We start from the raw sequence: 114,360 nt of genomic DNA, 5'->3' as shown, positions 1-114,360 counted from the left end.
AATTTATACCCTGCTTTTATACATTCATTAAAAAATGAGAATTAATAAATTTTGGAATAATCAGCATACAATTATCATGTATGATAACAACAGTTGTTAACATCACCGGAAGTACATAAAATTAAAATTAAAATAATAACCTGGCATCCAAGACCCTTGTCACAAGGTGTTAAGTTTACTATAAATAGCACTTCATTTCACAAGAAAATATTAAGCGATTAGTTTATTTTATTCTCTTTGTTTATCATAATACCTGCATGCTTAAGAAACCTTTTCGGGGGCATTCGTCACTTACGTAAAAGTTTTTTTTAAAAAACTGTAGTGCGCGGTTAATTTTGGGCAGAAAAAAAAAAATTTTTAAATTTTAAAAATCTGCTTTGGTTATTTTTTTTTGCCCTTAAAAAGGTTTAAAAGTTTAAAAATTTTAAAAACTCATATTTTTACTTTTTCTTATGTTTCTGTATTTTTCTCTCATAACTTTGTGTTTGTTTGTTTTTTAAAAACTTTTTTAAACCCAACCAAAATTTTTTTAAAGTTTAAAATTTTGTAATTGTTGTTTTATTTTCCTTGTTCCATTAAAAACAAAAAAAGTGCAAATAACATTAAAAACAGTCTTTACTTATGATATTTGTGAAAAACAATATTTGATTATTTTTTTGTGTTTTTTACCTTTTTAAAAAAACTTTGCAAAAGCTTTGTTTAATATAAAAAAACTTTTAATTTTCGTTTTAAAGGAATGTGTCCCAAATAAAAATTTTAAAATAAAATGTCAAAATTGGAAAACTTTGGTAAAAGGGAAAACGTTTTTTAAGATTGCCCCCGTAAAAAATTCCCCCCTACCTGAAAAATCTTCTGCAGGGCAGGAATTTCAATTCAACTTATTTTTTTGTGGGGTTTTTTAAAGTGATGTAATTTTAAACGGGAAAATGTCTGTTATTTTTTAAGCCAAATTTTAAAAATAACCCAAGTTTAATTTGGCCCAAAAAGCAAAAACAAAAATTTTTTTGTTATCAACATGGCATTCCCCAATTGAATTCTATTTAAATGGGTTTAGATTTGTCAATTTGCGAATTGGGGAGTGCTTTTTTTTTGAAATCCACTTAATGTGCAATTTAAACTAGATAAAAGCTGGGATGTTTTCCAGCGATTTTTTTGTAATCTTGCTGTAAACAATTTATATAAAAACTAGCAGAAATGTTTGTTATTCTAAAGAACGTCGAAAGTTTTTTAAAGAAAAAAAAATTTTTTTTTGATTTCGTTTAGTTTTTGATGTGGGTTTTAAGAAATGACTGTTGTATTTTTGATAAAAATTAAAAATTAATAAATTTTATTTGTTTTTTTTTGAAAATGAAATTAAAAGTACAAAAACTAAAAAAACTAAAAAAACGAAAATGAAAAGGTTTTAAAGTACACTTCACAACACATCAATAAATACAAAACCCCTGCTGCGTTTAATTGTTTCTCCCGTTTTGGTAAATTAATTTATTTTTGGGAATTTTGTTTTTGTTTGTTATTAAATACGAAAATTAAAAATAGTAAGAATATTTAGATATAAAACGTGAAAATAAAAATTTAAATTTCCCTTAAAATTTTTAATAAAATGTTATGAAAAGAATGTGATCCTATGATGGATTTTTTAACCCTTAAAACCTATTGAGGCAGCTGATAATTCAACCAAGTGATTTCCCTTTTTTCAAAAAAAATGGCGTTTTTATATATCCCGTTTGAAGATATTTAAAAATTTTCAATGCCATTGAAAATTTTGGTGAAAAGGGAAATTCATGGTTTGATATTTAATTTTTGAATTTTTGTTAAAAATTTTTGAATTTTTTCTTTTTTTTAAGACAAAGCTCCAAAATTTTTTTTTATAATTTTCTCTTTCTTTGTATTTTTTAATGTGCCCTTTTTAGGTTAGTAAAAACTTTTTTTTATGGTTGTTTTTTTTTAAAAAAGAAAATATTTGATGTTTTTTTGTCTTGTTTGTTTTTGTTTTTTTACTTTTTTTTTCTTTTTTCCCAATAAAAATTTATTAAAAACGGCTATGTTTTAAAAAAAAAATTCGTTTGTTGTATTTTTTTACCCTTTTTTTGTCTGCTTTTTATCTTTAACAACAAATCTGATTTATTTTCTTCAAAAAATTAAATGTTAAAACCCAAAAAAACACAATCAAAAAGGTACCTGGGTTTAAAATTCACAATCAATCAACAATCTTCAAAGTGAAAAGTTAATTGATGTAAGTTCATAACGACTCCATTTCTTGACAGAAATAAAACAGTGAGCATTGGACTAAAAGCAGAAATGCCTGTTGCAAGTATATATGTTTAAACAGGTAAATCTTAGTTTTTCAAATTAAAATACAGCATAATGAAAGTTTTGTAAAATGATGTTTACATCCGTTTTGTTAGTTGTATTCATAAAAAAGTCCCTTTGATTAAAAATAAAATCTGAAAACAAGACTGTTTGTTTAATTTTTGAGCGTCAATGAGAGGCAAATACAAGTACTAATACACGTGGAAAGAAATAATTTATATTATCTTAAAATATATTAAAATCTTTACCTAACATGCATTATTTCAGTCTGATATGGCATATTTCAAAATGGTGTTTTGGACACTTATTTGGAATCTGTCTCTTTTTTATACATTATGCACTCACAAAGGAAATTATAAGTATATATGTTTATACAATTACCATAAATCAGGATACTGCAACTGCACATCTTTATAAAATATGATAAATGCTAAAAACATTTAACTTTAAAGAATGTCTGTTGCTCATAATACATACATGTCCAAAACAGGCCGTACTCCTCATTAAGAATATCTCAAGAATTACGTACAATATTTTTACCCATGAATTGCTTCAGATTATTTATGGAAATACAAACATGAAGAAAATTCACTTGCACCGCGCAATAATGTGATCTTTTTAAGATATGTTTGAACAAACAATTTCGAAAAAGAGCGCCACTGATTTTTCAAATAACAGCCTCGCTAATGAGATGAGCAGGGACAAAAATTTGAACCCAAATAAAGGTTATAGCCTTTGTGTTATAGCAATGTAAAGGAATTACTAATCTGAACACGTATGTCGACAGATGAAGCACGAGGATTTCGTGAACCTCGAAAATCAACATTTGACTGCATATATACTGAGTGTACATGTCTGGATTTCTGTGCTGTAGTTTAAAATTTGCAATACAACGTATGCATTGAATAATTATTATAATGAATGAAAACCTAAGGAGGCAGATAACGCCTGGTGAGAAGATTAGAGGTTTGGTATGTTGCAGACAGGCATGTCTCAGTGACCATGTGCAATGCAGACCTCGCAATGGGACCCTGTTTTGTTTACTGATTGGTCTAGAACTTGCCTAGACCTCTCAGATAGACGCACCGGAGTATGGAGATGACCAAATGAACGTTTTGCACCTGATTGCATCTCGAAAGACGAGCGATATAGTTGAAGATCCGTCATGGTATGTGGAGGAATAAATGTCAATGGCAAACCGGATCTCCATATTTTTATATCGGCACCTTGACAGCAAAACGATGCAGTTGGTACTACACATACTCCCGCCTACAAAATACTTTGCAAGTGAAACAATCGAGCTCTAATTTTGGCTGCCAGATTTCCGGACTTCAATCCGATTGTACATGTTCGGGACATCCATTAGAGGGCTATTTCTTGTCTTGTCCGTTTTTTTCCCGTGTGCCCTGTACAGAGTGGTGGCTCTGTGTTAGAAGGTGCGTTCATAAAATGCCGCCATCTCTTGCTGGTCGTGCATTTAATATTTCATGCTGCCGTAAAAGATGAGTAGAACAGAATTTCACAGTCAAAGACAATCGGCTCAGTTACAGCATGAACAGACGCTGTAGGGCTGTAATTTATGCCCCTGGACACCGTATAAGATATTGAAACTTATTCCATGATTTTCATTAAAAGAATAAACAGAACAGGTGACGAAAATTTTGAAAAATATAAAACCTGGTTGAAAAATAATAAATAATAATTAGCTTATTGCATACAATAAGAAACCACAGTTTTAAACGCACTTCGCTATACGAACTTGCTCTCATAAATAGATGCATTTTCAAGTAACTCTCAGAAGATCTATGTTGTTTTGGTCATTAATAATATAGATATATAATGTAAACTATATTCTATATTTAAGTGCTTCCGCTGATGTAATATCCCCGTCATCTGTTTGTAGCACATGTTCATACCTAAAATTACATAATAATAAACGTTGAACCATATACATGTTTATAGACTAACCGCATCCTGAATTAAATTCTTAATTCAACGATATGTAAGAGAGGTTTCAGAACAGGTTGCATCCGGTTCTTTAAATACATAAATTATCATGCATATAATGTGAATAGTTTTCGATTATTGTTTCCACGCACATAATTATAAAACAAAGAAACGAACGAACAACTTCAATTATATTTTAATACAAATGCTACTTGGCATACATGACATTGAAAATTTGGAGAAAAATAGTTTCTGGTTACGGATACAATATATTTGTAAATACAATGATAACTGTAATATCGATATAGTCTTGCTTGGTTCTTTTTAACCCATTTATTTTTCCTAGATTTAAATAAAAGTTTAAGTTGAAACATACAACAAAAATGAAAATAATGGATGCCCAAAGAATACAAAGAAATACACTCATTTGGCGGGTACAAAATGATGACCAACGCAGAATCAATATGGAAAACATAACATCTTTTGAGAAAAAAAAAGATTAAAGAACTCAATGTTTTATATAGATTCCGTGCAAACCACACTATCCATAATGACACACATGTACTGCATATTTTTGTACATTTTGAAAATTGCTTTAGTAAATGACTACTTATTCATAGCAAAAACAACCAGCTTTTTTCTTAATAGAACCTCTGACACGTAGTTTTGTATTTGCTTAGCTGATATGGTTAGCATCGATATTGTTTTGTGTAGACAGCATATACATTTCGGCACATTAACTTGAAACTGCAATATCTATGAAGCATTTAATTTTATTGCTGGTAATTATTATTCAAGTTTGTAATAAAGGTATGATGCCAAACTTAAAAAGTGATATATTTTAATATTTATTATCTCGAAGAATTTGAACATGGTTGAAATTTCTTTCTCTATTATAAAAACCTATATTTCAATGCCCTTTTTCTATCAATCTATTCCCGAAATTCAAAAATGATTTTGATTCATCTTTTATTTATGCACTATATATAATTGTATACTTATAAACTTTTAAACATGCACAGTTAGGTCAATCTAATCCATTGTTTTTCATTTGTATATTATAAGTTAATAAATTTTTAAATAAAGTGTAAAATTTGGAAAATGGAAGATCTTTCGGAAGTGTGCTGGATTCAATGTCCCAGAAGAAATTTCAAAAGTTTACAATGCCCAGATGAAGTATGGGACAACATTTTACAGCTGGGCCAGGAAGCACTTTACACCAGCTGCTGTGAGTGTAAACATTCTGGGAAAGGAAATAGCCCTCAAAAGAAACGAAAACAGCAAACAAATACTCGGCCGAAGTAAAACTCGAAGTTGTGTGGGTGTTGCGTTCATTGAGCACTGCCTTTCCTTGTTTACCATGTTTTGTTAACTTTCATATGCTATTTCAAAGTGCTTGATATATATACAATATGTAAGGAATGCTTGCATAATAATCACATAAAAAGTTCTTGTAGATAAGAAAAGAAAACAAATTTTATACACAATATAGAAATTAAATTTAAAGCATGTTGATATTAATATATTGTTTTAGACACACTTATAGAAGTTCAATCAGAAGTGTAAAGGATAAAATCTGTGTATTCAAAATCAATAACTTTATATTTGAGTTACTCACGCAAACAATATCTAGCTATTCGGTTAATAATTACGCTTAAGGAAAACTATTTAAATCCTAATTGTATAGAAGCCCGTTTATCACGCTTGAGAACAGACAACTCCGTACAAATTACATTTGTAAATACAAAACAATTAGTGTATAACGATCAAGACACGAAATATATTTTATACAATGGGGGGATGGTGTGTAAATTTTGTACATAAACTCTTATTTGCTCCGAGAATCAATCATTTAAAAGTTTGGTAATCTACATGTTTGTTGATCTGCATATATCATAGAATGTATCTCTGTCATTGTAATATATTAATTTGAAATGTAATTACTGATCACGTTGCTCTAGACTAAATGTTTAATCTTTTGCCCAAATACAGGACTCATTTTCTGTTAAATAGATCTTTACTTACCTAGGTTAATGATTTTTAAAGTGGGAATTTATTTGTGTTTTATTTTAATTACGAAGTTCGGTTATACACTGAGTACAATTATGATCAAATTAAGAAGTTTGTTCATGGAAATATGTTGTTAAAATTCCATAAATACCTTACATTTCATATAGTTTGTATTTGTGCCTCCCTTCTATCAATCAAGTACAAGATAAGAAAACTGGTTACGTTTTTGTTTACGTTAAACAGAATTACACTTAAATTAAAGCTATTAAAAGTTAAGCTGCATAGATAGATTTTCTCAGAATCATAACGTTAACTATGCTCTGATAACATTGGCAATTTCAATGTAATGCTTTAGTTTCTTATCGTGAAATATAATGCTATTTCGTTAGTATTAACAAATAATTATGAAAGATTCTTTAAATCGTAAAAGACACATTCTTTATTGTTGCAGACAGTGGACAATTATATTTAATTTTTGAAACTGAAAAATAGCATTTTGTTGGCATAAATGGTACTAATCTATGACTGGAAATATCTTAGCATAGCATCATAAACCGTTTATTTTTATATGATATAAAACCGGAAAATGTATTACACGAATTCATTTAATTATTGCAAAAACTCTTTTAAACTATGATAAGAAAGTAACAATCTATTTTGGAAGAAGCAGTTAAAACAATCTAAATTAAAACCTAAGAAATCTAGAAAATTATACTGTATAATATCAAATTCTGAAATATAATTTGCTTGAGGTATGAAATTCTGTCTTAGGGTGACATGATCCACATTCAAGTTGGGCAGTCTTTCTAAGATTAAGATAGTTGTTATATTTTATCTCATTTTCAGTTATTGGCCAATCACCATAACAAAAGTCCATCTTCTGACATATATTACTAATTAAGGTCAACCTGACAGCGAAAAAGATAAGCATTTTACTTTAATTCTGCATGTTATTTTTTTTGAGACAATATATTATCAACCAAAGTTGTATATGTTCGTATTATAATGTACTTTAATTTGTTTCTCTTTTCGTACATTGAATATATTGGGATATATTAACTACTGGTTGTCGGTCATATTCATTGCTTTGTAGAAGTAACATACTCAAGCATTAAAATGTTTATTCCTTTTTGGAGAAAAAAGTAGCTCATTTGAGTGATTATTCTTTTAAAAAAATAGAAAGAATGTATGTTATTTAACAATTGCTCAATCTTCAATGATAAATAATATAAATAAACCAAACAAATAACAAATGAAGTAATTCTTAAAATCTACAAACGTAAATTTATTGCAAACCTTATGAAATTAACCATTTTGCAAATTGGATACAAATCTTTGCAAATACCAAACGGGTCAAGAAAAGTAAACAAGTTACAAATCATAACTATGTGATATTTCATTTCAAATTCAATGCATGAGTTATTTTATGTACCAAACGAAATACTCTTTATCTTAATCATTTATAAATAATATATTATGGTCCATTAAAGAAGCTTAACATGAAGTACTTAAATATGAAATATTTTTCAGATGCATTATCATGACACATTTTTTACAAGTATTGGAATTTATTTTTGAGAATTTTGTTAGATCCAAGAATAAAACAAGACTGTCAAAGAATAAATGTGGAATGTCTTCTTGGAGCAGAAAGGCTAAGAATCTCCTGGTCCGCTAATGCACTCCAATTTGAGCCCCTTTTCCCCATGTACACTGGGTGGCATCGATAATGTATGTATTGATATCATACTTTTCCTTCGGGGGCCAAGTATGTCACTATCCCGAGAAAGTCGTGCAGTGTGTATATATCTATGCGGCGGCGGCAACACACCTGTTGGAGAACTGCAGTTAGAACTTAATGAATTAACACTTTGAGGCACAAATAAAGTCACTGATAGGCATTTAGCTTTTTTGTTAAGTTGAGCATTGTGAAAATAATAAGCCACACACAGGAAGATAAAGATACTCGCAGCTGCCGTAGGTCCTGCAATAATCATTGCCACAGGCAGATCTCTCTTCGATTGCTCATATGTTGACGGTGAAGTTTGTGCACCAGAAGTACTTCGTTCTGAAAATTCTTGTTGAGAGTAGTTTAGAAAATAATGCATTGAATTATTACTGACTGATTTTCTATCATCATATTGTTTCACAATTCGTAGAAAAGAATCTAAAGCATCAGTACCTGGCCTGTCATTCATTGTTATGTTTCCTGAGCTGTGTTTAAGTGAAGAAGCAGCAAAATCTGTCTGTTTTCTCTTTCCATTTTCATTTTGCAATTCAGGAGCTTTACAGTAAGTAGTTATTGTAATACATAGCGTAACAATGTAGAAATTACAAAAATGACATCTCATTTTTAAATTAATATTTGAATAGTTTATTCGGTGAAATGATTTAAGATTTTGACAGTCGTATTCTTAAAGTAATAATACTCCAATATTCCAAGCTAATTATAACGATAATGATGATCATCAAAATTACATTTATTATATATCATAAATTATGCTGTTTAATAAAATCAAAGTCCCGTCATATTTCCTTTTAATCACGAAATACAGATTAAAATTTAATCCGCATACTTTAATTCCATTGCCGATGCAACTATTTTCATCTTCGAAATTCGTTTCTGAATAATAGTTGTATCACCATTTTTACAAATGTATGTCTCATATTTAATGTATTTCTTTAAATTCCGATCAAATTAAAAGACTAACCTATCTATTTAAAAAATTAAAGTCATTTGAAATATTAAATTTTTGATTCTAAACTTGTCAACTTTGTCCTCCTGAAATCAGTGAAAATCCACAGTTTCTAGAATATTATTTGCAGCATTCTATTTTCAAGGAAATAGCATGCCAGAAACAAACTTATTAACGATTGATTACTTCCAGATTCCCGGTTCTGATAGAACACTTGAACAGATGAAAGTATTCTTGTTAAAATAAACCTATTTATAAAATTTCTATTTATATGTAAAGCTGTCCAAGTATGAGTCAAACTTTCTACGCACAGTGAAGGCATTTTCTAATCAATCGCTCTGCAATCGTCTTTAATCAAAAGCTGTATGTTATTATATGTAATTCATAATATCCCTATAGGTGATAGATCTCCGCCCCGGGAATCACATACTTTCCTTTAAAACTTAAAAAACCTCTGCTCTGAAAGCTGAGGTATTTGACATGGAACAATTTCTTATGTATTCTTACCAATTTATTCAAATTATTGCTGTCGGGTACAAATTGGCCATACTCATGGGTTCATTTATAATTATATGCATATTGACATGTAACGGAAAACTTCCAAAATCTCCTCTTACGATATTGTTCAACTTTGAAATTTTAACTGTTTACACATAATTTAAAGTGGATCTGTAAAGGAAAATTTGTAATACAATAAATGATTTCATTGATCGTATTTTGATATCAGACATAACAACAAACAACAAAATAAAGAAATATAGATATTTGAAAATGTGCTCCTTGTAGACCAATCCCTTTTAACATGCTTATGAATCAGTTGACTCAGATTTTGACCGAGTGGACTTTTTGAGTGAACTAAAATTTGAAATACATATATTTGCATAATTTCATATGCAGAAATGAATTTTGATTTTGGCTGCCTAGATTTTTAAGTCGTGGGATACTTAAGAAGTGGGCAATGGGCTTTGATATCAGTTGACAGATATTTTGGTCCAGTGAGACGCTGTTTTGTTTAGTGCTATAGCTGTGAAATTTAGACGATATGCACATTGCACAATTTCAGATGCAGAATTGGAATTAATATTTCATATTATTTGACCTACTTTTCGGTTCTGGAGAATCAGATTTGAAATTTGGGCTATATACACATTTAAATTTGCCAATGAATTTTGATTTTAGTTGACCTCGATTTGACCTAGTGATCTGCATCAAATCTAATAAATCTAAGAGTAAAACATTAACTTTTAATATGCTTCAAATAAATGATGTAAAACTTGTAGACCTGAACTTATTTGATAGGTTTACGGAACAAATTTAATGTATATAAAATAAAACGTCCCCGTGTTATAACTTATATTTCCCGCTTAGGTCGTTGTAATTAGAAATAAAAACAGTTTAAAACAGTTTTTTCCAAACCTAATATTATTTAACTGAATACCTAGCTAGACAATGTTTGTATATATAAGAACCTCAAATATCTATCTATTCATTGATTCTCATCATTTTCGCTCGTGATTAAATTGATATGCATATGCAATATTGATAAAAAAAATAACAAATATGAAACGTTAATGATCAAACTAACTATACCAAACATGTTTAAAATTTTAAATCAACTTTGTAACATACATAAAAACTGAGTGATAAAATTAACTTTACTGTGCATATTAAAATATTCAGTTAGTTCATAATTATAATGATGATGATTATGATGAATTATTTCAATATTAAAAATACCAGGAAAAATAACTCAGCATACATAAAAAATCTGCACAATTTAATGTGTAAATCAGTTGACTAAGATATATACCAGAGACCCACTGTTTGTATTTTATGCAATGACTTATTTATTTTTACACTGAATAATAAATATTGTGTTTTATTTGACATGCTGAAATAACCTGCCTTCAGTTTTATCTGGATTTTAGAACATCATGTGATGTAAACATATGTAAAAGCAAATGATAAGCTATCTTTTTTACTACCATATTTAGGCAATCTTATATATTCTCTTTTTCTAAACTGTTTACTAGTAATCAGATAAATGATGTATTTGATACTTGTACTGATGCAAAAGCATTGCAATAATAACATTAAATGGAGCACAGAAAAAGAGAATGTGATGTGTTTACTAGACAGATTTCTACAGTAAATTGTAAACTTAAATTTCAGAAGATTCACTGAATTAAATCTAAAAGTTAATTTTAGTATTAGAACATAATAGTATGGAACAAATTGATTCGTCTCATATTAATTTTGCACCGTGTTTGTCTGTACTTGATTTTATTCACCAACTCAACAATTGTTTGACTAGATGTTATGCCAAAGAAAAAGAAATTGAAACCACTTAAAAATAATTGGTTTAAGGAAATGGTTACTTAACAAGCTTCCAGCTTTCCTGATATTATATATATGATTGTATTTACTTTTTGGTGTATATATAGGTTTATATGAAATAAAATATTGTTAAAACTAATTGATTACTTCAGATATCTCTAAATACAGTTTATCAACTGTTATGATCGGTAAAGCACTACATACAAAATGTTTGGCACTAAGCATGGCAGCATTCCGTTATGTTAATTACCAACAATAAAACTTAATGCTTCATTGAAATGGCTGTTTGAACGAAATGTACCCATTAATCTTACATGAAACTAAGGCAGACAATTTTATGTAAATCAGTATAAACAACGCTGTATTACAACTAAATATAATTACACTTGAATTTTAATGACCTATGTATAACAGCTAGCTATTTTGCTAAGAACACGTTTGCCCCTACTGATGCCCATGTCAAATCATGGAAATGATTTTAGTTATTAATAACTATCTTTTATTATTTTAACTTATTTCATTTTTACATATCTACGGTTTAATCACTCATATAAGTTTGCCAAATAACTTGGTTTTCCATGCTTTGTAGTCGATTAATAACTTGTTTCAATATATGGAGCATGACTAGGTGGCTGCAATCATTATCAATATTACATATATTGTTAACGTTAGCAGAAACTTTAAAACTCACAGTTATCTTTCAAACATTGATGTATTGAATTGTATCTTGTTTTGTCACTTTTTTTCTTCTTAGAGTATCGAATTAAATAAGGCTGAGCATGAAAACAATAATTCATATTGTGGCTTTTAACATTTTAGCACTAAAAGAACCGGATTAAACATGTTTTCAAAACCTCTTTTATACATCATGAAAATGAGAATTAATAAATTTTGGAATAATCAGCATACAATTATCATGTATGATAACAACAGTTGTTAATATCTAAATTGAGATATGAACATTTGCTACAAAGAGATTATTAGAAATTGCATCACCGGAAGTACATAAAATTTAAATTGCATCACCGGAAATACATAAAATTCAAATTAAAATTATAACCTGGTTAATTAGAAATGTGGTTAGTCAAAAATGTTAAGTATAGCAAATTGCAAAATTTCTTTGTATGCAATAAGTTAATGGATACAGATAATGAATTCTGTTAGTGTTAAATTGTATACAAATGTCGACTTAATTCTATGTAAGTAACATAGGATGATATTTATACATGTGTGTAAATATCCGTTTGTATAATAATATTAACTTGGGCAGGTGACAATATTTTTTTGGTCACTAAAGTCGATGTTACTGTAACTGCAAGCATTTCGGTCCCTTTGTTTTATATCTGCTAAACGTTGGTCTAAGTTGACCCATTATTATCTGAGCTTTTTTATTTTACTTAATCGGATTTTCTTAAAGTGGTTTCGATTGGTTCCTTCTGTACTTCTTCTTTACCAGTATTTTTCATAGCTTCTTTTCTTGCTTCTCCTCAACTAGTTAAGCGTCGGTCTTACAAATACTTCGTGAAAACAGTCGTACCAATACTCATATATCGTTCACTCAGAAATTAACTCACTATCAAACAAGGTGTTTTTTTGTTGTTGTTGTTGTTATTTTGTTTTTGTGGGTTTGTTTCGGAACTGTGCCGTTCTACATTTTAACCATATCGACCGAGGAAAAACAATATGCCATCATTTATATTGTAATAAAAATGTGGTAAAGTTTTCACGTTGATGAAAATGGAAGTCAGTGAACGCGCAATTACAGTTGACTTGTGCGTCATGGAAACGTTCAATACTTAAGTGCATAAGAACTTGAATTTTGTTAAATTGTAAAAGCATGTTTTATAAAACATTTAAATTGTAGATTATATTCGTTTTGGCACAATAACTTCAAACTGCAATAACAAGGAGGCATAAAATTTTATTGTTAGTAATAATCATACCAATATAAATGGAAGGTATGCTGCCAAACTTAAGAAAAAAAATATTATGAATAAGAATTCATTATAGTGTGATCAGCTTTTTCGGTAATACATTATTTACTAAACTATTTTGAGATTCATAACCTCAAAGAATTTTCACGTGGTTTGCAATTTCTTCCTCTATCATGGTACGACCACTCCTCCGGCGTTGCATATTTTGTTTCACACACCTCACATTCCTTCCTCCAGTTTTGTAATTGTTTTCTTATAAACATATTATTCAATGTAAAATGTATTTAAATACTTTAATTAATAACAATATTTACCATGTTGTTTCTGTTAGCAATAAGGTATAAATAATAAACATTCTATAGAAGTTTTTATGTTTATTGGCAAAAGTTTTTTTCGGGGGTTCGGGGGTGTAGTTATACATGTATACAGTCGATTATATTATTTTTTGAAAATTTATAAGCATTTTGTTGGCACCGGTGGAAAATTCTTAGCTTTTGAAGTATCATTTTTGCACCATAAAATTTCTACATGATAAAATAGAGAAAAGGGGACAATCCAATTAATAATTGCAATTAACACACACAAGAAATATGTTGTTTCTTTTTTGTTCTTTTTTCAAACTTACATTCTTACTGCTTTAAAGAGTTAGAAATCATTAATACATTTATAGCTTCGTGTATAGTATCATTAACATTGTTTGAATTACTCGATTTATAACGCTAAATCTTTGCATTGTTTTATGTACACTTTGCTTGGTTTGATTTATTGATATGTATATTTTCACTAAGACTTAAAGTTCTATGATTTGATTTATGCTATGTTCTTCTGTTTTTAATAAAAGATATGAATTTCAAAGAGTATTTATTTTGGAAGCAGCAGTGAAAACGATAACGAGCAAATGATTCAAAATGATCAACTATACTTTATAATATATTATTCTGAAGTACAATTTGTTTGTCATATGAAATCCTGAATTTACGTGATACGTTTTTCATTCTTTGACATAACATGATCAATTAATACTTTATTGTATTACAAATCTTAGTTTATTTCCCGTTTCGTACATTGCTTTTTCATTAAAGTGTGTGTGTATATCTAGTAATACAGGTCTTGCGTAAAATATTACATATACATAGTTTTGATTTGTTTTACACACGTCATCAGCTCGTGCCAATCAAATGTATGATCACAAATATTTATCTTTTATCTTTTCATAAAAATACAACAAATATAAACAATAACTTTACGGATTGCCGGTCATTTTGATTGATTTAGTTAGGCGTCATATTTCATCGATTTAGTGAGCGTTAGCCTTCATATGTTCTAAAATCTATCTGTTAGTTTATTAACCCATTACTGCATAAGCACTTTGTGAAAGATGACTGTTTTCATTGAAAAGTCTCCCGTTACAAGTTCAAATTGCTATAAAACTATAAAAACTGCTTCAATACCAATAAACTTGTCACAAATGTTGACATTGCCTTTGTAACAACATGCTCAGGATTAAATTTCCTGTTACCGTGGCAACGAGGGGACATCTCAAATTTGCCAAAATTCACTTTTTGTGTTGATTTCTTTCCATCAAAATTGATTTCAAAGTGCTGCAACTTCTCAATGGATTTTTGCCAAAAGATGTTACTTTATCTAGTTCTTGTCTTCTAGTCAGTAACTGTATTTCTGCCACAGACATGTTGCCGCCGTCCCAAAGATAATTATATTCATAAAGCACGACATTCTCGAGATAGTAACATACTCGGCTTTGAAGGAAAAGTATTGTTTCAAGAGATCTGCGTCTATCTGGTTCTAGGAGATATTCTTTTTTTTTTAATTATATTCTTTCAAGTAACAAAATCCTCAATTAATGTTTTCCTTTTCCTTGTGTGGGGTAGATCTACCTAATATTGCTTTAAAATGCCATTTTACATCATATGTCATAATATTTCCTTCGTTATACTGATATAACTCATTGTTATGATTTGTCATTTATTGAAAATGAATAGAGGAAACAGTTTTGCCTAGATTATGATCATATTTGTTTTTATTTGTATTTACCGATGTATTCGACACATTGTATACATTGTGATACTGTTTAATCTATTCTAAGATTGTGTTATTAATGGAATAAATATAAAATTATTGTAGCGAAATTACACATTCTGTCCCGTAAAGATTCCATACAATTGTAATTAGGATAGTCAAATTGTCCAAGATTATATCTGCTTCCTTGGCATTATATACGTGCTTCTATACAATCATATTTCTTTTCTCTGAATGTTATGATCTAACCGAAAAACTAGAAAATAATCTATCTAAAAGTTTGGCAGCTTCCTTTCTCTCAAACTGGTATGATTATTACCATCAATAAAATTTAATGTGTCATTGAACTAAATGTGCCAATATAATCTACACTTAAACTGTCTAAATAAAAAAATCGATGTAAATCAATATAAGCAGCGCTATTAAAGCACTTGTTTTATGAATTGTTCATATATGTTCTTTAAATCAGTCGGCTATTTTGCTATGAATACTTATTTACGTGTCAAATATGTTATGTAGAAAGATATTTTGGATTAAAAATATCGAGTTCTTTGATCATTTTTAAACAGATTTTATGTTATTTACAATTCTAACACGAACCGCTTTTTTATTGTTATTATGCAATGACATTCAATATATAGACATGTGACGTAACTTTTATACACGTGACGTAACCACTAAAAATGCGACGCGCTGAAAATTATTACGTTACAGTACCTAATTATCAGGTACTGCAGTATTTATTTGTTGTTGTGTTAGAATCGAAATAAGATATCCAACTCGGTGATTTTATCGCTTGATAAAATCACCGTTTGTCGTTCGGATGCGCATCATTATATCACTTCGGCGAATTAAATTGATATCACTCGATATTGTGCTTGCAAAATAAATTCACTATTTTGTATTAAATTGGCACGTATGTTGCTGTTTGAATCAAATCAAAATAGGTTTACAATAAAGGAAAAATGTCTACTGCAGTATACTTTCATTTAAAAGAGCAAACAAAACTTCGTTGACATCATACTCATATATTATGGGGCCCCCGTCACACCATAACGTTGTGGTCAGCGTTCTTAGACGTTTGATAAAACGTTGATAGTGCCAGAAGAAAGTCGGTAATCGCCGGGAAACGGCAGAAAACGCTGGTTTGAACATGCAACAAAAGTTCTCATTCATGAACGTGAAAACAATTACTGAAAATCATTCACAATATGTGGATTTTATGTGGCTTTTAACATTTCAATATTCAAAGAACCGAATGCAACCTGTTCTTAAACCACTTCTTATCAATTCTAAATTTATCAGTAGATTTTTTCCTACTTACAACAGACGTTTATAAATATCTAATTTAAGTTATGAAAATGCGTCACAGAAAGTACTAAAAATCATTCTTATGACCGTACACTGCTTGGCAAATAACAGCTGAATTTCTTCTTTAAATGTTATTACAAAACAGCGAGTTTGGCATTATAAACACTGAGGTTTAGTTCTCTGTGTATGCAATAAACAAATTGGTACACATATTGAGTACGCGTTTAGTTACGAGTAATTTGGTATCTTACTAGTATGATATTTTATATACATTGTTAGGCACTTGCATTGGATTAGTAGTAAAAGTCACCTTTTTGCGTGTAGAGTCAAATGACCAATGAAAGCACTAGACATACTTAATTTAGACAAAGGGAAATTTGACATTACTTTATAAACAATTGAAATGGTTTAACACATTTTAATGTTTTACCAATGCATTAAAACTATCATGTTCTTCTCCAAGAGATCATAGTAACAGTTTGCTTCCATTGAATATTTGTTTGTCTGGAGGTTTACAAATAATTATTGTTGTTTATTTTCGTCTTTAATTTGACAGCTATAACAGCAAACTAATGATGGGTGTAAATTTATACAATATAAAATAGAATTCCTCAGGTTTACCCAAACATGTACATGACATGATGGACAGGTGTCTTCTAATGCAAGAAGGCATTTAGTGTGCGTTAAATGTACAAATGGACCGACTTTATTTAAATTGACGGGATATGGTTAGTTTGTTTGGTTTAACGGCGCACCAACACATTATAGGTCATATGGCGCCTACACAGGAAAGATGATTTTGGATAACCTTGGGTGTTACAAACTTCAAAGCAACACCAGGGGTCAAAACCCTTTAACCTACTGAAGCTTCTTCAGTTGTTCGAACTCACTGAGTAGCCTCACACGATCACGCAGCCATAAACGGTGGCTGCAGTTCTATGCCTCAACCATTAAAAACAACCTCTCAGCCACAAGGGGTACGCACTCAGGTGGGTATTATTTAAATCTTCAGCCTCAAAGTTTCTTAAATCGTCTTGTCCTGTTTTACGACATTGAAGTTAAAATTACTCTATAGCTCTCAATTCACAGCAAAATGATACTGAAACATGACCTTATTAAACAGCACAGTTTTTAGGTTTCATTTATTCATTATAACAACCTCCATTTTATTTCAACCGAATAGGGGAATAAAAAAACGTTATAAATACGATTGTAATGATCTTGCAGTGCTCAACATTTCTTGTAGTAAACTCTTCAAACAGTACAACATAATTACTGACATATATCTCTTACTCTTGAAACACCCTATGCCTATCTGATGTTTGAAATATTTCAGTTGTTAAGTAGCAGACAATTGACAATGCAATTACAACGGTTCCTGTTTTTGTCCGCATTCGTTCCCGATTTGGTCCGCATTGCAATTTATCATTCCGATGGTGAACATTTTTGTATTGTTGTAAAAGCCAACTTCTAAATGATTTGAATACTTCGTAGATTGTTCAAAATAATCGATTACTTTGCATTCTTTACAAAAAACTAAGAATATACCTTACAATATTGTGTATTGCAGCATCTTTATAAAAACATAACATGATCAGTTAACACATTATCACATCTCCAATTCTTAGTTTATCATCAATGATTAATACTTTAAGGAATATTCAGTTAAAGCTTGGTTATAAAGCAAGTTCTTTTAACTTACATAATTGGCAGATAATTGATAATTATTATGTACTGGGGTCATACATTTATGACCCTAGTATGACTCCCTAGTCGGACATGGTTTTAAACAGGCTATAATATAATAAACGGGTTATAATACATGATCTTCATTATAAACAAAGAATGTGTACTAAATCTAAATGTCTTGATCAAACAGTCAGTCCATAAACATTTAGTTTTTCCCTTTTTTCAAAATAATAACAAAGATTATATACATTCATCATTAGTTTAATATTAAAAACATCTCAATATTTTTCAAATAACCACCACCTGTCTTGTTCTAAACAGAACACAAGGAAAATGTGAAATCAATAATTTTGGTACAATGTTAATCATCTTCCAGATCCTTAAAAATATTGCATATTCAAGACTCAACAATTCTAAGTCTAAACTTTTTCTAAAACAAAGGAATTATCTTATTCAATTCACAACAATTACTTTTCTTTTTCTATATATTGCTGCTTTAATCTTATTCAATACACAACAATTTCTTTTCTTTTTCCATATATTGCTGCTTTTATCTTATTCAATACATAACAATTTATTTTCTTTTTCTTCTATATATTGCTGCTTTTATCTTTTTCAATACATAACAATTTCTTTTCTTTTTCTATATAGTTTTTTATCTTATTCAATACATAACAATTTCTTTTCTTCTCCATCTATTGCTGTTTTTATCTGACTCAACGCAGAACAAATTCATTTTCTATCTATTTCTGCATTTATCTTGTTCAATTCCTTCTTTTTTCAATCTATTGCTGTATTTTTATAATGAGGATTGATTTTATTCAATAAATAACAATTTAAACTCTTTTTGCCCCATCTATTGCTGCTTTTTCTTCTTTCCTTTAACTATCTTTGGTTTTGAAGCCTTTGATTTGTGAACTGTGTCTGACTTTGACGACACATGATTTTGAGATTTGTCAGCAAGTTTCCATGGAAACATTTGTGTTGTAAACTGACAATAATGGAAGAACAATGTAAACAAGAGGAAATGAGCACAAGAATACACTGAGATGACCAATGAGAAGAGGTCTGGTAAATGTACAGGGGGCGGAACTAACACCATGACCAAGGTAAGGATAACCACTCCCACCATTGATATGCAAAACTGAAAATATAAAAGGAATCATTTTTATATTGTACTGATACTGTCTATTAATATATGATTTGATATTAAATAAATATGAAATATACATTACTTAAAAGACTTGTTCACACTACTATAACCTCTATTTAATACAAATGTTTTACTAAATTTGATATCAATCCATGTCTAAGTTTTTTCTAAAAAGAATTGTCATGCAAGTTAACGAAATACATTTATCAATTATTGTCTTTTTAATGCTATTGAAAAAAAAAAAATTGTTTACTTAACTATCAACAAACTATATTGAAAGAGCATTATTTTGTTTACATATCAACTTACAGCTAGATTTATGAAAATATTTATCCAGACAGCTGTTTCGGATTGGTCTTCCTTATTTTTGTTTTCAACTGGGTAGAAATTGTAGAATAAAATGGCATACAGGCACATAAGGGAAAGGTATGGTACCAGTTGACCATCCTTCAGTAGTAACGGCAGCATACTGTAATTAAAACATAAACCAAAATATAGATAATCTAAGAAAATTTCTTTAGAGGTGGATGGGGGGAGTGATGACTTAATTAATAAGTGATACCAACATTAGTGACTTAATGGATCTTATTTGTGCATTTATATCTGCAGAAGCACAAGGACACATTACTTGTAGAAATGGAGCTCTTGTGCTACCCTGTGCATGTAACAATCCTTTTGGTAAAGGTAATTCACTTTCAGTTCCAGCAAGTTAGCTGTTAAACATATTTATTATAGCTTGATTGTAATGAAAGCTTCAAGCAAATTTGAACCTAATCAAATCAGTTTTCAGAAACTAAGCAAGTATCAGGTATCATATGAGGAAACATGCTCCTGACCAGATTAAAGCTTAAACACAGGTCCTTCACCACAAGGCCATAACTCCCTTTCTTCTAGTTGAATTAGATGTTAGACACCAGGCAACTCTACTAACTCCTTTATTTGAATGCAATCAGCTTACTCACAACATTTAAACAGAATTTTTGTAGATAGTATTTATACAAGAATAAAGCTTTAGAATGATCCCTGAACTTGTACATTTGTCAATATATTTCAATGCACATCAGTCATAAAGAGCAAAAGAAAATATTTAAAGCATTATTATGTATCACAAAGTTAAATAATACAAAAACTAACTTACATAGATTTATGGTTATTAAAAACTTCACATTAGGTTAGAAGTTATACTATGGTTAAAATTTTAGAGTACCAAAAAGGCTGGCAATTAAAAAATAAAGCAAGATAGAATTATTGTTCTTGAACTTTATTTTATAGTTTCTATCAATGTATGAAAATTTAATCAAATTTCTTTAATACTTTTAAGGTAATTTTCCAGACAAGTAATATAATTGGAGATAGTAAAAAAATCTGCAATTTAGGTATGGTTCATGACACTGCACTTCTTCTAACTAATCTCTACAACTGTGTGAAATGATATATCATCAATTTTTTTAGAAGTTATTCTCCTGACAAGCATTATAAAATCAAGAGATATCTAAAAAATTAAGCAAGACAGTTTAACTGTTATAGTTTTTGATCACTGCATTTCTTTTCATTGGTCCATATAACTGTGTGAAGTTTTAATCAAATTCCTTCAATATTTTTCTACTTATTCAGCAGACTAGAGTGTAAAAAACAAACATATGACTGGACATGGTTGCAACATACTATATTAATAATAAATATTAAATTCAATTCTGAGCAGACATACCTGAAAGTTGAAACCTGAAGAAACCAAAAGCACCAGAAGGGATGATCAGGTATAAGTGTACAAACAATTCTACAATAAAAAAATGTTTATACATACATTTTGCCCTTCAAATTTTTAAAGGGATACTCAGGCAAATTAATGACAAAAATATGAAAATGATCTTAAGTACTCAATTCAAGCTAAAACAACATTTTCTTAAAATCCAAGGATGAAATTCTGTATAAATTCTATATATTTTGGGTTTGAAGCATAAACATATCAATATATGTTGAACGAAATTTAGACACGGACAGAATCGCCGAGTAGTTTTAAAACAAGTCATGTTACTTGAACAAACCCTGGAAGTTACAATGACAGATATTGTGGATATTGTTTGATTAAAACAAGTCCAAACAATTCATTAGACTTGTTCATTGACGTTTCCATAGTTCACTGTGACCACTTTTATGAACTTTTAACGCTCTAACCTGACCCACGCGGGTCAAGTTAGGAAACCGACAATTTATTCATTATAAGAAAAAATGTTTTGCTCCTGTGACTGCCTAGTGTATTCATTTTAAGGACATTTACAGAATAATGAATGAAAAATTTAAAACGAAGAAACGAAAATTTTGCCTGTGTCTCCCTTTAACAATACAATTCTATTTTTGGCACATGTCAAACAATGCTGCAATTAAATGAAGTATGCCTGAAATACAAATTGACTGATATTTATTGCCATTAAACTATTTCAGGAGTGTTTCACTGCAGATCCATTTGTCCAATTTCCTAAATGTATTAAGAATCAAGTGTATAAACAAATAATGTAACTAAACAGTTAAGATGGATTATTGGTACATGTTGTACTGTTTTTACCATTAAAAGAGGGCACTAGTTTATCTACAAACCCCTGTTCAGACCTATGTCTATTAAAATCCCTAAAATTAATGATACTTTGATTTATCCATATCTAAACAGATTCTCTACATCTGTACTTTGATTTTTTACATAACTTGATAAGACTACATAAAAAAATTAAAATACCAATACTTAAACATTAGTGAATTACAAATAACAAAATTCACAAAAGAATCTACACACAAGTGTAATGTTGAAGTACACACAAAAAGTTGAGCAATCCAAGTTGAATTTGGATTTGAAAAAAAAAAATCTTAAATATCTTATAGATACATGTATAAATGATTATCAGTTCCACAGTTATAGGTACATTTTTAATATTCAAGACTGATTCATTACATTTAAAACTATAGTTCTACTCCTTTTACCTGCATCTTCCTATTGAGTTTTAAATGTATAACTAACATGTTGTAATAATATTGTTGTATGTTATAAATTCAGTTTAAGCAATGGTAAATTAGTATACACTATCTTCTACCCTTTATCTGCTGAATTTGTGTAATGGATTCACACTGCTTTGAATTGGAATAGCCCTTTGAAGTCTAAGGGATTTCATTCACAAAATACTAAAACTGAGCTTCAAACAATATAGAGCCTGGTCAGACTGTAGGACTCAATCAAATAAAGGTTAAATTCAAATATATAAAGAAAACGATAATACTTACAATGCTGCTAAAAGAATACTTTTTTCATGGACTTGGAATGAAAACAGGAAAAACACCATGGATGAATTTACCTGAAAATATACATTTACTGAAAAATACTTGTATCAATTAAGCTTCAGTACTTAATACAACATCATACATCATGATTACATATCAGTTTTTGAATCTGCAAGTGAAATTTTACACTATTTTATTTTGATTAAAATTTGGCTATAAAGAGGGCAAAAATTTCACCAAGAGTTCATTTCTTAACAGCCTTTAAAATTTTACATAATAGTTTTGTTCAATTTTGACAAAAAAAGTCACTGCGACATTGACCTTTTGTTATGTATAAACTATTTATATAGTTTGGGACATAAACTTCATAAAGAAGGTTCTTACTAAAATTATCGTCTGCTTTAAAAGTCATTCTCATTTGCAAATAAACCTGAAGCAATAAGCCTTTGCTATAAGTATAGAGCCAGGCCAACCTGCTCCCCATGCAGTCTGACAAGGCTTCATACTGTTGTGTCAATCATGTATATTGTGAAACAAAACATTCAGCCTACCTACCAATGCATATCTGAACTTTTTAAATGATGGACGAAACAAAAGGTCAAGTGATGATGGCAAAAGGCACACACAAGTCGAACATAAACTGAAAAAAAATAGTATTTATAACCAAATATTAGCCAGTAGATAGTCCTAGATGCAGCAAAATTTGTATTTTAACAATTATAAACAAGAGCACAGATGCGGTGTTAATACTCATCCTGTTAAAAATTCTAACTAAAAGGGGCATAACTCAAAAAATATTGCTTACAGAATTATGCCCCTTGTGCAACTTATGATTATAAGCAAGTTTTTACAGTTTCATGTGATACCTTTTAAAAGAGCTACAAAATTAAGTTTTTGCACTACGACAACAACAACAACACAGTGACCATAATCGCCTGACTTTTTCATTAAAACAGATGAGCTAAATAAAAAATATTCAGTCATTGACATTAAAATGCTGACCAAAATTTTTCATAAGTTTTCTTTTGCCTGGGTCAATGTCTCTTAAATACTCAAAAAATTTACAGGGACTTTGTAGCTTCACTATTAACGGAAGACTTAAGGCACGATCTGGCACTTGGGTAGAACCACCCACCACCATAAGCTAACTGGATAGCTTCATAAAACATGAAAAATTTCAAAGTCTTTGACAATACAGACAAATGTCTATAATTTTTCTCTGGTTTCAAAAACACAAAACATTCGGATTAGAGAATTAAATATAATGTAAACACTGCCCAATTCAAAACTTTTCCTTCAGTTCAAGCTTACAATGTTGTCCTTCACACAAAAAATGTATAGTGCCTATGACATTTTTGTTCTTACACTCCAAGGAATGCAAAGCTATATATTCAAACACTTTATACAGCAGTTGTTCAATAGCATTGTATACCAAATATTAATCATATACATTTAAGCATACACCAGAATGGCATTATTGGCTAGAAGCATCACATATCTTACCACAAAAGAAGAATATTGTCTCTAGTCATGACCTGTTTCCATTTTATAACAACAGAGAGAGAACACCATATGTTGGATACCTTATCCTGAAAAATTTACAGAACAATTTTTTTGTAAATAATAATATTAGAGAAGGGATAAAATGTAAGTCTTTATAAATGTAAGTCTTTATAAAATGTATTATTTGGTTTCCAAATCGTGTATTCATTACACGAACTTGCTTGTTTCCATTTGGTAACATAACCCATTGTGAACTGCTTTTTCTGATGAACAAATAAGTTCACTTTCAACTAAAGACTTACATATATCCAGATCAATATTTCATGTACTGCATACTCTATAGCCATTTCTCAAGGAAGTTGTGGTACAAAACAGAAGGTATGAAATACTACTTTATCACATATAAAGTGGCAAATCAAACAATGATTTTTGCCATTTTTAATGAACATAATTTAAAAAAATAACTAAGATAGCTATTTCTGGATATTGATATAAATTTACAACAGTATTTTAAACTGCACTTACCTCAAAAATTCCTCTTGCAAATGGAAATAATCTATGGACCACTTGCATTACTGAGTCTACACTGTACAGAAATGGTGCCCAGGAAACAGCAAATGTTACAATCACTGTTAGTCCGATCTTTATAAGCTGAACTATCCTGAAAACAAGAAAATACATATGATATTACACATTGATCCGTACACCATAAAGATCCATCTTTCTAAGTTAAGAAAACTAATCATCATTTTAAGCAAAATTTTTCAATTTTTTTTACTGATTGAACAGTAAACAGAGCAGTCTATCGGAAGGCATGAATCTTGGTCTGCAGTGACAACATAGGTAAATTCAGTCGCCTGCAGCAAGGTTAAAGTTAAATAATCATATACCTCAACATTTGAGAAACTGATTGGTACAAAAATAACTATCTGCTTCCCAGTTGGTAACAGTATTTCCTTTTCTGTTTTGTGCCAGTAAGTATTAGTATTCACACTAGATGGTACAACTACAAACAAAATATTACTAGATTTTCTTCTTGAACCCCAAGTAACTGCAAAAAAAACCTGTTTTCTAGAAATTACTGTGACTGTGTGGTTTTGTCCTGGATTCTCTATTTATCCCAATTATCTGCCAAACATTCCTGTTTTCTACACATTTCAAATTTAATTACTGTGTGTTTGTTCTGACTAAGTGTCTCAAAAATATAAAATGGTGATTCAATATTACAGAAATACTAAACTGAATATTTTTTAAAAAATAGCTACACAGTCTCTATATAAACATGCCATGACAACATGTTTCAAAGTGCTTACCCTCCATGTTTACAGTTTCTCAAACACGAACCAAGTAAAAAACAGAAGAATGGCATTGCATGATACAACTCCATTTGTTTATAATTGAGAGACAAGCAGAACAACACTGAACCGAGAACATCCTGCGAGTCAGCTAGACTGGTTACAGCTGCTAGAGCTAGTCCGAGGCTTATACAATTATATCTGTTCACAGTCAAGGTCATATATTGAAAACATCTCAAGGATATTAATGTCAGAAGTTCTAACATTTGTATGCAGGATATGTCAAAATTTAACAAGACCTGTATATGGACAGCACATTCTACTTTCCTTAGTTCAACATTGTGTGATGAAAGCACCAGACAGCACACTTTAATTTTTCTCAGTGTTGGATAGTAAATAAAAGCAACATAGAAAAGGGGGCATAACTTTGCAAAGTAATAATTAAAGAAGTATTTTGCCTTTTTGAAATGTTATCCTTTTATGACAATGAACATGTGTAAAGTGAATAGCTTTAATCATGTTAATAATGTCTGAGAAAATAAAAAGATTAACCGATACCGAATCTGACGAGAGGGTCATGACAAAAACTCCATTTATTTCTTCAAAGTGGATCTAAAAAGGGGCACAACTTGAAAAATTAATTTCTCTGCCTTTTCAAAATGGCATAATGTCTTGGTTCGAACTCACAAAGCCAGCTTTTCTCAATGCTTTAACCACTTGGCTACTCCTCCAAATAGATTCTACAGGTTCTTATTCCAAGCTGTTGTGGTTTTTTTTTAATTAGAAAGAGAATACAAGGCTTATTATTACTACTGGTCATTTCATTTCAGAACAACTACGTGTAAGTAACAATGGACTTGTTTAAATTTAAATCAAAACAAGTCTGTAACAAAAATAAAACAATCAAGATTAAGCAAACCGTTATAACAATAAACAGATGGTCTTCAAAGTAAAGAGAAGCTTTTCACACAAAAGGATACTGAAAGTGGCCATAATCAATAAGAATAAGACCTGGATACATCAACATCAGTAAATAACTCTTCACCTGTAAACAGAAAACAGGCAATTAGTTATAGTCATGTTACAAGCATTATTAGTCATGTTACAAGCTATTATTTATCTTTTCACGAGCTAAAAGATTGGTATATTTATCCCATTTACAATTACCATGCACTGCCTAAAAGATGGGGTAGATATAAAGTATGATCATGTATGATTGATTTTTAGTTGGGCGTTTTAATATGTTTGGTTTAAGGTAGGAGAAAATTCAATTTATCTTACCTTGTTTATCTTCTTATAAAAATAAGTAAATGTATAATATATTCCATATATCTAGTGAAAAATGTGCATTCATATTTTTATAGCAAACAAATATGACTCTGGCAGTGTCAATAAAATCAGAAAACTTATATATGTAAATAGGATTTTCAAACATAGCCAAATTATAAAAAAAAATATATGAACATTTATCATTACTTATCTGATGACCCAGTAAATCTTTTTACACTAATAATATTTTTTTTTCAATTTTACTAAAAATCAGAAATAAATATCCATAAAATCAAAAACAATTAAATCTCCACCCTGAAGACATGCAGAAATGTTTTTGCTTACAGCCGAGTCAGAATCTTTGGGGTTTGGTTTCCTTGCAGTGAATATCCACATGACGGCAGGAAAATACACAAGAAGATCAGCAAACAACACTGTAAAATTTTAAAATGGCATAAAAGATGTTACTTTTAGGAAAATACAAAACAACAATACAACTAAATAAAATGAGCCACGCCATGACAAAACCAACATAGTGGGTTTGCGACCAGCATGGATCCAGACCAGCCTGCGCATTGGCGCAGTCTGATCAGGATCCATGCTGTTCGCTTACAAATCGTATAACAAGTAGAGAAACTGATATCGAACAGCATGGATCCTGATCAGACTGAGCGGATGCGCAGGCTGGTCTGGATCCATGCTGGTTGCAAACCCATTATGTTGGTTTTGTCGTGACGCTGCTCAAATGTATTTCGACACATCAAAAATATTTCAAACCTGTTTATAAATAGAATGTGTTTTGAATTACAAGTACATCGTTAATAAAAAAAATCTTTTAACAATCATGGCTTTTGATGAGATACTGAAAAATATCAGTGAGATACAAGTTATGTGGTGCAAGATAAAAGGAAAAATTGTTTGTTTTTTGTGACTATGGACATATCTATATTTTTACTCGCACTTTCTTGAAAATATCTATAATTTCTAACTATTTAGTGAGATATACATGTATTGAATATTCATTAAAAAAAACAACATTCTACTTTATACAAAGTAAACAAAATGAGAAACATTTACCTGAAAATCTCATAAAAAGTTTATGCTCATAGCTCTCGTATCCTCTGGATGAATTTAAGGCAACCCATTCTGGATTTATAACCTTTGCTCTAGAATAAAATAATAATCAGCTGTGTTCAAAATCTCAAGATCACTTCAAACTGTCTGTGTCATTCTATTCTAACCTTTTATTTGGTTTATACAGAATTTATTTTAGTTTGATTGTGTAGGAAGCTATTAGCTTATAAACAACCTTTCGAATCAATTCCTGGAACCAACCAGTACTGAGCAATGAGTGTAGTTTCTTGCTGAAGGAAACAATGACTTGCCGCAGTCAAGGTTTGAACCCATGCGGCTAGCGATCATTATATTACTAGTCCCAAGCATGAACCATTGGGTCATGCCACCACTCCTTTTATTCATACAGTAACAAAAGAACTACATGCTATTGCAGGAAATATAATGCCTAAATCTTCATGTTTTTTAAATTTATGACAGGCAAAAAGTGTATTTCTTATATATGTGTGTCTCCAGTCATTGAATTTAAGATTTTGAATTTACCGGCCCGAATTCCAGTTTTTGAATTCATTCTACTATATATTTAACCATATTTTCTAATTTAACTAATTTTCACTGGCCATGGGCCACCGGGCCAGTGCTAAATTCAATGACTGTGTCTCATTTTCATATAAACAACAGATAATAATTTATACATATGATTAAAATCAATAAAGAAATTTTTAATGTTTTTTTTTTAATATTGTTTTTTTGTTGTTTTTGTTTTTTTTTAATAAAAATAAAATGCTTTCTTACATCAGTCCAACAATCTTGCTGTGATAAGCAGTTAAAGGGGGGTAATCAAGTCCCCAGTACATAAGATCATTCCTGCTGGAGTTAGTATACCTGAAATTAATTAATAATAATGCATTTAAACCAATACAAGTTTGTATTATGGTAAAACGCACCCCAGTAGAATCATTGACCTTCCATAAGCAAGGTCAGGGTTGGAAACTTCTCACCAGCAGTTCTTATATTACTTGTCTGATGGGTCATCTCTCACCCACGCAATGACACAACAATGTGTCAGATAAAGTCATCAGATAGTGACAGTCACAACCCTTAGACACTAATCAAATTCCAAGAGAATATGAGACAGCCTTTATCTCATCAAGAGGTGGTGCTTGATCCAGCATTAACTGTTTGACTGCTTTTTTCCTATTGTCAAACCATTTGAAAAATACCTTGCCAGCCAAAAGTATCTCCATGCCTCTTTGACAAGTCCAATAATTCTGGCTAGATACAGCAGACAAACTTTTAAACTACTTGTGAGTCGAAAAAAAGCTTTAAAAAGAAAGACAAACATTACCATTCTCCCACAGGTAGATTTACAGTCACTTCTTGCCAATGTCTCTGTGCCTCATAATCACCATACATGGGGCTCATACCAGCACCTGTATCATATGTAGTATTTTTTGTTAAACATAAAATCTTTTATCAATACTGACAGGGGCTTTTTATTATCATGTCTGTTACCGGGCTTATATAGTTAAGATCAATCTATTTTGAAGGTAAGCATGATGATCTCCCTTTCAAAATTAGTGATTTGTTTTGATATACTTGACTGGTTTTATTTAGTCTTATTAATTTGGTGTGAATGGTTTTACCCATTTTACAAACTTTTTTTTTTCATACTGTCAAACGGAAAAGGACATCACCCGACCAAAATCATCTAGAAGTCTTTTTGACAAGTCTAATTAGTTGGACTAGGTTTTATTGTACTCATCCACGGTTATCTTAAATTTGTCGATCTACTAGTTTTTTGCAAAGTTTGTATGAAATGGAATTTTTCATGGACTGTTTAATTTTGCCACATCTGACGGCTCTTAATTTTAAGTTTTTTGTTAGGTACATTGTATATACCTGTCTGACAGTTTATGTTGTTTGGCAGTTGCACCCAGTAGTATCATTGACCATCCATCAGCAAGGACAGGGTTGGAAACTTCTAACCAAGCACTTGAGAGAAAGCTATGAGATACAACGGAATCTGGTAAATAGTCCCTAGCTCTTATTGAATAGACCCCTTGGTTCTTTTACATGCCTAGTGATGTGTATAGCACTGATACATGCAAGTTTTACCTGGATTTCTTACCAGTACACCTCTAGTTACATGTAGGTGGGAAACACTGAAAGCAGGGTTCCCACTCTTAGATATTTTGAAAATTTAAGGACTTTTCCAGGACTTATCAAGGACCTTTTTTGATTTTTTAAGGACTTTTTAGAAGATTAAATTTCAAGCTACATGTATTTGATTTTTTTGTCCTATGAATATGTTCATGGTAATGTTTAGAACAACATTTAATAACACCAATATAATACATGTAGTTCATGACATAAATCTAATTCTTTCTAAGAAATACATTCAGTGTCTATAAATAATGAAATGAACTTTGTGACAGCAACTGTTTTTGTAGGTTGTCTGCAATTTTCATGTAATTTTGCTGTTTTTAATGCTTCCAAGGGATCACTTTTTATACCAGATATTCATAGTACTTTAATTAGTAACGTGACATTTGACCTCAGTCCACTAAGGCTTCATAGAATGGCAAAAGCATGTCACACTGAAGGGTATATGAAAACTGCCTGCAGGTGTTTCTACATTCAAAATTTCACGACTTTCATGTTAAAATATAGTATTCTGCTTAAGCCAGTGCTACGGGGTGCACTTTCCAGTACCATATATCAAGCCCTAGTCTACAACATTTTCAATTTGCCGTTTTGGATGTTATTTAGGGATTCTTTTTTGTATTTCAATGACATATCTTTTGATTTGATCTTACAATTTTTTAAACCATCTACAAAATATGGCGGCAGCATGAAATACCCAAATATACCCAAACACACTAAATTATAGCAATATTCATTTTGGTTTGTATACAATATTGATTTTAATGAGAAAATGAATTGATATTTACAAAATAATATGACTTAGCCAACTATAACTTTCGATCATTCCATTGAAATTGGCAGTTCTGATGTTGTAAGAAAAAAAATGTGACATTTGCTTATCTAACTGTTAGGTTCATTAATGAATAGGCACATGTACTTGCAAGATATGATAATATTCGTTGTCTACATTTAAATTTGTAGGGTATAATTTTGTTGAAATTTCATACAAGTTCATTCGTATTATTTTTTTAATTTAATAGCTTTAATGGAGTATACTGTATTTGGGTATAAATTGGTTCAAAAATGTATATTTGGGTATGTTTCATTACATCTTAGTGAAAGTGTATATTGTATTCATGATTAAAACAGCACTTTTTTAGTAAAACACATTTATTTTTAGTATATTCTTGTTATATTTGGGTATTTTGTGCTACCCAGATATGGCTGTGCGCTGCCTTGACAATAGTTCATGCATGTAATACTATTTTTTTATTTTATATTGATTTACCTTTGGCTTTTAGCATGGTAGTGAGCAATTAGGATACAAAAAAATGCCAAAGAAAACAACCATTTACCCTGTACGTCAATGCCCCAGAGTAGGTTATGTAAAGTATTGGAAGAAGAAGAACCAGACCTGTGAGCTTTCATCTTAGCACGGGCCAATCAAGCAAACTTGAGGTTGATTTGTGACTGTCTTCCTAGATTTTCCAAACAAAACCGCCATAGTAACCAGAAAATAAATGATAAATCTCATAAATGTCAAACTTGGCCTCCCAAAACAGTTGTAAATCGAAAATCATCAACATTCAAGATGCGGAAGTCAATATACTGTGCGAAGACCGCCATTTTGGTTTTTTTGATTTACCTCCCCTTTTCCAGACTAATTCCCGTACCTTCCCGGACTTTTTTATGTATCAACACTAATTCCCGGACTTTTCAAGGCCGGGAGCTCCAATGTTCAAATTCACGGACATTTCCCGTTTTCCCGGACAGCGTGGGAACCCTGTGAAAGTGTCTCTGAAAAATCCCAAGGGTGTTACCCAGGATCAAACCCCGGACTTTAGGAGTGACAGCCAATGGTCTAACCAATTGAGGTATCGCGCCACCTTAGGGTAATTTTGTTTATATTTCCTATCAAAATTATAGCGGAATCTGATTAATGTTAGCCATTTTTGTTAAATTGACATAGTGGACATTAAATTTTATAGTTTATCTTGGATTATGTTCTATAATGTTAGTTCTTACATTAATCCATTATTAGATAATAATAAGTTTAATTTACTTATGTGTCATACATATATCAATAGATATTTTGGTACATTATTTTTGGAATTAGCTTCTAGTTATGAGATAATAACTGTATTGCATCTAGGCCGCGAGATTGTGCGATTTGCTCATATTTTATGCACATCGTGCATTTTAATAAAGTCAATCAAGTCGCGCATCTGATGATCTTTTCAACTTGATTCAGTTTATCTTCATCGTATCTTGAATGCTTCTCACTCGCGGTTATGACTAAAATATGTACTAAATTGCATGTAGCAGCAGACTGGGTCATCTCGCATGTGTTTTGTAGTATTTGTCAATATTTTATTTTTTCTATTTCCATTGTTCAGCGGACAATAGCTGTCAAAAACGCCTGAACGTAAAATTAAATCGGTACTTCATATTGTTAGGTAAATGTATGTCCCCCACATTTTTATCAAATCCCCCACATTTTTCAGTTGAGTGGGGGACAATCCCCTTCCACAGGTGCTCGTCCAGTCTTGGTGCCCATATAAAAAAAATGAAGTTTTAAAAAAAAAAAAATTTTGGAAAAAAAAAACAACATCAAAATAACTATTTTGGGTTGAGTGTAAGAAAAAAAAAATTAAAAAAAATTATTTTTTTCCTATATACCATTACTACGAAAAGGTCACCTAGTCGCCGTAACGCTATGGAGCTTTACTAGGACACGCTGTGGAACAACCACAATGTCGAGTTCTGTAACAATACAAGCTATTTTGCTACTCTTTACACATCATGCATTTAGAAAATTGTTTACATTCTTCATCTACCTTACATACAATCTTAAATAACTTACATTTTAACTCGGACACTCCAATTTGTTAAAATCTTTCAAAATTCCGTTGATGGTCAGCCATTTTGTCAAAAACGAAAGTACAATACATACATCGTACTGTTTCGCTCTCCTGGTTTCCTACGACTACGTGCGAGGAACAGTAGACAACGGTAACCATCAATTTATTGGTTACTGTTGTCTATTGTTCAGCGAACGTAGTCGTAGGGGACCAGAACAGCGAAACAGTACGGTGTATGTTTTGTACTTTCGATTTCGACAAAATGGCCGACAACCACTGTTGTTTTGCAAAATTTTAACCAATTGGAGTGTCCAAGTTTAAATGTAAGTTATTTAAGATTGTATGTAAGGTACAATAAGAATGTTAACACTTTTCTAAATGCCCAATGTGTAAAGAGTAGCAAAATAGCTTTTATTGTTACAGAACTCGACATTGTGGTTGTTCCACAGTGTGTCCTAGTAAAGATCCGTAGCGTTACGGCGACTAGGTGACCTTTTTGTAGTAATGGTATATAGGGAAAAAAAAAAAAAATTTTCAATTTTTTTTTTCTTACACTCAACGCAAAATATTAATTTTGATGTTTTTTTGGGTTTTTTTTTTTTTTTTTTTTTTTTTCAATTTTTTTTTTCATTTTTTTTTTTAAACTTCATTTTTTTATATATCATATGGGCACCAAGACTGGACGAGCACCTGTGTCCCCTTCTAGATGCAACACTGTAATAAAATTATTCTAAATTTATTAGATATCTCATGTTTTATCAAATTATTCATTCTAGTAACTGAGAATATCCGTAATTATAGTACTATCCGAATAATATGACACCAACACCGGTGTTTCTTTACCTGAATAACCGAATTGAGCTACTCCCCATCTCACTAACACCGCCAGCAGTGATGCTAATACAAATTTGTGACACGTTCCAACCATTTCAAGGATATTTAATGTGCAGATTTCACGTTTTTCACATAATTGTAGAATTTCGTTTCGTGTTCAAAGCCTCGATAATGGCCGTGTTGACGCTCCGGTTAACCCGGCTAAATTCTGTTACTTTCAATCGGTAATATATCAGTAGACTGTGGTGCAACTTGTTTACAATTGGCGCACGTGAAAATCATGCCTATCGGATGCGAGAAAAAAGCTAAATTTGCAGTAGATCACGTAAAGGATAATTTAATTTTATAATATGAAAATAATGATTACAAAAAAATCTTGGCTGTTAAAAAGCTGCATGCGTCCAGATGAGCCAAAATATTACAAGAAAATCAAACTTGAGAAAATGTACTAAGATTTTAAGAAAATCAAAAAGATTCAAGAAATAATTTACATTTTAATTTTAAGTACATTTTAAATTTTTTCAAGAAAATCAGCATGAATCTGGAGGCTTTAATAGTCTTTCACTAACAATGTTTGGCAAGTCTTGCCTACGGACTTTATCTGGCACATGTCTGCTACCAACAGTTCCAATGTAAACCCACATTCCTTCTTTCTTTTTTTTGCAGAAAAAATATCTTCATAATGTTTTCTGTCTCAACTACACTTAAAGAGCCTTATCTCATTAGATCCAGTCTTTGACAAAAACACCCACACTCCATAAATGAAGTAATTGTCAAGCTACTGAAGTCGATTTTTTTTTTAATTCATTAATGATTGACACAGATGCTACATTTGTGGTACTATGAAAAACTGAGTGTTGGCAAAGGCAGAAACTGTGGGATCACAGCGCTATAATTTCTACAGTAATTCACTACAACAAGTGCTTTTCCCATTCTTTTATTACTAATATGTAAAACAATTTGTCATACAACAAATAACATTCTCAATGGCAATTGTTTTGATAAACATACAGCATATTGATAATCATTGACATAAAGTTTAAATGATGTAAAAAAGAAAAACAAAAAATAACCTACATTTTCATAATTCTGATTCTGTCATCAAATCTTAAAATTATTTACTTTACAACAAAGTATTCTTTTATTTGTCTAGATACATTTCAAATATGTCTAAAAGTTGAAAACCAATCTTCTATTCATATATCATAACACAATTTCTTCCAGTACACATTCACTCGCAGTGACATTTCAGTCATGCCTCTGATGAAGAGGATAATCATCCTTACCAATAAATAAAGTTGTAGCTGTTCAAACCAGAAATGATAAAAAAATCAAAGTTGTAAATTGGTTTACTTAGAACTAATTAACTGTAAAAGAAATGTAAATACACTTTCAAAATTAACTTTTGGAATTTATTCTTTTCATTTGCATTTATACCTCAAAATGATTTTAAAAGCATTTTTTGTAACAATTAATGCCTTTTAACAACTAAATTGGGAAAACATTGAGAAAAGTAACAAAACTTTAAGACATTCCCTTTCTGTCAGATGATAATACATTATGTATTAAATTAAAAAGAAATATGTATATACCTTAAAACTGGTATGAAATAGTTTTTTTCTCCCAATTGTTTTGTTAATCAGAAAAGTGCCTATAGTTTGGTCTCTGTCCTATGCAAAAACTTATCACTGTCTAAGTTAATCTTACTTTGTGCTTATAATGCATGTATTACAAATACAGCAGCACTCGTATGCATCTACAAGGTATCTTTCTTCATTAACGCCTCTCTTTGAACCTTACCTCCCTAAAATAGTTTAAATCAACTTTGTCCATCTTTCAATCGGACAAAACCATTTATCATTTTTAGGGAAAATTTGTAGTGACTGTATAGCAAACAGTGCAGACCATGATCTGATGGCATGACAGTACCAGCTGATCTTGATCAGCACTGTTTGCATGAGTACATTAAGTTGCTGCCAGCAGACGTAATAATGTATCATATCAAAAAATGAACCACAACTGCAGTTTGACTGCTACAGACCAAAAAATGACTGCATCATACAATTCCCAATGTGCATAAACATAGTGCAAACATTCAAAATATCCTTTCAAATTGTTGGGGAAAAAAGGTCCTTCCGAAGGTTAGGTATCAACTCTGATTATACACTAGATACATGATCAGGAAGTAAATTTGCTGGCTTTAAATTCACCATAGTCCTGTAAAACTCCCTCTAAATGCTCGTTATGTTTCTTAAACGATCTTTTACCACCTTTCTTCTTCCTCTTTTGAGCTGGTGTCACTGTTTTAAGTCCCACATCCTGTAAACATAAACAACATTTTCATTAGATAAGGGCATTTATGTAATTTAGATTAATATACAGTTGCTTAACAGATGTTATATAACAGTAAGCTAACATCCATTTATACTGGGCCATGTAGCATGTCAAATATCTTTATAACTAATAATATATATGTATTATGTACATGTTTTTTTTAGCTTTTAACAAATGTACTGTTGCATCAACAAAACAGACATTTAGTACATAAATTATGCATTTAAGTGGTGGTTATTACAGAAAATCTTCGAACCCTCAGACACAAGAAAACAAGATGGCCATGATGGCCCTGAGGTCGCTCACCTGTATATAGGCCCCCGGAGCGGGGCCAGTTTAAACCCCAGAGCTTTTATTTGAACAAACTTGGAAGACACTCATTAGAAGATGTTTCACAATGTTCAGTTTTTACTACACACATGTAATGAAAAACAATGATCTCATCCGCCCCCTTCCCCCCCCCCCAGGGCCAATTTTCACCCAAGGGCTTTTATTTGAACAAACTTGGTAGACATCCATAAGAAGATATTTCATGCTAAACATCTAAGCTCTAGCTCATTGGGTTTTTTAAAAGAAGATTTTTAAGTTTTTACTACACACATATAGTTAAAAACAATGACACCCCTGGGGCGGGGCCAGTTTTGACCCCAGGGCTTTTATTTGAACAAACTTTGTAGACGTTTACTAGAAGATGTTTCATGCTTAATATCTAAACTCTAGCTATTTAGGTTTTTTCAAAGAAGATTTTTTAAGTTTTTACTATATGCATATAGGGAAAATCAAGACCCCCCGGGGCGGGGCCAATTTTGACCCCAGGGCTTTTATTTGAACAAACTTTGTAGACAACCATCAGAAGATGTTTCATGCTGAATATCTTAGCTCTAGCTCTTTGGGTTCTTTAAAAAAAGAATTTTTAAGTTTTTACTATATGCATATAGGGAAAATCAATGACCCCCTGGGGCGGGGCCAATTTTGACCCCAGGGACTTTATTTGAACAAACTTGGTAGACACTCACTAGAAGATGTTTCATGCCAAATATCTAAACACTAGCTATTTAGGTTTTTTCAAAGAAGATTTTTTAAGTTTTTACTATATGCATATAGGGAAAATCAAGACCCCCCGGGGCGGGGCCAATTTTGACCCCAGGGCTTTTATTTGAACAAACTTTGTAGACACTCACTAGAAGATGTTTCATGCTTAATATCTAAACTCTAGCTATTTGGGTTTTTTCAAAGAAGATTATTTAAAGTTTTTGCTATAACACATATATAAGGAAAATCAATGACCCCCGGGGCGGGGCCAATTTTGACCCCAGGGCTTTTTATTTGAACAAACTTTGTAGACACCCATTAGAAAATGTTTTCATGCTGAATATCTTAGCTCTAGCTCTTTGAGTTCTTTCAAAGAAGATTTTGTAAGTTTTTAACTATATGCATATAGGGAAAATCAATGACCCCTGGGGCGGGGCAATTTTTACCCCAGGGCTTTTATTTGAACAATCTTGGTACACACTCATTAGAAGATGTTTCATGCTGAATATCTTAGCTCTAGCTCTTTGGGTTCTTTAAAAGAAGAATTTTTTTAAGTTTTTTACTATATGCATATAGGGAAAATCAATGACCCCCTGGGACGGGGCCAATTTTGACCCCAGGGATTTTATTTGAACAAACTTGGTAGACACTCACTAGAAGATGTTTCATGCAAAATATCTAAGCTCTAGCTCTTAGGGTTTTGTAAAAGAAGATATTTAAAGTTTTTTCTTTCGGTTGCCATGGCAACCAGAGTTCTGCATGGAATTAAATTCTTTGAACAATTTTTAAAGGTGACCACCAAAGGAACATTCCTGTGAAGTTTGGATGAAATTTGCTTAGTGGTTTATGAGGAGATGTCATTTAAAGTAAAAGTTTACGGACGGAAGACGGACGAAAAGCGATCACAAAAGCTCACCCTGTCACTTTGTGACATGTGAGCTAAAAATGATTGAAAGTAATGAAAATAAGCTGTAAATGGAAATTTAGAAAATAATATTTCCAACACTCAAACTCATGTGAGTCATATCTTATCTGACACTTAACTTCTTAAAACCTAGTAGCACTTAGTATTGGAGCAGAATTGTAGGGCTTACTTTAGTAAGTGTTTCAAAACTTTTATTTCAATTACATGTATAAGTTATTTTTGCTGCTTTCTATATTTTGTTGGAAGGGCCAATTCTCTAATGTTGTTAAAACTTTTGGCCCGACCCTTTTGCTTTTTTAATAATAACTATAACATCCATGTAAAAACTGTAAATTTATTTGTTACTGTTTTGTAGTATACATGTGACAATGTATCTGTTTTTGTATAAAATGTAAAAGCAATAAAATATGATTAAACTAAACTATTTTGTTACAGACCATGACTCGTTTCAATAAAACATTGATGGTTAGCACCTGCTCTGGGAAATTAATGGAATTCTTTTATACATTTTTATATAAATATATTTTGAACATTGTTCAAAAAGTTTGGAAAATGATTGCCCCCTATAACGTTACCAATCACAATATGCATGAATATATATAGATTTACAAAGTGTACTGTTTATTCTCACTTGAATACACTGGAATGTATTTTTTCGACATTATTTCTTAATATTGAGAAGATATGAGGCATAGTAACGAAATGATGTACGAACAAACAATTATGTTGGCATATTTATCATTCCACCGATGTTAGCTGGCATATGTCCTACATAAAATATAATACATGATAATAGTTCAACCTTTTGGCTCAAACTACCAATCTCTCGAACAAATTTGCACAGGCCCTCCGAGTTTGAGCAAACGAAGTTTAAGAGTATCTTTGTTTTATTTTCAACCTACATATTTTAGCTAAACTGTGAAGAAAGCTTGATTAATGAAGCGTATCTAAACCATTCTCAAATCCACTTTCTGGCACTAACTAGTATTGTAATCATATCAAGCAACATAGTCATGACCACAGAAGGACTCTAGCCCAAATCCCTGGGTTGAGAGGCAGACACCTTAACCACTGGGTCACCGCTCCCCTTATTTGGACCTTTCAACAAGAATTATCATATTACCAACAGAATACTACATGTATGTAGCCACTTACCTGCATAGATGTAATGCCCTGTTTTTCTAAATAATCTTCAATTTTTCTTTCATCCTGACCTTCTACAGAAACACCTGAAAAACATGAACAGATTATACATTATACATCAAATTACCAGTGACTCTCTTGGCATTCTATTTTAATTTGGGCTTCAAGATAAACCAACTTTATTAGAATCATATTCAAGGGTTTAATTATAGCTAACCAGTTATCAGCTAAATTTCTCTCCAAAATGTTTGGTAATTTCACAGAAGTGCAGACTGGCCAGGCTCTATACTGGTGGCAAAGGCTAAATCACTTTTGGTTCAAGCAGGTAAGAGTTCTATTTAATGCTTTCAATTGTTTATTGGACAGGCATTTCAGGTGTATACATATTTACAGTATAACCTCAACACAGTAGCCATCTTCAGAGCAATAACTTTGTAACAAAAACAGTATCATTTTATTCTCAAGGTGTGAAAAGCAATAAATTTAACCTTTCGAGATACATGTACAGCTACACTTCTTAGCAACGATTGAAATCTTTCTCTGCCCAAGGGTGTTGCTCTGCTGTAATTGCACTGTATTAATGGATTTTACATAGAAGATTGTAAAAAAAAACAAGATATCAATCTTACCTCTCCATAACTTTGTAAACTCTTCATCAATGTTGAACTGGCAGTACTTGTCATTGTAGAATAGGATCTTCTTCTTGTCATGTGGACGTGTTATGTACAATATACTGTCACCTTCAAAGAAAATGTAAATATTGTTTATTACATGAAGAAAATGTAAATATATTTTAGTACATGTTTATCAACAGTACTACTTTTGTTTGCAATTAAAATGTCATGGGATTAAAAAGTAAGGTGGGAAGTACATGTATTCGTGACAGCAAAATTCATTCAATTTAAGAAATGTGTGTCATTTGTTATACTCAACATACATCATAACATGTGTTTTTATATTACAGGAAATTACCCAGGCTCCTTTTTTCCTTCAACCACTTCTTGTTAAGGGATCAAAAAATTCCTAGATATTCTAATTTTGTTCCCAAAATGTTCAAACAAAAATGCTATAAGGTAAGAAAGAAAATCTTTTATAAATTTATTTGACATCTCTCAGTCTGTGCATTCTAAATGAATAAGAGAGATCCCTGTCAGACACCAAAATACACTGAAATGGACAAAATTTCAGGATAATTATGCAAATGAAGTTTCCAAAGCTACACTGTAGCAGATATAAGATAATGCTGAGTTAGTTATAGAAATATAAAACCTTTGACTTTATCAACCCTAATCATGTTTAAGTAGTAAAATACACTTGTCCTATGAATTTGCAACTGTTCATTATTACTGTAAGGAATTTGAAATAAAGAACTTGAAACAAAGTGATCCCTCGGAAGCATTAATCATTTAATGACAACAAAATTTCATAAAAAATTGCAGACTTGGTTTGATTGAGTCTGTACATGAGGGATAATGAGTAAGTGCAACACCCCTCAAGCCCCCGTAGCACCGGCTTGAGCAGTACTCAATTCTCAACACTTACTAGTGCTTGTTTCAATGATCTCGAAGGACCAGAAAAATATAACAACACTGAAGTGAAGTATGGGGCAACTTTTTACAGCTGTTTTTACTGTAAAGGCCCTACAATTTAGCAGCAGCCAGTATATTAAATGTCTGGTCGGACTACAAGGAATAGCAGTATACTGATAGGCCAGGCAGCAATTATCGTCACAAGCATATACATATTTTACAATATACATAATTATATACCTAATTTTTTCAAAGCCTGTTGACAATGGGGTAAACTTTCTTCTATATCGTCCAGTAATAAGCCTCCATCACCATGTAAGTCACACTTCTTGAGTAAATTGAGAAATGCTTTCCGATCTTTGAGTTCATATGTGGGCTTATATTTATACTTTGTTTCTCCATCTTCCTGGACATTCTGCAGAGTAAGAATGGAATAGTAAATAAATTAACTATTTATTATAACATACTTTTCAATGGAGTTTGTCAGAGATATATTTCACAGTGAAATTATCAAAACATTATTTCACTGTTGCCACACTATATTTTGAATGCTAGAAAAAAGTTAAATCCTAAATGAATGAAAATATTAACACAAAAACACTCTGTTACTTGTAAATTACATAACATTACGAGACACAAATAAATATCTGTGGACATCATGTTAAATTGTAACAAAATTCAAGAAAAAACTACCCCAAAAAAAATTCCCAAAAAGAACCCCCTTGGTTTAAAGTCATACCCCTTAGTTTTATGAAGGACAGAGCACAAATGTTTTCCGCAAAAACCCATTTAAATAAACAAGGGAATTATCATAGTATTTCAAAACAAAACCAAAGTCCCCTACCGGTTAAACCCCATCAACATTCTGGAAAAGGGGCCCTTGGGCCCTTCACCCAAAAGTTTCCAATTTTTTCTATTTTAAGTAAATTTTTTGGAAAATTCCCTTTAAAAATGATCCCCAAGGAAAAAGTTTTTATGAACAGACAGACAAAACAGACTGAAGGACCAACCCCTTTAAAGTTAAAAATTTGAAAAAATCCCTGTTACCAAAAATAAAAATTTTTTAAAAACAAATTCTTAAAGAGGGGAAAAATCTTGAATTAAAGATGCAATTTCATAAAAATTTTCAAGCTCTTTTTGACTAATCACAAATATTGTTATATTTGCCATGTTTTAAGCCTATTTGTTGCCAAGGCAACCAATATTTTTTCAAAATAGGAAGAACAGATAAGACATGCATAATCTCCAGACTGCCATCTACCCATATGTCAAGTTTCATAAAAATATTTCCAGTACTTTTTGAGTTATCACTGGATTCAGTTTATGTGTAAAATTTGCCATATTTTCAGTCTATTGTTGCCATAGCAACCAGAATTTTCAACATAGAAAGAAAAGAAAAAGAGGTGCATAATCTCCATACTGCCATCTATCCTGTCTCCATATATCAAGTTTCATAAAAGTATTCTCAGTACTTTTCAAGTTATCGCGGAATCCAGTTTTGTGGACGGACTGACAGACAGACGGGGAGGGTAAACCTAAAGTCCCCTCCGGTAAACCAGTAGGGGACTAATTAAAAAGACTAAAATAAATAGAAAATTTGTTTCTTTTACATGTTAAATCAATTTGTATTTCACTAAATCAGCTATTTTATCTTCACTTCTGGCAATGCCACATATTACACCTAGTGTTTGCTCTGTGAAATAATTCTAATCTTACATGCAAAACTAACAAATATCCTCTACATATCAACTCGAATGAAAAAAGAATCTGTTTTTAAGGGATTCCCGTCTTAAAGGAAACTAGTTCAATAAATACAGTACAATCATATTGAATGATATAACCATAAACATTACAATTAATAAATTACTATTCAAAAAAATATTTTTAGCTCTTAAAAGGTGTCCCTATCAGTATTGCTGTATGGTTCTTAAAATTATGTCATTTAAGTTTTTTTGGACTTTTTCCCCCAAGTTTCACCCCATGAACCCACTTTTTTTTTAAAAAAAAAAATTAAAAATATTCATTTGCTTTTTTATAAAGTTTTAAAAATCTCCCTTTGAAGCCTACATGTAAAAAACCCCCTATTTGTAAAAAATCTTTCCCCAAGCGCTGTTTTTTCTTTAATTTATTTCTTAGATATTTTATCACCTAAAAAAACCCTTTAACTTACCAGAATCTTTGGATTCTTTGGCAAAGCCTCAGTAATTAACCAATGTTTGTTTTTATTTCCTACGTCTAACTGATTTGTCTCGTCCAAAATCTCATCAATACTAAGAGGGTAAGTGTCATTATCCTGATGTCTTTTCTTCATAAAATTCACAACTTTAGCCAGAATTCCAAACTTCATCTGAGAACTACCTGAAGCTGTTTTATAATCAAATGCAGCACTGCTTGATTTTGGTTCCTTTGGTCTCGACGAGGAGACTTTGGCTTTCTTTGCCTTATCACTATCATGACTAGATTTTGATTTTCTCTTCTCAACCGTTGGCTGAGCAAGAGCTCTATTCATAAACTTTGCTCTCTCTTTCAAAAGGGCTGGATCCATCTTGACTTCTTATGTGATCTTCCTGCAGTGTATGTTATAAGTTTAGATATGTCATACTATACATTATATGTTATCTAAATGTATAAATGTCCTAAATCTAATATTCAACTATTCAGTTCATCAGATATAAAAATTTAACCAAAGTTACTTAAGCAAATCTATGAAAATTGAAAGTTCAAGCACTCTCTTCCATTAGGTCATGTTGACCCCTGCCCTTTGTAACCTTACCTTTATAGTTACAGTAGTCACTCAATAACTGCAACTTCATTTAGTATCCATAAATTAGCATTTTCAGACTTTATTTCAAATTTGGCAAAAGGGTTTTACCTATTGAGTTTGCTCAAGAATAATTGTTTATCAAAAATAATTTACCATCAATGACAGCCATAGTTTCTACCACCAAAAATTAAAGATATCATGCAGTTAAAAAATAAAGGCTTCATGAGCAAAAGCATAAACATCGATTTTTAGCACTGGTGACCTGTGCAAACTGATGCCTAAGACTACTAAAAGTACAGGTCGGGACCATTAAATATATGTTCCTACCAAAAGTAAGTTGTAAGTTGCAAAAAAGGTAATATATTGTATACAACACCTTACCAGCCAATCAACAACTTGACAGGGTATGACTAAATACCGAATATGAATTCATATTCGCGAATATAAAGAGAATACCGAATATGAATATTACTTTCATAAAATTTTGGCATAGGGTCAAATATTATACCATAGTGAATATTTGTTACTTGAAAAATTAAAGCATAATTAGTATATTTTATAAGCGTTGTTTTTATATGCATGTATACAGTATCAAATTAATGTTCATATTTGGTATTCTTGTCATTCTGGTATCTTTCTGGTCACAATAATTTGCAACCAATGCATTAAATTCATTTAATTTCATTCAATGACATGATGCAAGTATATAATATTAGTTTTTGTTTACAAAACTATTTCAGACCAAGTTCATTTATATCTATTTAATATTCATATTCGATATCCTCGTTCTTATTCTGTCACGAATATGAATTAAATCTTTACAGTACAGTACTGTATAGCGAGTCACAATAACTATATTACTTAGCAAATTTAAACTGTCATCTATGTTTAAACAAGGTTTCATTTCAAGTTATAGTTTGAAATACCTATTTCTATACCTTTGTGAGCTATTTTATATACTGTTTAAATACTATTTAATTTTAATAAATAGTAAGTTTCATGTTCGTCATTCTCGTTCATATTCGGGTAACTTTTTGGTCACAGTAATTAATTTACAACCAAAAGATCAGAATTTATTTTCTTTCATTAAAATACATATGATACAAGTAATAGTCTCTGTTGACGTAAGTAATCCCATAACAGCTGATTTTAAGAAAATAATATTCATATTCGGTACTCCCGTTCATATTCGCGAATATGAATTCATATTTGGTATTTAGTCATACCGACTTGACACATAATATTAAGGTAGGAAGACATTATATCATCAATTTCAGAGTACTCCTAATTAGCAATGAAAATAAAATAACAGATTCGAAATAACTTTCTTGTGAATAATGCAATTTTAAAGTTATCTCCAGTAAGTTTCTTCTCTTTATTTTGGGGTTACAGTAGAATCCCTACTTAAGACCACTCCAAAATTAAGACCACTTTGGACCAGTCCAAATGGTGGTCGTAATTGAGCGTTTTCACTGTATATATTATTTTATGTTTATATTTTCTTAATCAATTTTGTATAAAAAAGTAAACATGTTTGCATACCAGTTTATAAATTGCTTATTTACTTTAAGTGAAAATAACTTTTACCACCTAAACTACCTGCATAGCCTTCTTCTTCTTCTTCTTCTTCCAATATATACTGGCCACCTTCAACTAACTGAAGTTTACTGCCAGGTTAATGCGCAAGACGGAAAGAAAGAGTAAAAAATAGTGAGGAATATATACAGTGCAGGTTAAAAACGGACAAGAGTGTGGTTTAGATATAGAGTTGGGACAGATGAGTACGGAATGACTCAACTGTACCGGCTGACGTAGCGTCTGGAGCCTGTCATTCGTTTTCAGTAATAACAAGACGAATGTTCTCTTACACATGTATGCATTCGGAAAGCATCAAAGTCTAGGTTTCCAGAAAGGCTTTGACTCAATTGGAGATACAAAGATAAAGCCGAAAACACCTAAAACTGATAAAGAGTGAACTGGTAAAACAGTGAAAATTTCGGAAAAAGAATTTTTTTCGAATCTTTGCCTGTTTCTTGATCAGTTTGGGTATTAAAATTATTTTAAATACAAATAAACACAGTATTTTCATCTTTCAAAACAACTTAATGATTATAAGATCTTACCTTGAAAGCTGAATTTAAAATGAAAGATTTCTTCCTACAGAAAAATAATAAACACAAATTTGTTGTTGTTGTTGTTGTTATCATTGTAAATCGAAAAAGCGCATATTCGAATTAATATCACGTTGAGCAACCGCACAACCATTATGGCATTCGATTGATTCGCGTATAAAACTGTCAAATAAACTTTGTAGATTATGTTCTAACTAAATATTTGTTGTTACTTGAATGAAAAATGGATCGTTACTCATAATATACCGTGAATGATGCAGGTACCGCAAATAATTTTGTACTCTACTGTAGCCAACGTCAACCCAAAGAATGACAGACTATTCTCTCCCTTTCCAGTTCCTCTCTCTGACGGTTCTCTCCCTAACCGTTTCCTCCCCTGACGGTTCTCTCCCAAATTTGAAATATGCAGACAGTTCTCCCCCATTTTTCTTTAAGTTATCATTTTAGTTTTGACTTAATCTAATAATATTTCTTAATGAAGATTTTTAAAAGAATGTGGTTGATATTAACTGCATTTTATGTTTTATGTTTATCAGCTGAAAAAGTGTTTGCAAATTTAAAACCTTTTTGGGGTATTTTAATCCTATCAACACCTTCATTGTGAGAGTTATAGATTATTGGACAGTGATTGGACACATGTAATTATGTTAAGGTCTAGCTTGTCAATACTTATTCATCAACACCTTTTCACAGCTATTTTAATCTAATCAACACCTTAATTGATTCTTGAGTAATGAATTAATAAACACCTCAATTATCACTGACAGCAAACTTGAGGCATGTGTGTATTGAACTCCTTTTTTCATTATACAAAAGTATGAAATTTAGCAATTAAAATTCATTAATCTTTTTTTTTTGCTTATAAATTTCACATTTATTTATTAAAAGAAAAAAAAGAAATAATAATATCTTATGATTATCCTAATCAAGTAAATTATTCATTAATTATTTTCAATGACTAAACACATTAAAAAGTATACATTACATCTAATTAAAAAAAATCAGAATAATTAACTAATATGCTAAAAAAGTTTTTCTAATTTAATTTATATCAATTGATAATAAAGTTACCAATTTATTGAACATCTAAATACTTCAGTAAAATATTTTTTCTCTAATTTATATAAATTTATAATTAACTTACCCATTTATTGTTGCTGATGATTCTAACAAAATTGTAACTTGAATTAAACACCTAAATACTTCATAAAAGTATTTTTCTCTCTAATTTATATCAATTTATATTACACTTACAAATTTATTTAACATCTAAACACTTCAGTAAAATCTTCTTTTTTTCTAATTTATATCAATTAATAATAAACTTACCCATTTATTTATCATCTTAATACTTTAATAATAATAAAAATAAAAATGGGGAGGAACTGTCTGCTTATTTGCAAATATGCAGACGGTTCTCCCCCAAAATAGGGAGAGAACCGTCAGGGAGGAAACGTCAGGGGAGGAACTGGAAAGGGAGAGAATAGTCTGACTACCAACCCAAATACACTCGTACATCCATTAAACCTTCATTTCGGTCATTGCTTATATTGCAATTCGATTTATGGTGAGGAAAATATCAACATAGCAAATTTCTATAAATATCCTCTGTATTTTTTAACTTAAAGATGTACTAGGCTCATCTTTGAGTAAAATATTTTTGTTGCAGAAATTCATTGAAATCTAGGAAATTCATACTAAATATGTCTTATTTGAATAAAAGAACACACAAAATGTGTATTGATAGCTGCATTCCATATTATAGGTCAAATAAATTTAGTCATTTCTTTAAAAAACCGCCGATTTTTTAACGACACAATGTATTCATACTGTATTTACCTTTAGTGTGTAGAGTTAAAACATGACGTATGTAGACTTTGTGTACTATGTGTGTACTCAGAACATGTTTAATTTACATTTACAAATATAATGTCTAGGATTTATCACTATTTTCAAATATCACAACTTTAATTGCATGTAGCAGAAATTTAAAACACGAAACTAGAGCTACAAACAAAAGTACGTAACCGGGTCAATTTCTAGGTCAACTAATATCAAAGTTCAAAACTGCACCTGAATCTGTGCCGGTTGCTCAGTTTTTAATGTTGTAGCTCTCATTACAAAAAATATAGGTCAGTGGTACAAAATCTAGGTCAAATTTCAATTCTGCGTCTGAAACTTTTCATCATAGCTTTATCTCTGATTACATAAAGTAGGTCACTTTGTCAAAATTAAAATCTAGGTCAAAGTTAAATTCTGCACTTACAGTCCAAATTTCACTTTTTAGATCTGTTTTCATAGAAAAGGTCACTTGTTCAAAATCTAGGTCAATTAATGTCAAAGTTCAATTTTGCATCTATAGCATGAAGTCCAAAATTTATAGCTGTAGCTTTAAAAAAAACAAGAGCAGTCAGTGACCACACGAGTTGCCTGATGATTTCATTCAAGGGTAATAACTCATCCAAAATCATTAAACTGGAAAACTTGCGAAAGTACTTGAGTTACCAATCAATCCTGTATAGTTTCATTGAAATTCATTTGTAGTATAAGAGGTATTGTCCGAAAGATAAACTTTAAAAATTATAAAAAAACATATTAGAGAGTCATAACTCTGACAAAAATCATTGAACCAGAAAATGCCGACAATAGCACAACTAGACCTGGTATTGATCATTCCTGTAAAGTTTGGATGGAATTGCACCAGTAGTTTCTGAGGAGTAGTCCGGACAAGTTTTGTGACAAACAGTCAGACAGACAGACAAAATCACTTGGCTACTTTGTAATTGTATTATATATCAGCTTCTGTGTAGCTGGCAACACAAAAATCATTAACAGGCCAAAACAGTTTTTATGCAAGGGCCATAACTATCAAAAATCATCAAACATCTAAAATGTGCAAAAAATTAGCTAGCAATCAATACTCTTAAGTGTCATTGAAATAACATTAGTGCTATAAGAGGAGTAGTCCGGTCAAATTTTAAAAATCAAAATTATTAAAAGGCCATAACTCTGACAAAAATCATTGAATAAAAATGTTGATGAGATGCACAACTAGACATGATATTGATCATACCTGTAAAGTTTTGATATAAATGCACCAGTTGTTTCTGAGGTTTAGTCGAAACAAGCTTCTGTGTAGCTGGCACCACACTCAGACACACACACAAAACCATTTAAAAGAATGGCAAATAACTCTGCAAAAAATCATTCAAGCGGAAAACCCGTGTAATATGCGCAAGGACTTGAGGTACCAATCAATCTTGTAAAGTTTTACTGAAATTGCGTTAGTGGTATTAGAGGAGTTGCCCGGGCAAACCTAAAACATAAAAATTATCTAAGTGCCATAACTCTAACAAAATCATTGTACAAAAAAGCTATTGATATAGTATCAGCCTAGATTTCCAGACGAAGAGGAATATCTTAGTCTGTAAAAAAGCATCTGAATAGGGAAAGATTTGCTTAAAAATGATTATGAAGAGAGGCTTAAATATTATAAGAAAAAAACTACAATAGATAAAGCCAAAAATATAATTATCGCCGTTTCTGGACGGCGATATACACAATTAACACGATTTGAACAGTTCTACCTGTCTTAGGTCAATCAAATGTAACAAATGGACGTCAAAAACTTCAACAAAGGATGTGTAAATGGACTCGCCCAACCGCCATGTTTGTCGGTTTACTTATTCGTACGGTAGCAAGACACCCCTCATATTTTGAAGACAACTCACCCCTCAAGACACTTCAACCCCCCCCCCCCCCCCCAAAAAATAAAAAAATCAGTAAGATACTTCACGCCTTATCCAGTTTTTTCTATAAAGTATAAAAGCCAACAACATAATGCTTTTATATCATATGCTTATTTTAATTATTTTTAGAATTATTTGATTGATATTTTTTTTAATTAAAGGACAATAAACAGCCATTTCGAAGAGTAAATATTTGTTTAGTAAATAATTCAGAAACAAATAACATATGTAATAATTTCTTTAAATCATTTACATATAACATGCAATAAAACATAACATTTTACTGGTTAAAAAAAAACAACACATTCTTATAAACGTCCATAAATTAATCCAAAACCCTCTGTCCTTAATTCATGATCATCGTATTGTCCATTGTTATACAAATCACTTTCATCCATTAAGTGTTTATTGCATTTCACCTTGTTTATTCAACATGTTGATTGGTTGTTTATTCAACAGTTATCTCATAATTGATTAGATAATTGGATTAAAAAGGTATCATTGTATGAAAATGAAAAAAGAATGAATAAACAAATAATATTGTATGTAAAATAAATAAATAATATTGTTTGAAAAATAAATAAATAAATAAATATAAAATGAATATAAAATGAATATAAATGAATGAATGAATGAACGAACGAACGAACGAACGAACGAACGAACGAACGAAAATATTTTTCCACTTATTGTAATAAATAAAAAAGAACAATTTGTATTTTTCTTACTTAAAAAGTGTTGCTAACAAAGTAAGTAAACTTACCGGTATCACATGCTATGTGTTGCCAGTTCAGTTTGTATTCGTGTTATGCTTTCAGATCATTTAAACAAGATACTGCCAATTAAAGACACAAAGGAAGTATGAAAGAGATTATATACTTAATATATATCAAAGGAAAATTCACACACAAAGGTTTACACACTTCAATAGAAAGAATATTCTACAATTAGTTATATCACTTTAATTGAATAAAAGTGTTAAATAGTATAAAATAATAGTATAAAATATACAAAAATAAAATAAGAAATAAAGAATTTACTTACAAATAACTTTGTGATATGAGCCTTTTTTAGGGCAAAAACAACAATATATATCCATTGTCTTTGGTCAATTACATGATAAAATAATAATGATATGTTAAAACAATAAACATACTCAATCACTATTGAATACATTTAACATTTTCTACATCAATAGTTGTTAAACACAAAATAAAAATGGGGGGGGTGAAATATGTCTCAATCAAATTTCTTAAAATGAGAGGTTAACTGTCTGAGGGATGAAGTGTTTGTAAATCATTCCTACAACTTAAAGATACCATTATCAAAGTACGAACTCAGTACCAGTCTTTAAATAGGCTATTGCAGGATAAACACAGCAAATTGCAATATTTTTTGCTACATGTTATTCGATCCTGATTAGAGAAATTAGTTTGAATTAGGGTACTGTATACATGTATTTTGTTTTCTTACCAAAATTATTAAAATTGGTCAAGAAATAAAAAAAGTTAGATGGAGGAGCCGTGCCATGGAACCAATTGACATCCTTTCGTCGTTTCCACCTATTTTCACTTTTTAGATGCTCGCCGTGTTTTTTTTTTAGATTTTATCCGAAACCGTGGTTGTTCTAGCTTTGCTAGATTATTGTGTATTGATATGGAACAGGACGGGACCGTTGTTTAATTAATTATACAATTTGTGCAACCCACAGTTAACGGATAGTTACATTATTACTAGCAATTGAACAACATAGCATGGCTTGTATTTTGTGCCATTTTCCTTCTGTGAAGAACTCCGTGATTATTTGAATATGGATTTATTTACTTCTTAATTGACCTAAATTACGAAAATGGCGACTGTAAGAGTAGGTCAAAGCAGATCTGTTCCTTTGTCAACAGTGCTTTTGAGGTACTTTGTTTTCTTGAATGTGTGTTCAGCTGTCAAGTGTGTCAAAGACTGGGATTCTAACAAATTGAAAGGATCAGGCTTGACTCTGAAAGATCTAGGGAACAGTGAAAGTTTGACTAAATTATTTGCAAGTGATGGTTATTTTACAGACACTACACAAGAAAAAGTAAAGCCATTTAATGGAATAAGTATACAAAATGAAGCCCAGAAGCTCTCAGCAAATCTGAGATTAGTGAGCAATGAAGAGATTGGGGTCACAACTATGCAGGTAAAGTATTTTTTTAATTTGGGTAGTGAATACTAACATCTGATCAATAAATTTATAAAATTATGTCATTTTTATGTTTGCAAATTACAAGTATGGATCTGTTTGGTATAATGCTAAGTTGACCTATTATACCCCAACTAAGGCTCCGACGTTTACAATTTTTTGTAAATAATTACATGAATCAGGGTTCTCGGGGACGCTTATTTCGGCGTCCCGGTACGCATGTTTATTGCAGCTGGACGCAAATATTTCAGAGCAAGGATTCCACGTACGCTTAATTTTGCCCGGGGACGCATAAACATTACCGATTATTTACAACCAGAAATACACAAATGCGTCAGCGCGTGCCAGTCTATAGGTAGGCGGTCCTATGCACATCGACCCGTGAAGCAATTAGCCAATCAGCGATAACGCTTCCGATCATTATCACGCAATAGTGATCAGACTAATGTTTACACGCGCTGTACAGTACAGTACATGTAATAACCAGATATATGACGAGGTGATAATTTTATATCTTTGATCAACAGTTGATTGGAAATTAGCAAATTTTACCGACAAAAGGATAAAATTATCGACTATTTACGCCGTAAGTTTAAAGACTGTTTTCTCAAATTACAATTGAGTGTAATTTTGAATGATTGTCGAATATTTTCGGCATTATAATGAATGTCGAATATTTCGGCATTTTCTAGGCACAATTTTGCTTTAGTTTCATTCTTGCAAAATCTTTCTATAAGAGTATTAAGAATTTAAGATATTGTGCCTAAATGCCAGGTACACATACGCTTTTCTCTATCCGAAAATTGATCCCGAACATCGGCGATTTCACGTTCGCCAGAAACCCTAAAATTTCGCAAAAATTCTCGGTTACCAAGCCAAACATGCGAATGAATTGTTTCTTTATTATTTAATCAACATTAAATCTTTAAATGTTGATCTTCAATTTGCCCCCTTTTGAAGATATTTGCTAAAATAATCGTCGATCGGATGAATCTCTTACACACTGTGTGAATCTGTACACGATTTTCCTATTCATTCCGCTAAACGCTGCCTCTATACATTTACGTTTTTTTTTAACAAATATAAACTTTTTGTCTTAAGAGTGGACTTATTTAACCAGAGAAAAATTTGATTTGGTATTAAAGTGAAAAAAAAAACAATTTCAATTGGTTGATGCATTATAATGAAATAATTTCATAATAAATATTAACAACAAAACAATAATTATGCTATGTAGTTCAGAGTTTCTTTTGAATAACTATTTACTTTGGAAGTCTCTTGAACATTCAAAATATCAGCAATGTTATTGTAAACATTGCATGACTAATCTGTAAACATATTAATTGCGACGCGCTTTTGGACTCCAACTTTTTTAGGGTTGGGAGTCCATGGACTCCATGTTTTAAAGTCCTAGTGAGAACCCTGATGAATGCTAAGAACCGAAACGATACCGTTTAAACAGTGGTATGTCTATGTTATTAGTATGTACTATACTACACTATATATTCGAGTCGCCAAATGATGACATACTTTCTATTTTTGATACATGTACAAATAAACAATGTGATTGTGTCGGCACACATTTTCCGCAATGTATCCCCATTTCGTTCCTTTGAAAGATCAAATGCAAATCAACTTTACAAAAAATGTATTATGTCACAAGCGATTATTGCAAGGTGATGCTGTGTGGAGTGTTGTAAACACCCATTTTCAGTTTTACTTTGGAATAAACCAATAAGAATTGATAAAATCCATGATTACAGGCAATGATTAAGATATTTTGTAAGACAATATGGTCATTTCGATTAAACAGTAAAAAATATCGTTTACCACTGAAAATCAAAACAAATCCATTTAAATGTGTAACAGTGGGGGCCTTAACCCCAACCCCGGGAAACCAATGTGTATTTTAATATTGATGCATGCTAATTGGCACTCCTTTAAATTATTTGAGTTTTAACATCACAGATTGACCTTAACGTTATTGTGACTGTCTGTCATCAGTGATAGCCATAATGTACTTCGAATTAAAGATGCAAGATTTGAATTAGTTGATAAAAGAAAGTCTAACTGAAATATATTTCACAAATTGTGTTATATCAAACAATAAGGGTACTTAAGATGTTAATCCATTTTTAGTGTTTTTGTTTTCGTTTCATTAAAGCACTAACTTTAAATGGAATTCTAGATATTAATAAATTATATATAAAAAAAAATATATCTCACAGCATTTTTTTGTTACAAATGTACATACAGTATGTATAATTATATTATGATGCATATCATAAATTTATGCGCTTAAGCTATGTTATCACTAAAACTGTACTAATTGGCAGAAAGCAACAGAAGGAAAAAATATTGTCACAGTAATAAGCAAAAAAAAAAGAAACATTGAAAACTATAATAAAAAGCTTTTGAGAAATAAAACCAAACTCTGAACATTGGAACTAAATGTGTGAACTGATAAAAGAATATGATTCGGTTTAACCAAAAAGTACATTTTTCTTAAGTTTGATTTTTATTTAGATATTTTGGCTCATCAGTTGCAGTTAAATTTAAAAGGAAGGTTAGTGGTTCTATTTAGGTGCCCACATATTATATGCCTGAATTAATGTATGTAATGGGTACCCACCAGTAAAGCTGGAAAGTTTTCATATGAATTTCACAGCACAGGGCTTCCATTTGATTTTTAAAAAAATGGAATTCAGAGACTGCAAAATGTCTGACACTGGAAATCACATTATATAGGTAAAAGAATGAAAGGTTTATATTTTGGAAGTCAGGAGTAAATGACTCCCAAACTTACACTTACATGGAAGTCCTGCAGGGTTGATGTGACTTAAACCCAACAGGCAAATTATGTGGGTGCTGAAGTACACTTGTAGGTATTTAAAAAAAGGATGACTTTATAAAAATTATTACCTTATAAATGTAACTTAATTACTTTCCGTGGCATTAGTTTTAAAAATCTATAAGTATAAATCAAAAGAAAAGTACAAACACAAGCCCAGGTCTAGCTTTAAAATTGTATTTTATTATGTTACCCATGTTCTTGACACTTGAAAATTCTCGTAACATAATGCTGGAAGAGAAAAAGCACACTTTAACACTTTTAGAACAATTTCCTTGTAGATTTCTTTATATATTTAATATCTTTAATAAGTGATTGCTAAGCATTTAGATGTATCACATATACATATATTTTATATAAAAGAATAAATATGAATGTCAAAATGGATCCAATTGTCACTATAAAATTTGTAGAAATTTAGAAGTTACAAAGAAGCTTATGTTTGAAGCTAAATATTGTGTTAAGTACAAGTAAATATAATTATGTTTGTGAAGAATTCCCCAATTTTCATTCAAAACAGAGCAGAATTTATCCTTTTTTAAGTGTACACATGCTAAGCCAGCTAAGGTCTTACTTTACCCTAATACTAAGGTATCAATAGAAAAGTTTTTTTTAGTGCCTTGCTTTTTCGCTGAAAATTACAATAACTTTTATCTTAAAATCATATACAAAGATAAAAAGGACAACATTTTATTAAAATGTGAAGAAAACACTGTGTATATTCACTATTCTTAGATTGTAGCCAAATTTCATGGCTGTAAAATGCATGTTTATTCACTCTATTTCTCAGTTCTCTTTATTTGTTGTTTTGGTGTTCTCATTAAGCCACTAATGTTGTCATAAAAATAGCAGAACTAAATACCAGCCTAATATTCTCAAAGCATTTCTGAGAGGATACACATTTCATGCCAGCCAAACACACAAAAAATGATATTAAAGTGAGGCAATCAGCAACCAGGAGATAATTCTTTGCCTTAGAACTCGAGATTGGTAACAGTCTGTAATTGCCAACATCAAACGGTATCAAACGATATGTAAGCTTTAGGGAAATCAGCCATGCTGCACAATATTTACACTTTCTCATATAAACAGAAAAGTTTACAGAACTTTTTTTTTGTATCCAGTCTTAATGTCTTGGGGCAGGAAAACAGCTGAATGATTTTCAAGGGAAATTAGTCTCAAAGAATTTTACCAAGGTGGCAGTAGATTTTTTTTTTTGTGGGATGAATTTTCCCCTCTGTTGACATTTTGTTTTTCATGATCAGCAGCAAGTTGCTTTGGTCCTTGGTGTATTTATTCTTTAACTAGGTTACCTGCTGAATCTCTTAAATGGACTTGTCTCTCTTCCATTTTTGGAAACCACTTCCATTTTTAAAACTGCTTCCATTTTTGAAACCGTTAATTTACAAATTTTGGAAATATCAGATGCAGGGTTTCCACTGGCCAATTTTAATTTTCAGCCATTGCGGAGGGTCCAGGAGGGCGCTCCCTCTGGCACTTGAAAATACCCAATTTACATGTGCAAGGTGTCTAGAGCTTCAACTGTTATATTTTATGGCATTAAAGCATTTAAAAATAATATAACTAATATTTTTCTGACTTTTATTGTCTAAAATCTACATAAATCATATCAACAAATAACAATTGATTTATCATAAATTAAGATGAAAAAAAAAGGTAATTTAAAGTTTCAATCACCAGTATAGAGCCTGGTCATACTGCATGGATGTGACAAGGGTTAATCACATTGGTTTCCAGCATGGTAGGATTTTTATTAAAATGAAATAAACACATATACATGTATGTGCACTACTTTGTGGAAAATTGCCATAACTGCATGATACTGGCTAATTAAAAAGAAAACTAAAAAAAAAATGAAATTAGAATAAATTTTACACTGTAACATAAAGTGAAGCCAATGAATAATATAAAGATTATTATTATTATAAATTGTTAAGATAAACAGGGGCTTTGTAAAAAATATAATATTTAATATATGACAGAAAGTACATGTATCATACATTGTATTATTATGTGAAAATCTTTTCAAGTAAAAATAATTATTTTAAAGTTTCTTTTTAGATATTTTTCTCTCTATAACTTCATGCCAAAAAAAAAAGAAACTAAAAAATGTAAATGAAATTTTCTCGGGATTAAGTATGTATGTTTGGTTCTCCTCTATTTTGTTGTATTTTCTCTTTAGTCTTTGTAAAAAATCTACAGACATGTAATCAAAATAACATTAATATACTGCACAGCAAGTGTCCCAGATAAAAAGATTACTTAGAAGAAACACTGGTAAGGAACTAATTTTCTTAATGATGGAAATTTATGATTTTTTTTACCTCTAGAATTCAAATATAAAAGAGGCAAGGCTCAATTGATTTTATAGGAGAAAAAAGAACACTTGAAAATGGCAAAATAAAACAATTTTTTAAGTTTTGGTTGGTACAGTGCATAGTTAGAACTTAGATTTAAAATTGTGCAAATTTTTTACATTTAACCGCCCATTTAAAGTGGCCTCCAATCAGCTTTTATTTTCTTTTGGAAAAACAATTCAGTTTTATGTTTCAAACTATGTATTTCAGTAATTTAATGATCTTAGAAAAGTGCATCACATCACTTTAAAACCTTCTTCAAAACAGCATCCCAAGAGCTATTTATAATGAGTTAGTGACAGTCGTTTCTAAAAATAAAAGATCAGGAAACAAATTGTCCGCTTCACTAATTAAAATATAGAGAGTGGACCAGTAGATTAGAGGTATTGAGGGGTTTCCTGGTTGTTTGTGTATTATATTGCCAGCAAATTTCATTTCTGACATTAATTCTTTGGATTTGCAATTACATGTTAGTCAAGTATTCATGAGTACTGTTTTAATAATACCGGTACTACAAATTCTATTGAACATGACTTTATATTATGAGATACCATATTGGAAATAACCATATTTTGAAAACTTTTGAACAAAGGGGGAATTTTTTCGAGTTAATTTCATTTATTTGGTACTTGAAAATTAGATTAATTGAATAAGTTCTCCTGAGGGATGTTAATATGAAAATGGAACATTTGGAGTTTAGTGTAGACCTGTGGGCCTCAGACTCTGTGTTACTTCATAATAAGGGCAAGTTATTACCATAACTAAAATTCAAAAAGCAAAGTCTCATTATATGTATTTAGATGTAATTTGGCAGAATGTTATAATCCTATGCCTTTGATCATCCCTGTTTTTAGGAAAGCCTTAACAGTAATGCTCAGTGTGAAAAATAAAATGTCAGGGAACAAATATAAAATATTTCTTATAAAACGATTTAGATTTAAAATGTTGAGCCATAGTTTAATTTTCTCTTTTATAATCCTGTCACTTGCTAAATATCTTTAATTGACTTGTCCATCTTTCAATTTAGACAAAATATTTTATTATTTTAGAGTAATTGCAAAATATATATTAACTGAATTAGTGAATAGTAAACAGTGCCTATTGATCTTGGTCTGCATTTGTTGTACTGGTAAATAAAACCTGTATCAATGTAAGTATTTGGAGATAAAAAACAACAACATTAATCCTTAACTTGCAGACCCAGTATTTGTGAAATGAATAAATTTGCCTTGTTTAAAATTTGGAACTGTCCATTCTAAGCTTAAGGATAACAATCTATAAAGATAAAAAAAACATTAGCAATACCAACAGTAAGATGGTGGACAGACTGCAGTACTGATGCAGTTAAATGAAAAGGGCCAGCTGCAAATTTCAAAGGAACTCGGTAACGGGACCGCAGATTGAAGCTCATGTTTCCTTTCTGTAATGTTTTATCAGGTCAAACAAACAATATGTAAAACCAGTAATGGATCGAAAATATGCGCACGATGCACTGCAAAATGCAGTCCTGTTAGCAAGGCAAGTCAACAACATGAATTTCAGTAGTGTATTGGCCTAATTTTGAGATAACTTTCTTACTTTTATACACACATATATATATGTATATATTAAAAAAAAAAAGGGTTGAGAAAAAAAGAACAAACTGTTCTAATTTACATAGTAAACTAAAAACTTATTTTTGCCTTTTACATATATGTTGTTATTTTGAGATATTTTAGTATAAAGTATTTTCTCAAATCCATTGTGGATTTAATATTAAAGCCTTTATTTTGTATGTAGGAACTATTTAAGACTTAGAGTACAAAGACTTAACTTTGATTACCTTTTCAAAATACATGCGTCAGTAGATTCAATCATTTACCTCTAAAAGAGCGGTCTTAACATTTTCTTTACATTTATAAGCGAAGAGACACATAAAATTGCCGATATGGTGAAAATTCGCCCGATATGGTGAAAATTCGCCCGTAAAATTTATAAGTGTATTCGTACTATTATAATAATGAATAGTATCTCTAGCTTATCAGAGAATACAAAAAATAATTTTGAAAGATTGGATATCAGGTGGTGTCTTTGTTGATCCAGTTTGAAGTAGTATCCTGTATTGTTGTAAGAATGTCTGAATTCACAGTAGCGTACTCTTATTTCATATAAAGCATTCTACAGTCATATGAGAAGTTATTAATGCTGAATTTGTAATATTTGTTGAGTAGGTTGACCTGTTTTGTGTGAGACAGACAGAAAATTTGTCTTTTTTTTTTTTTTTTGGTGAAATTACAAAAGTATAAAAGGTTTTTGATTTGTAGGCATGTTTTAAAATATTGTAGATATTAAGTTTCGTTTATGATAGATAGTCTTGTCATTTTCTTTTGAACGTTTCAACAGTTTACATATCAAGTATGAAAGAGGAAAATGGTTTATAGAAAAATATTGTAACAATTTGTTCTATTATCTTTTTCTCCATTAGTGATAAAACTGAGTCTTTAAGGACCTTTAAAGTGGCCTTCAGTTTTCCTAAAGGTTAAATATGTTATTTTAAGATAAATTGTTTCATATGATTGGCAAATCAAAAGAATTAAGGCGGAAAATGAGATTTGCTGACAATAAAATACATAAACAATAATTAGGAAACCCCTTGATGCCTCTAATTCGGTCAGTTCTCTATATTTAAATTAGTAAAGCAGAGGAATCATTTCCCTTTCTTCTATTTTCTAAACAAACGTCACTGATATATTATAGCTCTTTGGACTCTGTTTTGAAGAAGGCTTTAATAATATGATGCATTTTTCCATGATAAAATTACAAACAGAAAATAAAAACTGAAGGCCACTTTAAGAGAGCAAAAAGTAACGTTAAAAATGTTTCTAGGTGAACGTCTAAGAAATCATTATATTACAATTAAAACTAAAGACTTTCTGAATAGATCTATGCATTTACAATTTTTTTCAGTGTTTCAGACTGTTGATTTACCAGAAATACTATCTTACTTTTAATTAATCATGATTATTTAAATGATAAAAAATTTATTGAATACTTACTGACTTAAGTTATTAACTCTAATGGTCAAGGTCATCTCAAACACAGTAAATTATTTGAACTGGATTCTAGAACTTTTCTTTATACCCCTTTCTGTCTGCTTGTCACTTTAGTTGTATAATTAGTTGATTACCTTTAGGTGATCTATTAGTAAAAAATTCTTTTTGACATTTCATGGAAATGAAATATACATTTTGTATTTTCATCTTTCATTGAAATATACAAATGTATAATGTTAGCACATGAGGTTTAGTAATGTTGTGCAGAGTTTTCATTATTAACAGATTGGGGATATCATCGGTTGAAATGCAGTTAAAATTGTTTATATTTTCAACCTGTAGATTAAAATATCTCCCTTGACCCTTGGCCAAATTGGTTGTTTTCGTTAAGACATAATGTTAATTGCCTCTTAATGAAAACCCTGATTTTTTTTTGTCCCTTTTTCTTGAATTATTTTGGAATTTTTTTTATTTTTTTTTTGTGTTTAAAGAAAGTAACTCTTGTCATTATATGATTGTGATTATTATGTGCTTTTTTTTTTCCCCAGGCTATCTATGACACACTGCCATATACCGATGTGCAAGCTGACTACCGTAATACTCTCAGGGATGTAAGTTGTTTTAATAGTTTCCATGTATTCATACATGCATATTTGAGCCGCGTCACGACAAAACCAACATGGTTTTGCGACCAGCAGGGATCCAGACCAGCCTGCGCATCCGCACAGTCTGATAAGGATCCATGCTGTTCGCTTACCAACCCTTTAACAAGTAGAGACACTGATAGCCTTGGTTTTGTCGTGACACGGCTCATTTATCTTCTTTCTTTTTTTCAAATATTAAATACTAATGTCATTTATTTGAAAGGTTGTTCAGAAAACTATAATTAACCAATATTGTAAGTACAAGTTCTCAGAAAATCATGTATTTTTGATGAAGATTTATTAAAACAGATTAAAATAACTTTTAGGGATTCATTTTGATAAAGTTAATGGAAAATTGGTCCTATTTCTTACAGAGCATTTTAAATTAATCCTCTGTAAATTTGAATGAAAATTACTCCTCCTAGATCTTAACTGTGTTGTACATTGTATGTTATACTGTAATAGATTCAGATTATTTCCTGTATGTTATACTGTAATAGAGCTTAAAATTATTTCCTGTATATTATACTGTTATAGAGATTCAGATTATTTCCCATATATTATACTGTAATAAAAATTCAGATTATTTCCCATATGTTTATATAATACTGTTACAGAGATTCAGATTATTTCCTGTATATTATTCTGTTACAGATAATCAGATTATTTCCTGTATATTATACTGTATAGATAATCCTATTCAGATTATTTCCTGTACATTTCAGATGACTGAGAGAATACACCAAAGATTTAAAAACTACCTCCAAATTGTACAAACGAATAAAATCATTGTGCAGAACCTCTATAAATTCCATATTAAACAACCAATCACACAGAAGTTTGATTGTTGTCATCTCAACGCTTCAGATTTAAGGTTGGTATTTATTAGATATAACCTTTAACCAACACAATTCCTTAAAATGGACTTGTCCAGCTCCCAGTTTTAGAACTGTTCAATATTTTATTTTTTCGGAGATATCAATATGAAAAGTAACTCATTCAACTGAACAGTCTAGAGCTTGGTCATATCGCATGGATGTACAAGTGAGTCTGGCTCTTTAATGGTGGCTTATGTTAAACACTTTGCCTTCAAACAATACATTGGTTCATCTTCTGAGCAATAGTGAGATTTCATTTTTTGCCGCAGTTTAAGACTCAAGCAATGCTGCATTATCATGATTGCACATTGTTGCAGCTGCATTATCATGATTGCACAATTGTGACATTGTTGCAGACCAGACTCTATCCTGGTGACTGCTCAATATTTTTAATTTGATCTGGAAACCAGTAAAATTTTTGGCTGTCTGCTTAGAGCATAGTACTGGTATAAGTAAATTACTTGGAAATGGTACGTGGTATGGTCTCAGTCGCTAATGGTTGCTGGTTTGATCATCAGGGGTGACAAAGTTTCTCAGTGTAACAATTTATTTGTAATCAGTGTTAAGTTACACAGGAAAGCATGGAAGGTGGACCAACTACCTAGACAAGACCAAAAATTTGTTAGAATCTGCATAAAAAGTCAGCCGAATCAAACAAATAAAGTTAGTAATGGTTAGTTTTATGTTAAAACAGATTCTGAAGTGAATGCTTTGTAATAATTCATAGAATTAATGATTTTTAAAGTGTTTTAGCTTTAATATTTCAGAAATTGTATTCATTTACAATAGAAAATTCAAATGAACTTGATAAAATTTAAGAAATATTCAGTTGCAGATGTGCTCTAAATGAACAAACCATGTTTTTAATTTTAATCATGTCAAGAAATTTCATTCTTTAAATTATAGAACATAACAAAAACCTGATTACAAAATAAGGGAAAAAGTAAAAAAAATAAATAAATTTGGATATTGGGAGAAGATTCTTTGTATGGGAAAGCTTGTTACAGATGATTTTATTGGCAGGCTGGTTCCACAAAACTACACATGATACACAAATATTGATCTATGATGTTTCATTGATTTCATATAGATCACAATGTCTCGTTGCATCATTTATATAATAGCTGTTAGAGAGACTGGGATATCTACAAGTCTGATAGCTTCTTATCTTTATTGATAGCCAGCGTTTCTTCTGCATTTTTTCCAATCAATCAGTTATTACAGTGGTAGAATATTGTGGGAGAGCTCAGCCTGGGGTGAAGTGGTGAAGATGTGTGGTACCATTGTCCAGAGCTTACGCTATATGTTTGTTATGTCCACTAAGTTATACGAGTTTCTGTGCCATTGAAAATGCGATCCAGGCCTTTAACTTTCTCAAATCTTATGGCATAATGTTTGTCTAATAATTTATGCTCCAATCATTTATAACCCAGGCTTTCCCAGTCTCACAATGGAGTTTGGGATATTGGTCGAAATAAGCCATGTTCCATGATTTATAATTATATTGATTTCAATTAGTTTTTTTGCTGAAAATTATGGAAGATATAGTTTTTAACTAGTGGAAATTGTAATTTTACCATTTCATTGTCCGAGCAGGGCTTCTAATGAATCTTTATACTTGGGCATTGCTGATCCCAAAGCCAGTTACTTATATTCTTGGGGGTTCAGAGATTGCATCTAACATGGACAAATGGTTTATTTCTAACGACAATGTTATATGCTATTTTGAACTATCATTTTCAGTATGTTGTATATTATTATATTAAAATTACTAATACATATATTTTGCTCACCATTACAGGCCCGATAGTGAGTACCGATGTAAAATATCTAGGATTACAAGCTGTGACCTTATACCATTCCGTGTACCTGATGGAGCATTCAACCCTGGAAGGAATCTCACAGAAGGTCAGTTAAACTTAAGATCTGATTTGATTTAAACATTATTTATTTAAGCTTGATCATGAGGAAAGTTTGAAGCTAAATATTGGAACCACTCCAGAGGTAACCATTATTGGTTGTGCTGTGACTGACCTGGTAAGGCTCGAATTCAGGATCCCTGGTGGAGAGGGAGAGGTAGACACCACAACCACTTGACTACATATCCTTTTGTACCGTATTTTTACTTTATATTTGATCACCATGTGAATAATTGTACCTAATCACTGAACACATTCTGTAAATTAATTCATACATGTAAAAAAACACAGTATTAAATTTTCAGACTGTTTTAATTTATGTTCTAATGAATTTGATTAATTAGCATTTGGTACATGACTGTATATTGTACTTAAATGTTGATATTTACAATACATGAAAGTCTAGCTATAATCCTGGTAGCTAAATGAGTGTGTTATATTTGTAGAGGGATTATAGGCTCCCGTAATTCTTTCATGTCTCAGATACCTCAATCAGTATGAAAACCTGTGAGCCTATTTCCACCACTTCAAACATGCGTCTATTTCCACCACTTCAAACAGAACAAACTGGTTTTGATGTCTACTCGGTCTTTATGATGTTAATATTCATGAAGGCAGAAATAACAAGTATTATGATGTTTTTGTGTGTAAATGCTCATTAAGTCTGCACCGGTTTCTTTCAAGCCTGTAGATAACTCAGACTCTTATCATCTTTGTTACATAGAGGCTTGCAAGCATGAAAGAAATGAAATTAAAGATCTAAATTGGTACCTGTTGAGATATTTCCTGGTTGACTGATTAGTTGATACCAACTGTTTACAGTGAAAGTATATCAGTAAAAAGTGCAATGTCCTGACTTTGATGCTTCTGTATTGAAATGCCATAACCACTGTTATGATATCTTGTTTAAAGATAAAATTTATTATACTGCTTGCTAACATCATGTTATGTTTGGGAAGAGCAGCCAGGGGAGTCCCTCTTTATTTCTTTAGTTGTGAGTGTGACATCAGGCTAGAACCACCAAATGTCCATGAAATAAAGCTAAGTAGAAGTTGAGCTAGAATGCTTATAACTGACTCTTTGAAAGTGTCTGTTGTCACAAGTGGGAAAATGTGCTCAAGAACAGATAAGTAATGTAAAGGGAGATTTAATGTAGTGTGATTAGAAAATACCTTTCCTGTAATCTATTTTTCAAACTTAATGTTTAGGAACAGATCTATATGGTGTTTCTTTGTTCCTATTTCTGTGTAGTTTTATTTGTAATGTTGTATTGTATTAGTGAAGATTTTAAAGAGAATTTGCATTTGAAAATAAGTCAGAATATGTCAAAAGTGTATATATGACAATGTGTGGAAAATACAGGCTCAGTCATTGTTTGGTTGGAAGGTCACTGTATTTAAGATTCAAGTATGTCTTAAAATATATGGAAATAAATGTCCCGCAGGCATTTTGCGATCGGGCGAGACAAGTTCACAACAGATTGATTATGATAAATATGTTACAGTGCTGTCATAAGCTGATTTAAATGGCTGAACACGTCTGTCACCTTCTCGTTATTGTCAGTATGGTAAGCTTCATTGGCTGATTTAATTCCTACACGATTTGCGATTTGTGTAATGGACTTGCCCGACTTTGAATTTGGAATATTCCATTACTAATTTTAGGGATTTAAGGATCGAAATAGTTGACAGTGTGGGGTCTGGTCAGACAGACTATAATAAACATCAGTCTGGTTTTTGATCTTTATTATTTGCATTATGCATGATGTACTTAAATGTAAACACTTAAAAAGTGTTAAGATTGATTATTGAATAATATCTACTTTATTAACTGGTGTTGTTTTGTTTATATTTGAATAATTTAACATGTGAAATAAGTATTTAGGTGACAAAACTTGCCTTAATAAAAAGGTAGTCTACAGTCATAAAAATTTGTAAAAAAAAAAACTAGTAAAATTTTTTTTTAATAAATTTTGATCATTTTTACTTATAAATTATTTCCTGTTAGAGCAAGCACGGTGTAAGTAAATATACTGTAAAAGTAAAGACTGACAAGTGTTTTTTGCTATAAATTTTATTATCTCATGACCCAAGCTGTATATACATGTATGGCATCTAAACCAACACAAGAAAAGCATGAATCTCAGGATTCTAGAATCCTTGTTATAACACCCTTCCTTGTGTCTGTTCAGGAGAATGATATTTGAAGTCCAGTTATTTCTCCTACATTTATTGCCCACTACAGTTATTGCCTACAGTTATTGCCAGATTTGCTGATATATTGGCCAGAGAAGAGGTAGATTAACCAATCACAGATGCTGGTTTTGTACTTTACCCAGCATGTCCTTATCCACCATGCTTTATACATAGATAAGAAATCTTAATAAAAGATAAGTACTTTACTAATGTCAGGAGCACACAGATCATTTTATCATTAGTTTTAAGACTTTGAGTTTAAATATATCTTCTTTAAGCAATAGTCGATACTATGATAGATTTGATTTCGGCATAAAAATTTAAGTAATCTATGATATTAAAATATGTTTGAGTATTCATAAAATGCAAAAGTTGTCTCTTTTGTATAAATACACTCAGAGCGACTGATTTTGGTTTGAATCAAGCCAGGAACTTTCAAATCTTTATGTGATGAAAAACTGAAGATGCTATCCATGCAGCTAGCTTAATACAGAGGGTTAATGTGTAGCACCCGCTGGTAGTCTTCCTAGTTGTGAGTCATCAATGTAGGGTTAAATTCACCTTATGATCCACACAATGTTGGTGCGACTAATTTTTAATATAAAACCAAACCAACCAGTATTAGAAATAATTGTAAATACACAAATAAAGGTCTCATCACTACAAAGAAGTCATTCTTTAACAATTCAATTACTCTTGCAAGAGTTACAATATGCTAGTATACTAAACAAAAGATGCATGTAAGTTAATTTGACTTAAAGAGATAATCTTTCCGGTAACAGAAACCATCTTGTCTGATAACTTGTAATTTATCTGTTTGAAGCATTTGTAATTTGTAAAAACTCTTGGAGCGCTACCTTGGCTAATGTCTGACCTATGCTCCGGTATGAAGGCTTGCCAGTCAGCACATCTGTGCAGAAGTACATCTCACCAAACACTGATTGCTTCTCAATGTTATTTTGTTTTGTTTTAAAAACCCAATAATTTACATCGGATATTGGATGGTTATGTCTTCAAGGTAGAATAGGTCCGTTACTCGAAAATCAGTGTAACTGAGGGATTTGACATATTTATATAGTACAGTCAGAGGGGTATGATTATATATCATACATTAAGTGTTTCTGAATACAGTATGTTTAATATTCTTTAATTTCTTAATGATACAGAAATAATGTGGTTTTGGACATACTCCTATAAGAGCTCACCCAACCAACGCACCTGTGTCTCATAATAGGAACCTACACGCAGGTTTCTCTTATTGACTCACTGGCTCCAAAGTTTATCAAGTATAACAATCTACATGGGGGGCTGTTACAGTTCTAGATCTCATCAACATTTTCATTTTTTAATGAAAGCTGAAAATAATCTCTTTCCCCCAACCCCCCTCTGCCTACCTAGTTTACATGATCATATAAACGCTTAAACTTGGATTTGATAAAAACCCGTTTGTAAATGTCCATTATAAAAAATTATTCCATGGAAATAATTTATTTCATAAACTTGGTGAAGGTATTTGTTATTTCGGTAGTATCCTAGTTTCCCCATTCAATACATTTCACATGAAACGGTGGTTATCAAGGGGTGAACAATTTATGGCCCATATTTTGGTATTTTATGATCCTCCGAGTTTTCATGCATCAAAGCACGATACTTTCACAATGTTTGTTAACAGAGAAGAAAGCTCTTGAAAACAGGTTGAGATAAGATGAATTGATAATAGAATGTTTCACTGCAATCTTTTAATAAAGAAAATATAAAGTTGAAGATTTTTTTTGGCAAATAATTGTGTGTATGATAACATGAAATAAAAAATGTTGATAAAAGATAGTAACTAAATAGTGCATGAATGTACGTACTGAATGACATGTTTGAGTTAATAGGCTTTTTATGTGATAATTTTAAGAAAAGAGAAAACTAGTAAATGTAAATTTGCATATTATTTATGTCACCCAAAACTTTTGTATGCAGAGTTGGTAAAATGTTCTTGATATGATTTAACCCTTGACATGTTAGATTTGCCCAGCTTTTAATTTGGAACAATCCTTTTGAAAATACAGGGATTTCAATATTGAAATATAAAAAAAGAGCTACCAACAGTATAGAGCCCAAGGTCAGACTGTATGGATTTGCAGACTGTGGCAGCCTTGTTACTGCTTTCAGTTCAATTTGGTTATAGGTTAAGTTTGGAAAAAGAACCTTTTTAATTTAGAGAAATTCAAGGGGGTTCGCTATCAAGATAAAAAATCTTGGGTAACTTAAAATGTAGAGTCAGGTAATAATGTAATGATAACAATAATAAAGACTTTATTAACAGGAGAACTCATCAAGCTATCAGTCTTCCCAAAGGCCCTAGTTTTAGACTGTTTCACTTGCTGTGTCCAAACCATAGCATATAGTAACAATATATATTCAATTTGCCAATGTATAGTTTGTTGTAACTCAAATTATACATACATATTAATTATATGATCCTGCTTGCTCTTCATTATTATTTTGTTCTTAAACAAAATTTACCCAACTAAAGTAAGTTTTGTCTTGTTTTGTATGCAATGTTTTTTGGGTTTTTTTATCAATGTTTTTATTATATATTTTAGTATGGAAGAGCAACATGAATTTCTTCCCAACCTTGAAGTGGCAATATTATATATCAACAGAAGGGATTCACAATGAGTACCCCGGCAGTGCCTTCCAGTGGACCAACTGTCCATCAATGCATGATACCAGACACAGGTGAGGTTTTGAACCCTTTAGAGTGTGGTTGTGAAGAAGTCTATGTTTTGATTGAAACATTTTTAAACTGAATTGGATGAGTGAACATGTCCTGCTATGAATTTAAACTTGTCTCGTGAGTGATTTTAATTGCCTCATGAAATTTTGAGGCAACCAATGCTTCAACTGTTAGCTGGATATCGCCCAAAAAGCTTTGGCTGATAATGCTTCGGCAGTGGGTATCCAATGATGAGCCTTTCTGTGCTATATAATTGAATGGATTGGTCCATTTTTTCATTCTGGACAAAACTGTTATTATTTTTAGGGAAATTTCAAAATAGGTACTGACTGAATAGCAAACAGTACAGACAATGATTAGAGAGCACTGTAGTGCCGGCTGATCTTCATATAATTGGTGCTGGAATGTAAAAGAAAAAAAATTCAGATGTAACACTGCCATTTACAATTTGGGCTGATATTTCTATTGAAACATACATGCTTTTTTAATGTTCCTGTTTAAGTAAAGATACATTGTAAAATTTATTTGGCTATCATAATGTGCGGAATTTTAATCAAATTAATAAAAGTACAACCCTTTACTAGTTTTAAGGTCATTGGGACTATAGGAAAGTAAATATATAGAAAAGTATCAGGAAAAAAAAAGGTACACAAATTTTTCTGTTGAAACAATAGCAAAAATTACCCAGATCAAGTTAGCATGGTGAGAGCATGTGAAAAATTCATTAACAACAATAGATGGTGGGGGCTTATTGCAGAAATATACAGGTACTTGTGTGCTCCATCATGGTGATTTATTACTGAGACTTTTGTTCTCAACCTAGAGGTTAATTGAGAGAAATGCCTCAAGACTTACAGAGTTTTTCTCTCCTAAGTTTGCAAATTGGAAGCCAGATTTTCCTCTGCAATGTGGAAATATTGGCTATTAAAGATAATTTGATTATTTTTTAATCTCTGCTTATAGGTTTAACAGGTGGTTATAAAACAGTATTACATATGATGCTAAGTATCTTTTTAGGAAAGAATATGCCAGATATGAATTTCTAGAGGGTGAATTTATCGTTTGACATACTTTGCTGATATATTTGTTAAATAATTGCGGCATTGTGACGATTTGCTACTCCAAATAAAAAGTTCAAATTTTGATACCATCAGATTTGTAGTTCGCCCTTTTTCTGTATGCTTAATTTCAAATTTCTTATGAAGCTCCATTTTATTTTAAATACAATTATGTATTCTATTATATGACAATCATCATGACCTTGATCTTCATTCTTCATGGTCATATGTTGGAATCCTAAATTTTAAGATTTTGGATTGAGAAGGTGTGTTGGGGTGGTTTGGGGGGGGGGGGGGGGGCAGGGATTGTCTAATTGCACGGCTGTATATAAGACATTGTGTTATTTTATGTATGGGTAATATCTCTGCCTGTATTGACCTAAAATGAACATGTCTCAGAATTTGTCCAAGACCTAAAGTTATATCAAATATTGGTTAAAAAAAAAAATATGTGGTATATTTTAAAAGCCTTTTTCCGATAATATTATGTTTCCCCTAAATTCATATACATGCACGAACATTATGAAAAGTAATTTCCCATGTTGTCTCTTAAATTTTACCATAACTTGCAACAAGTGGTTATTTATGGGATAAATCAGATTTTGTTTGTCATTTGATAGCATTGTTCTGTAGACATCTAATATTCTTTAGTTGATGCAGCAAAAAACTACCAAGTTGAAACATTAGACTGAATCTGGTGTGAAATGATGTGTTTTATTAGCAGTGAAAACTGTTTGATGCTGAGTGCTATTCTCTGTTTTATCCATCAAATTCCTGTTTGAAACTTTTAGTCAATATTTGCATGTCATGGGTTTGTTACAAAACTTAGCATGTAGTGTTTTATTGGACCAGTAAACTTTGAAAATAGAAGTTATTTTTAAATATTTAGCAGTATATCTTACAATAAAACAGAATTTCAAAGTTAAAAACCATGTTGAAGGAAAAGTGGGAAAAGGGGGTTCGAACAGGAAGTGGAAAATTGTTTCATCTGAGAATTCTTAGGTCAAAAGGTCATATTTCTGTTCAAAACCCGTATGTAAAGTCCATTTTTTAAGGTTTTTAAATCTATAAAAAGGCTGTCTGAAATTGACTGAAGAATTATATTGTTACAACAATTCTTCTAAAGTGCCAATATGAAAAAACAAAAAAACAAAAATAAACTGTTTGCATAGTTTTTTTTAAACGGGACAATTGTGGTGAAACCCATTTAAAAATTGCGATAATATTTTGTAATATTTTGTTAGGGAACGTTTTATTCTGTTTACTTTTAATATTCATGTGTGTTAATTAAATAGAAGTATTTTTTGAGATATGACTATATAAGTGTATGATAACGTGATTGTATCAAGTGATTGAAATTTTTATACTGTATATTAATTTTTGCCTGTTGCAGTTTTACAACTACAGTATTACTTCACAATTCTTTATTATTGATTATAAAGTCCGCAAACAAATCGGTTGCTAGAAATCTGAAAGAGATTTCTTTGATATTAAATCCGTGAACAAACTATTTTCTCTTTTAAATTTGATCCTTTATTTGTAATGTAAAATATTTTATGAGCTAATTAATAAGAATCATTTCTTCATTAAATTGTGTTTTCCACTCTTTGTTAGGATTGACCAGTGTTTCAGTGGACTTTGTAGTTCAGACAAGATATTTCTTCTATTTTGTACAATTTTATTTTGAGATTATGTCAATATTTACAGGTGTCTGGTACTGTTTGATGTATCGCACAATGTCTCAGGGAGACCTTTTCACAAATACAGGGGACGTTCTTTTTATCACGATAAGTTACCAAACCCAAGAAGAGTGGTGCAATTTAATTTGGCAAAATTCTGTCAATATTTAATCTAGAGTGTATTTGAGTTGTTCAAGTGCCGCGATACTTGATAAAGAATTTTATATCAACTAAACTTTACTTGAAGTACTTGTTATACCTTTCTATAGACACTTGTAATACTTGCTTTCTGATTCTTTTCACTCTAAAAATTGGTTTAAAAAAATTCATTATCATTCTTTTACATAAGAAATACTGTTACGAAAAAAAAAACTATTTCATGTGGCAAAATTTATTTTTTTCTGCAGTACAAATGTTGGTTTCTTTTTTTTTGTTATGTTCAATAATTTATTCAGTAATAAAGACTTTTTTAAAAAAGGAGGGTGCTGTTGTAAAGGATAAATACCTAAAACATGCTATAACAATTTCATAATCGCCCTTTGAAACATTGATGCTATGCAAAAGAACAAGTTCTGACATTGTCATGGTGAAAGGTTATTTTGTATAATGAGTTTGCCCTTCTTTGAAGCTGAAATAGACTTATAGTAGTTATAGGGTTTTTTATTTTATGAAAATAGCAAAACCACATGAACAAGATACAGGATAGAGCCTTCCCAGACTGCTCTGCAATGTGTATGCATTGTACTTCTGTAACATAGGTCTTGTTATATATTACCATTAAGTCTAGCATTCAAAGGTTTTATGTCATAATGATATGTCTTTATTTAAAGTTAATTTAATATGGGACCAATAATTTCCCTACAAGAACAATATATTATAAAACAATATGCAGTCAAGACGTTTCTTCAGTTATAGGTCTTAATGAGTGCCACCTTAGCTGTATTATGTTAACAGGTGTAGACGTTCATCCTATAATTATAAATTTTAAAAATCTTAGCTTCTCAGATTTGTTATTTTGAAAATTCAAATTCTTTAATCTACAGGAACCGAAAGTGATTATTGCCTTTCCCACCTTAATGCCAGCAATATCCGTGCAGTCTGACCAGACACTAAGAAAGTTCCAAAAATGGAAGCTGGACTTGTCCATTCAAATAATTTAGCAGGTTAAAGAGTTGCAACCATTTGTGGCTGAAATAAATATCAATATAGACTTCCAGTTTTTTTGGGAGGCATAAAGCTAGAATAAATTATCCTCAAGATGGCTTTTTTGTATTTGAAACTATTTAAGAACCGTTTTTAGCTCGACTTTTCTATGAAAAGGGGAGCTATCCTACTCGCCCCGGCGTCGGCGTTGGCGTCGGCGTTAGCGTCGGCGTTGGCGTCACACCTTGGTTAAGTTTTTCGTACCACCCCACTTTATTTCAGAAGTATTACAAGTATGGCTTTGAAACTTACCATACTTGTTCACCATCATAACCTCCATCTACAGACAGGAGTACATAACTCTATCAAGGTTTTTGACAGAATTATGGCCCTTTTTTGACTTAGAAAGTGTATTGAGCTTGGTTAAGTTTTTTGTACCACCTCACTTTATTTCAAAACCATTGGAGGTATTGCTTTGAAACTGACCATACTTGTTTACCATCACGACCTTCATCAACAGACAAGAGGACATAACTCTGTCAAGGTTTTTGACAGAATTATGCCCCTTTTTGACTTAGAAAATACATTGAATATGGGTAAAATCCACTTATTGCCTTAACCCTTTGAGATATTGCTTTGAAACTTTTAATGCTATTTCACATCATTACCCCCATCTGTACGCAAGAGAAGGTAACTCTGTCAGGGATTTGTTTTAAAAATTAAGGCCTTTTATCGACTTAGAATCTTGGTTAACTTTTTTGTACCAGTCAACTTTTTGACTGAACTGGTTGAGATATTAAATTGAAAGTTGGAATACTTGTTTACCATCATGGTCCCAAAACATGGGCAGGAGAAGGTAATTCTGTTAAGGATTTTATTTGAATTATGGCCCTTTTTGACTTAGAAACTCAGTTAAAATTTTCATTCTTGTCCACTTGTTGACTTAACCATTTGAGATATTACTTTGGAAGTTGGAGTTCTTATGTGCCATCATGAGACCTATCTGTAAGCAAGAGAAGATAACTCTGTGAAAATGTTTCTTGATTTGTACTTAGAAATTCCTAGTTAAAGTCTTGTGTGCCCTTAACTGTCAAAGTTTTGTTTTATAGGCAAGCACTAAAAAAGTCGAGCGCGCTGTCCTTCTGACAGCTCTTGTTTAATCCCTTGTAACAGGTAATTAAACTGGCTAGGTAGACGGACATGTACAGAGAATGTGATTATATGATACTGTAATGCATTCAAATTATAGGAGATCAAAGTAATGAAATACTAGATTAAATAGGTAAACTTGTCAATTTTACTCTAGACGAGGCACAAACTTGCACACAGTGCAAATAAACATACTATCTTCAAAGTACATCAAGGTTGTTAGGGCTTTCCATTCTGCTGTAAACAGGAACATTACAGGAGCTGTGTTTTCCTGTCTCAGATATTTACATGCATCCAATTACCTTTAAAATCTGAAAAAAAAGCTGAAAAAAAGGTGTGTGAGGTTTTAACTTTATAATACATGAACGCATACTACAGGTAGATTTAAATTGTTCCAGATACTCTTTATTTACCACATGCTGTTGTGTGTTGTTTTACAGTATCCTGTGGTCATTTCATTTAATGCAAAAAAAATTTTTTCACAATGGTGAGCACTATTTCTCAATTAGAAATAATTTGATTTTCAATTGATAAAGTAGTGATAGTTATTAGTTAATATTCTATGTGATCTTTGTTCAATCTCTTTTAAACTGTAACATCCTTTGGGGTAGGTTCATATCTTGCTCAGGACTCCAGCTAGCTTTTGGAAGGTTTTTTGTTCCTTAAATAAGACATTAAGTCATCCACCAGAATAGCTCGAAAGGCACTGTATGACATATTCAATGTTTCTATTACTTAAAACCAAAAACACGGGTAGAAAAAGAAAACAAAGCCTGCTATAAATATATATCAAATTTGAATTAACAAGCTACCAGTGCCTTTACATTTAAACATTTTGAATTCTATAAGTATAAATATGCAACATTCAGCGGGGCTAACTTGGTTGCTGTAACAACTGTTGAATGTTCAATAATTGAAAAACAAGAATGAGCAAACATTGGCCATGTGTTGATACATTATATATTTTAATTGCTGATAAGACCTTTGTTATTATGAATTACTGAAAATGTTTTTTAAAAAATGAAGTGTACAAAAATCAAAGTAGGCTAAGATATTTTCTCTTTAAGATCTGATAAAATTTGTGTTATTACTTTCTTAGCAATTGCTGGAACTAAAGTGATAAGTCTTAATTTGCCGTCAGTATAGAGTCTGGTCAATCCGCACATTCTTGCAGTTTTACCATTCTTTATACTGTTTGGTAACTCACATTTTGTATTTTAATACTGAAATCCCTTTGTTTTAAAATGAACTGTTCCAAATTCAAATCTTGGCAAGTCCATTACACAAATCTAGGAGGTTAAAGGTTAAGTTTATTCAGCTGATTTAAGTAAATAGATAGGGTTATTTTCAAATTTTAAATAGCAAGTCTGAATTATTGCACCCTTTTGTGGCGTAAAATGAATAGAGATAATTACAGGCTTTAATCTGATAAATGGATAGAGAAATTTGCAATGTCATTGTTACTTGTTTAGATTTTGTTCAGTTTTCTGCAGAAAAGAATGTACTGATTAATTGAAATGTTTTAAAGTTCAAAGGAAGAGAGTGTGCATTTTACATTAAGAATTTTTTGTTTAAGTTCTAAGTTACATTGTCTTTGTGAATTTCAAGATGTGTAACAAATGATATTTATTCTTTCCATTTCAAAAACAATTTTGTTGGCTATTGGAGTTTAATTTCTAGAACTTGTTTTCTCAAATTTTGTGCAAAATCCGCAAATTATCTGGTCTGTTGCATAATTGCTTGCAAAAAATTCTTTGAAACAAGTATTTTAATCAATAAGTCTATTAACCCACCTAAGCTTAATATGGAGAGCAGCATATTTGTTATCCAGGGTTGCTGGTTCAGTCTTTGGGCAATGGGAAATTTCTCGATGACAGTTGACCTCGGACATTAAGACTTATGCCACAAGTCCATAGCCAGGTCAACCTACACATCAATGTACCAGTAGGCCACTCAATTTTAGTATTTGAATTATTGAATAGTTCAGAACTCGTGGCATAAAAAGGCCATTGCAAAATTTCTGGAATTTCAGGATAAACAAGAATAAACTAAGCATAGACAATCAACAGTTTAATAATGTCAATTTCTTATTACATTCCACAGACTTCTCTTGTTTGTTTTTTATCCTCCTGTTTTCATGCAATATTAGCTGTGATGTAAGATCTAATTTGTGATGTAAAACATCATCTCTCTTAGATCTTAAAGCTCACTGAGAATATAGTTAGACCCCTGGGCTCCTGAATAATTATTTCTGTTTTTACCTCAACATTTTTTGTACTTTCTTGCCAAAATATTTCATTTGGTTCACCTTGGGGTTTGTTTCATTAAACATGTGTGGCACCATTTTTTCTCTCTCTCTTTCTGTAAGTTTTAGAGAGTCTTGAAATGTGAAGGTATGTTTCAGCATTGTTGAGGCAATCAAGTCTAATCGTTCTTGTTGATTTGTTTTTTTCTTGCTCTAATTTTGTTTTGTTTTTGTTTTTTTTGTTTTTTTCTTAAAAAAAAAATGAACAAAAAAATAAAAACATGTTGTGTGGTTTCCTTTAAAAAAATAAAAAAGAAACTTGTTAATCAAGGGTTTGGTACAAAACAGTTTTAATGAAATATTTTTTATCAAAAATGGTTTTGTGATGTTATGCAATGTATAAATTCAGAAAAGGCAAATCTGGTAAAGTCCTTGAACTTAAAAACTAAAACCTGACTATAAAAAAGGTATATTTGTTCAAAGGTTATAACTGATGTTTGTTGTATTTTTGTTGGTGTGATATGGTTGTTAAGTTACTTTAGTTAAAACTGTTTTGCATTAAGAATCTATGGTAATATTCAAAATATATCATGTTGATAAACATTCTGTGTCTTAGTATTTTTAGCTCGACTATTCGCAGAATAATCGAGCTAATGCAGTCACCCATTTGTCGGCGTCGGCGTCGGCGTCCCTGTGGTTAAGTTTTTGTATGTAAGCTCAATTACTACTGAAGGGAATGGATTGAAACTTCACACACTTGTTCTCTGTGATTATCTAAGATGATTGGCACAAGTCCCATAACTCTGATTTGCTTTTTTACATAATTATGCCCTTTTTCGACTTAGAAATTCTTGGTTAAGTTTTTGTATGTAAGCTGGTATCTCCATAACTACTGAAGGGAATGGATTAAAACTTCACACACTTGTTCTCTGTGATTATCTAAGATGATTGGCACAAGTCCCATAACTCTGATTTGCTTTTTAACATAATTATGCCCCTTTTTCGACTTAGAAATTCTTGGTTAAGTTTTTGTATGTAAGCTGGTATCTCCATAACTACTGAAGGGAATGGATTGAAACTTCACACACTTGTTCTCTGTGATTATCTAAGATGATTGGCACAAGTCCCATAACTCTGATTTGCTTTTTTTCATAATAATGCCCCTTTTTCGACTTAGAAATTCTTGGTTAAGTTTTTGTATGTAAGCTGTTATCTCCATAACTACTGAAGGGAATTGATTGAAACTTCACACACTTGTTCTCTGTGATTATCTAAGATGATTGGCACAAGTCCCATAACTCTGATTTGCTTTTTTACATAATTATGCCCCTTTTTCGACTTAGAAATTCTTGGTTAAGTTTTTGCGTGTAAGCTGGTATCTCCATAACTACTGAAGGGAATGGATTGAAACTTCACACACTTGTTCTCTGTGGTTATCTAAGATAATTGCCACAAGTCCCATAACTCTGATTTGCTTTTTTACATAATTATGCCCCTTTTTCGACTTAGAAATTCTTGGTTAAGTTTTTGCGTGTAAGCTGGTATCTCCATAACTACTGAAGGGAATGGATTGAAACTTCACACACTTGGTCTCTGTGATAATCTAAGATGATTGGTACAAGTCCCATAACTCTGATTTGCTTTTTTTGCATAATTATGCCCCTTTTTCGACTCATGAATTCTTGGTAAAGTTTTTGCATGTAAGCTTGTCTCTCCATAACTACTGAAGGGAATGTATTGAAACTTGAAGAGTTTGTACCTTTTCGGACAATTTTATGTATTCATATAGGTAAGCATTATTATACTCAATGAAACACCCTTGTGACAAATTTTCGAATAGTCGAGCGTTACTGTCCTCCGACAGTTCTTGTTATCATATTGTGTAAGTGATTGTTTTAAATAAACTTCTACTTTTTAATTGTAAGTCCTAGTTTCTGAATCCTTGTTAATTCAAAAGTAGCAGGTATATTGCAAGCACAAAAGAAACTATTATCATTGATTCTTCTTATTATTCACTGAAGATAATGTGTGGGGGCTTCCTTGTTAAGAATATTTTTAAAAAAGAGAAAGGTTAAAAACTTTTTACCACAGACCCTTGGTCTCAGACTTGATGGTAACGTGTTTAGGGTATTTTTTTTTCATATGTGTAAAAATTGTTGGAAAATTAGTTTTATCGCTGATACAGAATGATGTCCCATTCATGTTTAAATCTTAAAATATTTTTATAGAATGTTTACAAGGGTGTATCATGTTGGGGGGTGCAGGATCTGACCTCCAAGTGTCTGTGCTTTTTACTGCACCAAGCACATGCTCATCTTGTTTTGGTAAAGAGTTAAAAGAGAATATCACTTCTTTTGGGATTTAAACACATGTCCTACAGATTAGGAGTGATCTGCCATTCATTATAAAGTGTTAATTAAAAGTTAATAAAATAGAAAATTGTTGCCGGCTTGACTTAAGGTAAGGAAAAGTAATTAATGTTGGATTATAAATTTAATGTATGCAGAGTTCTCTACCTTTGTGACACATTATATAGACAATGTTTTCTATGATTTCAGAGATGTGTATGTATCAACAATGCAGCCCCAATCGAAGCATGTTGTGATTATGATGGATCATGGGAATTCCCTCAGTGCCACGCAGATGTTGATGGCAAGAAGTATAGCGAAAAATCTGATTGCTTCATTCACTGAAAATGACAGGGTAAATAACAAGTTCTCTAAGTTACATTGCAAATTTATAAGTTATTTTCTTGTTTATTTACTATAGAATCGTCAACTTCAGATTGAGTTATTGAAACTTGAAAACAGAAGGGTGATTTAATGCAGTACATAGTATTTAGTAAATCTTTATTTTAACCAATTTTTCTGATGTATGTTTACAGATTGCTGTGATAGGGTTGTCATCAGAGGTGACTTATCCTAGAGATGACTCCTGTGTTAAGAACAGTCTTGTTCCAATGACCTTTGAATCCAAATTCTTCTTTAAAAGGTTTATAGACAACCTGGAAAAACAAGATGGTAAGTTTTCTACAGATCTTGCATTGTATGTTTTACTGTATACTTAATATTTGAAATTTGTAAAAGAAAATGATATGCAGTGTATTTAGTAGTGATTCTAGCTATTTATTTGTAAGAGTTCAAGATTTTATACTGACCAAAACTGTTCATTTAGAAATACAGCGGTATAAATTTTTTTTTTTGGATTAAGGATTGTTTTTACATGTAATAAATGATATTTGTTAACCAATTTTTTAATGCTTCATATTTCAGTTTCTACTAATCATTCTCTGGGTTTCCAGCAAGCCTTTAAAATGATTGGTCATTCATTACAACAGTTTAACAAAGGTAAATATTGTGAACTTAGGTTTATCTAGAATAGGTCATGTTAGAATGAAGGTTGTCCTTCATGTACTTCAATGCCATGAGTATAGAACAAGGCCAGCTTTTTCGTTGGTCTGTGGTCAAGTGTTTAAGGTCGTTGACTTCAAACCCTTTGCCTAACACTGCTGTAGGTTTGAGCTTTGTAGTCGTCATCAGATTATACATGTGAGAAAGTCATCCAGCTAGCTTATGGAATGTCTGTGGTTCTACGCGGGTCACCCTTTGTGACAGAAGTAATGTACAGACTGTCACCTGAGGTCTTCCTCGAACAGAAAAGCTTGAAAGTGGCCATACAACCTATACTGTGTTGTTGCAATGTAAACCCCAACCAAAAAAAAGATCATTGTTGCAATCTGACCAGACTGATTAACACTGTTGGCTGACTGGCTTTACATTTTCGCCTTGTTATACCTAGCCTGGGTTCCAGTCTGTCGATTTTTTTTATGTGCTTCTGTTCGGCAAATCAACAGCCTGGGGAAATACAATTTTCGATCGAAGCGCCACCTAGTATACACCCCGAAAATTTCGGGTGTTATAAAAGAACGATAACTCATGCAACAACAAACTAGTTTCTAAAAATAGAAACGGAATTTCCACGAAGTGATCCGAAGCTCAACGAACAGTTAAGGAGCCTCGCTTTCAAAACACTATTTCCGATTAAAAACTAACACTTGTTGACAAAGGTTATTGCATAATGAGTGAATTTAATTAAAATGTGTGATTAGTTAAAGTAGATAAAGTGTGTGAGCATCAGATAATTTTGCTGGACTCAATTTATAATGGTAAATGGCGTCAAATTTTCAACATTTATTATCTTCGCCTCGATTTCGATTTAGTCATGTAATTTGTTGGTCACGTGCTAATCGGTCTATTAATAGATTATCATTAGTCAATAATTACATGGGAAATCCCGCAGGTTTTCCCAGGCGTTGATACTATCAAAACCAGAGATGTTGTGTTATCTATGACGATCGAGTATGAAATAGTGCGTAAGTTATGAATAAGCAAAAAAAAATATCAACGCCTAAATCCCAGGCTATGTTATACCCAAAATCGATTATAAACCGTTAAAACAAAAGTCCATTTAAGAATTGCAGCTGATAAAGCTCTGTTTGAGCATTAGTAGAAATAATGATTAAAATTACTATTATCATTATTGCAGAAGAGGGTATGATAATCTATATCAGTAGAGGTCTGTTATCATCTCTGACCGAAGCTAAAGATGTCATGGAAACTATAGCATTCTATAATGGTAAAATGGACAACAGAATTATCATCAACACATATGCTGTTATTGACAGTAAGTACATTATGTTATGTCGTTATTTGATTGCTTGAAAAATGAAAGCCTTTCCTTGAAGTGAAAATGGTTTAATATTCTATTTTTAGAAACCAATGTAAATGAGTACTTGGAATATATATTTGATGAATACATAATTATGTAGAAATATAATTTATATCTGAAACAATCGTATAAGTAATAAGAATATAAGTAATATGAATAATATTAAATAAATCTTATGCACAATTATTGTTCTCTTTAATTAAAATAAAGTATAATTCAAGAATTTTCAGCAACCGTTGTAAATAAAATGAAAAAAAAGCATATAATTGTCTAATGAAGATTAAATATGCATTACAAAGAGGCAGTAGTATAAAATATTATATATATTTGCTCATGTAATGTTTCAGGCAATAAACCAATCATGTATGAGAAAAGTTTCCTACAGGATGTAGCCAATCAGAACTATACCAAATATAATGTCAGTCCTCGTAATAAATCACCTGTCAAGGTAGGTGATAGAATATTGTATTATCCTATCTTTGTTACAAGTAAAAAATATTCTTTCTACAGTAGTCTGTTTGTGTATTGAGTTTATTGAATAAAGGACATGTCTTTTTCTGTTTCCACCATATACAGTTACATTATTCTTGAAAATGAAAATAAAAATAAAGAGAAAAAAAGAAAAGAAAAAATAATGAAATAAAAAATAATTTTTTAACAAAGCTTATAATGTTTAGAAACTTTCACCTGTTAAGATGAATTTCCAAGTAAAATCTGTTTTATTTATAACATTCCGTTATTTCAGCTTTATCTATTTTATGCCCCCCATGTTGGAAGTGGGCTTTGCTTAAAAAAATTTTCTCCTTGTCTGTCTTTTATAATGTCAGTCTGTAGACTGACAAAACAATGAAATGTGGGGGCATCAGTGTTTATAGCCACATTTCTAGTTATTACTTATTTACGTAAATGACCAATTTGCACCACATACTGCATTTATATCAATATTTGAGTCGCGTCATGACAAAACCAATAAAATGGGTTTGCGACCAACATGGATCCAGACCAGCCTGCGCATCCGCGCAGTCTGATCAGGATCCATGCTGTTCGCTATCAGTTTCTCTACTTGTCAAAGGGATTGTAAGCGAACAGCCTGGATCCTGATCAGACAGCGCAGATGCGCAGGCTAGTCTGGATGTATGCTGGTCGCAAACCCATTATGTTGGTTTTGTCATGACGCGGCTCATTTTTGTTAATATTTATCTATATAAATGTTTGTAGCATGGCATGATGCTGGCAATAAACAACACGAGAGATCTGAGCATGACAGTGGGAAGATTTTATGTGCCATTCAATAAAACAACTGCAGAAGATGCCGTGTTCTCACTGCCATATATTGACAATGCTGATGGAGGTAAAATTTATATTATGAAGGAGTCATTAATTTTTGTTCAGAGGAATTTCCTTTATCTATGGAATAGTATATTTTTTTAGCTCAGCTCTTAAAAGAATAGGGAGAGCTACATCTACTGTACTCACCCTGGGGTCAGTGTGTTCAAGTCGGTATCTCCAAAACTACTGAAAGGAATGGATTGAAACTTCACACACTTATTTAAGAGCATAATAGAAGGTCACTGCCAAAAGTCCTGATTTTGACAGGATCATGACCCTTTTTGAGCTTAAATATCCTACATTATCCAGGCTCTTGATTTACTATTAAGCGCTGACAATAGTCAAGCACTCTGTCCAAGGACAACTCTTGTTCTCTGCTTATATAGTGTATTTAGGGTATTAAAAAAACAACATTTGTTGATTGTAAATATGGGGGAAAAATACTATACCTTGTTAAATGTTGGTACTATTTTTACTTTCACTGACTTAAAATAAGCTATAAGCTTTTTCCCACCATTAAGCATAAATAATATATGTTTAAACTAAATATTTCAGCTCTAACCATGAGTATTAGTATGGCATGCTTGCACAATAAGATGCCAATCGGTGTATCTGGAGTGGATTTACACATGGAATACCTCGTTCAGGATATCACATACTTCAACCAGGCAGATAACTCATACGCTTTCATGATTAACGAGAATGGATATACCATAATGCATCCATCTTTCACTCGACCAATCAAAACCAGTCTCCAGCCCATGCATACAGATATTTGGCATTTTGAAAATGTACCAGGTTTTGAAGATGTTAGAAGTAACATGTTAAGGTAAATACTGCACTTTGATGCGTCACGAAGGCATTTGAGTATTGATTTTGAATTATATATATTAAGATTTTAAAATTGTAATTTGAAATATAGACAGGATATTGATATATGAGCTGTATGTATGTTACAAAACTGAAATGCAGATTGATAATTATTTAATTTTCAGCGTCTGGTGGCATAATTTTATTTCTTTATTGAAAATAGTGAACAAAGATTGCAAATGTATCTGTACACTAATTTTAATATTGTATTTTATCACATACGTTTTAAAATAAAGATCCGTTTAAATTTTGATAGAAAAGTAACTGTTTTATGAATGATTAATGCAATAGATTACAATGGAATTATTTAAGTACTATATTTTGTTAATGTTTGTTTAGACGTCTAAAGCGCATGTACATAGGAAACAGTTCTACGGTAAAACATATGCAGGGCCGCTCAAATATCTGAAGTATTACTGGAGTTAAAATCGGGCACGTGTGTTGTGATAATAGACTAATTTTGCCCTCAAAGCTGTGTTTGAAATGACATTCAATATTGTATGAAAGTATAAGACAGAGAGAAAAATTATTGATATACTCAACCTAAGATATGCTTTATGTTACAAAAAACCATGGTCCAAAATCAGATTGTAATAATTATTTAATTTTTCATGCAGTTCTGAAAAAAATGTTGGCTGTTTTAAAGGTTTTCACTTTCTCTAGTATATGAAGAATATAGTTGAAACAAAGAATCTTGGCACATTTTCTGTGATCACTAATCTAGTTATTGATGACTTTGTCACTTTGTAGTTCAGCAAGTACAAGGTTTCGTAAAGATTAAGGGTAAATTTCGATCCTAATATGTCTTAAATTTTTGTTTGATCAGCAAAAACAGTAACTGTTGGCATATTTATGTGAATGATTAATTGCAATTTAGCATTTTCAAATGGGAATGTATTTGAAATACTATATTTTGTTAATGTTATGTTGTAGACGTGCTGAAGGGGAGCAGACAATGTATATTAAGGAAACAAGCAATTCTACTGGTGTTGTAACAACATATGAGGTGTTCCATGCTAAATATATCTGGAAAAAGGTATTACATGTGGTTATATCATATCTTGAGGGGCGTTCTCAGTTAAGTAGATAAGGTCACAAACTTGACAGGTCTTGCCCCTCACAGCTGTGGGTTTGAATCCCATTGTTGACTTTTGATTCTTTCTTGTGAGGAAATAATCGAGCTAGGTTACAGTAGGTCAGTGGTTCTACTTTAGTGCCCGCTCATGCCAAAAATAATGCATGAAAGGGCTACCAAGGTCTTTCCCCAGCAGTAAAGCTGGAAAGTTGTTGTATGGTTTTTACAGTGCCATTTTGACTTAAAACCCAACAATTAAAAAACAAAAAGAGAAAAGATAATATCTTGAAATGGTTGGAAGCTCTATTTTGTATAGGGTTGAAGTGATATATGTAAACCATTTTGTTTTCCAGATTTTTATTAAAAGGTTATAAAAAATGTTGACAAGTATCATCTGTCAAAGAAATGTTAACATAACAAAAGAAAACTGAACATGTTATTAATGCAAAATTGTTTTAGGTTTTTAAATAAAAGTTGAAGATGTTATACATTGTATGTCGTTTCACTTACAGGTTGATAATACACCATTTATTGTGGCCATCAAGATCCTACAGAAGCATGATTTCGTCAAGCATCTAAATAATCACGGTAATCATTTGTGCTATTTAACATTTTGAGTTGTCAAATTTACATTGGCATTGATTTAGTTGTTTTGAAATCACTTTATTGATTGCTTGAAGTAATTAATGGTCCACTAACATGCCTACCAAACTCCACTCTACTTTTGGCACAATTTTAGTATTTAACCTTTAAATCTTTGATATAACAAATTTCCAGCTCTTTATAGCAAGGTAGAATACTTTTAATTATAAAAGAAATAATAACAAGAACATAATAAATGTAAAGAAATCTACAAATAACATTAGAATATTAAAATTAATTCTTTATGTTTAAACAGTAAGTCTACCAGACCTGGTGTACCATAGGATAGATATACTACCAGCTAACAAGATGTGCCTACACCTCAAACAGCTTGCCACTACAGGTAAATTTAATTACTGTCTTATCATGTCTCTGACAAGATGTCTTACTAACTTGAAACTTTATTGAGCTACTTCTAGCATGAAAACATTGAGGATTTAAATTAAAGGTGGCTAAAACAGACCTAGAGAAGTTACTTTCTTTGGGATATGTTATTGTTTGAAAGTTTTAGCCAATGTTCTCGTTTCAAGTTGTAGTTTGACTCTGGTTTTCGTTCCTTAAAAGTTTACGCAGTATACAATATCTATTGCAGTATTTAAAGTCTAGTTTTCTTTTTCTTTTTTTCAAATTTAATCTTTCCTTTCACATAATAGTTACTATACACATTATTGTTTAAGGTTGTTGACTTCAAACCACTTGCCCCTCACTGCTGCGAGTTCGAATCCCGACAGGGACTTTGGATTCTTTCATGTGAGGAAGCTATCCAGCTAGCTTACGGAACGTTGGTGGTTCTACTCAGGTGCCCGTTCGTGCCTGAAATAATGCACCGAGGGGCACCTGAGGTTTTCCTCCACCATAAAGCTGGAATGTCGCGATATGACCTATACTGTGTAGATGTGACGTAAAACCCAAAACAAACAAACATTAATGTTCAGATAGCAAAAACAAAAATTGAAAATCTTTTTTTGTAAGGGTAAATATATGATATTGTACATGTGTTATGATTTTACAGATTCTAGCACAGTGTTCCTGTCTGCCAGTAGTTTTAAGAACCCATTTGAACATCTCAATCAGGGTGTAAACAAAAGAATGGTGCAGAGTTATGTGGCATATCTCAAAGATGACACAAGGCTTATCAGTAATCCTGGTCTCAAGGTAATATAATACTCTAAATTCTGGTTTTGAGTTGATTAAACATTGAGTTATGATCTCAAGGTTATATAACACATTAAATTTGGGTCTTTGGGTAATATAACATTAAATCCTGGTTTCAAGTGAACATAGTAAAATTGAGATAATTTAAAACAAAAGTCCTGCTTCAATGTTGTATAACTCAATATATCCTGACCATAAGGTTATACTTAATCATAGTCTGAAGGTAATAGAACATGCTAAATCCTGGTTTCAAGGGTAATGTAATGCACTAAACATACTGGCCTCAAGGATATAAAACATTTTCTAAGTTCGGTCTTAAATCTAAGGATTTTCATTCTACTTTGATAGGAGCTGAATTTGCTAATGAGCTTTTATTATATCATTTACAGTGTTGAAAATTATTTTCATTGTTACAGGAAACAGTAAGGAATGATGTAGCTGCCACTGCAGGTATTGATAAGGTGTGGAAACGTAGATTTAAGGTCAGTGAACTGAAGGACTACATTGTGAGGCGTTACATTACAACACCAAGTGGAGTGTTTCGGTCGTATCCTGGGGCCTTATTTGATGAGACATATGATCCAACAAAACAGCCTTGGTAAGTTTACAATAGTTCATAAGTATATTATTCAAAATGCTTTATTTTATTGTATTTTTTAGTTTAATAAACCCAAAGAGAGGACAGGCCATGTAAAACATAAGCATGGTGCTTTATTTGAAACCCAATTTCTATAATCAAAACTATCATGGTAACACAATGTCAAGTGTGAAATAAAAAGGAAAGCTTGAAAAATAAATGCATTTGCATTGACTATCTTTTACTATATTCTTTGAAATTAATGTCATGGCTTTTCTAAATGAATATCAGAAATGTGTCTTATTTTAAGAAAAATACGCACAATTTCTTGTTTCTCTGGGTTATTTACTATCATTAACAATATTATAATGAAATAGAAAGTTGCTCATTATTGTAAGTTCATGCGTAATGTGAGTCTATCTTCAGAAGTTGTCAATTTATATCTCTGGTGTTATTTTGAAGGTATGAACGAGCAATGCAGTACCCAGGTCAGGTGACTTTGACAGCTCCATATTTGGATGTGGGCGGTGCTGGCTATATTGTTACAATAAGTCATACTATCTTTGAAGGGCAGTAAGTAATTCCTCCTTGTAACTGGACTAATTTCATAGAATAAAAATGCATCTTCTTCTACATTGATTTTAATATTATCCTTACAGCAGGGACTGCGTTCAGGGCGAAGTCAGGCGAAAACTTCGCTGTAAATATTCTCACTTCGCCCTATATGATCAGAAAAGTGAAATTCTAGTCGCCCTAAAATCTCTATGAAATATCTGACATGTTTATTTCTCCACTGATAAAACTGCCTGGAGCCTGGAGGCAGATTTAATTGTGTAATCTGATGTAATTAGCACATGCGCTGAAGCGTGGCCATAGCGACATTTGGAATTCACACTTGGAAACCCACATCGCTAAAAATAGCGCATTGATTATACGGTAAATTAAAGCTGATATGAATGCAGCAGATGATAAAAACATGAAAAAGCAAGCTAATTGATAATTAAATTACCTCAAACGTATATTTGTGTCTTATTTACAATATCCCCTGTACGTTTTGTTTGATTTACAGTATTCCCTAAACGTTTTGTTTGATTTACAATTTCCACTCTATGTCCTGTTTGATTTACTAGTTCCCCTATATGTCCTGTTTGATTTACAATATCCCATCACCATTACATTTATAATAGTAATATTCATCATTAAAACTGATGTAAATTGATAGAATTTGGATAATTATTATGAATTAAAGAACTTTTCTTCTTAATAAATTGCATCAGAAACTGTTGAACCTAAAAAAAAATTAAAAATGTTGTGTTGATGTAAATGAAATGCTTAAATAAACTTTATTGAGCAACTAATACTTCATTAAATATCATCATAGCGATTTTCAAATGCACATTTGTTTATTTTCCATGCCATATACATGTATATTTTATATGCATGTACATATAAAGGTGTACATGTATATTTTGTGAAATAAAATTAGAAAAAAAAATCCAATGATATAACTCGATGTGATGATCACTTCTCCCTTAATTTCAAAACTTCTCCCTATTTTTTCTGAAGGGAGAAGTCACTTCTCCCTAAATTTTCAGTCCAAGGTAGTCCCTGCTTACAGTGTATTTCAACTAGATAAAAATATTTTCTTGTAACTGTTTCTAAGAGCAGCAAATCTAGTTTAATTAATTTAGAATCTGCCATTACTAAGCTAAGTATGCCTATATTATTGGGACAGCTAATGTACGATATTTAGCAAATAGAATTTGTTTTCCATTTTGATTTTGTCTGTATTTCCTTGTAAAGCTCAGCTTACAAAGAACAATATTTTTGTATTTCAGAGCTCAATCTCTACATAGTGCCTCTGATAAAATCATAGCTGTGATGGGGATGGATGTAACACTTGGTTACTTCTACAAGATGATCCTAGATCATATATCTGTGTGTAGATTGGCTGGTGTCAGGTATGTTGATCGTAAATTTACCACCATGCTGTCTCATTATCCATTTGTGCCACCATTCATGTCAGTTTTAGCAAGAGCTTGGTGAAAAAACGGGTGTGTCTTTTGTATGACATATGAGTTACAACAGTTTTGCACAAAGCTCTTTATATGTCCTCAGCTTACCATGTAGGACTTCAATATGGTTAGTTTTAGAGCCTTGAACATCATTTTCTTGTACTATAAATATTCATAGTACATGAGAATAACAGATGTTATGAATAATTTATGATTTGCAACAAAATTTTGTGTTTTATAAAATCTAGCTATGGGATGCTTATGCTAAAATATATGAGGATGAGGTATTTAACTTTTTATCTCATTACCAGATTTTGTAGAACTGTGTTCACATATGTAGTCAGGCTTTTTTATGTGTACATGCATATAGGAATATATGAGAAGCTAGAGCTCTGTGTAGTGCTCTGTTGTTAATTAAAAGGACAAGTTTTATAAATATATTTAATTTGCTGATGTGTTAATAATTTCAGATGTTTCTTGATTAATGATGATGGTTATATGATAGCACACCCGTCACTGGTAGAACCTGATGGTCACGGTCCAGTCGAAGAACAACATATAACGCATAAGGTATTACTTCTTCCGAAAATAATCTATGTGAAAGTATATGAGTTATTTTATTAAATTCACACTTTAAAGTGAGATATGTTCCATATTTAGTCAAAGAAATATATATTCTTTATACCTTATGGTGCATACTATAGTTTTCCATCATACTTCCATTGTGACTTAGGGGTTGCCTTAATGGGTTGAGGCATCAGTATTGCAGCCACTGTTTATCCATGCGTGATAGTAGGAGGCGACTTAATGGGTTGGAATAACAAAAGTCTATGCATCTCTAAGCTCCAGCAGGTGAGGTGGTTTTGACCAGTGGTATTGCTTTAAGTTTGTAACACTGAGGTTAGCCAAAAGCATCTTTTCTGTTTTGATGCCATATGACTTAAATTGTGTCGTGGGCCGTAAAACCTAACAAATTCAATATACTGGTCACATGTTACCACAATTGGTGCTAAATGACACTTATGTGTTTGATGTTACCTATATTCATGACAGCACAGAAATGAACTACCTTTTTGTCATATCTATCAATGCATAGAATTTGAACCAGAATTCTACTCCTCTGTTGGTTTCAAACGGTATGATATGACATATCTCACTGATATTTGATGATATCTTATAGAACAGCATAAGATAAAATGATATTCTTTGTTATTATAGGAGCCACTTGTTGCTAATGATATTCTCAACCACATACATTTTGTACACAAGAAGTTATGTAACCGATATAATGATAGGACTATACAGAGGTTTTACAAGGTACAGTACTGATATTTCTATTATACCTCAGACAAAGTTTTAGGGGGTATACTGGAGTCAAAGTTTTAGGGGGTATACTGGAGTCAAAGTTTAAGGGGGTATACTGGAGTCAATATTTTCACATATTACAAAATGTGTTTGGTTAGTTCAAGTGGAAGAGGGAAGGGGGGTGTTGTTTGACTTGGAAACACTTGCCCACTGCTGTGGGCTAAAATCCCTTCATTGACTTTGAACTCTTCAATGTATGTCAGCTTTCCAGCAAGCTTACAGAACATCAATGGAACATCAGCGGTTCTACTTGGGTTCCAGCTTTTGTCTGAAATAATACATGAAAGGGCACTTGAAAACCTCCTCTACCAGTAAAGGTAAAAATTGGCCCTATAAACTTGACATTGCGTAACTTGTAACCCAACAAAAAATTTTTGACTTATTATAACAAATTATGTGAAAAATAAGATATCATTTCAGATTAAATAATTGTGTGTATTTCTTATGTTATAATAGTTCAACACAAGTCTTGATGGAGTGCTAACTAACCTAGTCCACGGAGAACACTGCGCTAGGTACCAGATAGTGTCTGTACCGGGAACCAATATATTTCTTGGAATGATCAACCATACCTGTGACCTGGCAACAGCTTTTTGTCCTTGTAGTATGGTAAGTTATCAAAAAAATATATAGATTTGTTGATAAATGAATATAACTGAATATTTTGGACCACCAATCAAATTAATATTAACTTGGGTTCTCTTTTCTAACACTAGAAACATATCTTAAAATAGATTTATAGTACGTTTTATGGCAACCTTTTCATTATTAATTGGGCCAGAGTGGCCAAGTGGTAAAGAATGCTGACTTCAAACCACTTGCCCTTCAATACTGCTGGCTCGAATTACATCGTAGCCATCCAGCTGGCTTACAGAAGGCCATTGATTCTACTCGGATGTCTGTGCCTGAAATAATGCATCTGAGGACTCTTTATAAAAGTCAGCTGGAAAAACGGCCATATGACATTTACTGTGCCAAGTGTGTCACAGTGAGTTAAAACTATACAAATAAATTATCATTTTTAGCTCAACTATTCGAAGAATATGAGAGCTATTGTAGTCGCCCCGGCGTCGGCGTCAGCGTCCGCATCGGCGTCTGCGTTGGTTAAAGTTTTTTGTAAAGTCAAATATCTCAATTATTACTTGAGATATACAATTGAAACTTACAATACTTATTTATAGTAACAAGGTACATCTGATTGACAAGTTTGATAACTCTGCCTACAATATTGACAGAATTATGCCCCTTTTTAACTTAGAAATTTTGGTTAAAGTTTTTTGTAAAGTCAAATATCTCAATTATTGCTTGAGATATTCAATTGAAACTTACAATACTGATTTATAGTAACAAGGTACATCAGATTGACAAGTTGGATAACTCTGCCTACAATATTGACAGAATTATGCCCCTTTTTAACTTAGAAATTTTGGTTAAAGTTTTTTGTAAAGTCAAATATCTCAATTATTGCTTGAGATATTCAATTGAAACTTACAATACTTATTTATAGTAACAAGGTACATCAGATTGACAAGTTGGATAACTCTGCCTACAATATTGACAGAATTATGCCCCTTTGGAACTTGGAAATTTTGGTTAAAGTTTTTTTGTAAAGTCAAATATCTCAATTATTGCTTGAGATATTCAATTGAAATTTAAAATACTTTTTTATAGTAACAATGTACATCAGTTTGCAAAATTGCATAACTCTGACTGCAATATTTGCAGAATTATTTGCCCCTTTGAAACTTAGAAATTTTGGTTAAAGGTCTTCAAAGATATTTACTTGAAACTTTACACATGCACTTAGGGTCATAATTGGAGGGTCATAATTGTATGTCACTGACCAAGTTCCATAACTCTATCTTGCATTAAGGCTGATTCATATCCCCTTTTCTACTTAGTCTCTTGGTTAATGTTTACATGCAAGTTTTACATATCTCAATAACTATTAAAGATATTTATTTAAAACTTCACATATGCATTTAGGGTCATAATTGTAGGCCACTGACAAAGATCCATAGTTCTATCTTGCATTTAGGCTGATTTTTCTGCCCTTTTTCAACTTAGAAATTCATGGTAAAGTTTTGCTTGTAAGCTGTTATCTCAATAACTACTGATGGGTTTGTGCCTTTTTTGGGACAATTTTATGCATTCATAATAATAAAGCAGTGATTTACTTGATAAAACATCTTAATAACAAGCGTTTGTACCTTTTCTGTCAAATTTATGTATTCATAGGTAATTAGTATTATTATACTCAATAAAACACCCTTGTGACATTACCTTCCGAATAGTCAAGCCAATACTGTATAATTAGACTCTCTCTAAGGCCTATAACATGAATTTATAAAAAAAAAATTAGCTCTTTTGTGAACTTAAAAAATTTAAAATTATCAAGGCTCTTTTACTATCAAGCACTTAGAATAGTCGAGCGTGCTGTCCTACCGACAGCTCTTGTTATGTTAATTGGAACTTCTTAACCATTTATTTGCAGCTTGACCGTTTATGTCTGAACTGTAACAGGATGGGCCAAGTGGAATGTGAATGTCCATGTGAGTGCCCTCTAGCCATGGACTTCTGTACTGGGGATCTTCTAAAATCTGAGGATATGTAAGTAAACTTTGATTTCCCCAAACAAGATATTGGTCCAGATCAGCCCATTTACTTTGAGTGGTGCTTATTTTAGTCCTAAATATATGTAAATGTCTTTTTCAGGAACAAAGTTAAATTGGTTTCCCACAAAAATTTGTCATGACATATTTGTTTATTTTAAAATTCTAAATACATTGTATCAGAATTGCTACTAAATTCTGTCACACAAGTAAACCAATTAACTAGTTAACGAGTTCAACATTGAAAAATTGACATATTTATACTGGGTTTATTACTTATCATATTTAAGCGTGTTGATATAAGCTTAATTACAATTGTTTGCTTCTAAATAAAAAAGTTTGTATAACCAACATATAGTGCCAATTGTTTAACTATTTTAGAGGTTTCAAAACTTAACATTACTTTATCTTAAAAGGAACCCAAGTTGTCCTAGATTCCCGGAGAAGGAAAGAATACCTCGAATAGATTCAGATATGACCAATGGTCTCAGTCAATGTAACAATGTCAAATGTGAAAGTAAAACAACACAAATGTAAGTTTTATATAGATTGTCTTATGTGCATTTTTTGCATGAAAATGTTTTGATATATGAACTCTAAATAAGCCGGTGAAATATCATTTCTATTTAAATTTAACTTTCTGGTTGCGAGCATATTTTATAAAGGACAATTACTATTGTGATATTTTTAAATATGATATAGTGATTTTAGATATTTTTGCTTGGTTTGAATGATATTTTATGAATGAAAGAGAATATACAAAGTCATGCATTGTGTGGTGAAATGATAAAAATTCTGATTAAGTTGGAATTTATACTTAAGCAGACAAGTTTTTCAGAAAAAGTGTATTGCAAAAGACTTTCATTTTCCTTTTAACATATATTTATTATAGCATTTTATTGCTTTAAGAGATATTTATACATCTCTAACAGTTAACAGTGTAGGCAGAATAAAAAATATCTTCTTTAGACAAATATAAGTTAATGAATTACGACATTTTGTGCGAAACATTAAAAATAAAATTTTGTCCACAACAGTGCGACAAATTACTTGAAACTAATTGTACCATTTTAACTATACAGGGATTGTTTGGGAGTGATAGGTTGTGAGTGGTGTCAGGCTAAAGGTTTGAACTCCTATGATAAAGATGGCATGGAGGTACATAAACCATTACCCCACCCATTTTGCTCTAGTCAAGCCGCCTGTTTTGGAGGGGTAGTCGGCGCACCAAATCCCTATGGTGACAGAGCAGTGTGTAAGTATGATATAATGAAAATTCAACCTGCTTAATTTGTCAAATGGTTTTTACCTTGCTTTGATATTGGAACTATCCAATGATGTGTGAAGAGGTTTCATCATCAAAACTCTTCAAATAGAGCAACTTGTATAGTCATAGGCTTGACTGTACAGACTGTATAGCTGCTAGCATAAAGAAATATATTTCAGAAAAGCAGAAAAAAGATAATATTTGCTTCTGAGAAAGTGAGTGCTTCACACAATATGACATTTATTTGTTTTGATTGTTATTTCTTTACATTTCCACAAATATTGTATTGTGTGGGAGAGGGGTGGGGCAGGATTACGTTGTCCATACCTTTCTTTATTTTGCAGCATGAAATATAAGTAAATTTTAATAAACGTGTAAGTTTACCATGTTAAGATAATTCAAGACAAAGAATATTTTGTAATGTTTACTATGTTTATTTATTAATTGTTAAAGTTTATGAAGACAATTTTCCACATGATTTATTATTACATTACAGTACCAATAGATGGAGATGACGAGGCCGGCACAAAGAGTGCTCCAGTTGGACCAGTAGCAGGGGGAATTATGGGATGTTTCCTAATTCTAGCTCTAGGGGTATACTGTTACCGTCATCGTGTTCATCGAAACTCGCTACAATATATCAGTACTCTACCAGAGAACCAGAATCGACATTCGCAGTTCTACGAGACCGAAGATCTGGATCAGATTGAAGACAATGGAAATGGTACGATGAAATTTTTGTCTTATTGGACTAGAGCGATATTAAATATATTATTATTCATTTAATGATTAAGTTTTAAATGTATAAAAAATGATAAAAGTGCAACATATGTTTTTTAAATAAAAAAGAATTGTCTTTTGGATAAATTATTTTTTGTTCCGACAATGTTTTATTTTATATTAATACACCCTTTTCAACATATTGACATGATATAAGTTCTCATGTAAAACATTATGAAATGAAAGGTAAATAAACTTATAAACATGTATATATAACATACAGTTTTGGTAATCACAGTATCAATAAGTTTAAGATTATATTGATTTATTTGTAGGTCATACAAACTTTGTATTGGCAACATTTGAGAACCCAGCCAGTATATCCCCGTACCGTGTTAACACGTCATACAGACGTCCAGCTGGCGGTGATAGTGACCATGGTTACAGTACAATGACGCCGCATGACGACAGTGAACATGCTAGTTTACCGTGTCTCGAACCTCTCATTGTCGGAAAAGACCGTTATAAACCAGGAATTCATTCCTCAACAAAAACACCAACAATACCACCGCCACCCAGTGTGGCAAGTAGGCGGAGTCGAAGTCCGACCCCACCCCAAACTAGACTTTCTGGATATCAACCAATCATAGAACAGGTTGATCCATCACAAACAATAATTGACACAAGTATTCAGGACAACCCTCATAGTGTTTTAGCAAATGTGCAGGTCCACATGGTGGATTCTCATTAAACTGCATATTACAAACAAGGTTGTCTTGTTCTTAATTAAGCCAGTTATGTGCTAAAGTGGAGAGTGTTATTAACTAAATGTTCCAGAGTTTTAAACTGGAGAATTATTAGAGTTTAGTCATGGACATGAAAATAAATTCAGGGCATTCTAGATGTAGAGTTTTGTTTATGACAGAAGATGGGCATCTTTGCTGCTTGACAAGGATGCTCGTAAATGGTGCGGAACTTCGGACAGAACGAGATGGTATTCACAAGTATTGTAGTTCTAGGATCGTAAAACTTTGCTTCAGTCTTGAGAATGAATCCTAGAGATACTGTGAGGGCACGTTGATAAGTCAATTTCAGGGAAATAGATTTAGTGAATAGTTCATGGTAAAGGAAAGGATGTTTAAATTTTTTGCCATATTATAGTTTATTAGTTAAGTCTGTTTAAAGGCTAATTCTGCCATACTGTGTGTCGTCACAATAAGTTACATGATCAAATCATGGTAAGACTTTAGTGATGGGGGTAAAGGTACACAGATATACAAGAACTTTACTTTCTTATTGGAAGTGGAACAAATATTTATGACTACAAATATTGAACAAACAAGTTTAAGAATCTCTAGTGGAATTGGAATAGTTTTGCAAAAAGTGTTTCAACAAAAAAAATAAACGAGTATTTTGAACAATTTCTTAACAATTTTCTTTTTTGAAATAGACGATAGAAATTTTAAGTGTTATCTAATATTGTTTGTTATGAATAAAGATGCAAAGGTACATAAGTAATGTTCAATATTGAGAAATAGAAATTTTCTGTGTACTGTAACCATGTATACAGCTTGCCAGTATGTGAATGATTATTTTTTATGAATTACCGAAAAATTAACTCTAAAGCCAGTAAAATATAACCAGTAATGCATTCATGTAAATAATCTCATTTTTGTTGAAAAAAAAACCAAACAGGGTATACAAGAGAACATTTCAGGTTTGAAAAAATATCATATATTATTATTATTATTTCTAGCCAGTCTCTTATGTAAAGAGAATGAATGATTTAGTATTTATTGATATACAGTATAACCTCCGTATTGCAATGATCTCTGGGAGACAACCAAATTTGTAGTTGCTCTAGAAGGGTAGTTGCTCTAAAGAGGTGAAATTTATTATGAATTATTACTTTTGAAAAGTATTGATAGAGAGGTTTTAAAGAGGTTATTGCTGTACAGAGGTTTACATTACACTATATTATAATATTGTATAGACTTGTTGCCATGTTTCGTTACCTTCATATCGAGGGTTTAGAGCAAAACTGGTATATATGCCTCTATTTCTATATAAAGATGGACCAGTTTCGCTCTCAGCCCCAAGTATAGCAACTGGGCTGACTGCAAATATGTTATATGTAACAGCTTTTCAGACTTCTTTTCCTTGCTTTTCACAAACCGGTCATGTTAATGAAACCTGACTTTTGTTAACTCTTATATAGAGATAAAGAAAATAGAAAAAAATATAGACTGGTTAAGCACTAATTTAGTGATAATGTGGAAAAGTCTTTAATACTAGTAGTTGCAATACAATTCTTATGCTTGAATTTGGACATTAAAGTAAATAAATAGATTTTAATCTATGTTGTGCTTGTTTTAAAATGCATTCTTTCTTACAACGTTGGATATATTTGTTATATATATATTACAATTGAAATCTGAGCTAATTTTGATGCTAATTTCTGTAATAACTTGTTAATACTTTTCATTAACTTGTAATATAGAGAGGCCAGCCTACAGGTCTTATAGTCAGGTCAGTCAGACCAGACAAATCTTACAAGACAGTGGCTGCTTAATACCTGTATTAATATTTTTACATTAGGTTTTTATGATGAACATAGTAGTTAGACTATGCAGGTGGAGACACATTTTTCATTCTTATGTGTCTCTTATGTGTGTCAGATATAGATGATGAAGTTCAGCTATTTTCAATAGAAATTTGTCTGTTACTGTATTACTGTGTACAGAACACAGTTTTAAACTTTTAGATAAAGTTTTGCCATTTTCTAAATATTTCTTTTTTTAGATATATGAGCTATATAATAAACAATAATATACAATAATTAGCTCGTAATTTTATCAGAAACATGTTATGACTTTGTTTTTTTGTATATTATAGATATGTATATGTTTGGTCAACATGATTACCTCTGTATTTTTGTACATTTTTTTTTAATGTTTTTATCATTACCTGTACACATATGAGCCGTGTCATGACAAAACCAACATAATGGGTTTGCGACCAGCATGGATCCAGACCAGCCTGCGCATCCGCGCAGTCTGATCAGGATCCATGCTGTTCGCTATCAGTTTCTCTACTTGTAATAGAGTTGGTAAGCGAACAGCATGGATCCTGATCAGACTGCGCAGATGCGCAGGCTGGTCTGTATCCATGCTGGTCGCAAACCCATTATGTTGGTTTTGTCGTGACACGGCTCATATGTACTTTGTTTTGATCATTTATTTTATGTTAAACATCATGAAAGACATTTTTTTAGCTCCTGAAATGCAAGATATGTTTTAAGTTGCTGGTTGACATCATAATTTTTTATTGTGATGAGAAATATTATATTTGTTTGTTTAATAAAAATATGATTTATATCTCATTCAGAAGATGAGATATCAGTCATTTTCACTGGCATATAAGCAAGAGGTATGAGTTTCGTTCTGACTGACATGTTTTCTATATTAAAATAATACCATTAAATAAAGAGGTTTTTAAGAGGGTTTGATATAAAATATATCTCATCGGTAAAAAAAGTTTTGTGTTGATTTATTATCAGATACAAATAGGTGTACACACTGTCATCATGGGTGGTTATAGGGACTGACTTGGGGGTTATGGCATGAGTCATGGTGCTGTAGGTTTTAACCTAAATGTTTGTTACCCTTTGAATGATAAAATTGATTTTTATAAAGAAAAACTGGTCTGTAACGGTAAATATCTTTGTTATTAAAAGTGCATGAGTTACATTCTTTCAGTTTGAATCATTGTCTGGAGGGATGTAAATTAAGAGTAAATCTATTTTTCAGAAGTGCTTGGTCATAATAAAATGTTCGGATAACCTAAGGTGTCTTCTTCTTGAAAAAGCAAGGGTTATGGTGTTTTTTTATCACATCAGATTAGTAAATATAACTTTTTAAGTTGCATTTTATCTTTTTCAATACATACAGGGGCAGTTATTTTATTTAACTATTTTAGCTTTCTGAATAAATCATTTGCCTCCTTTTCTCCAGCACATTTTAGCTGTCAAATACTTGATTGATATTTCTTTATACTGCAACTTTATTCACAAGTGAACTACACTTGATTCACCAGTGAACTAAATTTGATTCATCAGTGAACTAAAATTGATTCACAAGTGAACTAAACTTCATTCACTAGTGAACTAAACTTGATTCACTTGTGAATTAAACTTGATTCACCAGTGAACTACATGTATAACTAGAAAGATGTGATTTAAATGTGGTGCTTTTATCATTATTAGTTGCCATAGTTACTTGCTGCCTTAAAACATAATAATTATGAGTAACATCAATTTCTGAGCATATTGTTAGGGTTTTAAGCTAAGATATTCTACATTTTCCTCCTTTTAAACATAGTACAGAGAGAATACAGTTGTGCATGTTTGTAAAAAGTAGTAAAACCTGTGCTAAAAATCAACTGATAATAAAGACCAACTCTTAACAAAGACCACATTTAGAAATCCTGTCATCTGAAACCCAAGTAATGATAATAGCAAGGTGATTCTAATTAAACAACCATCTGTCAACATAGATATATGTAGCACTTCCCATTTTCTGGAAGGTAGTTTTGATTGACATAATTGAACATTATTTTATGGTGACCATCAGGGGAGGTAACTAAGGTTTTGTTGGTTTGTTGATTTTACTTGGATGGGGGAAGCCACTTAATAGTTGTACTTTTAACCTTTATGTACATGGTCAGTTTGTGTGTTTCTCGTAATTTCACTTGAAATGAAGCTTTACAACCTGTTATTAGATTTGAATAATAGAATTCATTGTGATAGCTCTGTTTTGTAATAAAGGTGTTCCTGTCAAGTCTATAACCATTTTTATTTTCAAAGAGTAATTATTTAAATATTGTGATATAAGACAGGTATAGGACTTTGAGACCTAGACAGGGTTATTTTATTGTTTGCATAAATTATCTAAGGCTGTTTTCCATGGTAGTGCCCTTGGCAAAAACACATATGCTATCATTATACTGCCAGGCTAGCCTGAACATTATGTAGCCTGACCAAGCCTGTTAGTTGCTCAGATTTATTATTTCCATACTTGAATTCCCTGGAAATCAGCAGTGAAATTGTCTAAATGCAATGGAAGACAAGTCCATTTTAACAAAACCCAAGGTGGAGAGGGATTAAAATATAACGTATGTGTATCAAGGTGTGGCCATTTTTAACAGAATTCAGCAAAGCTGATGCCTTATTCAATAGTGCTAACTTTTTATATTTCTTATATTTCTCTTCTTTTTTTTCTACATTTCTATAAACTTTTGCAATAAATATTGTTATGTCTATGCATTGAATTTTATTTGCCTGTATTATGTGTGATGTAAAATTGTATAGAAATTGCTTCTTTGTCTGTCTTACTGCCACTGCAAGAAATTATTATCAAATCTTTGTAGTTAAATGCACTTTATTTCTAACAATTACAATATTTTGGTGTATTGTCACCATATTTATGTGTGATAGCACCAAAGTTTGGTTTAATGTCACCCTATTTAGGTAAAACATTATCAAATGTAAGTGTAATGTTACCAAATTTATGTGTAACATCACCAATTTTAGGTGTTATGTCACCAAAATTATTTTTAATGTCACCTGAATGAAATCATTTTATTCCAGTATATTTTCATTCAATATAAGCAATTTTACCACGAAACCCCTTTAGATTAACAATTGACTGTCCCAAATTCAAGGCCGGACTGTTAATTACTTAAATTCAGGGGAGGAAATGGGTGTTTTCTAATTTTGTGCCAATTTAAATTTGCTATAATAGAATGAAATAATAATTGTAGAACAGAAATGTTAATTTAGTTTTGAAAGCAATAATTACATGTTATAGTTAGTGACCTCATTAAACTGTTGTAAATTTTACTATGTATTTTTTTTTTTATTATGTTTACATAGCGATAAAATGAAGTCCCTGATTTATAATATTATTATTTCACAACACACACAATTGTCTTAACATGACTAATTACTTTAACATTTTTTTCCCTCATGAAATTTTGCCAGTTGCCAAAATCACTTTTAGCCCCACCCATTTATGTCATGTGACTTTCTATAGTATTTTGAATTCAGATATGTTATTAAAAACTAATTACCATAATTATGTGCAAATTTGGTTTGTTTTTGGAAAATATCTTTTGTCTCTTTTTTGCTTTGAATACTTTAGATACCGGGTAATTATTAATTTCATCACATTGATATTTGTTTGTTGGTTCAAATACTACAAAAATACATAAATATGGGCACTATTTTAGTTCTGCTGGAAAAAATGCCTTTTGTTCTTCCTTCTAAGACTTTATTTTATTTGAATGATAAAAAGACGTTTTGTGTCTATCTGTTGGAAAAAAATCCCAGTTCATTTGTTAATTTACTTGTATCTAATTTTAATGTTCATTAAATGATAACTGTGGGCCACATTTGTTGGTTGAATATGATTTTAAGTATTTATGTTATTTTTTGTGTGTCTTTTACATTATTATCATTTCATTTTGTATGATACAATTTAGATTTTTATGATATTTATAACATACAGAACACTTTTTTTGTTTGTTTAATAATTATGCTGTTCATAAAATATAATAATTGGTACTTGAATTGGGTACCAGTTAAATGTGAAATAAAGAAATGAAAACCTGAGCATTCTGTTTTTGTATTAACAATACTGATATTTCATAGGCGTGTCTAACAAGAGCTCTCTTGAAAATGTAAGTTCTTTCTGCCATTGGCCATCTGCCACTGGAGCATTTCTGAAACAAAAGGGGGAAATGTGAATGTGAAGCTATGTGTTTGTACGGTTGCTCTGGAGCCTTCTGAAACAAAAGGTATAACTCCAGAGCTATGTGATGTGGTTGCGTTGTACTGACACTCTTTGATAGTGTTACATTACTTGGTGTGGCTTCTATTTGCAATTCTGCGTTATTTATCACATGACATTCTGAATCACTGAACAGAATTGACAACGTGACAATATTCTAAAGCATTTAACAGAAATTTAAAGCGTAATTTATCACATGACATTCAGAGCTTGAATGCGTAATTGATCAGGTGACAGTACTCTGACTTCATAGCGAAATTTATCCGTGATGTCTCTAATGTACGCGATTGTAATGTTCAATACGATAAAATGTAACATGGCTTTAGTGTTAAATTAAACAGCGCTTTAACAAGCCATTTATATGTTATACTTAATCAAAGATGCAGCAAAAATGTATACATCCTTTGTAGTTTTAGAGTAGTAGCCATGTTTTTTTTAATATTGTATAACTACAGCTTTAGAACCTAGTAACTGAATATCAGGTTCTAGAAATTACAAAAAAAAATGTAATACGTTTAAAATTAATTTTCTCCTAAAGTCACTATTTGTATGCAAGGTTTTCTTACTAAAGCTGTTTAAATATAGATAATAATAACAGCTGCTAATATGTGCCAAAAAACGAAGCATTCCATAAAAGACGACGCCGCTCACCGGCGTCATTAATTATGCCTCCAATATAGGTACAGTAATGTTCACTACATTTCATATCGAACATTACTGAATTATTCCGATGACATACTATGTGTTTGTTAATGTTTTGAGTGATTTTGTCTTTGGAGCAAATATTCCACGACTTACTATTTTTTTTAATGTAGATAGGTATATATAATTCAAATGCGTAAATACAGATGAGGCACTTTTGATGAGTATAATCTAAATCGGTTTCAAAGGCTAAAAACGTTTCACCAGAACAGAATAGAACAGACATTTCTTTATAGTAAGTTCATCACCATATTACATATACAAATACAACATAAAATACATTAATGACACATGACATGAACGTACATAACTGAATAAATAATGGTTTAAGAAATGTAAGAATGTTTAATGAGACAGGAAATTACTTAAAACATACTGTATGCTCAAGAATTTGTCTATCTTTACCTAACATTATCTAATTCAGCTACAATATATTTTGTTTTATATTTAAAAAAATCGGTAATGCCTATCAATAGAATACCGCAGTTTTGATAAAAATAGCGGTTGTGACAAATGAAGGGGAATAACTTATGTAACTTATGTAACAAATATTTTAGCATTTACTTCTCTTTAATCATTCTATTTGAAAATAAGCACTGTTACACGACAGATGGAGTTCTTATGACGACTTGTCCATAAATGTTACGGAGTTCTTGGAAAACGTTACAGATCTCGTCGGATACCGAAGAAACACTCGTGAAAAATGGTAATTTTCATCTTTACAAAGGGAGTTTGTAATGCTAAATTAAACAACTTTATGCCCTATTTTTCAAATGTCAGAGAGTTCTTATGAGGGAGCTATTCATCACCTAGTCGGTGGTTCTCCTCCGGTGCCCGTTTCTGCCTGAAATAATGCAGCCTTTTTTTAAGGAAAGGCATAATAACCGTTGCCGTATTTAGACTGTAAATGTTTTACATTACATGAGACTGTAAAGTGAAAATTATCGCCGAAATGCGATATTGAGACATAAAACAGAACGATTATTGGGACATTGAATATCAAATATTAATTCCACTTAACATGTAAATTATATCTTGAATTCCCTTTTTACTTTTTCAAAAATCTTAGTACATCTTTCTCAAGTTTGATTTTATAAAAATACTTTGGCTTATCTGGAGGCATGCTGCTTTAAATGACTGTCTTTGATACAGAGTCATATCTACATTGTATACTTGTATTGGTTCTGCTGGATAACAAAGAAACGTCGCTGAACATGGGCAATTTGTTGATGCTCAAATTTGATGCTACACGCATTGTTTAAGACCGAATCCGGTATTATATACCCAAACCCTTCAGCATTTACCTTCGAGGGCAAAAAAAGTACCATATCATTGAATTATTGCTAGCAGTTTTGTTTTAGAGCTAACAACACGCCTGAGATCAGATGTAGCATTTATGGTGATAAGACATTTATGGTGATAAACATTTATGCTGAAATCGTGATTCACGATATGTCATTCATTTAAACAAAGGATGAAAATTAAACCATTTAATTGGCATTACTTAATCCAATATATTTATTGAAATCATGCCTGATACTGTACATATGACAATGTCAGCATCTTTTTTTGAAGAATACATACATGTTTTGAAGGAAAAAAAATCTTAAGTCAGATGAGTAATTCAAAGCTCACCCCCGTTAAGTGTACACCATGTAGAACATTTTGCACTCCGATGTCCTTGCTGTGAAAATATGGAATACAACTTGAAAATAGTAATTTCCTTATTTGTATTTTTAGACCACTACATGTACTCATGTCATGAAACAGTGATTCTATGTTTGGTACGTGTTACAGTAAGACGGTATTATTAATTAAGTAAAAACAATTAAAGGCCCATTATGCCTCAGAAATGCTATCATATTTATTTCACAAAATGTTTTTATTTTTGATATCTTGTTACAGTTTTGAAAAGAACTTGATTTGCCACCCAGATGAACTTTTTTTTTACTTTTCTTGCTCTGTTGGCAAGAGTATGATCATAGTGAATGAGTATTTTGTACGGAATTTAAAAAAAACTACTTTGTTAACATTTTGCTACCAGCGCAACTTTCTTCAGTTGTTAAACACCTAATATGCTCTAAATCCATTTTTTAAACCATTATTAAACACATGTTTGACATTCTTAAGAATTGAAATAAAATGGATTTTTGACACATAATGCGCCTTTGTTAATTTTTTTTCAACAAGTATATCTTCTACATATTTCGAAGTTTATATTTTCTATCTCTTATTCCATGCTTGTCTAACATTAAATGAAAGCGCTCGTAAGGGAGCTGCTTTATCCACCAATTATATCAGTAGTTCACAATGCCATTTATGGCACGTGTAGAGTTACCCATGCTCTGAAAGTCGATTTGCACAAAATTCACGCGCTTTTACATGGTCGGTATAAAAAAACAATGGAAAAATACTATTCACAATGCAATTTTGTTTTTATGCACATAATGTTTTTCGACGCAAAGCATGCATTTACAAAAATTGCACAACATATTCTAATAATCTGACGAACTTGTAAATTTTGTACATTCTACGGAAACCGTGTATTTGTGTAATTACTGGGTCTTTCAAATAGAAATACTCTGGTTATTAATCGCATTTTGAAGGTGAATTCATGCGTTTTTTATATAGAAAGTATATTTTTGTAAAATGTCTGTAAAGATAGAATCCTCAATGATTGAAAGTGAAATGACACTGCCTTGTCATGCAACATCATGTTAGAAGAACTAGAATGAATTCGCTTTTGGCATTGCGATGTCGCCGCACAGCAACAGGACGATGCGACTTAATTTTGGCGGGAATAGTTTTTACTCTAATATAACCTGATCTATTCAATGCAAAGTAATTTGAATCAAATACATTCGATTCAATATATCACATGTTTCTTTTGCTGTAGGCAAAGTTGAGATCTGTTTATTAGAATACTTTCCTCGTGTATAAATCTCCACACGGCTCTAATCTGTCCAGTTCGAATTATCAGATGAGTGAATTTCACTACCGTCAATTTGCGTGGTTAAGTCTATTATTATTTTTAGGGGGTGTCGAACGTATAGAGAGAGGTACGATACTTTTTAAGCGAGGTGAAAAGGTACGATACGGAGTAATGGAGGATTTTAGCATGTTAACACCCGTCAGCGTGGGTATATTTTATAAAATTGCTAGAGTCATTTACTATCAAATCGCAAATTTTACGTGGATCATGTGGGCTCTGACCTACACATATTATCTCAAAATCATAGTAAAAAAGATGTTGAAGGTAAATTGGCTGTAACTGATTTTGTGTCGGTGAAAAAATGATAAGATGAGATCCCATACCGTGAATGTAAGTTCTACTTGCAACTTATCTAAATACTCATTATAGCGTTGCATAGCAAATGCTTTTGTGCAAAGATATTTATTGACGTCTTGTTGTCCGAAAATTAATCTGTACGATGAGTTTTGGTACGATAAGATTACTGTGCGCTGCAAAAGGTTCGAAAATTTTGGTAGTTGTAATTATTACTTAAAACCGTTATCAATCTTCTTTAATTGATCTTTAATAGGATCATGCTGAACAGTTCCGGTGTTCTCACCGTTTCTTCTTGTGGCTGACGTCATTTACCTTGCTTATACTTATAAATACTCAAATAATTTGTCACCTTTATTTCAAGATTTAACTTCCCTTTGATGTTTAAAGTTTGTTATAAGATTTTTATTCACCCTGTAGACTTTCTGTTCTTTTTTTCACATCTGAAGTAAATGACTTCAAATTGTATGCAGTTTATCGAAAACGCGAAACAGAATTTTCATTTAATTCCCATTGTCTGAAACTTGAACATTTTCTTTGCATTGAATAGGTAAACTATTTATCATAACTGAATTTTTATCCTTCTTCACTTAAATGTTTTATTCCAATAAAATGTTTCTGATTCCATGAACTTAAGAAAGGAGTTCTGAGGCAGTTAGAAAAAAAGAAAACGTCAATGGGAGTGCAATGTACTATCTAGAATGCGTTACAAGGTTGCAGAAAGACAGATTTTGCCGTTGTTAGTTTTAGGATAAAACCAATGGCGTGCAAAAGAAAGAATTTGATAGTTTATATAATTTCATTTTGGATTTGAACAAACATCCAAGGCAATAGTGAACTTAAGAGCTATAATGTGTATATCCATTCGGATAGTTTGCAGTTCTGATGTACAATTTCGTTGTGCTAAAATTCGACTGTGTTTCGTATATATTGTTACTAAATTTGAATACTATATATGTTAATTTTGCTAACTATGTACTTTATTGTTTAATAGAATAATATATGTAAAGCCTCTTGTTGGGGTTTATATCAGCACACACACACACACAGAAAACACATGTCGGTTTAGTGTTTCATCGTTTCAGAGCGGGAAGACTTTTTCTCCAGTATGAACTGTCCTAAAGTTTAAATGTGTCTATTTCGAGTGCTATATAATATTTTGGAGTGCTATATAATATTTTGGAGTGCTATATAATATTTTGAGGTGTTATATAACCATACGCATATGCTATAGGTAATTGTTCATTATTTTCACCATATATCGGTAACTAATTGCTAATGCCCAGAGAACAGACATCAGTCGGTCATGCATAACACTCATCGTAAGGGGCAAATGTTTTGCGTACAGTTAGTTTATCGAACCAATTATCATGCGTACAGTAAGAAATACGGAAATATTGTGAGATATTTGCGAATAATTCTTGACGTTCTTTTTTCGTGATTTTATAGTTTTGCTTTTTAGTTAACACGTTAATTAGTGCTTTTACTAATCAAGTATCTGTTTCAATATATTTGTTATTGTATTCTTTTAAAATGTTTGTCAGGTTGCTGGTGGCATTTGAAGAAACAAATAACCTCAATAGCTTTCTCCTTACCATGAAATATATTCTTCATGTGTATCATACTTTGGGGACCTTTCTCTTGAAAATGTGTCAGACTTAAATCATGTACATAATTATATACATGCATATTTCGTTAACTGGAGTGCAGGTATTAGTTACCTGCGCTCCAGAGCATGTCCATTGATTGGCTCATTTTATCTGGAACGGCAAAGAATGGGATAGCGATAGAAATATCATATTCAGATGATCGTTCATTGATTACTTTTTTCTGGGGTTTCATGTTGTGATAACAGGGAACGTGTTTTTACTTTTGCCTATGATAGAAATCTTTCTCATACACAAGTATACACTTAACAAGTCTTTTAAGTGTGCATGCATAAATGGTCTCATAGGTGTATCAATATTTGCCCGATCATGCTGAAATTTTCAATAAATACAGAAAACAGACAGGTTATTTTTTTATTTGTTTTTTTTTTCATTCAAGATAAATTTTAAGATGTATTTCTAAATAATCTGAGTGCGTGTCGAAAGTCGATGTTGCAAAATGATGTTCTTAAACCGTGTGTGCCACTCTGACTGTGTATTACAGCCTTGGAGCGTCGTCGCATCAATGTAACATACCGTTGGAGATAATTTTGGGGTCGATGAGGAATGTTATAAACGCTACCAGTTACTCTGTTATGAAGATAAGCCTTCATAAGCCTTGTTATTACATTGCGGTGAACACCATGCGTTGCGCAACCTCCAAATGATATAAACATGTAATAAGTAAAAAACAAATATGCAATTATGTTCGTCTTTGGTAGGAACTGAATTTAAATGATTTTCAGCTTTAACAATGCAATGCAATGGATTTTAAATAATTATATAAACAAATTATTTTTTACCAATCTCTGCTTGGTGTACTCCAGCGTAGACCGATCCTAGGGCTATGCCACGCTGTTGAATAGATAATGTACCCATATGTTATGTTTTTCTGATATGTGGATCTCTGTTGTATTCGAGAATATCATGTGCAATTTTCTTTCACGCACTCAAACACTTTTTTCGTGCAGTGTGTGAATTTTGTACGTTCACGGTTGAACGCGCCGCATAATTAAATTTGACAAGTTTGAGCACGGGAAAAGTGTGGAAATGCAGCCGATAGTCGGAACACAAAATTTTGTAAAGAAATATTGATGAACAAAAAAGTTATAAGGACATAAAAGGTGCACACTTATAAGATTTGTTAAGTGTATAGCCTGCTCCGCGTGCACTTTATTATTCGAACAAAATGTACAACATGCAACAAATATATGAAGCAAACCGGCTCTTACCCACGTTATTTTTCACGTACCCTTTCACATTGCTTAAGAATTATCGTACCTCTATGCATTCGACACCCCCTTGTTCAATAATGAAAAGGTCCGAGAATCGAATTTTTTCCCGTTCCGCTTCACACATTTCAGATCACGTGACCATTTGAGTGTTTATCAACAGCCAACATTATTTTTGGAGGGAAAGTCGTACCGAGAAGATGGAAGGACTGGTGTTCCCTGATAGGAAAGTAAGTTTGTTGATTTTTACGAATTGTGTCGATTAAATTCTTAATTTATTTTCCAGCTACCGGCCTGTGTTGTGTACCTGCTTATTTTTACAGCCAGGTACGTACATTTGCACGTAGAAATGATGTGCTATTTTTAGCTGTTAGTGTTCATTTATTATGATGCATATGTTATTTTACTTGATCAAAGCGGTTTGAGAAGTCGATTTAGATCAAGCTGGCTAATCGCGCGACGTTCTATACATCGGCGGTTTTTGTTTATAAAATATCTCCCGCGTGCTGACGTATATACATGTACGAATTTGGTGCATAGATCTCTCTATATATAGAGATATATTTCCTACCACTCTTTACTAACAAATATATTTTTGTGTAATTTGTGCATATACACAGTATGTTGATGTTGAAAAGGGTTTATGATAGTCTAAAAAATGTTTTAAAATATAATTTTTGCGTTGTTAGTGATAGTAGTAAAGTAATTTAGTGATATGTATAGTGGTACTGAATTGTTGTTTTTCAGGGTATTTCCTGCCAAAATGTTTATAGTATTAGTGTTATTTTAGTTGATATGTTATGAAATTAGAAATTGGGCTGTGCTCGTCCAATTGTTTTAAAATGCGATTCTGCCTGGCTTCGCAATGCGTTTACTCGCGATTTTAAATGTGCCGAAATTGCATAATACCTATTTAATAACTCTAATTTAAATTATCACACCCACCTATAAAATAACCCTAATGTGCTCCCCTTTTGTCCCTTCCTTTATAAAATGTTAAAATGTTTATAGATTTCTTTTATGTATAAAATTATGTTAGTTTAGTTGATAGGAATGTGTTCATGCTGGTCATGCGAGTCTGGTCAGTCTGTGTCATCGCGCGCGTTTTTAGATATAATCGTGATGTTAGCTCCTGCCGAATTTTGATTTATACTTTTGTCATTTCTCTTCATTATTATAATCATAACCATACTGCTTTATTGTATTTGATTTGATGCTAGTGTATTTGATATGAATATTTGCCTTTTATCTTACCCACCTATAAAATAGCTATAATGTGTATTAATTCATTCACCCATTCCCCACTCTCTTTAGACCTGTTGTTTGATGTATAAGCCACTCCTTTTAATGTTATGTTTATTACAGTTAGTTTAGTTTAGAAGTCTTGTACATATTATGAAACTGACCAATTAATATGTTTGTGTTTTAATACCTATATTTTTTGTACTTGTAGATCTACAGTACTCGGAAGTTGCCAGGTTCTTCTAATTGTAAAATTATAATAATATATTCCCTTTGAATAGAAGAGGTTGGAGGGTCCTGGTCCTACATTGAAATTATAGTGGATGTGGATGGTTGTGCAAGATTTGCAAAGTGTGTGTTGGAATGAGGCATGATGGAACAATTGGGTATTTTACTAAACATTACTTTATTTTAAGGATTTTATCATAGTAACTTTTTTGTACATAATTTTGTAATTTGTGTTGTCTAAATTGGTGAACAATTTCAGGTATTATTGAGTATTTTACTATATTTTACTTGATTTAAATGGATTTTTCATTAAGAAAAGAACTTGAGTTTAAAAAGATTATTTTATTCAGTTGAGAATAACAGTTGATTGTTTATAGCTAGTTAGACTGGAAGGTCAGTGGTTCTATTCATAATGTCAGTTTGCTACTCCTTGCACTTTAATGGTATATTTTCATCTGGCACATAACTTTAAACCATTGAATAGCAAGTAGTTGTCTGTTAAGTTGGAAAGTAATTTGTAAAAAAATATTGTAGATGTTAAAATTATGAGATTAGAATGTTGTTTTGTTACCCCTGTGATCTTTCAGATCATGGAGTTGCACCAAATGTGATGATGGCTATGTATGTGTTGGTATGAAGCATGATGGATCAATTGGGTATTTTACTAAACATTACTTTAGTTTCATATTAACTTTTTTTGTACACAAATTTGTAAATTGTGTTGTCTAAATTGGTGAACAATTTCAGGTATTATTGAGTATTTTACTATATTTTACTTGATTTAAATGGATTTTTCATTCAGAAAAGAACTTGAGTTTAAAAAGATTATTTTATTCAGTTGAGAATAACAGTTGATTGTCTATAGCTAGTTAGACTGGAAGGTCAGTGGTTCTATTCATAATGTCAGTTTGCTACTCCTGGCACTTGAATAGTATTTTTTCATCTGGTACATAACTTTAAACCATTAAATAGCAAGTAGTTGTCTGTTTAGTTGGAAAGTAATTTGTAAAAAATATTGTAGATGTTAAAATTATGAGATTAGAATGTTGTTTTGTTACCCCTGTGATCTTTCATACCATGGAGTTGCATCAAATGTGATGATGGATGTGATCTTTCAGACCATGGAGTTGCACCAAATATGATGTTTGATGTGATCTTTCAGACCATGGAGTTGCATCAAATGTGTGATGATGGATGTGATCTTGCAGACCATGGAGTTGCATCAAATGTGATGATGGATGTGATCTTTCAGATCATGGAGTTGCACCAAATATGATGATGACTGTGTATGTGTTGGAATGAGGCATGATGGAGCAATTGGGTATTTTACTAAACATTACTTTATTTTAAGGATTTTATCATAGTAACATTTTTTTGTACACAATTTGAGTATTTTACTATATTTTACTTGATTTAAATGGGGTTTTCAAGAAAAGAACTGAGTTTAAAAAGATTATTTTATTCAGTTGAGAATAACAGTTGATTGTCTTTAGCTAGCTAGACTGGAAGGTCAGTGGTTCTATTCATAATGTCAGTTTGCTACTCCTTGCACTTTAATGGTATATTTTCATCTGGCACATAACTTTAAACCATTAAATAGCAAGTAGTTGTCTGTTTAGTTGGATAGTTATTTGTAAAAATATTGTAGATGTTAAAATTATGAGATTAGAATGTTGTTTTGTTACCCCTGTGATCTTTCAGACCGAGGAGTTGCATCAAATATGATGATGGATGTGATCTTTCAGACCATGGAGTTGCACCAAATATGATGATGGATAGATGTCAGAAAGTGGACTGTGACAGAGTAATGAAGAACTTGACATGCATGGTGGAAGTTGATCGAGACTATCAATTCTTCGAGAGGTCCAGCGACTTTATACTCGCAAGAAGGATATGGTATGGAATAGCTTTCTACACTTCTGGGCTGGCAGATTTGTAAGATTGGAAGTTGTTTCAGTGTGGAGAGAGATGAACACTTTGTATGGTCAGGTAAAATTTGCTTTTGAAGTCACAAGTAAGTCTTGATAAAGGCATTGCCATTTCTAGTTGTTTAGCTAACTATGTACTGGAAAGTTGGTGGTTCTACTCTTAAAAGGTGTCTGTCTTTGTCCCAAGTAAGTCTCAATAATGCCATTTCCATTTCTTGTTTTCTAACTAGCTATGTATTGGAAAGTTGGTGGTTCTACTCTTAAAAGGTGTCTGTCTTTATCCCAAGTAAGTCTCAATAAAGCCATTTCCATTTCTTGTTTTCTAACTAGCTATGTATTGGAAAGTTGGTGGTTCTACTCTTAAAGATTGTCTGTCTTTGTCCCAAGTAAGTCTCAATAAAGCCATTTCCATTTATTGTTTTCTAACTAGCTATGTATTGGAAAGTTGGTGGTTCTACTCTTAAAAGGTGTCTGTCTTTGTCTGAAACAATGTCATTAAGGCACATTTTCCTCCACCTTTAAAGCTGGACAGTCACCAAAATAGAACATAGTATTGTATCTGTTTAATAGAAAAATTGCTTAGGTTACATTGTTACTTCTTGAGATTGCAATGTTGTTCTGTTAACCCCAGTGACATTTCAGTGAACCCTTGCAACATGTTGGCTGGATTTATGTCGGAATGTGTGTGGCTGTGTGACATTGGTGAAGAGATTTTTATGACATTGGTGAAGTGTGATTGTGCTGGAAAGTGACATGTAGGAGCATTGGTAAATTATCTATTTTGAATTTGTGTAAGTCACAGGACAGCTGTTGTGCAACAGGTATGGAGGCTCAATTTTTCAATAGCTTAGTAATAAATCAGTTACACATTCAGTAGATTGGAATTGTCTTTTGTAGATTTAAAGTCTATAACGATGTAGACTGGAATATTGGTTGCTATACTCTGTCTGGTTCCAGCCCTTGCCTGAAACAATGTACATTTGGGGAATTTTTCCTACCAATAAAGGTGGCCGGCAAGTCGCCATATGACTTGAAAACCAACTTAACAATTGCTACTTCTTTAGCTAAGAGTTTGTTTAAAATATGGTCAATGTTAACATTTTGAGATTGGAATGTTGTTTTGTTAACCAAATATCTTTTCAGTAAACACTTAGATCATGGAGTCTGAATTGCTTGAGTGGCCTCAAATGTGATGATGGATAGATGTCTGAAAATGGATGGTAAAAGCACACTTGTGACAGAGTAATGAAGAACTTGACATGCATGGTGGAAGTTGATCGAGACTATCAATTCTTCGAGAGGTCCAGCGACTATATACTCGCAAGAAGGATATGGTATGGAATAGCTTTCTACACCTCTGGGCTGGCAGATTTGTAAGATTGGAAGTTGTTTCAGTGTGGAGAGAGATGAACACTTTGTATGGTCAGGTAAAATTTGCTTTTGAAGTCACAAGTAAGTCTCAATAAAGGCATTTCCATTTCTAGTTTTCTAACTAGCTATGTATTGGAAAGTTGGTGGTTCTACTCTTAAAAGGTGTCTGTCTTTGTCCCAAGTAAGTCTCAATAAAGCCATTTCCATTTCTTGATTTCTAACTAGCTATGTATTGGAAAGTTGGTGGTTCTACTCTTAAAAGGTGTCTGTCTTTGTCCGAAACAATGTCATTAAGGCACATTTTCCTCTACCTTTAAAGCTTGACAGTCACCAAAATAGAACATAGAATTGTATCTGTTTAATAGAAAAATTGCTTAGGTTACATTGTTACTTTTTGAGATTGCAATGTTGTTCTGTTAACCCCAGTGACATTTCAGTGAACCCTTGCAACATGTTGGCTGGATTTATGTCGGAATGTGTGTGGCTGTGTGACATTGGTGAAGTGATTTTTATGACATTGGTGAAGTGTGATTGTGCTGGAAAGTGACATGATGGAGCATTGGTAAATTATCTATTTTGAATTTGTGTAAGTCATAGGACAGCTGGAGTGCAACATGTATGGAGGCATGTAGACTGGAATATTGGTTGCTATAATCTGTTTGGTACCAGCCCTTGCCTGAAACAATGAACATTTGGGGCATTTTTCCTACCAATAAAGGAGGCCGGCCAGTCGCCATATGACTTGACAACCAACTAAACAATTGTTTCTAGTTTAGCTAAGGGTTTGTTTAAGATATGGTCAATGTTAACATTTTGAGATTGGAATGTTGTTTTGTTAACCCAGTGACTTTTCAGTAAACCTATAGACCATGGAGTCTGAATGGCTTAAGTGGCATTAAATGTGATGATGGATAGATGTCAGGAAATGGATGGTAAAAGCACAGCTGTGACAGAGTAATGAAGTACTTGACATGCATGGTGGAAGTTGATCGAGACTATCAATTCTTCGAGAGGTCCAGCGACTTTATACTCGCAAGAAGGATATGGTATGGAATAGCTTTCTACACCTCTGGGCTGGCAGATTTGTAAGATTGGAAGTTGTTTCAGTGTGGAGAGAGATGAACACTTTGTATGGTCAGGTAAAATTTGCTTTTGAAGTCACAAGTAAGTCTCAATAAAGGCATTTCCATTTCTGGTTTTCTAACTAGCTATGTTTTGGGAAAGGGGGGTTTCCCTTTAAAAGGGTTCTGTTTTTTCCCAAGTTTAAAAAATTTCCATTTTTGTTTTCAAACTAAGCTATGTATTAAAAGTGGTGGTTTACTTTAAAAAAGGTGCCCTGCCCCCTTTGTCTCAATAAAACCTTTTTCTAACTAGCTAGTAGGGAAAATTTGGTGGTTCTACTCAAAAAGGGTCTGTTTTTTCGAACATGCTTTAAAAGGAAAAATTTTCTCACCAAACGACAGTCCCAAAAAATAGAAAAGTTTGTATTTGTTTAATAAAAAAAATTGCTTAGGTTACATTGTTACTTTTGAGATTGAAAATGTTTTTCTGTTAACCCCAGGCATTTCAGGAACCCTTGCAAAACATGTTGGCGGGATTTATTGGGGAAGTGTTGGGGCTGTTGACTTTGGTGAAGGATTTTATGACTTGGTAAGGGGTGAGTGCGGGAAAGTACATGAGGGGCTTGGGAAATTTATCTTTTTTGAATTTGTGTAAGTCACAGGCAGTGGGTGCAACAGGTATGGAGGCTAAATTTTTCCAATAGTTTTAGAAATAAATAGTTACACATTCGTAATTGGAATTGTTTTTTTAAATTTTAATTAAACATGTAGACTAAAAATTTGGTTGCTAAAAATTGTTTGGTACCACCCCCTGCCTGAAAAAATGAACATTTGGGGCTTTTTCCACCAAAAAGGGGGCCCCCCATCGCAAGATTGAAAACCCAACAAAACAATTTTTTTTCTAGTTAGCAAAGGTTTTTTAAGATAGGGAATGTTAAAAATTTTAGATTGGAAGTTTTTTTGTTAACCCAGTGATTTTCAGAAAAACTATAGAATGGAGTTGAATGGCTTAAGGGGATTAAAGTGATGAGGATAGATTCGGAAAAATGTTTGGTAAAAGAAAAATGTGCAGAGTAATGAAGCCCTTGACATCAGGGGGGAAG

The 114,360-nt window shown here is 31.7% G+C and overlaps 3 protein-coding genes and 1 long non-coding RNA gene across 4 annotated transcripts; 2 read left to right on the top strand and 2 right to left on the bottom strand.

Annotated features, from left to right (window-relative positions):
* Positions 1 to 18,508: 18,508 nt before the first annotated feature.
* LOC132716540 (dolichyl pyrophosphate Man9GlcNAc2 alpha-1,3-glucosyltransferase-like) lies at positions 18,509 to 33,879 on the bottom strand. The gene is made up of 14 exons (XM_060699835.1): positions 33,682 to 33,879; positions 29,178 to 29,262; positions 28,625 to 28,714; positions 27,833 to 27,921; positions 27,101 to 27,189; positions 26,467 to 26,531; positions 25,505 to 25,687; positions 24,717 to 24,852; positions 24,192 to 24,277; positions 23,244 to 23,328; positions 22,692 to 22,762; positions 21,130 to 21,198; positions 19,731 to 19,890; positions 18,509 to 19,412 (listed from the first exon to the last, which is right to left on the bottom strand). The coding sequence occupies exons 1-14, from the start codon at positions 33,764 to 33,766 to the stop codon at positions 19,125 to 19,127; spliced, it is 1,581 nt and encodes a 526-aa protein (XP_060555818.1). The 5' UTR covers positions 33,767 to 33,879; the 3' UTR covers positions 18,509 to 19,124.
* A 714-nt stretch (positions 33,880 to 34,593) lies between these two features.
* Positions 34,594 to 45,609, bottom strand: LOC132716539 (general transcription factor IIE subunit 2-like). Its single transcript, XM_060699834.1, has 6 exons — positions 45,523 to 45,609; positions 42,806 to 43,202; positions 40,876 to 41,050; positions 39,736 to 39,846; positions 39,119 to 39,192; positions 34,594 to 35,991 (listed from the first exon to the last, which is right to left on the bottom strand). Exons 2-6 carry the CDS (start codon positions 43,178 to 43,180, stop codon positions 35,851 to 35,853), a joined length of 876 nt encoding a protein of 291 aa, XP_060555817.1. The 5' UTR covers positions 43,181 to 43,202; positions 45,523 to 45,609; the 3' UTR covers positions 34,594 to 35,850.
* Positions 45,610 to 50,916: 5,307 nt separating this feature from the next.
* Positions 50,917 to 96,700, top strand: LOC132716538 (VWFA and cache domain-containing protein 1-like). Its single transcript, XM_060699833.1, has 27 exons — positions 50,917 to 51,456; positions 60,269 to 60,331; positions 61,090 to 61,238; positions 63,044 to 63,150; positions 67,951 to 68,086; positions 77,917 to 78,061; positions 78,243 to 78,378; positions 78,631 to 78,705; positions 79,904 to 80,041; positions 80,434 to 80,534; positions 81,305 to 81,437; positions 81,971 to 82,244; positions 83,219 to 83,321; positions 83,873 to 83,948; positions 84,259 to 84,345; positions 85,015 to 85,157; positions 85,574 to 85,755; positions 86,197 to 86,307; positions 87,573 to 87,695; positions 88,220 to 88,319; positions 88,968 to 89,066; positions 89,571 to 89,723; positions 91,609 to 91,724; positions 92,143 to 92,259; positions 92,809 to 92,981; positions 93,490 to 93,717; positions 94,049 to 96,700. Exons 1-27 carry the CDS (start codon positions 51,130 to 51,132, stop codon positions 94,462 to 94,464), a joined length of 4,011 nt encoding a protein of 1,336 aa, XP_060555816.1. The 5' UTR covers positions 50,917 to 51,129; the 3' UTR covers positions 94,465 to 96,700.
* A 13,289-nt stretch (positions 96,701 to 109,989) lies between these two features.
* On the top strand, positions 109,990 to 113,135 carry LOC132716537 (uncharacterized). The gene is made up of 2 exons (XR_009623819.1): positions 109,990 to 110,218; positions 110,599 to 113,135. It is a non-coding gene; the product is annotated as an uncharacterized LOC132716537 (long non-coding RNA).
* The last annotated feature ends 1,225 nt before the right edge of the window (positions 113,136 to 114,360 follow it).

This window comes from Ruditapes philippinarum, unplaced genomic scaffold, assembly GCF_026571515.1.
Source record: "Ruditapes philippinarum isolate M1 unplaced genomic scaffold, ASM2657151v2 ctg5417_1_1_1_1, whole genome shotgun sequence".
NCBI lineage: Eukaryota > Metazoa > Mollusca > Bivalvia > Venerida > Veneridae > Ruditapes > Ruditapes philippinarum.
Note: the sequence above shows the minus strand (reverse complement) of the source record. Positions and strands in the feature narration are given on the sequence as shown.

Bases quoted from the DNA above. Each gene is read 5' to 3' on its own strand.
- LOC132716540 (XM_060699835.1), bottom strand. From the start codon at position 33,766: ATGGTTGGAACGTGTCACAAATTTGTATTAGCATCACTGCTGGCGGTG. The intron at 28,715-29,177 runs GTAATGTTTGTC...AATTAATTTCAG, and splicing joins AATCTACCTGTGGGAGAATG to GTATACTAACTCCAGCAGGA. The intron at 27,190-27,832 runs GTAAATGTTTCT...AAAATTTTACAG, and splicing joins ACTTTTTATGAGATTTTCAG to TGTTGTTTGCTGATCTTCTT.
- LOC132716539 (XM_060699834.1), bottom strand. From the start codon at position 43,180: ATGGATCCAGCCCTTTTGAAAGAGAGAGCAAAGTTTATGAATAGAGCT. The intron at 39,847-40,875 runs GTATATAATTAT...TTTTCTTTGAAG, and splicing joins ACAGGCTTTGAAAAAATTAG to GTGACAGTATATTGTACATA. The intron at 35,992-39,118 runs GTAAGTGGCTAC...TTATGTTTACAG, and splicing joins AGGGCATTACATCTATGCAG to GATGTGGGACTTAAAACAGT.
- LOC132716538 (XM_060699833.1), top strand. From the start codon at position 51,130: ATGGCGACTGTAAGAGTAGGTCAAAGCAGATCTGTTCCTTTGTCAACA. The intron at 86,308-87,572 runs GTAAGTAATTCC...TTTGTATTTCAG, and splicing joins CATACTATCTTTGAAGGGCA to AGCTCAATCTCTACATAGTG. The intron at 89,724-91,608 runs GTAAGTTATCAA...ATTTATTTGCAG, and splicing joins CTTTTTGTCCTTGTAGTATG to CTTGACCGTTTATGTCTGAA.